Genomic DNA, 144,179 nt, shown 5'->3' with positions numbered 1-144,179 from the left:
ACAATACAAAATTAAATATATATAAACATTCACTAATTTTGGTGACTCTAGGGATTAGCAGCAACCCTAGCATTTGACCATGCCGACCATGACAGGGACCAACTCTCTGGTCTTACTGGAAAATAAGCTTTTTCTTTATTAAATGAAAAACAAAGCTTATTCTTTAGGCAAGAAGCATTTTAGATCTGCCAATCAACACTCAAGGCCCTTTAAAAGAATGTCACGGCCAGTCATGTCAAATCAAGGGAGAGAAAAATGTCAGAGGAATGCACTTTTATAATAGGTAGATTGGATGAACAGCTGCATTTCTCAGAAGGTACAAAAGCTGTCTATTATTATTTTTATTTTTTATATTATTATTATTATTATTTTTTTTATTTTTATTTTTTTATTATTATTATATTTTTAACAATATAAAAGACCTCTTTCATTTTGGTCAGTGTAATGTGTTCATGCTATATAAAGGTGTTTAAAATGCTAATAACTTAACTAATGGGAACTATGCAACTGTTAAATTATGATATAGTACAATGATAAAGATAAGGAAATACGGTAAGGGAGTAATGGTGGAAAAATGTAAAATGTTTTTGTTCATGCTGTTTTTTGATTTCTTTCTGTTTTCTCTTTCTGTTTGTCTGTGTTTAATAGTCTTTGTGGTTACTAATATTTTTTTTTGTTAATTTTGTACACTAGTTTCTCATTTGTTCCTTTTTGTCTTCAACTTGTAGATGTCAGATGTCCGTTCTCATCATTACCAAGGTTAGTTTGCTTTTTTGTTTGTTTGTTTGTTTGTTTGTTTGTTTGTTTGTTTTAATCAACTGCTGCAACTGAAACCAGTTTTGCCTTGCAAACAAACCATGATATTTCTATTTCATTTTGCCAAAATACAATTTATTTCTGATGGTAAAGCTAAATGTTTAAAGTTTGAAGTTTAAATGACACTGTTTGAATTACTATACAATTTTGTTTTGTAACAAGTTAAAATTTTGCACTGTATCCATAATAAATACATGTATTATCACAGATGCACTCTTCACAAATGCACAGGAAACTGGTATTATCAAAAGCTCTTCTAATTTACACACTCTTCAAGGGAAACAGGATTCGATAACAGATCAGGATGACAAGGAGGTTGACAACACAAGACCGGACAAGGAATAATCAAAACTAGGGAGTATAATACACAAGACATGATAAATACTGACAAACAGGGATGTAAACACAGGTGGAACTAATGCTGAATTCAGACTGCATGATTTTCAAAGTAGTCGTGACACATGTTTTTACACTGCATGACTATCTGGCCTAGCGTTCCATCACTGCTCTGTTTACACTGTAAGATGGATCGGCGACAGGGGGTTTCACTCGGCATGACTTTACAAGTAAGTTCTGCAGTCTGAACTCAGCATAATGAACACCGATAAATGGTTGGGAAAACAGAACAAAGGAATCACATAATACAACAAAAGCACATGGAACACATGACAGTAGGAACACAGAAACTTGACATGTATTAATAACGTTATTAGAAAAAAGTTTTAATAGTAGTCAGAGAGATTCATGGCTCGAAAATGCTAAATTATTTTCTGGGATCAACCAAACAGATCTATTCTGGTTTTTGAAATATATTTATTGTTCTGTAAGGGGCAACTTACAGTATCTTCTGGTAAGTTTTTATTACCAATAAACTTTATAATAATAATAATAATAGTAATAGTAATAAAAATAATGTTGTTGTTTTTTTTCTCCTGCATACTGAGGGATTCACATGAAATATGAATCTGTGGCTGGACTCATTCAGCCAGAGCAAATCCTCAGAACTGCTCAGCTTAAGAGTAGCAAAACTCCACAGCAAATTCTACAGTACAGTATGGTTAAACAGACTCACCAACCACCTCAGTGCCCAAACCACTGAGGTTTCTGTGAAATGGCACAGATGGGTGGCTCTGTAGGAGTCCGAAAACTGCTTGGGGGAGTATGGGCAAAAGACACGACAGTATGGATTCAAACACGACCAGACAGTGTCCAAAAAATACCAACATGAATTGTATTAACATGCATTGCCATGTCAGTGATCTGATCACACGTGTTCAGCTAAAACAAAGAATCTTTTCCATCTGGTACTTACAAATGTGTCTATTTTGACCATATGCGACCCTCCCTGTTTTATTACATTTTGACAAACTTAATATTGCTAATGCCAAAGTGCTATTAAATGACATGTCACACAGTTTAGAAGTGAGCATGATAGCAAGCAAATAGAAAGATTAAAGATAAAAATTGACAAATTTAATCATTGCCTGTCTGTTTAGGTTCAACAAAATATGAGTACCTACATTTTCAGAAAAAAATAATACAATCTGTCACTGGGGTGATGCCTTTTAAAAGCCATCCTTTTGTAACTATCAGGTCCACATTTGGACCTTTAAGTCCATGTCAAATCAAATGCATAATGTTTATTTTGCTTGCGCACATTGTTAGTCTTTAAAAGTTAACAATCCACTCAATTTTTTTTCTTATTATTATTTTTGGTAATCTTTAATCAAATTCTGACCATTTGTGTTTGGAGTGGCAATCTTCTCTGTTGATGTTATTTTGATAGCTTCAGTCAAAAAAAAAAAAATTCTTAACCATGCCCCTCTTTACTGTTGGTTTATTGTTAGGAAATTATATTATAGTATTCCGTTTCAGTATAGGAAGTAAATCAACATGCTGAAATAAAATTCTCAGCACAAATAGTACCTAAAAGTACTAATGTGTACCTTAGTGGTACCTTGAAAATGCAAAAGTGTACCCTTAATGTTTTAACGTTCAACTATTAGGCACACAAGTGTATCTTTTGAAAGTTACTGCCCTGGGTTAACGATTTGTACTTTTATTTCTCATTGCAGTTTTGGTGCACTTTCTCAACAACACATCCCATAATGATCCAATAGCAGCTCAGTATGCAAATAGTTTTTTGTCATCATCGTTTTCATTGTATTTTCTATCACTGTTTGAGCACATTTATAGTGTTAAATGTTTTTTCTGACTTGTGTACATTAGCCCATAAGTTTTGAAGAATTTAAAAACCCTAGTCAACTAGTCACATGACTGTGTTGGCCATGCAGTAATGACATCACACACCCTTGATTTCTTGTTTGATTTTATAAAAAACAGGGAAACACCAAAGACGTGTTAATATGTGTGTTTTAATAGACTCTAACCTAAATTGTATTTACTATAATAAAAATATATCTGGAGTGGAGAACTGTGGCAAAATAAAAGCTCTGCTACATATTTTGTTGCATCGCACTCGATTCTCATCAGCAATTACTTCAGTTTGTCATTTCGCTTCATTTTCATCCTTATGTTGCTTCTTGATAATACGTTACAAATACGTCAGCTCATCCACGGACACATTTCTGCATAGTTCCCCTATAGATGTAATGAAGACCACAACTCCCACAATTACACTCTCAGTCACGCCGTCATTAAACTATGTCTTTGCTTGCAGGAAAAATAACATGCTGTGCCTTTAATACCAGATTTAAATGGGCTAAATTGGCATATAAATAATGAAATAAATATAAATAACAATAAATAAATAATAAACTGCAAGAAACAACCTTAACTGTGTCATTTCTAGAGTGAAAGTTGTCAAACTTCTTTAAAAAGTTTTAATGAGTTCAAAAGATTTTGAAAATCTTGAGAATTGGATGGGCAGAAAACGTGAATATTCATACAATCTCCCCTCAAATTCAGGCTGTCAGAGCTAGATATGAGGTGACAAAAGCTTTCGAAAGAAGTCCTTGTTAAATGTATGAGGTCTGTAATCCACTGCATAAAAGAGGCTGATCTTTCTAAGTTTTACTTCAAAGCTACAAAATCATCAATAGGTGATCAAAGCAATTTCTGAAGAAGTAGCAAAGATGACCAGAAGGCTGCCAAGAGCTAAAAAAAAGATACAGATCACTGAAAGAGTAAACTCCGCTACCAATGCAAAACATCACAAACAGAAAACACACAAAGACGGAGAGCTGACCTTTACTAAAGGCATCTTAACCAGAATAGAATCAGCAGTCTATGCTGTGACTGTCATATTTAACCACAGAAACTGACCAAAGTCAAGGTTTTTAACAATGCTGTGTGTTTATGAAAAAGTGAAAGAGCTAAAGTAGAGAAACACCTATCCCCTTACCCCTAAACCCAACCCTCACTGAAACTATTTACACTTTTGTTTAAAATATGACATCACATATTTCTATTATTATAGAGTTACTTATTAATTTTATTTGATGAAACTATTACCCAAAGAAACCTGCATTCAGTTTAAGATGCATTATACTTCATCCCTTTTTGCATTATTTGCCACCCTCCTCAGACCATTCATTTTATTCATTTGTCAGCAAGAAGTTTTTATTAATTTAAAATATTCTAAAATAATTTAAACGATCGCTTGCGCTTTTACATCATGCTGAATGTTAATGGAACATCAAACGCATTGGATGCATTGAACTAGATGCTTAACTAGCATTCAATTAGCTTTCGACTAATACTGTACAATCCTTTAGTACATTTAATTGGTCCCACTTTACATTAAAAGGATAGTTCACCCAAAAATGAAAATGTATTCATTATTTAATCACCCTTGTGTGGTTTCAAACCTTTATGAGTTCTTTTGAACAAAAATAATAATTTTCAGGAAAGCTGAAATCTGTTACTGTAAGTAGGAAAAACAAAAAAGAAAATGGAAGTAAAATAGATTTTGAACAAATTAAGTGTAAATGATGACAGAATTTTCATTTTCAGGTGAACTCTTAAAGTGATATTGATTAGGTACTTAGATAAAAAAAAATATGTACAACATACTTATATTGTATTATTGGTAACATATACACTATCTGACAAAAGTCTTGTTGCTTATCCATGTTTTAAGAACAACAAATAATAACTTGATTTCTAGTTGATCATTTGGTATCAGAAGTGGCTTATATGAAAGGCAAAGCCCTCTAGATTGCTTATTTTACCAAAATAAAATATGATCATGCCTTGATTTTTAATTATTTTATTAGGACAGTAAGGTCAGACTTTGCTTAGACAAAAGTCTTGTCACTAAACAGAAATAATGTGCAGTATAGAATATAAAGTCCTGGAGCGGTGAAAAAGAATTAATATTGTGTCTGACTCACATGAGCTCGGAGGACTGCATCCATACATCTCTACATTGACTTAGAAAACTTATTAATAAAGTCATCTGGAATGGCAAAGAAAGCGTTCTTGCAGGACTCCCAGAGTTCATCAAGATTCTTTGAATTCATCTTCAATGCCTCCTCCTTCATCTTACCCCAGACATGCTCAATAATGTTCATTTCTGGTGACTGGGCTGGCCAATCCTGGAGCATATTGACCTTCTTTGCATTCAGGTACTTTGATGTGGATGATGAGAAGGATTGCTATCTTGCTGAAGAATTTGCCCTCTCCTGTGGTTTGTAATGTAATGGACAGCACAAATGTCTAGATACCTCAGGCTGTTGATGTTGCCATCCACTCTGCAATCTCTTGCACAACCCCATTACTGAATGTAACCCCAAATCATGATTTTTCCTTTACCAAGTTTTACTGATTTCTGGGAGAATCTTGGGCCTATGCAGGTTCCAATAGGTCTTCTGCAGTATTTGTGATGATTGGGATGCAAGTTCAACAGATGATTCATCTGAAAATCCCTTCTGCCTCTTTTCCAAATGATCAACTAGAAGTCAAGTTATTAATTTGTTGCTCTTGCAACTGGGATCGATGACAAGACTTTTGTCAGGTAGTGTATTGTATTGCACAACACATTTGGTACTTTTGAGGTGAGATGGGGTAGTGGTATAGGTTTTTGGGTGGGTTAAGGTGTAAGTCATTGGTCAATTGTGTAATTTAAATTAATTACAAATGTAATTACATGCAGATATATTTTTTAATAAAATACAAAAGCATGTTTAAAAGCATGTATAGCGCATTTACTAAATGATTAATTTAAATATAAGTACATAATAAGGCCACAAAATTTAATTTGACGCACTCTACACTCAAAAACAGGAAGTCTCCTTCAAACATCATAAATACTGTAAAAATGATTTAACGTTTTAAATAGCCAATTAAAGCAAGTGCTTTAATAAATTATAAACTTAACATTTCTGTTTCCAAACACTGACTCTCTCCACTTTTAACTGTCTTCTTAAAATTATTATTATTGCTTTTCTTATTTGAGAACAAAAGTCCAGTCAAAATAATTGTCCATGGAAATCAACTATATTTCACAAATGCTGTTGCTTGAAATTGTAATATGAAAACAATTACTTCTTCCCAGATAATTAACAGCTATTATTACTCCCACACTTCTCATTACAGATATCATTTATTCTATTTATTAAGGCACATTGTTGCCATATTGTGCGGGGAAACACAGTTTTCTTTTCAGCAGCTGTTTAAACTATCAGTTATAATGTGCCAAATTAAATTTGACTGTGGAAAAGCTAATAAACCCCATGTAAGAAATACAAAGACAATTAGAATATATTTAGGGAATTCAGAGTTTTATGATGGTATACAACATTCAATGACAAATGTACCCGCAGGTTTTACATTCAGATAAGTCAGCAGGCTGGATTCTTCAAAGTCATTAAACATCATTGCCTTTGAGCATAATGTCTCATAGAGAGAGAGAGAGAGAGAAAGAGAGAGAGAAGAAGAGAGAGAGACTGTTTGAATTGTGCTTTTTTTTTTGGTGGAATGTAACCTTTCCTTTTTTTTTTTCTTTTTTTTTTTACATAAAACTGTGACATTAAATTAGGGCGCCCTGTGCCTAAGACCAAATGTTACTCTGAACAATTGCCTGGTACGCCAGCCTTGGGTTACACTGCTACTGTCAGAGAATTACAAGATGAAGCATGTTATATATGGTCTTTAAACAATGAAATAAAACAAAGTTCATTTGATTATTGCCAACAGATACATTTAAATTGTAGCAGTACATTATTTCTTTTTTCCAAATATACGTTTTTAGTGGAAAAACATGTCAGAAATAATGTCCATCATTCATGTAATTTGAATCCTGAACCCGCATGAAAAATTATAATAAGAATAGTAATAATAAATTAGTTAACAAATTAAAGTAATACAATTTTAATTAGTAATTAAATAAACTAATAATAATAATATAATAATAATAATAATAATATAAAATAAGGACATAAAATAAAAAGTAATTTCACAAAAAGGCAGATTACATTTCTTTTGTCCAGACTGAGTCTTACAGACAAGCTTTTAGGGCTCTATTTTAATAATCTAGGCACAAAGTCTATAGCGCATGGTGCAAAGTATTAAGGACGTGTCCAAATCTACTTTTGTGATTTTAAGGATGAAAAATGTGGTCTACACCCTGGCGCATGGTCTAACAGGGTTGTGCTAATTCTCTTAATGAGTTATGGCTGAGCTGAGCATAACGTGCATAAAATAATCAGAATCTCATCTCCCATTCCTTTTAAGAGTCAGTTGCATTGCACCATGGCACATTTGTAATTTACATGATGTACTTTGTAAGTGGAAAAACTGAATGCTAACTAGTGAGAAAACAGTTAAAAAGACCTCTTTACTTTCTATTTATGTTACTTTTACTCTTTACTTTAATCCTTTACTTTCATGGATAAGTAAATGGTGTTGTTCGAACTGAAGGCATCCATTAGCCTACTTATTTAATTTTATTTGTTAAGAGCAAAGATTTGTTTTAAAACTATTTCTAAATTCAGGTCCAATTTCCAGTAAACGAATAAATGAACAATAATAACGAACTGTGGTCAAAAAAACGAGTTTTATCCAAATACACATCCTATTCTTATGCCCCATATGGTGATGCATACATCTCCAAAACTCAACAGGTGGACAAATTGAAACTTGTTTTTATTAAAACAAATATAAATATGCATATAATAAATAATACTGCTAATAATAATAACATTATACAAATGCAAATTGTCATGAATAAACTGAAAAAAGCCCCCCGACATGACGGCATTTTATGTAGTTGTTTTTTATATTATTGTAGTAAACAATATTTTTTTAAACATAACCAATTTTTTTTTTCATACGTAAAGATATTTGTGTACTGCTGTACATCCTGTGTGTATTAAGCAATGTGTACACGTTTTGGACCTGCATATAAGCGCATAACTAACACGCTCTGTGCTGGACTTTAGACCAGCTTTTAGATGGTCAACAGTTCCTCAAAATAGCAACAAGCCAACAATGTGCCTTATAACACCTCCTTTTTAGACCGGAACATCCATGAGTCCACAAAGTGGCACAACTGGATTTGCTATTTAAACAAGATGGCACAAAACATGAAAATCAGAGGTTGAGCTGGTCTGAAAATAGCAACAAATCGTGCCATACACGTCTTGCACCTTATTGCGCCGGGTGGATGATAGGCCCTTAGTCTTAGAGATGTAGAGGTTCCTAAAGTGGAATCATGTTGCAGACCGCAAGCAGCCATTGATTTAAACTAGGGAATTCTTCATTAATCCACTTTACAAGGATACATATCTGAGCAAAGAAAACCAAAATATGTAGAAGGTCTCTATTCAGAAAATTATAAGGTATATCATCATTGAGACCCAGTAAGCAAGTCCTTGATCCCAATTAAAGCAAACATTTTAAGATTAAGTTGAGCTGCAGCCTAATCAAGTCCTCTGTATAAGAGGACAACTCCACATACAGTGATGGAAAGATCCAATGTCTGATTTACATTTGACACACAGCTCAGACAGACCTGGATTCATCTATAGCAGTACAATATTTCTGATGCTGCTATTTTTGTAAATAATTCAGTTTTTTTTGATTGATACTTATGCATGCACCCTTTCAGGGGGCTCTTAAATGACTTTTGAAATGCAAAATAAAAAAGAAAAAAAAAAAAAAAAAACAAGTTTACCCATTCACAGAGGCAATAAATAAAGCCTTTACAAACAGCCGGGCAAAATTTAACTGTGTCTGGTTCAGTGCTCACTGAATCCCTGAGGAGAATGCGAAAAAAGCCAGTGAAATACTATAATGACTTGTTTGTCTTATTAGTCAAGGCCATTCTCTGGGGCAAAAAAAAGAATTCATGTCTATGAATTTTTGTGAGGTTTTAGGTCTGATCCCTGAAGCCAAAAAGATTGACAATATGTATTTGCGCATAGAAGAAGCTCAAATACCCTTTGGCGCTCTAGAATTTCATGCAAGAGTGGCATTGACTATATACTGTAATATAAAGACTTTTATTGGTCAGCGGTGAAAGTTTTCAAAGAGTGCCACAACAGAAGTTAAATAATGGATCGGCAAACTTTATCCGCAGGGAATTTGTGTCTGGTCAATTTACAGCTCAATAGTTACAAAGTCAGAACTGATTCTTGAAAGTGACAGGCTTGAAAGATGAACCGTTCACAGGCATGAGAACAAAGGACAAAGAGTATAAACAAGAACAGAGATCTTTCCAAAGGCCGCAGAAGTCAACACTCAGCCAGGACTGCTGGTCTTTCTGACTTCCGCAAGTCCTCGGGCCAGTCTCGAAATTATTTCTGTTTTAGTTTTTAACTTTATTTCAAAAGATTTTTTTAAACTTCAATCATCAGTAAACATCAGTACATCACCAGGGGGCTCACCAATAATTTTGTTTCATTGTGTGTTGTTGTTGGGTTTGTTTGGACTCTGGATACCTGTCAACATTGGGATGTGAAAATAAGGTATAGAAAAAAAATCCCCAAATGACTAAATATGTTCATCTGGAGCCTTTTCATTGTAAATAAACAGTTGAAATGGTCAGTAATAGTTTTTTTATATATAATTATTATTATTTACAAAGGATAGAATAAATAGTATACATTGAAAAAGCTGCAAATAATTTAGCAATCAGTTTAGCCTATTCAAATTAATAGCTATTAAAGAAATAGAATTAAGTTATCAAATCTCATAAACCTTTTCTTCACTGTATGACTTAACATTCTGATTAAAGAGCAGTAAATGAATCTCTCATTTAGATTTTTTAGATTACATTAAATGACATTCAATTGCTTTTCCTAACTGTTTATGCTCATTTAAGACAAAATTTGCTGTGTTCAAAAGAAAACCCACCAATATCGACATGTTTAGATGTTATTATGTGTATATGTCTGTTCAAACAAGCATCCAAAACCCAGAGTGTGCACATTCGCTCCACTTCAAATCGCGTGTACAAAATCCGTTTGGGAAACAGCATCTAGTTATTAGTATGGAGTGCGTCTGACAGTAATGCACCGCTACATGAACCAACTGTTTTGAGATTGCACATTAGGGGCAACGACATCTGTAAAGGAAAGGAAGGCAATCCTGCCGTTTTAGATTAATTACAAAGTGTTTGTAAATAAAATGAAAGCACAGAACAGATTCATGTTTAAAAGAAAAGGGGCACCCCCTGGTGGTTCGGCGGTATGGGTTGCGTATAGGGTAGATCAGCTCTTTAATGTATATTGCCACCCTTCATAGAAAGATTTAAAATATGGGAGAAATACAGGAAAATACCTTTACGGGATGATAGTGATAGTGGGATAGACTTGTAAAATACAGGAGAATCCCTAGAAAATCATGAGGGTTGACAGGTATGCAATAGCCACTGATTTGCATTTTATGTATGACCAAGGATCCTGGTTTCAGCTAAATATACCCTTTTCTACTCATGAAAATATTGGATGGCCTGGAAGTGAGTAAATTAATAATTACTAGTTCCTTACATTTTATATAGCCCTTTTCTGGACGTTCAAAGTGCTTTAAACATCCTCATCCACCACCAGTGTGCAGCATCCACCTGGATGACGTGGCGGCAGTCATATTGCACCAGACTGAACATTACACAGCTGATTGGTGGAAAGGAGACAGAGTGAGTGAAGCCAATTATGGTATGGGGATGGTTAGGAGGCTATGATGCACAGAGGCCATTGGGAAAATTTGGCCAGGATACCATGGGTTAAACCCTGACTCTTTTTTGAAGGACATGCTGGGATTTATAATGACCACAGAGAGTCGGGACCTCGCTTTAACGTCTCATCCGAAAGACGCGCTCACTGAGCAGTATAGAGTCCCCTTCACTATACTGGGGCATTAGGACCCACACAGACCGCAGGTTGGGTGCCCTCTGCTGGTCTCACTAACACCACTTCCACCCTTCCTAACACCAATGAACAGATAATAAAAATATTATGTTGAACTATTCCTTTAAATTCAGCCAACAAGTGGTCAAAACAGAAATCTGATTAGTGATGATGCTTTCAGGGTCATGCCATTAAATCAAGCTTTGACTTTTCATTCATTATTTTCCTTCGGCTTAGTCCCTTTAATTATTAGGGACTGCCACAGCAGAATGAGCCGCCAACTTATCCAGCATATGTTTTACACGGCAGATGCCCTTCCAGCCACAACCCAGTACTTGGAAACACCCATACACTCTCATATTTACTCACACACTCATACACTAAGTGTTTAGTTTATTTAATTCACCTATAGCGCATGTCTTTGGACTTTTGGGAAACCGGAGCACATGCAAACTCCACACAGAAATGCCAACTAGACAAGCCGGAACTCGACCCAGCGACCTTGCTGTGAGGCGACAGTGCTAACCACTGAGCCATTGTGTTGTCCCAAGCTTTGATTTAATTTCTTGAATTTAAACTAAACGTACATAGCAAATGGTACGCAACGTGCACTTCTATTTTGACTTTAAGTATAATTACTTTGTAAAATCCTGTGCATAGTTAGAAATATGAAGTTCAAGTATTATTAATAAAAAATGTAAAATAAATTTTATTTAATGCAACTGTTACGGTTTTAAAGATGGTGAGTAAAGGGGAAGGACAGTAACATTCATTTTGGGTGAAACACATAAGCAAACACACAATATCAACAAGTGAGGAACAAAATACCAAGACTAACTAAATGCAATAAAGTGAGTTTATTTACAAAGATAGTGATAATAATAAATGCAAAAATATGTATATAGAAAGAACGATAAATATTAACAAGGATATATTGAACTTTACAGACAACAACTGGAACACAAGATGTTTGGACAGATAGATGGGAGAGTTGGAGAGATAAGACGCGGGCGGCGTCCAAACGATAGAAATAAATTAAACAAAACAATCTACTGGCCCAACATCTACCCTAACTATCCAAAGGAAAAATACAGCAATTGAAAATAAATCTTCGCGTCTATTACACACTAACCTACTCTAATATATACAATCAGAAAACAAACGTACAGTGGGTGGAGCACGCCCCTTACCTAGTGTGTCTAACAACAGTGATATTCAAAACTACGTGTGCACAATGTATGTCGCGCGACATTCTTACCTGTCGGCAGACAAATGGAGAACAGTCAAATAACAACGGACATATACCAAATTGTAACACACAGAAAACGGATAGCAAATTTCACTGACACACAACATAACACAGAAATTCAGGGCCTCTTGAGTAGCGTCCTGTCACCATTTTTATGCCTCGGTGGCACCGGTGGATTAGAGATTGTGGGTGACGTCAGGGGGGGACACGGCAAACAGCTGGGCAGCGGTTGCCACTATAATATATGTATATTAATATGTATTTTAATTGTACGTTCATAATTTAATGCACTAAAATGTATTAAACTTTGTTCTGATATTTAATGTATGTTGCATGCTATCAAGGGTGTAGATTAGCTCTTGACATTGGTGGGGTCATACATCCCTTGAGCACATGCATTGAACAGCACAAATTTTGTTTTGACTTTTAAAACTATGAATAAAGTATTTAATAATATAAAATAAACACTTAATAATACAAATAACAATCATGTCCTATGCTGCAAAAGTCAATTTACATTATTTTACTGCAGTCAGGCTTTAGGGAGCTATGAATGTGAGGTGTGTGACGAAATGTAAATGTTTTATCCCGATTATTGTTTTTCCTAATCATGGAGGCCAGCTTTGATTATTAGTATTATGGTTAACTCGTAGTGAACTTGATTTTGTGCACGTGTATACTAAGATTTAACTGAGCTTTATTTTATTTTGATGTCGATTAAATTAATGATAGGGACATTTCATTAATTGGTGGATATTGGTGGGGACACATCCCTCTGTCCATGCCAATTCTTCGCCCTTTCATGTTATGGTCTAAATGTCGAATAATTATTCAAAATTGATGTTTTGTGCTTATGTAAGTCTTTGAATTCATCTCACCGTCATTCCAACATGCCCAATTCAGTTTGTATTTTTAGTTATTTTTGAGATGCACTCATAATATTATGAAAATTTTCATTATACGATTAGCTATGCAAACCTTTTTGTCTGCGACAGCTTTTACTACAACAGCTAATAGACATCATAGTGTCACAGAGCTGAGACGGTTCGCAATGCAGAAACAATTTCACTTTGCAACATCTAAAGCTGTCAGCAACATACTGTGGAACTGACTAGGGGCACACAGTACAAACACTAGTTGTTTTTATTGATGCTGTTTATCGTTTTTGCCCAAGACATTTTATGGCAAGAGTGCAGTGAGATTACCCAGCATGATAAATTAATGAGCTTGTTCTGTTGCAGAAAGTTTGACAACCCTGTCTTTTGCCTTTGCGTGACTAGATGAACCTAAAAAAAGAAAGAAAAAAATGTCATCTTTATTTCAGTCCTGTTTTCCAGAACAAACTTCTAATCGTAGATAAACCAAGACATTTTCATTTGACTTGAAATTTGGTGCTTCCCGATTCACATACTGTCTGAATATGCTGCATTACAATTCACGTGCTGTACTATCTATACTAAATAGTATTCGAAAATAGAATTAGCCTGTCCCAAATCATAGTATGATGAATTGGGTTTTAAGCTACATGAATATTGCCTATATTGGCATTAGGCATGAACTTGATTAGAAACTAAAAACACAGGTAAAAAGTGTTAATAAACTATAAAGATGTCGGATGTGCAAGATCAGTAGTTAAGAGGAGATCATGAATTAATAACTTATCTAATAAAAACTGATAAGACATTAAGAAGACATTCATTTCATGTTTTCTGTGTCAATTTCATCTGCGACAACAATGTGAATTTTTATATAGGCACAATTGGTCATTATTTACTGAAAACACCTGAGGAGATTTCTTTACCGGAAAGGCCTGCAATTGGGAGATTAATGTGCTGCTGCATTTAAAATATGGCAGGAACTTAAATATGTATTAAATATGGATGATGTGACAAGATTATTGACAGGTCACAAAACTAAGCAACAGTGTGGTTTGTTAAATCAAGAAGTACTGTATGTCCAGCCCGATCTAATGAGGAGATGTAACTATTTTTTTTGCATGTTGTCATAAAAAAAGGCAATTCAAACTATACAATTTCATTCATGCAAAAATGTACACATTTTAAAAGGAGGTGGGGGTAACACTTTATTTTGATGGTCCATTTGAGTATTAGTAGACTGTCTGCTTTATCTGTTGATACTGCTCCTTCAACAGACATTTACTGACTATAAGAAACTTTACAGGTACATGTCAACTTACACTATCCCAACCTAACAGTCTACTTATAATCTAGAATTAATTTGCATGTAGATGCAAGATGCAAAATGAAGTGTGACCAAGGTGGGTTCCCAAGCATCACCCCTAAACCCAATTTCATTGGGCATAAGCAAATCATACTAAAATATGAATGTGATCATACAAATTAGCAAGTGAATAAAAAATAATACAAATTGCCATGAGATGTGTTGGTATGTGCAAGTGCTTGAATACACTCAAAAGTATGCACGTTTCCTTCACAAAAGAGAACATACTTTTAGAACATAGTAGTATGCGGATTATATTTATCTAATTATCTTCAAGAATGTCACGATTTAAGAAAATAAAATTCTGTTATTTTTCTGTGTTTGCGTTTGAACATTTCAAAATAGTACTTAAAGGGGAAATGAAGCACTCAGTCAAGTTTGTACATTGGATTCCACTTTAATGATATTATATTAAACAAACTTAATTAATGTAACCATTTAGAAGAAAACGGCATGTTTTTAGACCTAGGGTGCCGGCATCTTGGAATATTGCTGTGTCTGACGTCAGAGGGTTATATTTATATATACATGTCCATTAAAGTGAAAATCAATTTACAAAATAATGTAAACTTGACTGAGTGCTTCATTTCCCCTTTAACACTGTCTTTTGACATTTAATATTTGCCACAGGTTTCAGGGACGTGTATATATGGTTTACAAGGACTCTCCATGCCCATAATGTATTTTATACTTAAAAACTGTTAATATGGCCTTGTTCTACCCCTATACCCATAAACCCAACCCTCACAGGAAACCTGTGGCAAATATTGAATGTCAAAGACCCGTTAAGGTAACATCCATTTCCCGCTAACATTTGAACAGTGTGAGCACGTTTTTAAACACCGCTGATTTGCCACTGAGTTTACGCGCTCAACAGAAATGACCGTAATGGTCATCAGTTCACCAATCACCGCTGTTTACTGAGTGTAACCACAGATACAGGAACACTGGAGTGTTTTAAAGCTGAGATTCATCAGCGGATCGCTCGTATGTCAGCTTATAGAAAACTAGCTTTGAATATGACATGACTTTGATACACTCCAGTGTCTGTATCTGTGGTTGCACTCAGTAAACAGCGGTGAGTTTGGTGAACTGATGACCTTCACGGCCATCACAGTCATTTCTGTTGAGCACGTGAACATAATGGCAAATCAGCGGTGTTTAAGAATGTGTTCAACAGCTGCTGTCACACAGGATTACGCCTGACCCCTCTATTCATTGAGGTTACACTTGCCCGAGTGTTAAAATCAATTTTCCAGCCCCTATCCATATTACCCTGTTTGCTGTGCTCTGTCTTGGCCTTGCTCATTCAGACTCTCGAAATCCACTTTTTTCGTTTTAGAATGACTGCTGCCCGGGTCAATCTATTCAGTGGCAGACCAGAAAGGAAGACTGACAGATTTACACGTCTCTTATGTGTATACTCAAAACACTAGCAGACATAGCATTTATGCAGATTTCTTTCTTAGGGGGAATGAATGAAGACATCTATAGCCTAATTGTTATAAATTCCAAACATTGTTTAATTAGGCAGTAATAAAATGAGCACAGATTAACAAATGAATAGTATCACAGATGAGCAAAGATAAATAAACAAGGATCTCATTCAATAATAACTGCATTAATTATTTGTGCACATTCAAAGTAATTTTCACCTATTTCACAACTTGTGCAGTATATATGAATGGCTGTGCTGAAAAAATCCACATTTAAAGACACCTCACAGATTATTATATTATCCAGATTAATAAACTTCATTCATTTATTTTCCTTTGGTTTAGTCACTGATTATCAGTCTCACAGCGGAATGAACCGCCAACTATTCTGGCATATGAGTGCACACACACTCATACACTATGACCAATTTAGTTTAATCAATTTACCTACACAGTCTTTGGGCTGTGGGAAAACTGGGGTACCCAGAAGAAACCCGCACGAACACGGGGAGAACAAACAACACACAAGAGCACCTAACAGAAATGCCTAATGGCCCAGCAGAGACTCGAACCAATGACCTTCTTTCTGTAAGGCGATAGTGCTCATACTTATTATACTTATGTAAATATACAACTTTATATAATATAGATAACATAAACATAACTTTATATAAACCTTGAGCCCCACTTTACAGTACATTTCCTGGCATTCAATACTATCTACTTGCATCAAAAATAATACAATGTACTTATGTGTTCATAATATATTACAGAAGGGTTAAGGACAGGTTTGGTGGTATGGGTAGGTTTAAGGCTGGGTCAAGTGTTAAGGATGGTCAATGGTGTATTTAAATATTAATTACTGATGTAATTGCATGCATGTGTTTAATCAAACCAAAGTACAATGTAAAACATAACTTAAGCTAAATTTCAGTGTAAGTACATATTAGTTAAGGCCACGTAACATAAAGTGGGACCAAAACCGTATACATGGTTAGTATTGGTATGGACTGGAGCGTGAATAGGCCACGTAATATAAAGTGGGACCAAAACCTTGTATACATGGTTAGTATTGATATGGACTATAGTGTGAAGACAATCCAAGAGCAGTTTATTTAGAATTGTCAGGCAGGCATAGATCAAAAAAAGGGAAACAAGGCAAACATTGGTAACAGGTAAATCCATAAGAGGAATCCATGAAACAGGCCAAATGTCAGTCATTAATCCCAAAAAGCTCAAGGCAACAAAAAAAACAAGACAAACCAGGGAAAGACAGAAAACAAAGGACATGCTTAGAAATGTCTGTGTCACTCAGTCAATTGTGTGAGAAGTTGTGGTGCTTAAATAGTCCAGTCAAGGAATATGGAACCGCTGTGTGAAGTGACCAGTGCAATGCATTATGGGAAATGTAGTCCAGCCGAGTGGTAGAGGTGCAGAGTGCCATCTTTTAATGTTTGAAGAATCAGCTTTGATATAAAAGGGATTAATTTGGTTGTTTTACAATGCATCTATAGGAAAAAAGCAACTTTAAACTGTAATGTATATTATATATAAGGTTTCATTATTTAATGTTAGGTTATGTATTTACTATTTAGAATGAATCTATTATATACATTATTGAAATTCAAAGCTATACTTGTTGACTATTTACTAAGATTAAGTAATGCTGTAATAACTGTATTTTTCATCATTTATGTTTACAATTTACTGTAGTATTGATTAAATAAATACAGCCTTAGTCTTTTTATTTCAAATCGTTAGACAATTCTTGCCAACACCTTACTTTTGAGTAGTTGCATCCACTCCTTTTCTCTGATAAAAAAACTCAACCTGCATAAACAATATGCAGATAAACTAACGTAGGTCACAAAAACAAGTTTATCCAATTAAACGCAATGATCAGTGTTAAGATGATTTGTAAGGCTAAATGTAATCATTCCCTCAACTGCATATTTACATGCCGAGGGTTAATTATCTGAGTCAATGATTGAAACTGCACTTTGCAGTAATTTTCTCTTGTAACATTAGGGATTTCTTTCAGCCATGAAGCGGCTCTGATGCTCTCTGTAAAGAGTGATAAGTCTGTCACAGATACCGAGCTGTGCCATAAGGGAAGTGACCTTTTAGTGTAATGGAGGTCATAAAAAAGTATTCTTGTGATGCTTTTACTGCAGTCCATAAAATAACACTTCATGGGGAGTTGCTACAGTGATGTAGAGCCGGTGCAATACTGGAGAGTTAAATCATGAGAGATGAATATGACTCCTGGTATAACAATCTGGGATCACCGTTACTCGTATCTTTTCGATTTAGAGCAGCGTTAGTCAACCGGTCAAATGATTCACGTTTGATTTTTAAGGAAACAACCTTGGGCTTGCTAATTAAAGCTGCATGCTAGTTTTTCCCCTCTCTCTCTGCAAATGATTAACTGTTTGTGTAATTTAATTTCCTCTTCATAGAGGATACGATGAAAAAAATGATCATTTTAAAGGGCTCAGGCTCTTATTGTGTAATTCATCATGATTTATGGAGTGAGAAAAGTAGATGTCATCTTAATGAAAAAGAATGGGTGTTTAATAGCATTAGAAAGTGGTCAGTAAACGAACACCTGCTTTTTGATATTGTGTGGCTTTCAGAAAGAAAGAAAGAAAAAAACTGTATACTGTATGTTGTTGAAAGTCACATCTTAACTAGAAAAAGTTGTTTCTGCTCAATTATGCTATGCTCCTTTCTGCAGACCAACAATGTTTTTGAAGTGTTTCAGTCAGGTTTCAGAGCTCATCACAGTACAGAAACTGCATTAGTGAAAATAACCAACGATTTACTCTTAGCTGCTGACCAAGGGTGCATCTCGCTATTAGTTCTACTCGATCTTAGTGCGGCATTTGACACCATTGACCATGGTATCCTTATAATCGCTTAAAGTCTACAGGTGTCCAGGGACAGGCCCTACAATGGTTTAAGTCATACTTATCTGACCGTTACCAGTTGTAAATATAAATGGACAGCCTTCACAAATCAGCCCAGTAAAATACGGGTGCCTCAAGGATCAGTTTTAGGCCCTTTACTGTTTACAATATACATGCTACCCCTGGGAGACATTATTAGAAGACATGGGATCAGCTTTCACAGCTATGCAGATGATACTCAATTATATATTTCAACTAAACCTGACGAGACGTCTAATCTGTCCAAGCTAACTGAGTGTATTAAAGATGTTAAAGACTGGATGACCAACAATTATCTTCTCTTAAACTCAGACAAAACAGAATTATTACTTATTGGGCCTAAATCCTGTACACAGCAGATCTCACAACTCGATCTACAAATAGAGGGATACAAAGTTAGCGTTAGTTCTACTATAAAAGATCTGGGTGTCATATTAGACAGCAATTTAACTTTTAAAAATCATATTTCCCATGTCACAAAAACTGCTTTCTTTCATCTGAGAAATATCGCTAAATCGAAGTATGCTATCCATCTCAGATGCAGAAAAGCTAGTCCATGCTTTTATGACTTCTAGGCTGGACTACTGTAATGCTCTGTTTGCTGGCTGCCCAGCATCCTCTATTAACAAACTTCAATTAGTACAAAATGCAGCTGCCAGAGTTCTTACCAGGTCTAGAAAATTTGATCACATCACCCCAATTTTTCCTCCTTACACTGGCTGCTGCTGTTAAGTTTCGTATTGAATTTAAAATATTGCTTCTTACATATAAAGCTCTAAATAATCTAGCTCCTGCTTATCTAACCAATCTTCTGTCTCGCTACAATCCAACTCGCTCTTTAAGATCTCAAAACTCAGGACTTCTGGTTGTACCTAGAATAGCAAAGTCGAGTAAAGGAGGTCGAGCCTTCTCATTTGGCTCTAAAACTCTGGAATAGCCTTCCTGATAACGTCCGAGGCTCAGACACACTCTCCAATTCAAAACTAGATTAAGACCTATCTGTTCAGTAAAGCATACACTTAGTGCACCACTTAGGGGGCTTCCACACAGGTTATGCATCTTGCTGATATACACTGTGAACATCAGCTACGCTAATTATTTTCTTTATTCTCCATTTCCACCTGGGGATACTCTTCCCGAGGCCCTCAGACTATGCAGAGTCACTGATTCGATCCAAGACCAACGACGAGATGATCCCTGATTTTTTTCCCTCTCCGCTGTCGCCACTGGCTTGCATGGTTCAGGATCTGTAGAGCTGCGCATCATTGGATTTGCTCTTCAATATTTGGACTCTCAGTAGTGATTATTAAACCACACTGAACTGAGCTAAACTGAACTGAACTTAAACACTACAAAACTGAACTACACTGTTCTATTTACTGTGACCTTTTATGTGAAGCTGCTTTGACACAATCTACATTGTATAAGCGCTATACAAATAAAGGTGAATGAATTGAATTAATGGCGGAAGCTCAATGATGAAAGTCTACACAGTGGTATTAAGCGAACTTTAAAGTTCAATTTGATTATTTGTATTGTGCTTTGAGTTTTAATTTGTGTACGACCTGTAATCTACAAATTAAATTAATTAGTTTTTGATGTTATTGGTAACTACCACTATGCATATACAAACCAAAGCAACATGAGGTTTTGCAGCACATCCTCGTCTAATCCAAAGCCTCTTTCTGCACCGCAATAGATAGCCTGCATATTCATCATATAAACAAAACTCCTGCAAATCTTGTGCAGGAACACAAAATATCTTCCTGACATGATATTTCCTGGCAAGCTGAGGACATTTAAGGAATTTATGTTCAGTGAGTCAACTTAACTAATTTCATTAAAGTGATGTAAACAGTTTTACAGTTTACAGTTATACCTAAATTATTCTTTTTGACTATATTCTAACTTTATTATGGGGTTAATTCATTCTGTGAAATTTTGTTATTTTCGTTATTTTCGTTATTTCGTGAAATTCAGTTAGTTAGTTAGTTAGTTAGTTAGGTACTGTAGGTAGGTAGTTGGTTAGTCTGTTAATTAATTGATTAATTAGCTGCATTATTTGATCTACTAACAGTAAACTGTAATTTTGTGAAATATTGTCACAACCATAAACATTGTTCATACTAGTTAGTTGGGTAATGTAGTTGTTAGGTAGGTACTCTTGTAGTTAGGTAGGTACTGTTGTTAGGCACTGTAGTTAGTTAGTTAGTTAGTTAGTTAGTTTTCATTTTTCATGTTTCACAACAAAGGCACAGTGTACATTAAGCAATATTACACAAAACTGTAAATGTGCCCACATCACAACAAAACCAGGAAATAAAAGTTACTGTGACCACCGTCCATCAAACAATATCAGATTTCTCATAAGATGACGTCATTAAACTGTGATAGCACAAAAGAGCATCACATTTCTGAATTTTTTATGCCATATACCATTATAGGCCAGTCATGGATAATAAAAACATGTAGCTATAAACATAATTGTATGAACAATCACTATTCAGTTCATTTCACTATTATGTGCCAAGTGAAAAAAATAAATATAAATAAATAAATAAAAAAACCTAATATTCATAATGTTGATTTATAAATAAGTAATTTCTTAAAAATGGTTTAAACAATATGCTATAACTGTAAAACTATAAATATTTATGCTGAACTGTTTAAACATGCATTTAAAATATTCTAAATCTATAAAGTACTTTTTTGCATTCCAGTATATTAAATAATGAGAAACAAAGTTAAAATTGAGATAAACATATTCTGACTAGTTGTTTAACTTCCAAGTTTCCATATTACAATTATGTTATTTACTGCAAATCTTAGTTTATACCATTTTAAGGAAAAAAAGTTGCATGAAACTAACTAGTAAATTCAACCTTCTGAACATACATCACAGTTCTGAGATGAACAGTTTTAACTGTGAGATATACAGTAAGCAAGAAATAAAGCCACAATTGTGAGATAAGTTGTATTAAATTCTTGCAGGGCAGGAACAGTTTAGTCTTGTAAAAAGGATGTATTATAAAAATAATAAACTCCAATATATACAGAGATAGATATTGTGAAAGACAGAGTGATATTGGTGAATTCTTACTAATGGCTTGTTTCAGCAAACAGGGTTATGAAGAAGTATTTTAACATTGAACAAATGACAAAGCACCTTTAATGAAGTGCTAAATATTTGCTTTGTGAGCGAATATGTCATTATATTGGCTCTATTTGCATTGGATTGTACAGTTCGACTCCTGGCAGGTTTAGCAGCTAAAGAGCCATTGTCTTAGAAGCAGCCGGCAGGGTCTGGTCAATGATGAGGTCCTGATTCCCGCTTTGTTTCTTTTTGCCCCTCAGGTGGAAGATTGTGCTACACAAACTGTCAATGGAGCGTGAAATCCGGCCAGCCATGCATTATGGATGGGGCAAAGTCCACCTTATTTTTAGATTGCTGTTCTTGTGGCGCTGCAGTACAGTGCATTATGTGCTATACTGTATTAGTTAGGCAAAATAAAGTGCGATTTAACTGACAGCACACCGTTGCCCAAAATGTAAATATTTAAGCAGGCATACCATTAAAGCATTTATGATCAAGGAATGGTTCAGGATGCATATTTCATTAAAGAGAACTGTCCCCTGCTCGGAGAATGTCAATCACAACATCACTTAGATCAGTGGCTATCAAACTGATGGATCTTGACCCCCCTCAAAAAAACTGCCGGGCTGTACTGATAGGTTTGTGGATGGCAGAAAAGACATAATGTTAAGTGATACAAACACAAAATAAAATGGTTTAACTGTTTCAAAAAACATTAGGCTCATTGATCTTTAAAGGGAGGAGAAAACTTCAGTAATCTTGTTTATGTCAAGTCACTGTTGTGATATGAAAATGGTTAAAGGCATAGTTAATCCAAAATGAAACATCTGTCATCATTAACTCACCCTTTACCTTCTTTCTTTTGTTAATCACAAAAGAAGAAAAAGAAGCACAAAAGAAGAAAAGGTTAGAAAAAAATTAAATCCTTACATTTATATAATGCTTTTTCTAGACACTCAAAGTGCTTTACATATTGTAGGAATCTCCTCATCCACCACCATGTCAGCATCACCTGGATGATGCGGCGGCAGCCATATTGCACCAGACCGCACACCACACAGTTGATTGGTGGAGAGGAGACCGAGTGATGAAGCCGATTATGATATGGGAATGGTTAAGAGGCCATGATGGACAAAGGCCATAGGCAAATTTGGCCAGGATGCAGGGGTTAAACCCTACCTTATTTTTATTTTATTTTATTTTTTTTGAAGGACAGGCCCATATCCTGAGCAGCTGCTGTGACACTCCAGGGACAGCCGAGTCTTCGCTGACACCCAGCATTCCCCAGCCTCCCGCCTAGACCGCAGCTCTGCGCAAGACGTTTGGCCATAGGAGAAATAGTCATGCTCAACTGAGCCTGGTTTCTCTCAAGGTTTTTTATCCTTCACTTTCGCCAATTGGTGAAGTTTTTTCTCGCTGCTGTCGCCTCTGGCTTGCATGGTTTGGAACTTGTAGAGCTGTGCATCGATGGATTTGCAGTTCAGTGTTTGGACTCTCAGCAGTGAATATTAACCACACTGACCTGACCTGAACTGAACTGAGCTAAACTAAACTGAACTTAAACTCTGAAAACTAAACTGACACTTCATTTCACTATAATCTTCTATGTGAAGCTGCTTTGACACAATCTACATTGTAAAAGTGCTATACAAATAAAGATGAATTGAATTGAATAGAAAATCCAGGGATATTTAATGACCACAGAGAGTCAGGAACTTAGTTTAACGTTTCATCTGAAAGACAGCGCTCACTGAGCAGTATAGAGTCACTTTCACTATACTATACTGGGGCATTAGGACCCACACAGACCACAGGTTGAGCACCCACAGTAATATCACAGAAACATGTCACTGTTAGGGAAGCAGACGGACAAGTTAGGTGAGTATATTATGAAAGATGTTTATTACAGCAGCGGAGCACATAAGGATAACAAAGGGGATGTGACTGTAGTATGGATGAGCTGATGTTCCTTCTTCGGAGCAGGATGGATGACAGACACTGAGGGAGACCGAATGCACACACCAGAGGGCTTGCGGGGAAGACACTGAAGACACACTCAATACAGCAGGACACTGGGAACACTGGACAGACTGGAACGAGACAGAGATCAAGTAAGTTCAAGCGATTAGATAAATGTGATAGTGACTACCAGGAGGTACTCGCTATGAGTCCGCTTCGTGGGAACGAGACCGGACACTGACTGAAGTGAGGTGTGTGCTTATATAGTGAATGGAAGTGATTGGGTGCAGCTGTGCGTGGTTAATACTCAGGTGACGGTGATCGTTGCGTGATGCTGGTGGAAGAGCCTGGCCAATCCGTGACATTACCCCCTCCCCAGGGCCCGCTCCTGAGGGCCTAGACCGCCGACGCCGTGGTGGTCTACCTCGTCCACGAGGTGCTGGGAACTCGGGGTGATTGGAGTGGAACTCCTCCATAAGTGCGGGATCTAATGTCGGATCTGGGGACCAAGACCTCTCTTCTGGACCATATCCCTCCCAGTCTACGATGTCCAGTGACCACCACGACGTCGGGACCGTAGATGTCCTTGACTTTGTATATAGACCCTTCTTCTGACATCAGTGGAAGAGACTGCAGCTCTGCACAAGACGTTTGGCCAGCGGAGAATTAAAATGGTCGTGCCCAACTGAGCCTGGTTTCTCTCAAGGTTTTTTTTCTTCACTTCCGCCTTTAGTGAAGTTTTTTTTCCCTCTCCGCTGTCGCCACTGGCTTGCATGGTTCAGGATCTGTAGAGCTGCGCATCGTTGGATTTGCTCTTCAATATTTGGACTCTCAGTAGTGATTATTAAACCACACTAAACTGAGCTAAACTGAACTTAACTTAAACACTACAAACTGAACTACACTGTTCCTATTTACTGTGACCTTTTATGTGAAGCTGCTTTGACACAATCTACATTGTATAAGCGCTATACAAAAAAGGTGAATTGAATTGAAAAGAGGGGGTTCCTCTTCATGGCCAGGCTCTGTGGAGGGAATCAGAGGGTCGTGAAAGGGCTTAAGGAGTGATACGTGGAATGTGGGGTGGATTCTATATTGTGGTGGTAGCTGTAACTTATAGGTGACTGGTTGACCTGTTCCAGGAAGGTGAAGGGACCAACAAATCTGGGACTAAGTTTTCGGGAGGGCAGTCGCAAGCGGATGTCTCTGGTGAAGAGCCAAACTTTCTGCCCCGGAGCATAGGCTCCAGGAATCCTCTTCTTGTCTGACACCTCCTTGGCTCGGCGACTGCCCTCTGGAGATGGTGATGAGCATGTCCCAGACCCTCTCGCTCTCCCTCCCGAACAGTAATCCACTGCGGGACGTCAGAAGGTTCGCCATCCCAGGGAAAGAGTGGAGGTTGGAAGCCCAGAATACACTGGAATGGCGTGAGTCCGGGGTAGGTTGCCGCAGGGAATTCTGGGCGTATTCCGCCCAGCCCAGAAACTGGCTCCAGGAGTTCTGATGACCGTGACAGAAGGTCCTGAGGAACCGCCCACTTCTTGAATTTTCCTCTCAGTCTGGCCGTTGGTCTGTGGGTGATAGCCAGACGAGAGGCTGACGTCACACCTAGGAGTCTAAAAAGGCTTTCCATAGTCTGGAGATGAATTGGGGTCCTCGGTCCGAGACTATGTCTTCAGGTAGCCCAAAACATCGAAAGACATGGTTAAATAGGTTCTCAGCGGTTTCTAGGGCTGTGGGTAGACCCTTCAGAGGAATCAGACGACAGAATTTGTAAAATCGATCTACATGACTAATATGCAAGTATTACCTTCAGACGATGGGAGGTCTGTCATGAAGTCAACTCCTAGGTGTGACCAGGGGCGGTTTGGGATGGGCAAGGGATGGAGTTTTCCTGCAGGTAGATGGCACATTCTCTACAGCCTTGGATGTATCTCCTCACATCCCTCGCATGTTCGGCCACCAGAAGCGTTGGGATAGCAGCGAGAGGGTGTTGTTGGCTCCGGATGCCCTGTGCCCAGAGAGGTATGACTGGAGTGAATAAGATCTACCCGTTGATTTTCAGGGATGAATCGTCGATTGGGGGGGCAGCCCGGCGGAGTTCTGGATTCTGGGGTGGCGACAACTGTTGGAGCGGACCAGGTGATGGGACAGACAGTGATGTGATCTGGGGGATGTTGGCCGGGTCTCACTTTTTCCTGTTGGTCATAGATTCTGGAGGTGCATCCGCCCGGATGTTTTTGGATCCTGGTCGATATGATATGGAGAACTGAAATCTGGAGAAGAATAAGGACCATCGGGCTTGACAGGACAGAGTCTTTTTGCCTCTTTAAGGTACTGCAAGTTCTTGTGATCGGTGATCACCTGGAATGGGTGTTTAGCTCCCTCCAACCAGTGTCGCCACTCTCCAGGGCGAGCTTAATGGCTAGAAGTTCACGGTTTCCGATGTCATAGTTCCTTTCCGCCAGGCTGAGCTTTCGGAGAAGTAGGCGCATGGATGGAGTAGTGAGGGATTACCATGGAGCTGTGACAAGATGGCTCCTACTCCGGTGGTCGATGCATCCACCTCGACCACGAAAGGTAAGTCGGGATTGGGGTGAGTCAGGAGTGGAGCCTGCGTGAAGGACTTCTTGAGTCTTTGGAAGGCTGCGGCAGCTTCGGGTGACCAGGATAGCGTTTTGGGTTTTTTTAGGAGGTTGGTGAGAGGAGCGGTGATAAGACTGTAGTTGAGGATAAAACGTCGATAAAAATTGGCAAACCCTAGGAATCGTTGGAGTTCTTTAATGGTTTTAGGTTCAGGCCAGGAGATACGGAACTGACTGACCTTCCCCTCGTCCATGCGAACCCCTTTTCGGGTCGATGATGTATCCGAGGAACTGAACAGATGGTAAGTGAAATGAGCACTTCTCAGCCTTGAGGTACAATTATGGTTCCGTAGGGTTGTAGGACCTCCGCAACGTGGTGGCGATGTTCGGCCTCACTCCGGGAAAATCAGGATATCATCAATATATACAATGACGGAGACATGGAGGAACTCCCGGAGGACTTCATGGATGAAATTCTGGAATACGGAGGGGGCGTTGACCAGACCATAGGGCATGACCAGGTATTCGTAGTGCCCAGTAGGGGTCACAAACGCCGTCTTCCATTCGTCCCCCTCGCGTATTCGTACCAGGTTGTATGCGCTGCGGAGTCCAACTTGGTGAATATCCGGGCAGATCGGAGTTGTTCCAGGGCCGCAGGGACGAGAGGAAGTGGGTACCTGAACTTGATGGTGCCTTGGTTCAGAACTCGGTAATCTATACATGGCCGCAGCCCTCCATCCTTCTTGGCCACGAAGAAGAAGCTTGAGGCAGCGGGTGACGTGGACTGGCGAATATACCCCTGACTCAGAGCCTCCTGAATGTACTCCTCCATGGCCTTAGTTTTCTGGAAGGGACAACGGGTAGATCCTACCTCTGGGCATAGGAGCATCAGGAAGCAGGTCAATGGCGCAGTCCCCTGGCCGATGTGGAGGTAGCTGGGAAGCTCTTTGGGGCAAAATACGTCCTCGTATGAGGAGTAGATCTTCAGGATCTGGATGGATTGTTTCTCAACTGGACTTTCGACAGATGTGACGTAGACATTTATGGGTCTCTGGATCTGCAAGGGTAGGTCAGGAAAAGCTGGAGACGCTTCTTTACCCCATCTTTTGATTTCTCCGGTGCCCCAAGAGAGGATGGGATCATGCTTCACCAGCCACGGGCGCCCTAGGATGATGTCCATTGATGCTCCCTCCAGAACCAAAATTGAATTTCTTCCTTATGAAGTAACCCTACTCTGAGGGTGACGGGTTCACATTTACGATGGATACGTGCCTGGGAATGGATATCGGTGGTTATAGGTTGAATCTGGTAGACGTGCGTCGAGGCTTCGGTGGGAGCTGGAGGCGGCGACAGAGGGCGTGCGAGATGAATTTCCGGCTGACCCAGAGTCGATGAGGGCCGTGACTGAATAGAGACAGAATGGGCAGTTACTGAACATTGGTGGTGAGAGGGTGCATTTTTTCAACGGAGAACTGAACACACTCACCAATGAACGTACTGGACGAATAGGACAGTCCAGCCTTGGAGGACTGCATTCATACATGTTTGCAATGACTCAAATAACTTAATAAAGTCATCAAGAATGGCAAAGAGAGCATTTTTGCAGGACCCCAGAGTTCATTAAGATTTTTTAAATTTATCTTCAATGCCTCCACCATTTTACCCACAGACATACTAAATAATGTTCATGTCAAGTGACTGGCCTGGCCAATCCTGGAACACTTTGACTTCTTTGCTTTCAGGTACTTTGATGTGGAGTGGTTGAAGTATGAGAAGGAGCGCTATCCTGCTGAGAATTTGCCCTCTCCTGTGGTTGTAATGTAATGGGCAGCACAAATGTCTTGATACCTCAGGCTGTTGATGTTGCCATCCACTCTGCAGATCTCTCGCATGGCCCCATACTGAATGTAACCCCAAACCTTGATGTCTTTTTTCAACTTGACTGATTTCTGTGAGAATCTTTGGTCCATCTGGATTCTAATATATAGGTCTTCTGCAGTGTTTGTCATGATTGGGATGCAGTTCAACAGATGATTCATAGAAAAAATCTAACTTCTACCACTTTCCAAATGATCAACTAGAAGTCAAGTTATTATTGTTGCTCTTACAACTAGGGTCAACGACAAGACTTTTGTCAGGTAGTGTACATATAATATTTATATTATACACGTGTGTGACAACAATAAGTGCATCTCACTACTCAGTGCAAACAAGTTAATATATTCTTACAATACAAATCACACTAAAAAACAAGTTACAGTAAAAAATTACTGTAAACGAGAGATTTACTGAAGTGAATTCCTTCACTAATCAGTTCATTGAAACAATGCCAAATTCAGTTAAAACAACAATTAGCTTTAAGATCGATTTACTGAACCATTCACTCATTTACATCATTAAACTGATTCATTCTGGAATAAATTAATAACTGAATTTTTATGAGATTCACCAATCCATTCAAGCTCAATTCTGGCATTATATTGCAGTTTTGTTTGGTTGGCACTGCAAATGAGTCTAAAAAGCTTTGTCTAAAAAGTAACTTAACACATACTATCTTATTATTATATCAATCAAGCATCGGTTATGTGTTAAGTCCCTAGCTAAAACACACACATCACGTCTTACACATTGTACAAACTGGATGCAGTCGACCAAAGTCCAGATATAAATAGAAAAGGCAAAGACATTACCTGTTAAATTGGAAAGGAAGTAAATTGTTGTTATTTCAGCCTTGGCCATTTTGCCGCTCTCAGGCTGGCCATCAGTCCAACTGCACATGCCCTTCTGGAAGATTTGTTGGGGTCTCATAAAACAAACAGGCTTTCACTTCAGTGTATGTCTGTTATATTATCCATCATGTAGATAGGAGGACGGACATTGCCATCAATGTTATAGAACACTGAGGCTGTAAAAGGCACATGTAAAATTGGCATGAAATGATATAAATGTTTATTGAGCCATTGACTGATGTGCCGCTCGATGTTCTTGTTGTACATAATATCGCCGTGAAAATAATTACTCTCAAAACACTCTACATGTCTCATCCAGTGCAAACTGTCAGAGTGAAAATGCCAGATCCAATCAAGAGAGCTGAGTGAGAATGCTTGAAATGAAAAATGGAAATAATGCGTGAAAGGAAATTTGAACAGAAAAAATGAACGGCGCCATAAACCAGAGTTTCCTGTGGCTGTTTTGTCTTCTTAAACCTCAGCAGACAGCTGCTCAGTCATGACGTTGATATAAAACCAATCCAAAAGGCTAATTTGACTTGGGGTTTTGTCTAGAAATACAAATGAGGTTTTAGACTAGCGGCTTTATCATATCATTAGTTGCAACAGTTTCTTCAGGCGGGGGAAAACATGGCATTTGTTTCAGTTGTTAGCTATTTGTTTTCAATCTTCAGCATCGATGATCAGAAATCATTATAAGAGTGAGCCCAGATTATGCCACATCACAGTGCTCACTATACTGACACTGAGGAGAAGAAGCTGTTGAATAAAGTCATTATTTTTCTTTTATGTGCGCACAAAAGTATTTTATAGCTTCATAATATTCTGATGAACCACTGAAGGCATATTGTGTGTTTTTAGTATTTTTTTTCTAGATGTTAAATGAGTCAAGATCATTGCAATCTGGAGGATGAGAGCTCAGGTGATGGGAACAACTTAAAGGTGAGTAATACATACTTTTATTTAGATAATTTTTCTAATAAAGCTGTAAAAAAAGGAAAGCATTTAAAACACTGCTGTACAATGTCATGTGTCACGATCACCAGCAATCTAGCCATTGCAGATTGCTGGAGAACACTTACTATTATTCATGCTACTGCCACTTAACTAGACAACACCTCCCATCGTGCACCTCACACACCATCAGTTCTAGATCACCACTGATTGCAAACACAGCTGAAGCTCATATGCACTGATTACCTAGTATATAAATGCAAGCATGCATGCATACACGCACACTCTCTTGTATCCTGCAAGTGAGCATTTTGAAGTGTATTCTTTGTCTTGCATTGCCATGTTTTTGACCTTTGCTTTGTTTATGTTTCGCTTTGTTTTATGTTGTTTTTGCTGTCCCAACCATTCACTGTTACACTGATCACTCTCTAGATTACCTTCATGCTCCTGTCTGTTCCAGTTTTTACCTTGCCTGTATGACCATCCCAAAATGAGGCTGCATTTGGATCCTCACCTCTGTTGCCAACCCAACTCATTACAGAAGACTCAGACAAGGCGTATGTGTGTGTATATGTGCTGTGTTTATAGTACTCATTAGTCCTCATAAGCTACAACTGTGTGTTTGCAATCAGTGGTGATCTGGAACTGGTTATTTTAATAATAAGTGTTCTCCAGCGTTTAGCAATGGCTAGATTGCTGGTGATCGTGATATCCATACAGTTTAGCTGAAATGGTCACATGACAAAAATTGTGTCATTTTAAAAGCCTCTGTATTGGCCACAGCCATATCACTCTGCAGCCCAAGACCAGTTTCTCACTGAAGCTAAGCAGGGCTGAGCCTGTCTGTACCTGAATAGGAGACCACATGGGAAAACTAGGTTGCTGTTGGAAGTGGTGTTAGTAAGGCCCGTAGGGGGCACTCAGCCTGCGGTCCGAGTGAGTCCTAATGACCCAGTATAGTGAAGGGGACACTGTACTGTCAGTGAGCCCTGCCTTTCAGATGAGACGCTAAACTGAGTTCCTGACTCTCTGTGGTCATTATAAAATCAGATGGCAGTTCTCGTAAAGAGTAGGGGTATAACCCAATGTCCTGGCCAAATTCCCCATCCATTCCTTACCATCATGGCCTCCCAATCATCCCATCCCCTGAATTGGCTGAATCACTGTCTCTCCACTCAACCAATAACTGGTGTGTGGTGAGCAGCAGTGGTGCCGTTGACCTGTGGCTGCCGTCGCATCGTCTAAGTGGATGCTGCACACTGCTGGTAGTACGGAGAGACTCCCCTCATAATTATGAAGCGCTTTGGGTGTATGGCCATATATATATGGCCATACACTATAAATGTGCTATATAAGTACACATTACATATTAACACCTACTACCATCTACTTGGATGATGCAGCGGCACACACAAAACAACAAAAAAAAAACAATCGGCCAAAATAATATGCAATGTTCTAATACATTTATTTACATATTTTGACAATGCACTTCTGTTTTAATTTCAGGAGATTTAGAGGAATGACCTTGATTTTGAGATGAAAACATTTGCCTTTCATTATTTCTTGGTTTTTAGAACTACTACCTGAACTGACCTATTCCTGCTGTTGTCTTTCAGAAACTGAAGTGTATTGTATGACTTCTAAATCAATATCTGTCCTAACGTGAGAGAGATTGGTCTTGAAACCTTGTGAGTCAGTAGCCCTTTTATAAGTCTCTCCCTATGGGATGTGTTCTGGATGGGTCAGCAGTTTAAGACTATAAATAAACCAAACCCTGAAAATGAGCAGACAAATGAGATATTTATGAAGCTCACATTTGACTTTAAAATAGCCTGAAATTTCGTTCTCCAAACCCATAACCTTTTACATGGCTGTAATGTAAAGGAGGAATAATTGAGTGGATGAGACCCATCTCTCCACCCTCCTGGTGAACAGAGGTTCACCTGTCACTGTGGGCTTGCTGAGGGCTCACAGACAGCCCTGTTCCTGCTGCCTCTAATAACACAGAGAATCTCAAAACCTCAACATGGCACTCTCTGTATGATCCGCTGAATGAATGGCAGGTTGGACCTTTATGAACCATAGAAACTGCCATTATTAGTGCCAGTATTAAGTGAATAGATAATCCAAAATGAAAAGTCTCTCATTCAGTTCGTGTACATGCACATTTTTAACCCAATTTTGCATGTGGTCATGTAAATATGTTTATTAATTTTCTCTTTGAATAAGGTCATAAATGGTTTAAGAATAAACCGGTTATAAAAGCTAGATTTTTTAACCCACCCCCAGCATGCAAATGCATTATCCTGCTTTATGTCAGTTTTTTTAAGAGCACAATATTTAGTTACGTATATATACTGTATATAAATAGATTTAAATACAGATCTATTTCTAGGAAGACATTTGTCAGATTGTTGATGCAGTGAAAAAAACTTACATTAGAAAAAGATGTAAGTTTATTAAAAAGTAAATGTTTTAAAATTAAACCACTTTCTACCTGTTTCTCATGCTTTTATATGTGGAATGTTGCAGCAAAGATATGACCTGAATTTGCTTTGCAAATTGCAACACATGATAAGTGATCTGTAACGCTTTACAAAAAGGTTGTATTAGTTAAAGTCTCTTCACATTCCAGATTAAAGTAAATTATCTGATGTATTATATTTTTATTCTGGGCATAAGACTAAAAAATGTTCATTCAATTAAAATTTTTCAGGCCTATAATACCCATAGTTCTGATAAGTAGCTTAAAATGTCAGCAAACGTAGATTTGTATATCTGCTCACCCGTTCACACAGATCCGCCGTTTGCACATGCACGTGGACATGAGAGAGTGACAGCAGTAAAAACAAATACTGAATCAAAACTTTAAAATCCTGAATCAATATTGCAGTTACTGTTGCACACTGGAAGAAGGATGACACCATGGCTGAAGTATTCTGTTAGACAGTTGTCATGTTTTTAAACAATTTAGTCATGCAAAGCTAACATAGATTGTGTTGTGTTATGAATGGGTTACAGTATGCACGGAAGTGTTGTTCAGCCACTGAAATCTTCAGGCGAAAGATTGATGTGACTATTTTCAGTGTCTTAAAGTCCTTTTACAACATCGATAATGTAGATTTTTATTTAGTTTGACAACAAAATAAAAGTAAATAGCGCTATTCCACCTAGCTTGCTTTACTGAGGTCAAGTTGCTTTTATATTCACATTGGTTCATTTTTAAACAATGACAACCTGTGACGTGCTCTCTATACTGTTTACCATGCTACTCTGAATATTGGTCTGAAATAGCATGTAAGAATGGCTTGGAATATTGCACATTATGACAGGTTTTGCTTGCTACACAAATGAATACGTTCTAGATAAAATACAGTTTTTCATTTGAGATTGTAGTATTGTAAAGAACTATAAAGTTTTCTAACTGGTGAATGACATAATCTAGTAGTGGGTTGTCTTCTGTCATCTTTAATGTGCGCATTCGTGATTTCAGGAGACGTAGCTTTGAATGGCAGGGGAGGGACTGTGTTTTCAAAGAAATTATGCTAACAGATCGCATTTTGGCAGACCACCTATTGCACCTTTAATGCATTTGCTAACATGAACAAACAATGAACAATGCATTTATTACTATATTGTTCATGTTAGTAAATGTGAGTTAATAAAAGTAGCTGTAACCTTTCTCGTTAACTCTGGTGCAATAACTAATGTTAACAAGCATGAATTTGGATGTTACTAATGCATTAGTAAATGTTGAACCATGATTAATAAATGCTTTACAAGCATTGTTCATATATGCTCATGTTGATGAATAAATTAACTAGTGAAACCTTATTGTAAAGTTTGAGTAACCTTATCACACATTACGAAATTGCTGTTGCTCAGTAATGTCTATAAAAAATCAAGTGAAAATGTGGATGCAAATATGAAAAATAATAGATGGCTTGTTATATTACATAGTTAAAATGCAGTAAGTACTGTATTACAAATGTCCCACAGGTCCAAATTCAGACAGAGCAAACTGTTTGCAGCTAAAAAAGACTAAATGTAATGCAAAATTAAATGTTTTCTTTCACTACGAAACATAAGTTCTCATCTTGTAAACAGAAATGGAAGTGCCACAGCCGAAATGTTGCATTTGGGAAAATCATAAGAGCAGTAGGTTTACCAGTGGTCTTGCAATAAGCCTCTTCAGTTTATGAATATTAATAACACAACATATGAAATATCCAATTTAACAATGCTGTCAAAATGGAGAGCATCCAACAAAATTTAATGGGTCACATCACTAAAATGCATCATTACTATCGAAGGCCTCTGTATTGGCATTCTGCACTCAGATGATCCACTTTGGAGAGCGTTTTCGAATAAATGTTTTTCTTTGTTTCCTAAAAGCCGTGCTGCTGATGATGTGACAATAAAAAGTGATTTGATTAAAATCAATGATCACTGTCTCAGTGTGGACAGAAGACCAATTGGAGAAAAAAAATCATCAATTTTAAATAAAATGTATTCATGCGGACATGGCCTAGATACATAAATTACTACATGCTGGGTTTTGTTAACTCAATGTTGAGTCAAATATGGAAAAATCTAAACTGTTAGATTAGTAAGTAATGTGTATTTATAAAGCGCATGTGTTGTGTATGGACATACACCCAAAGAGCTTCACAATCATGAGGGGGAGGGGTCACTTTACACCATCACCAGTGCAGCATCTGCTTGAACGATGCGACAGCAGCCACAGGATAAATTTAATTGGGAGCCCATGATGGGTAAGGGCCAATGGTGGGAATTTGGTCAGGACACAGGGGTTACACCCCTCCTCTTTACAAGTCATGGGATTTTTAATGACCACAAACTGTTATGACCCGGTTAAACGTCTCATCGAAAGACGGCACTCACTGACAGTATAGTGTCCCCTTCACTATATTGGGTCATTAGGACTCACTCAGACCGCAGACTGTGCGCCCCCTGCTTGCCTCACTAACATCACTTCCAACAGCAACTTAGTTTTCACATGTGGTCTCTTATTCAGGTATACTGATTAGGCCCAGCCCTGCTTAGCTTCAGTGAGTAACTGGTCTTGGGCTGCATGTGATAAGGCTGTGGCTGTGATATGGCTGTGGATTATACAGAATCTAAACTATCCACTGTTGGGATTGCCCATATTTACCCTGTGTTGGGTTAGCACTTTTTAGTGTGTATAATTTAACATCACTACCAGTAAATTTTCAGATTTTTTAATAAAGTAAATTGCTGGGTTATTGGTAGGCCCACACGGAATATCGCTGAATAATATGATATTAATTCATAATAATATAGAATAATATTCAATAAAATAGATGACTTTGTACACACATTTTGTGACGTGTTTTCTTTTTTTTTAGTAGATATATTATTTCAGACTTACTGTAGTTTTATTTACCCAACAAGTAGTTCTAATAAGGTCAAGAATCTTGGTGTGATTCTGAGTCACAGTCAATAGTCATGTCAAAGCAGTTAGTAAACCAGCATACTATCATCTCAAAAACATTGTAAAAAGTAGATGCTTTGTTGCAGTGAGGACTTAGAGATGCTTTTATCACCAGCAGGGTGGATTATTGTAATGGACTCCTTACTAGCCTTCCCAAAACACAGTCAGACAGTTGCAGCTCATCCAGAACACTGCGGCCAGGATTCAGACCAGAACCAGACAATCAGAACACATCATACCTGTCCTCAGGTCTTTACATTGGCTCCTAGTTACATTCAGAATAATTTAAAGTATTATTACTTGTCTATAAATCACTAAATGACCTAGGACCTCAATACATTTCAGATGTGATCATTGAATACAAACCTAACATATCACTCAGATCATTAGGATTAAATAAACTAGAAATTCCAATTGGTCTTCAGCTACGACCCCTGCTGCTGGAATCACATTTCAGAAATGGTCTGATGTGCTCCAACATTAGGCACATTCAAATCAAGACTTAAAACAAATCTGTTTAGCTATGCCTTTACTGAATGAGCACTGTAATGCGTCAAACACATCTCACTAGCGTGTCTTTTCTTTTTTATTCTTTTAAAACCTGTTTTAACACATTTAATATGTTTGAATCATTTTTAATTATTTTAATCATTTTTATTTTCATGTCTTTTATTCCTGGTAAAGCACTTTATGTATGAAATGTGCAAAAAAAAAAAAAAAACTTGCCTTGCCTAATTGGATTTGTCTTCAGATTTTGTAATTTTTTTATTTTATTTTTTTTAGATATTTTTTTTACAAATTTCTGCACAAAAATAGCAACAAAAAGTGCAGGTTCTGTCTGGCCCTGTAATAGTTATTGGTCTGCATGTACAGTAAACAATGACAATAAGTCATTTTAATAAGCAGATTTTTGTGAGTTAACAGCAAGCTGTACTAGTATGTATGTAAATATGCACAGTGTTTTCTCATAAATAGACTGTCATTCTTATAAATATCTTTTGTTTCCATGCAGCATATTTTTGAAGAATATCCTGTTTCAATATAATGTGAATAAGGATGTACCATCAAGCTTCAGATAACAACAACAACAACAACAAAAAAGTATCACCATGGAGGAAAGGAAGTCATATGGGTTTGGAACAGCATGCAGTGAGTAAATAATGACAGAATTTACATTACTTGGCCATTATTCCTCTACATCTGTTAGTCTGTGTTGCATTATGGGTATATGCAGTTCTTTGGTCAGTCATGAGAAGAATGTGTTTGCAGCATAGATGAGTGTGTCACTGAGGCTGCTGCAAATCAAAGGGGCTTTTCTTTACACAAACATGTTGTGCCATATTCTGACTGTAACAAGTTGAGGCATTTTATTAAAAAAAAGTGTTTAAAAAAGGAGAATTTCTATATATTTCTATATATATAATGTAAATACATTATATATATATATAGTATATATATATATATATATATATATATATATATATAATAAAACATAATACAATAATAAATAATAATAAAATAATAAATAATAATAAAATAATTAAAAATACATTATTATTTATTTATTTATTTTTTATTTATTATTTGACATGGACATCACAATTACACTGGACAACCAAGTGCATTTGTTTAAGTGTTTTAGCAAACTTGCTAATTCTCAACACCTGTCCACAGGAGGCTTGAAAAATTGACGAAATGGAAATATAATAAACACATATACACGACATTATAATTCTTTACATAAAATTTCTGAAGGCAAAAGCAAAGGCGGCATGATCCAACAAACTAAAAGAAGACTATTTGTGCAAACACTGATCTTTTGTTTTTAACCACTTTTTAAGAACAGTACTAAAATAATTATATTACTTTCTGATTGTAGGCTAACAGGTAAATTATTCCACAGTTTGGCTCCCTTTACAGAGAAGACAGATTGACCAAAGGAGGTCCGACACTTTGGCAATAGACAGTCACCATTAGCAGCTCTCACCATTAACTCTGTGAGAGGTTTGATGCCTACTCATTAGATCAGAAAACAGGATTGGAACATGATTATTTAAACATTTAAAAACCAATTTAAGATTAAAATTTAATAAAACTGTCAAAACTAAAAAAGTTATGTTTACATAAAACTTCACAATGATGCCATAGCATATGCTTTAAGTCCATAATTTTAACTGCTTTTTTATATATCAAGTCAATAGGCTTCAGTGTAGTTAAAGAGGCTTGTGACCAAGATGTAATGCAATAGGTCAAGTGAGAGAATATCTTTGTGTGCATGTATAATTTTGCAGTTTGACATGTTAAAAACCTTCTAATAAATCAAAAACAGTTTAGATTCGGCTTAACTTTCTTGCTTAAATATTTAACATGACTATCAAACTTTAAATTAATGTCTAGAGTTATGCCAAGATACTTAAATTCATTCACTTCTTTAATAACTTTATTTTTAATCAGGACCTCAAATGTATTAATTTGTAAAAAACATTAGTTAAAAACAATCAAATGATGAATGAAATTCAAATAATGCATATATTGTGACTTTATTGTGACTTTGACTATGGTGTAAAAACTGTTATATTACTATACCAGGGGTTGTCAAACTATGTCCTGGGGGTCCAGTGTCCTGCAGATTTTAGCTCCAACTTGCCTCAACATACCTGCAAGGATGTTTCTAGAAGCCTATAAGAGCTTGATTAGCATGCCCACCTGTGTCTGACTGGAGTTATAACTAAAATCTGCAGGACACCGGAACTCCAGGACCAAGATTGAGAACGCTTGCTATATACTATTATTTAACAGATTATTTAACATGATTATTCACAATCTGGTTACTTCAGAAGTGTGGCTGCAAAGGGCAAGACATCGGAAGAGTAATCCAATAGTTATGTTTTTGTGAGATGATTGTTTTTTTTTTTTGTATGAAATATTTCAAATTCATAATGATAAAGTGATATGTGTGATACTGTAAGGATGGCTATATCTCTCCTTAATATTAAACCCTGAAAACGGTTAAGGAGCTCCACACAAGACAAGACCACCAAATGGTCAAGCACTAAAACAATAAAACTTTCTAATCTGAGAAGAAGATCAGCTAGAAAACCAGTTGTTCGGGTTGTCTCGATCATGCATCCTGAGCCCCCCTCTTTGCCCTGGACTTTACCTTCTCCACCAGAGCAGCTCACTTACATTCCACACAGAATGTTTAAGTTTTTAATATGGTGTATCTTGTGGCTTTATATTCATGTTTGGTGTCATTTTAAATCTCTCTGTGTGATTGGTAAAGTGGTCTTAATTTCACTGTAATATTTTACAATCTCCCTTATATCAGTTAATTTGGGTTTTGACTTTGATAAGATCTTTGCCAGATGCTCCACTCCAGGGAAATGGTCTTTGTATCAACTCATGACCAGGCAAGAGGCTTGGTGACGCTTTATTGTCTTGAATTTATGACGATTTGAGTATTTAGGCAAAGTGTGCAGAAGTGTCTGTGGGATTCTGTAGGCAGGATACCCCATTGCAGTTTGTGAGTCTCTGAGCTCTGCATCAGGACTTATATGCTGCAATGTATTTCTACACGGTCAGGTATTAATCTCTTAACTTAAATGTATCTTCGAATAATTGATGTTGTACAATCTTGATTGGCTTATTTTGTTTAATTATGTGAATTGGAATAGAAAATCTTTGCCTGACAAATAAATGTAAAATTCTTGTTTAACTCTAATATCTCCTGAAATCATTTAAATCTAGTAGATTGTTTAGGCTGATGTTTCCGCAGCTTACGACCAGGATTTGTCATACATTCAGGATCAATGGATGGAGCATGGGCACAGCATTAGAGACCTGATGATTTCTGACAATCACTGACTTAGTATAATATAAATTAGGGGGCTAAATACAACTTCCTTTAAATATGAGCAAGCATGGGGCGGCCAATTATTGCTTAAAGGAAGTAGCTTTCAGTTATATTCTTTGACTAAGCTAAATTAAACTTTTCTTTAAATATGTGCAAGCATGGGGCGGCCTATTATTATTTAAAGGAAATTAGCTTATCGGCTAAGAATCGGAACTGGCGAGGTTGTGTCCGTGAGCAGATGTAACTGGCCAGCATACTGACTCTAAGCGACTTCGGGTAAATGATGAACCATTACTTGAGAATAAGGATTTATTAGGTTAATCAATCTAAATTAGACCGAATCACAACCTATAAGGTAATCAGCTTGAATTAGATCAATCTAAAATTATTATAAATTGGAGTCAGATTAAAATTCGGAGTTGGAAACAAATTAAAATAAATCTTAATGAATAAAAATATTTCTTTTCACATGTGCTAAAAGGCTTACATGCATTTAACCTTCACCCATGCTGTTAGTTCCGTCATAGGAAAAATAGATGGGCCCTTACAATACAAAATTAAATATATATAAACATTCACTAATTTTGGTGACTCTAGGGATTAGCAGCAACCCTAGCATTTGACCATGCCGACCATGACAGGGACCAACTCTCTGGTCTTACTGGAAAATAAGCTTTTTTCTTTATTAAATGAAAAACAAAGCTTATTCTTTAGGCAAGAAGCATTTTAGATCTGCCAATCAAACACTCAAGGCCCTTTAAAAGAATGTCACGGCCAGTCATGTCAAATCAAGGGAGAGAAAAATGTCAGAGGAATGCAACTTTTTATAATAGGTAGATTGGATGAACAGCTGCATTTCTCAGAAGGTACAAAAGCTGTCTATTATTATTTTTATTTTTTATATTATTATTATTATTATTTTTTTTATTTTTATTTTTTTATTATTATTATATTTTTAACAATATAAAAGACCTCTTTCATTTTGGTCAGTGTAATGTGTTCATGCTATATAAAGGTGTTTAAAATGCTAATAACTTAACTAATGGGAACTATGCAACTGTTAAATTATGATATAGTACAATGATAAAGATAAGGAAATACGGTAAGGGAGTAATGGTGGAAAAATGTAAATGTTTTTGTTCATGCTGTTTTTTTGATTCTTTCTGTTTTCTCTTTCTGTTTGTCTGTGTTTAATAGTCTTTGTGGTTACTAATATTTTTTTTTGTTAATTTTGTACACTAGTTTCTCATTTGTTCCTTTTTGTCTTCAACTTGTAGATGTCAGATGTCCGTTCTCATCATTACCAAGGTTAGTTTGCTTTTTTGTTTGTTTGTTTGTTTGTTTGTTTGTTTGTTTGTTTTAATCAACTGCTGCAACTGAAACCAGTTTTGCCTTGCAAACAAACCATGATATTTCTATTTCATTTTGCCAAAATACAATTTATTTCTGATGGTAAAGCTAAATGTTTAAAGTTTGAAGTTTAAATGACACTGTTTGAATTACTATACAATTTTGTTTTGTAACAAGTTAAAATTTTGCACTGTATCCATAATAAATACATGTATTATCACAGATGCACTCTTCACAAATGCACAGGAAACTGGTATTATCAAAAGCTCTTCTAATTTACACACTCTTCAAGGGAAACAGGATTCGATAACAGATCAGGATGACAAGGAGGTTGACAACACAAGACCGGACAAGGAATAATCAAAACTAGGGAGTATAAATACACAAGACATGATAAATACTGACAAACAGGGATGTAAACACAGGTGGAACTAATGCTGAATTCAGACTGCATGATTTTCAAAGTAGTCGTGACACATGTTTTTACACTGCATGACTATCTGGCCTAGCGTTCCATCACTGCTCTGTTTACACTGTAAGATGGATCGGCGACAGGGGGTTTCACTCGGCATGACTTTACAAGTAAGTTCTGCAGTCTGAACTCAGCATAATGAACACCGATAAATGGTTGGAAAACAGAACAAAGGAATCACATAATACAACAAAAGCACATGGAACACATGACAGTAGGAACACAGAAACTTGACATGTATTAATAACGTTATTTAGAAAAAAGTTTTAATAGTAGTCAGAGAGATTCATGGCTCGAAAATGCTAATTATTTTCTGGGATCAACCAAACAGATCTATTCTGGTTTTTGAAATATATTTATTGTTCTGTAAGGGCAACTTACAGTATCTTCTGGTAAGTTTTTATTACCAATAAACTTTATAATAATAATAATAATAGTAATAGTAATAAAATAATGTTGTTGTTTTTTTTCTCCTGCATACTGAGGATTTCACATGAAATATGAATCTGTGGCTGGACTCATTCAGCCAGAGCAAATCCTCAGAACTGCTCAGCTTAAGAGTAGCAAACTCCACAGCAATTCTACATGTACAGTATGGTTAAACAGACTCACCAACCACTCAGTGCCCAAACCACTGAGGTTTCTGTGAAATGGCACAGATGGGTGGCTCTGTAGGAGTCCGAAAACTGCTTGGGGGAGTATGGGCAAAAGACACGACAGTATGGATTCAAACACGACCAGACAGTGTCCAAAAAATACCAACATGAATTGTATTAACATGCATTGCCATGTCAGTGATCTGATCACACGTGTTCAGCTAAAACAAAGAATCTTTTCCATCTGGTACTTACAAATGTGTCTATTTTGACCATATGCGACCCTTCCCTGTTTTATTACATTTTGACAAACTTAATATTGCTAATGCCAAAGTGCTATTAAATGAACATGTCACACAGTTTAGAAGTGAGCATGATAGCAAGCAAATAGAAAGATTAAAGATAAAATTGACAAATTTAATCATTGCCTGTCTGTTTAGGTTCAACAAAATATGAGTACCTACATTTTCAGAAAAAAATATACAAATCTGTCACTGGGGTGATGCCTTTTAAAAGCCATCCTTTTGTAACTATCAGGTCCACATTTGGACCTTTAAGTCCATGTCAAATCAAAATGCATAATGTTTATTTTGCTTGCGCACATTGTTAGTCTTTAAAAGTTAACAATCCACTCAATTTTTTTTCTTTATTTATTTATTTTTGGTAATCTTTAATCAAATTCTGACCATTTGTGTTTGGAGTGGCAATTCTTCTCTGTTGATGTTATTTTGATAGCTTCAGTCAAAAAAAAAAAAAATTCTTAACCATGCCCCTCTTACTGTTGGTTTATTGTTAGGAAATTATTATTATTATTATTCCGTTTCAGTATAGGAAGTAAATCAACATGCTGAAATAAAATTCTCAGCAACAAATTAGTACCTAAAAAGTACTAATGTGTACCTTAGTGGTACCTTGAAAATGCAAAAGTGTACCCTTAATGTTTTAACGTTCAACTATTAGGCACACAAGTGTATCTTTTGAAAAGTTACTGCCCTGGTAACAGATTTGTACTTTTATTTCTCATTGCAGTTTTGGTGCACTTTCTCACAACACATCCCATAATGATCCAATATCAGCTCAGTATGCAAATAGTTTTTTGTCATCATCGTTTTCATTGTTATTTCTATCACTGTTTGAGCACATTTATAGTGTTAAATGTTTTTCTGACTTGTGTACATTAGCCCATAAGTTTTGAAGAATTTAAAAACCCTAGTCAACTAGTCACATGACTGTGTTGGCCATGCAGTAATGACATCACACACCCTTGATTTCTTGTTTGATTTTATAAAAAACAGGGAAACACCAAAGACGTGTTAATATGTGTGTTTTAATAGACTCTAACCTAAATTGTATTTACTATAATAAAAATTATATCTGGAGTGGAGAACTGTGGCAAAATAAAAGCTCTGCTACATATTTTGTTGCATCGCACTCGATTCTCATCAGCAATTACTTCAGTTCTGTCATTTCGCTTCATTTTCATCCTTATGTTGCTTCTTGATAATACGTTACAAATACGTCAGCTCATCCACGGACATCATTTCTGCATAGTTCCCCTATAGATGTAATGAAGACCACAACTCCCACGATTACACTCTCAGTCACGCCGTCATTAAACTATGTCTTTGCTTGCAGGAAAAATAACATGCTGTGCCTTTAATACCAGATTTAAATGGGGCTAAATTGGCATATAAATAATGAAATAAATTATAAATAACAATAAATAAATAATAAACTGCAAGAAACAACCTTAACTGTGTCATTTCTAGAGTGAAAGTTGTCAAACTTCTTTAAAAAGTTTTAATGAGTTCAAAAGATTTTGAAAATCTTGAGAATTGGATGGGCAGAAAACGTGAATATTCATACAATCTCCCCTCAAATTCAGGCTGTCAGAGCTAGATATGAGGTGACAAAAGCTTTCGAAAGAAGTCCTTGTTAAATGTATGAGGTCTGTAATCCACTGCATAAAAGAGGCTGATCTTTCTAAGTTTTACTTCAAAGCTACAAAATCATCAATAGGTGATCAAAGCAATTTCTGAAGAAGTAGCAAAGATGACCAGAAGGCTGCCAAGAGCTAAAAAAAAAGATACAGATCACTGAAAGAGTAAACTCCGCTACCAATGCAAAACATCACAAACAGAAAACACACAAAGACGGAGAGCTGACCTTTACTAAAGGCATCTTAACCAGAATAGAATCAGCAGTCTATGCTGTGACTGTCATATTTAACCACAGAAACTGACCAAAGTCAAGGTTTTTAACAATGCTGTGTGTTTATGAAAAAGTGAAAGAGCTAAAGTAGAGAAACACCTATCCCCTTACCCCTAAACCCAACCCTCACTGGAAACTATTTACACTTTTGTTTAGAAATATGACATCACATATTTCTATTATTATAGAGTTACTTATTAATTTTATTGATGAAACTATTACCCAAAGAAACCTGCATTCAGTTTAAGATGCATTATACTTCATCCCTTTTTGCATTATTTGCCACCCTCCTTCAGACCATTCAGTTTTATTCATTTGTCAGCAAGAAGTTTTTATTAATTTAAAATATTCTAAAATAATTTAAACGATCGCTTGCGCTTTTACATCATGCTGAATGTTAATGGAACATCAAACGCATTGGATGCATTAAACTAGATGCTTAACTAGCATTCAATTAGCTTTCGACTAATACTGTACAATCCCTTTAGTACATTTAATTGGTCCCACTTTACATTAAAAGGATAGTTCACCCAAAAATGAAAATGTATTCATTATTTAATCACCCTTGTGTGGTTTCAAACCTTTATGAGTTCTTTTGAACAAAAAAATAATAATTTTCAGGAAAGCTGAAATCTGTTACTGTAAGTAGGAAAAACAAAAAAGAAAATGGAAGTAAAATAGATTTTGAACAAATTAAGTGTAAATGATGACAGAATTTTCATTTTCAGGTGAACTCTTAAAGTGATATTGATTAGGTACTTAGATAAAAAAAAATATGTACAACATACTTATATTGTATTATTGGTAACATATACACTATCTGACAAAAGTCTTGTTGCTTATCCATGTTTTAAGAACAACAAATAATAACTTGATTTCTAGTTGATCATTTTGGTATCAGAAGTGGCTTATATGAAAGGCAAAGCCCTCTAGATTACGCTTATTTTACCAAAATAAAATATGATCATGCCTTGATTTTTAATTATTTTATTAGGACAGTAAGGTCAGACTTTGCTTAGACAAAAGTCTTGTCACTAAACAGAAATAATGTGCAGTATAGAATATAAAGTCCTGGAGCGGTGAAAAAGAATTAATATTGTGTCTGACTCACATGAGCTCGGAGGACTGCATCCATACATCTCTACATTGACTTAGAAAACTTATTAATAAAGTCATCTGGAATGGCAAAGAAAGCGTTCTTGCAGGACTCCCAGAGTTCATCAAGATTCTTTGAATTCATCTTCAATGCCTCCTCCTTCATCTTACCCCAGACATGCTCAATAATGTTCATTTCTGGTGACTGGGCTGGCCAATCCTGGAGCATATTGACCTTCTTTGCATTCAGGTACTTTGATGTGGATGATGAGAAGGATTGCTATCTTGCTGAAGAATTTGCCCTCTCCTGTGGTTTGTAATGTAATGGACAGCACAAATGTCTAGATACCTCAGGCTGTTGATGTTGCCATCCACTCTGCAAATCTCTTGCACAACCCCATTACTGAATGTAACCCCAAATCATGATTTTTCCTTTACCAAGTTTTACTGATTTCTGGAAGAATCTTGGGCCTATGCAGGTTCCAATAGGTCTTCTGCAGTATTTGTGATGATTGGGATGCAGTTCAACAGATGATTCATCTGAAAATCCCTTCTGCCTCTTTTCCAAATGATCAACTAGAAGTCAAGTTATTATTTGTTGCTCTTGCAACTGGGATCGATGACAAGACTTTTGTCAGGTAGTGTATTGTATTGCACAACACATTTGGTACTTTTGAGGTGAGATGGGGTATAGTGGTATAGGTTTTTGGGTGGGTTAAGGTGTAAGCCATTGGTCAATTGTGTAATTTAAATTAATTACAAATGTAATTACATGCAGATATATTTTTTAATAAAAGTACAAAAGCATGTATGTAAAAGCATGTATAAGCGCATTGTACTAAATGATTAATTTAAATATAAGTACATAATAAGGCCACAAAATTTAATTTGACGCACTCTACACTCAAAAACAGGAAGTCTCCTTCAAACATCATAAATACTGTAAAAATGATTTAACGTTTTAAATAGCCAATTAAAGCAAGTGCTTTTAATAAATTATAAACTTAACATTTCTGTTTCCAAACACTGACTCTCTCCACTTTTAACTGTCTTCTTAAAATTATTATTATTGCTTTTCTTATTTGAGAACAAAAGTCCAGTCAAAATAATTGTCCATGGAAATCAACTATATTTCACAAATGCTGTTGCTTGAAATTGTAATATGAAAACAATTACTTCTTCCCAGATAATTAACAGCTATTATTACTCCCACACTTCTCATTACAGATATCATTTATTCTATTTATTAAGGCACATTGTTGCCATATTGTGCGGGGAAACACAGTTTTCTTTTTCAGCAGCTGTTTAAACTATCAGTTATTAATGTGCCAAATTAAATTTGACTGTGGAAAAGCTAATAAACCCCATGTAAGAAATACAAAGACAATTAGAATATATTTAGGGAATTCAGAGTTTTATGATGGTATACAAACATTCAATGACAAATGTACCCGCAGGTTTTACATTCAGATAAGTCAGCAGGCTGGATTCTTCAAAGTCATTAAACATCATTGCCTTTGAGCATAATGTCTCATAGAGAGAGAGAGAGAGAGAAAAGAGAGAGAGAGAGAAAAGAGAGAGACTGTTTGAATTGTGCTTTTTTTTTTGGTGGAATGTAACCTTTCCTTTTTTTTTTTCTTTTTTTTTTACATAAAACTGTGACATTAAATTAGGGCGCCCTGTGCCTAAGACCAAATGTTACTCTGAACAATTGCCTGGTACGCCAGCCTTGGGTTACACTGCTACTGTCAGAGAATTACAAGATGAAGCATGTTATATATGGTCTTTAAACAATGAAATAAAACAAAGTTCATTTTGATTATTGCCAACAGATACATTTAAATTGTAGCAGTACATTATTTCTTTTTTCCAAATATACGTTTTTAGTGGAAAAACATGTCAGAAATAATGTCCATCATTCATGTAATTTGAATCCTGAACCCCGCATGAAAAATTATAATAAGAATAGTAATAATAAATTAGTTAACAAATTAAAGTAATACAATTTTAATTAGTAATTAAATAAACTAATAATAATAATAATAATAATAATAATAATAATAATAAATAAGGACATAAAATAAAAAGTAATTTCACAAAAAGGCAGATTACATTTCTTTTGTCCAGACTGAGTCTTACAGACAAGCTTTTAGGGCTCTATTTTAATAATCTAGGCACAAAGTCTATAGCGCATGGTGCAAAGTATTAAGGACGTGTCCAAATCTACTTTTGTGATTTTTAAGGATAGAAAAATGTGGTCTACACCCTGGCGCATGGTCTAACAGGGTTGTGCTAATTCTCTTAATGAGTTATGGCTGAGCTGAGCATAACGTGCATAAAATAATCAGAATCTCATCTCCCATTCCTTTTAAGAGTCAGTTGCATTGCACCATGGCACATTTGTAATTTACATGATGTACTTTGTAAGTGGAAAAACTGAATGCTTAACTAGTGAGAAAACAGTTAAAAAGACCTCTTTACTTTCTATTTATGTTACTTTTACTCTTTACTTTAATCCTTTACTTTCATGGATAAGTAAATGGTGTTGTTCGAACTGAAGGCATCCATTAGCCTACTTATTTAATTTTATTTGTTAAGAGCAAAGATTTGTTTTAAAACTATTTCTAAATTCAGGTCCAATTTCCAGTAAACGAATAAATGAACAATAATAACGAACTGTGGTCAAAAAAACGAGTTTTATCCAAATACACATCCTATTCTTATGCCCCATATGGTGATGCATACATCTCCAAAACTCAACAGGTGGACAAATTAAAACTTGTTTTTATTAAAACAAATATAAATATGCAAATAATAAATAATACTGCTAATAATAATAACATTATACAAATGCAAATTGTCATGAATAAACTGAAAAAAGCCCCCCGACATGAAGGCATTTTATGTAGTTGTTTTTTATATTATTGTAGTAAACAATATTTTTTTAAACATAACCAATTTTTTTTTTCATACGTAAAGATATTTGTGTACTGCTGTACATCCTGTGTGTATTAAGCAATGTGTACACGTTTTGGACCTGCATATAAGCGCATAACTAACACGCTCTGTGCTGGACTTTAGACCAGCTTTTAGATGGTCAACAGTTCCTCAAAATAGCAACAAGCCAACAATATGCCTTATAACACCTCCTTTTTAGACCGGAACATCCATGAGTCCACAAAGTGGCACAACTGGATTTGCTATTTAAACAAGATGGCACAACACATGAAAATCAGAGTTGAGCTGGTCTGAAAATAGCAACAAATCGTGCCATACACGTCTTGCACCTTATTGCGCCGGGTGGATGATAAGGCCCTTAGTCTTAGAGATGTAGAGGTTCCTAAAGTGGAATCATGTTGCAGACCGCAAGCAGCCATTGATTTAAACTAGGGAATTCTTCATTAATCCACTTTACAAGGATACATATCTGAGCAAAGAAAACCAAAATATGTAGAAGGTCTCTATTCAGAAAATTATAAGGTATATCATCATTGAGACCCAGTAAGCAAGTCCTTGATCCCAATTAAAGCAAACATTTTAAGATTAAGTTGAGCTGCAGCCTAATCAAGTCCTCTGTATAAGAGGACAACTCCACATACAGTGATGGAAAGATCCAATGTCTGATTTACATTTGACACACAGCTCAGACAGACCTGGATTCATCTATAGCAGTACAATATTTCTGATGCTGCTATTTTTGTAAATAATTCAGTTTTTTTGATTGATACTATATGCATGCACCCTTTCAGGGGGCTCTTAAATGACTTTTGAAATGCAAAATAAAAAAAGAAAAAAAAAAAAAAAAAAAAACAAGTTTACCCATTCACAGAGGCAATAAATAAAGCCTTTACAAACAGCCGGGCAAAATTTAACTGTGTCTGGTTCAGTGCTCACTGAATCCCTGAGGAGAATGCGAAAAAAAGCCAGTGAAATACTATAATGACTTGTTTGTCTTATTAGTCAAGGCCATTCTCTGGGGCAAAAAAAAGAATTCATGTCTATGAATTTTTGTGAGGTTTTAGGTCTGATCCCTGAAGCCAAAAAGATTGACAATATGTATTTGCGCATAGAAGAAGCTCAAATACCCTTTGGCGCTCTAGAATTTCATGCAAGAGAGTGGCATTGACTATATACTGTAATATAAAGACTTTTATTGGTCAGCGGTGAAAGTTTTCAAAGAGTGCCACAACAGAAGTTAAATAATGGATCGGCAAACTTTATCCGCAGGGAATTTGTGTCTGGTCAATTTACAGCTCAATAGTTACAAAGTCAGAACTGATTCTTGAAAGTGACAGGCTTGAAAGATGAACCGTTCACAGGCATGAGAACAAAGGACAAAGAGTATAAACAAGAACAGAGATCTTTCCAAAGGCCGCAGAAGTCAACACTCAGCCAGGACTGCTGGTCTTTCTGACTTCCGCAAGTCCTCGGGCCAGTCTCGAAATTATTTCTGTTTTAGTTTTTAACTTTATTTCAAAAGATTTTTTTAAACTTCAATCATCAGTAAACATCAGTACATCACCAGGGGGCTCACCAATAATTTTGTTTCATTTGTGTGTTGTTGTTGGGTTTGTTTTGGACTCTGGATACCTGTCAACATTGGGATGTGAAAATAAGGTATAGAAAAAAAAATCCCCAAATGACTAAATATGTTCATCTGGAGCCTTTTCATTGTAAATAAACAGTTGAAATGGTCAGTAATATGTTTTTTATATATATAATTATTATTATTTACAAAGGATAGAATAAATAGTATACATTAGAAAAAGCTGCAAATAAATTAGCAATCAGTTTAGCCTATTCAAATTAATAGCTATTATAAAGAAATAGAATTAAGTTATCAAATCTCATAAACCTTTTCTTCACTGTATGACTTTAACATTCTGATTAAAGAGCAGTAAATGAATCTCTCATTTAGATTTTTTATTGGATTACATTAAATGACATTCAATTGCTTTTCCTAACTGTTTATGCTCATTTAAGACAAAATTTGCTGTGTTCAAAAGAAAACCCACCAATATCGACATGTTTAGATGTTATTATGTGTATATGTCTGTTCAAACAAGCATCCAAAACCCAGAGTGTGCACATTCGCTCCACTTCAAATCGCGTGTACAAAATCCGTTTGGGAAACAGCATCTAGTTATTAGTATGGAGTGCGTCTGACAGTAATGCACCGCTACATGAACCAACTGTTTTGAGGATTGCACATTAGGGGCAACGACATCTGTAAAGGAAAGGAAGGCAATCCTGCCGTTTTAGATTAATTACAAAGTGTTTGTAAATAAAATGAAAGCACAGAACAGATTCATGTTTAAAAGAAAAGGGGCACCCCCTGGTGGTTCGGCGGTATGGGTTGCGTATAGGGTAGATCAGCTCTTTAATGTATATTGCCACCCTTCATAGAAAGATTTAAAATATGGGAGAAATACAGGAAAATACCTTTACGGGATGATAGTGATAGTGGGATAGACTTGTAAAATACAGGAGAATCCCTAGAAAATCATGAGGGTTGACAGGTATGCAATAGCCACTGATTTGCATTTTATGTATGACCAAGGATCCTGGTTTCAGCTAAATATACCCTTTTCTACTCATGAAAATATTGGATGGCCTGGAAGTGAGTAAATTAATAATTACTAGTTCCTTACATTTTATATAGCCCTTTTCTGGACGTTCAAAGTGCTTTAAACATCCTCATCCACCACCAGTGTGCAGCATCCACCTGGATGACGTGGCGGCAGTCATATTGCACCAGACTGAACATTACACAGCTGATTGGTGGAAAGGAGACAGAGTGAGTGAAGCCAATTATGGTATGGGGATGGTTAGGAGGCTATGATGCACAGAGGCCATTGGGAAAATTTGGCCAGGATACCATGGGTTAAACCCTGACTCTTTTTTGAAGGACATGCTGGGATTTATAATGACCACAGAGAGTCGGGACCTCGCTTTAACGTCTCATCCGAAAGACGGCGCTCACTGAGCAGTATAGAGTCCCCTTCACTATACTGGGGCATTAGGACCCACACAGACCGCAGGTTGGGTGCCCTCTGCTGGTCTCACTAACACCACTTCCACCACTTCCTAACACCAATGAACAGATAATAAAAATATTATGTTGAACTATTCCTTTAAATTCAGCCAACAAGTGGTCAAAACAGAAATCTGATTAGTGATGATGCTTTCAGGGTCATGCCATTAAATCAAGCTTTGACTTTTCATTCATTAATTTTCCTTCGGCTTAGTCCCTTTAATTATTAGGGACTGCCACAGCAGAATGAGCCGCCAACTTATCCAGCATATGTTTTACACGGCAGATGCCCTTCCAGCCACAACCCAGTACTTGGAAACACCCATACACTCTCATATTTACTCACACACTCATACACTAAGTGTTTAGTTTATTTAATTCACCTATAGCGCATGTCTTTGGACTTTTGGGAAACCGGAGCACATGCAAACTCCACACAGAAATGCCAACTAGACAAGCCGGAACTCGACCCAGCGACCTTGCTGTGAGGTGACAGTGCTAACCACTGAGCCATTGTGTTGTCCCAAGCTTTGATTTAATTTCTTGAATTTAAACTAAACGTACATAGCAAATGGTACGCAACGTGCACTTCTATTTTGACTTTAAGTATAATTACTTTGTAAAATCCATGTGCATAGTTAGAAATATGAAGTTCAAGTATTATTAATAAAAAATGTAAAATAAATTTTATTTAATGCAACTGTTACGGTTTTAAAGATGGTGAGTAAAGGGGAAGGACAGTAACATTCATTTTGGGTGAAACACATAAGCAAACACACAATATCAACAAGTGAGGAACAAAATACCAAGACTAACTAAATGCAATAAAGTGAGTTTATTTACAAAGATAGTGATAATAATAAATGCAAAAATATGTATATAGAAAGAACGATAAATATTAACAAGGATATATTGAACTTTACAGACAACAACTGGAACACAAGATGTTTGAACAGATAGATGGGAGAGTTGGAGAGATAAGACGCGGGCGGCGTCCAAACGATAGAAATAAATTAAACAAAACAATCTACTGGCCCAACATCTACCCTAACTATCCAAAGGAAAAATACAGCAATTGAAAATAAATCTTCGCGTCTATTACACACTAACCTACTCTAATATATACAATCAGAAAACAAACGTACAGTGGGTGGAGCACGCCCCTTACCTAGTGTGTCTAACAACAGTGATATTCAAAACTACGTGTGCACAATGTATGTCGCGCGACATTCTTACCTGTCGGCAGACAAATGGAGAACAGTCAAATAACAACGGACATATACCAAATTGTAACACACAGAAAACGGATAGCAAATTTCACTGACACACAACATAACACAGAAATTCAGGGCCTCTTGAGTAGCGTCCTGTCACCATTTTTATGCCTCGGTGGCACCGGCTGGATTAGAGATTGTGGGTGACGTCAGGGGGGGACACGGCAAACAGCTGGGCAGCGGTTGCCACTATAATATAATAGTATAACAGCGGTAACACTATAATATATGTATTTTAATTGTACGTTTCATAATTTAATGCACTAAAATGTATTAAACTTTGTTCTGATATTTAATGTATGTTGCATGCTATCAAGGGTGTAGATTAGCTCTTGACATTGGTGGGGTCATACATCCCTTGAGCACATGCATTGAACAGCACAAATTTTGTTTTGACCTTTTAAAACTATGAATAAAGTATTTAATAATATAAAATAAACACTTAATAATACAAATAACAATCATGTCCTATGCTGCAAAAGTCAATTTACATTATTTTACTGCAGTCAGGCTTTAGGGAGCTATGAATGTGAGGTGTGTGACGAAATGTAAATGTTTTATCCCGATTATTGTTTTTCCTAATCATGGAGGCCAGCTTTGATTATTAGTATTATGGTTAACTCGTAGTGAACTTGATTTTGTGCACGTGTATACTAAGATTTAACTGAGCTTTATTTTATTTTGATGTCGATTAAATTAATGATAGGGACATTTCATTAATTGGTGGATATTGGTGGGGACACATCCCCTCTGTCCATGCCAATTCTTCGCCCTTTCATGTTATGATCTAAATGTCGAATAATTAATCAAAATTGATGTTTTGTGCTTATGTAAGTCTTTGAATTCATCTCACCGTCATTCCAACATGCCCAATTCAGTTTGTATTTAGTTATTTTTGAGATGCACTCATAATATTATGAAAATTTTCATTATACGATTAGCTATGCAAACCTTTTTGTCTGCGACAGCTTTTACTATAACAGCTAATAGACATCATAGTGTCACAGAGCTGAGACGATTCGCAATGCAGAAACAATTTCACTTTGCAACATCTAAAGCTGTCAGCAACATACTGTGGAACTGACTAGGGGCACACAGTACAAACACTAGTTGTTTTTATTGATGCTGTTTATCGTTTTTGCCCAAGACATTTTATGGCAAGAGTGCAGTGAGATTACCCAGCATGATAAATTAATGAGCTTGTTCTGTTGCAGAAATTGTTTGACAACCCTGTCTTTTGCCTTTGCGTGACTAGATGAACCTAAAAAAAGAAAGAAAAAAATGTCATCTTTATTTCAGTCCTGTTTTCCAGAACAAACTTCTAATCGTAGATAAACCAAGATATTTTCATTTGACTTGAAATTTGGTGCTTCCCGATTCACATACTGTCTGAATATGCTGCATTACAATTCACGTGCTGTACTATCTATACTAAATAGTATTCGAAAATAGAATTAGCCTGTCCCAAATCATAGTATGATGAATTGGGTTTTAAGCTACATGAATATTACCCACAATATATTGGCTATTAGGCATGAACTTGATTAGAAACTAAAAACACAGGTAAAAAGTGTTAATAAACTATAAAGATGTCGGATGTGCAAGATCAGTAGTTAAGAGGAGATCATGAATTAATAACTTATCTAATAAAAACTGATAAGACATTAAGAAGACATTTATTTCATGTTTTCTGTGTCAAATTTCATCTGCGACAACAATGTGAATTTTTATATAGGCACAATTGGTCATTATTTACTGAAAACACCTGAGGAGATTTCTTTACCGGAAAGGCCTGCAATTGGGAGATTAATGTGCTGCTGCATTTAAAATATGGCAGGAACTTAAATATGTATTAAATATGGATGATGTGACAAGATTATTGACAGGTCACAAAACTAAGCAACAGTGTGGTTTGTTAAATCAAGAAGTACTGTATGTCCAGCCCGATCTAATGAGGAGATGTAACTATTTTTTTTGCATGTTGTCATAAAAAAAGGCAAATTCAAACTATACAATTTCATTCATGCAAAAATGTACACATTTTAAAAGGAGGTGGGGGTAACACTTTATTTTGATGGTCCATTTGAGTATTAGTAGACTGTCTGCTTTATATCTGTTGATACTGCTCCTTCAACAGACATTTACCTGACTATAAGAAACTTTACAGGTACATGTCAACTTACACTAACCCCAACCTAACAGTCTACTTATAATCTAGAATTAATTTGCATGTAGATGCAAGATGCAAAATAAAGTGTGACCAAGGTGGGTTCCCAAGCATCACCCCTAAACCCAATTTCATTGGGCATAAGCAAATCATACTAAAATATATGAATGTGATCATACAAATTAGCAAGTGAATAAAAAAATAATACAAATTGCCATGAGATGTGTTGGTATGTGCAAGTGCTTGAATTCACTCAAAAGTATGCACGTTTCCTTCACAAAAAGAGAACATACTTTTAGAACATAGTAGTATGCGGATTATATTTTATCTAATTTATCTTCAAGAATGTCACGATTTAAGAAAATAAAATTCTGTTATTTTTCTGTGTTTGCGTTTGAACATTTCAAAATAGTACTTAAAGGGGAAATGAAGCACTCAGTCAAGTTTGTACATTGGATTCCACTTTAATGATATTATATTAAACAAACTTAATTAATGTAACCATTTAGAAGAAAACGGCATGTTTTTAGACCTAGGGTGCCGGCATCTTGGAATATTGCTGTGTCTGACGTCAGAGGGTTATATTTATATATACATGTCCATTAAAGTGAAAATCAATTTACAAAATAATGTAAACTTGACTGAGTGCTTCATTTCCCCTTTAACACTGTCTTTTGACATTTAATATTTGCCACAGGTTTCAGGGACGAGTATATATGGTTTACAAGGACTCTCCATGCCCATAATGTATTTTATACTTTAAAAACTGCTTAATATATGGCCTTGTTCTACCCCTATACCCATAAACCCAACCCTCACAGGAAACCTGTGGCAAATATTGAATGTCAAAAGACCCGTTAAGGTAACATCCATTTCCCGCTAACATTTGAACAGTGTTGAGCATGTTTTTAAACACCGCTGATTTGCCACTGAGTTTACGCGCTCAACAGAAATGACCGTAATGGTCATCAGTTCACCAAACTCACCGCTGTTTACTGAGTGTAACCACAGATACAGGAACACTGGAGTGTTTTAAAGCTGAGATTCATCAGCGGATCGCTCGTATGTCAGCTTATAGAAGAACTAGCTAATTGATATGACTATGACTTTGATACACTCCAGTGTCTGTATCTGTGGTTGCACTCAGTAAACAGCGGTGAGTTTGGTGAACTGATGACCTTCATGGCCAATCACAGTCATTTCTGTTGAGCACGTGAACATAATGGCAAATCAGCGGTGTTTAAGAATGTGTTCAACAGCGTTCAAATGTTCGCGTGAAATGTATGTTTTTAAAATTTCACTATCAAGGTGATGTCATTACTAGGTGATGTCATTATACAATTTCATGTCCTCGTAAACCATAAATAAGTTCACACACATGTGTATGTCCGTGTGTGCGCATATATGTAGTCTTCGTTTGTTTTATGGACTACAGAACTGAACAAATCATTTAATGACTTTTTTGTTACTACTGTGTTACTTCTCTAAAACCCATTTCTCAAAATCTCTTTGCACATCAGAGGCCAGTGTGAGATATTTGAGATTCTAAGAGCGTAATTTGTCTCCGTGGCAGATCCCTGCCTCTCATGTCAAATCCAATAGACAAACCCATTCACACTCTCCACCGAAATCTCAAAAAAACATTACAGACATGATACAGACATGTGTACCAAAGACCAGCCAAACCGCAGGATCAAACAGCTAGAAGCCTTGCGGTTATTGGTCAAAGAACCCCACAGAGTTCATCGCTTTCAGTAAATCATCATGACAGCTAATCTATTACAGATCTAATTCATGCAATTTATATCGATTAATGAAAAGAGATTAGAAGTCTCAATTCAGGTTTTAAGCTGAGCATTGCAATAAAAATACATCCAATTAACATTATTGCCATTCTAGATACATATATAATGCTCTGTTGATACCAATTCCTTTCAAATAACCATGTAATCTCAATACTATATATATTTATACACTGTAAAACCCAACAGTCAACTTTATCAAATGAAATGAGTGTCATTAACTCAAAATGTACAAAGAGTTAATTCTACTAATTTGAATAGAGTTTTAAACTCACTGTTGAAGATAATGACTTAAATACCTTATTACTTCAACTTAAATGGAGTAAGTTTACAGAACTCATATAGATGAGTTTTTTTTCAACTCAAATGGTTTGTTGCAATCAGTTTCCTCAAATGGTTTGAGTTGCCTCAACTTATTGGGTTTTACAGTACTCAGTTGGTTTGAGTTCTCTTGATTTATTGGGTTTTACTGTGCTCAAATTGCTTCCTTTACTCAAATGGATTAAGTTCACAATACTCATTATCTTAACTTTTTGGGTTTAACAATGTGTGTGTATGTATATGTGTATATATATATATATATATATATATATATATATATATATATATATATATATATATATATATATATATATATATATATATATATATATATATATATATATATATATATATATATATATATATATATATATATATATATATATATACAAATTATTCATAATTCATGCAAGGGCAAAATTTCAAATACTATTTACTTTGCAGTGTGTCTTGCCATGGGAGTTTAGCCATATTAATTGTTCACTGTTTGTCTTGTAACTGGTGATAGGGTGTAATGAGTATGGGATGTTAATTAATAAACAATCCCTATCGGTTTGTGAGTTAACAAGCAAAGTGATGGATGAGTTAGAACATGACAGCCAGTTTGTGTCCAGAGCCAGTGGAGGTCAGCGTTTCTGGCTATGTTTATATTATATTATATTATATTATATTATATTATATTATATTATATTATATTATATTATATTATATTATATTATATTATATTACATTATATTATATTATATTATATTATATAATTATATATTATATTATATACAAGCCATGTGTAAATATATATATATATATATATATATATATATATATATATATATATATATATATATATATATATATATATATATATATATATATATATATATATATATATATTGTCTTTCTTTTCTTCTTTCAGCCACTGAGCATTGGATACAGATTTTGTGCGTGTGCATGGAATGGACGACCAGTTAAATGTTAATGTGACCAGTTAACAGGTTTTTAATGATGGCATTTTACAGAATTTTTCTGTAAAAAAAAAAAAATCACAATAACTGCATTATGCTCATATTTTACCAGTAGTGTAAAGTAACAAATTACAAATACTCAAACGGCTGTAATTGAGTAGTTTTGCTCAGAAATTATAATTTACTAAGTAGTTTTAAAAATGTGTTCTTTTACTTTCTTTTAAGTACATTTTCAGTGCAGTATCAATACTTTCACTCCACTACGTTCCTGTAACCTGCAGTCACTACTTTATTTTTTCTCGTCTATGGGGATTGGAAAAATCCTGTCCAATCACGTAGAATATAAATCACATCATAATGAACTTCCTCAAGACATGGGTGATTTATAATTGCAGCAAACTGGTTGGAAGCATTAAAAGTATCCAAAAGAAGATGTTTAAAATCTTTACATGCATTGACCGAGAGACTGTTTAGATACATGTCACTGATGGGAAGATGATAGTTGTGTACTTTATGTTGACCGAAATAGCCTTAAACAGCCAGCAGGTATAAGAAGTCAACATGACGTCAGATTGACATTGTACCCCAACGTTGTGGGGACGTTGCATTTTGTTTGGAAATAAAAATCGGGTTTACATCAGAGCCCAATGTCAAGCCGAAGTCAATGTCCAACATCCAATCTAAAATCAATGTCTAATGATGTTACAGCTTGACGTTACCACTATGACGTCTTTCAGACATTGGATTTTGGTTCTCATATCTAGTGAATAAATGTCAGTATTTGACATCAATATGATATTGCTTTAAGATGTTGGCTCAACGTTAAATTTTGGTCACTTTCCAATACAACCTAAATCAACCAAATATCAACATCATGTCACGTTGTTATTGAACATCAAAGTAATCTTGTCCTTAGACATTGGCTAGACATTGAATTTTGGTCACCTGACGTCACAACCTGAATCTAACCTAATATTAACATCTTATGATGTTGTGTGCCTGCTGGACAGTCACTAAATGCCCTACAGAATGTTATGTTTACACACATCCACAAATTACATGTAAATGCATCAGCTTTTTACAGTGTAATACTCACTACTCACTACTCTTGAGTACTTTTGAAAGGGCTACTTTTTACTCTTACTTTGAGTAATATTTACGACAGATACTTTTACTGTACTTGCGCTACATTTTTAAGGCAAGTAATGGTACTTTTACGCATGATCATTCGGTCGTGTGTTCTATTGTTCCAGCTCAACAAACGTCGGCTCTGCATCGGTTAACGACCAGAGGCCGACGAAGCACTTCATAAGCATAAGCTATTTGCAATTAGCCTAAAAAGACACTCCGAAATTGTCTTTTTTTCTCCCCACTCGCAGGGGCCCCTAGTGCGCACGGGCCCCTGGGCCTGTGCCCATAAGGCCCATTGGTTAATCCGGCCCTGTTCCAACCACACAGGTTTGCGATGGTGTTCGCGATTTTCTTTTTTATTTTAATTAATTAATTAATTTATTTATTTATTTATTTAAATATGGTTTCGGAACAAAGCAAATTGACGAACCATGTAACAGCGGAACTGCGACCATGGTTGGTCAAAGAGCTTGGGAAATGCACCCCAGAATGTTGTTCCATGCGCCACCTGGTGGTCATTGTATGCAGCGCAGCAATGTTTTAAAAAATCTGGAAAAAGCCACTGCAGGAGCTTGCATGGCCATGCATGACGATTTGCATGGCAGTGCAGGAAAAAACGTGCATTAGTTCAAGCCAGATCTGTACTTGAGTATGATTTTTCAGTACTCTTTCCACCACTGGATTTTACAAATGCACAAAAATACCTACTAGCATTACTAAAATATGCTTTTAAAGTTAGTGTGAAATGTTTCATCTATCAGGGGCCAATATCTTTTAAAATAATTTTTCATTATTGTTCAAACACAAAAGTGATGATATCAATAAAAGCATTGCATTTATGTGATGATGTAGTTTTAGCTCACTTGCAGCTGTCCTTGAGTACATTGACTGTTTTTTTTCTTTTCTTTTAAGTAATTTAGAATGAAAGAAAATGTTGCAGAAAACATCACCCCAGCTCTTTTTGGACCTGCTGATTGAACAATGGCTGAGTGAGTCTCATTGGAGTTGGCGAATCGTATTGATTACTCTCGTCCTTGCCTGTTCTCATACTCCACACAGTGACATGACACAGATCCCTGGGGTTCTCTAGTGCTTCCACCACCAGCCCAATGACAGACACACGACACCTTAATCCTTAAATGAGTCACTGGCAATCTGAGAGAGTAATTTGACATAAAGGGAAGTCGAGTAATAGAGTCAGATACGGAAAGGCAAATATAGCGAGATATGCTTCCACACACCGTTAGACAGATCTCATTAGTATTTATAGCTCTATGAATGCGAGATATGATTCCAGCACACTACTGAATATTTAGATATTAATTTATACTGTATATATTTGTATACATATATTTATTTTGACACTGATAAACAATGTCATATCAAGGTTTACAGAACATTTAGTTGATGTGTTTGAATAAAAATTATTCTTTTTTTGTTGAATACCATCACATTTATTAATGACAGTTAAAACGTTTATTAATTGGAAACTACAGTACTTCCATTGTGGAATAATTATGCCACCCACATCAGTGAGTAAATGCAACACATGCTTACAGTATATTTATGTATATTTACATATACAGTAACTACATTTACTAAACTCACTGTACACTCTCAGAAAAAAGGTAGACGGTGGTACAAATTATGTTCCTTAAGGAACAGTTTTGTACCTTTGTAAAAGTTGTACCTTATATGGTACAGAAAAGACCTCTTATGCTACTGATCTGTACCTTTTATGGTACAATTGAAATGAAGGTACACAATTGTTCTCTTACAAAAGACACATAAGTGTTGGACAACTCCTTTTTTATTACAAAATCTATGAAAATAAATATGACTGGAAAGGCAAAGTGATTTTATGAATAATTTCCATATTAAAACATGAATAATCATTTAAAGCATATGTTTAAAGAAACATTATAAACATTATTTATTAACTTCTATAAAACAAAACTATGGGTATTGTAAACTAAACATTTAAGGCATTTTTAATAAACATTTGGTAAGCATTTTCTGATAAATACATTTTCATTATTGATATCCGCACCTTTTGGCGTTTGCTTTCCATCACGCATGTGTGCTGGCAAAAGTCCTGCATATACAAAGTGTTCATGCAGACATTTTAGTATTGTGAAGCTAATCAAACATTGTGCATATTTCGTTTTAATACTTTTGCATAATTCTATTTCTATTTTAAAATGAAGTAAATTAAATGAACTTTTAAGTGATTACAAAGGTATTTTGTAAAAAAAAATTGAAGAAAAAAAATGTTTTATATTGTTCATGGGAGAATGTATTTCTGTAACATTTTTGTGAAAAGTGTTGTCAAAAAATGTTTAGTAAAAACTAGATCTTTTGATTTATGTTAAAGTATTTTTTATTCTTTATTGTAAATGGAAAAGTGCATTTTGGTGCAAGTTGGGACTTGCTCAACTTTTCAAGCGCCAACGGAAGTGTCAGCCAATCAGATCGCTGTATGCAAATACACCAGCTCAGGCAATGGCCTATTGCTGACTAATTTCATTGGCTGACGCTGCTATGACGATCGCGTCAGTCCCAACTTCAGACACACCCTCTGTCAAGCATTGACACTGAATCCCTGTGTGAATGGGGCATTAAGGTACATAAATATCACTAGCGGTTGGCACCTTTTTAAAAGGTACACATTTGTACGTACCTCAGCGGTACATATTAGTACATCAAAAAAATCAGAAGGGTAAACTTTTTAACTTTTTTGGTACTAATATAAGCCATTAAAGTCCACAATAATTGAAAATTCATTCATTCATTTCCCTTTGGCTTAGACCCTTTAATCATCAAAGGAATGAATCGCCAACTATTCCAGCATGTGTTTTACACAGCAAATGCCCTTCCAGCTGCAACATGCAAACTCCACACAGAAATGCCAGCCGGGACTCGAACCAGCGACCTTCTTATTGTGAGGCGACAGTGCTAACCACTGAGCCACCGTGTTGCCCTAATTCAAAATGTACAATGTTTACATTGTGAAATATGCTTAGCCACACCTCTCCAACCGATAGCTTGCTGTTAATGAAAGATAAGAGGAAGAGCACAAAAATAAAACCTCGCCCCCACTCAATATTTGTCAACATATTGAATATAAGTCGGCATCATGTACAATTTTAAGGCACAAAAATAGACCCCTTTAGGTACAATTGTGTTCCTTTTGAGCAATGTCACCAGGCAATTTTGTGAAACGATATGGCTTGGCTACTTTCCAATTATGAATGGGCAAAAATCTGTAACCCATTGCCCAAATTAGTTGCCCTGTGTCTCAGCTGACGAATTATGGCATCATTTCCAAAAGTTGCTCTGTGTGTAAATCAATTAAATTCAGTTCAATTTAATTCAATTCATTGCGCTTTTGCAATGTAGATTGTGTGAAAGCAGCTTAACATAGAAGTTCTAGTAAATTGAAACTGTGTCAGTCCAGTTTTTAGAGTTGAAGCTCAGTTTAGTTCAGTTCAGTGTGGTTTAATTTTCACTGCTGAAAGTGCTGAAGAGAAAATCCATCGATGCGCAGCTCCACAAGCCCCAAACCAAGCAGGCAAGTGGCGGGGAACAAAACTTCACCAATTGACAAAAGTGGAGGAAAAAACCTAGAGAGAAACCAGGCTCATTTGGGCACGACCATTTCTGCTCTGGCCAAACTTCTTGTGCAGAGCTGCAGTCTAAGTGTCGGAAACTGGAGAATGGTGGGGGTCCATCATGGAGAAGCTGCAGATGTGAGAAGGTTACCGGTGGGTGTTCAGGCTGACTCGTGTCCACTTCACAAGCTCTCCACTCTTCCATGACTGCCACAGCATCTGCACAGAATACGATCTGGTCCAGGATTATGGAGACCTCTGGAAGTCCTTGTTGGTTGGCATCATGTCTTCACAAGTCTTGAATCACATCAGTGGTGCTGCACAATCTCTAGAGGCCTCGGGACAAGTATCTCCAGTTGGAAATAGAGAACAAAGAAAATATTTTGCTTATTTAAACAAGAGATATTTCATATCAATGCAAACATGAAGTGCTATAAATGAAAATAGCAGTTATATAAGCAATCAGCATTAGTGTTAAGAAGTCAGCTATAAAGCTGTCACTGGCTTCATACATACACATTAATTAGCATTAGTTTAATAATCTTATCAAGTAAAAAAAATCAAAAGACTAAAAGACTTTATTAAATACAACATGACTAGCTAATATATACATTTACAACTTAATAAAACCTTAAGTATTGGGTTTAAATTGAATTGTAACATTTACCTCAGAGGATGAGTTTATCCTCACATTTGACCCAAATTTGAGTTGAAATAGCCCATCACGGTGTGTAGGCACTCTGCAGGCTCATTGCTTTATTCACAACTCCTCCATAACAGTCCAGACTGAGTTATCCATCCCACTCATTTTGTCAAACCAATAACTTTTTCCTCTGACTCTCATATCATCTGTCTGTAATGTGGTTTGGCTTAAAATAGGAGAGCCTGCACATTTTCACCTCTGCTCCAAAATAACACTCCAAACCGCAGGCTCTGTGAAAGGATATGGCATGGGTGAACAAAAGTTAAACATCTCATGCATCTGTCTCATCTTTTTTTTTTTTTTTTTTTTCATTTCTTTTGGATTCTTCTTACACTCTCTCTTTCAAATCTTGAAAATGCCTGCCTTCCATCTCACTCTTGGCTGAGAGTCCCCACTGTGGATTGTGTGAGGAAAGGGATCTTTTTCACAAGTGCTGTCCAGGCTGGCAGTGTAGGACAGATCTGGACGGAGCCCAGATCAGCCTCCTGCTGCTGACAAACACACACACACACACACAGACACACACTCTGAACATGAGAACACACGCACACACACACATTGAGAAATTGTCATTCCCAATGGTCAGTTCCAATAGAGCAATGCAAAATGCAACTGTACACTCTAAAAAACGTTGAGTTATTTATTTAGCCCAATGGTTGAGTTAAAATATTTGGTGCTTAGTTGGGTTATTTTTAACCTTTATTGGGTTAATCATTAATAACTCAACCAGTTCGGTTAAATATTTAGTGCTTTGTTGGGTTATTTTTGAACTTTATTGGATTATTTATTTAATAACTCAACCAGTTGGGTTAAACATTTTGAATTTCAACAGTCAACTGATTTAACTGACACAGAACAGCTGTATTAATGTGTACGTAATGTTGTTTTTGCATTGTAAAGCTTATTTAAACTCCAACGCAATAATATTGCTATTTTTTATTCACCTCTCCGTGTTATTTTATATCCGTTTCACCAGCATTCTTAATTACTGATGACACAAACGCGCACTTTAGTCAATCTATATAAAATGCTTTCTCGACCTCCTGAGAAAATTTATATTTGAGATATTTGAGATAAGGTAGGTTGCCTTTTTATTAAAAACACTGTCCTAGGAAACTATATTGTAATAGTAGTACTAGTAATTGTAGCAATAGTAATACCAGAATGGATTTTTTAAAATAAAATAACCCAATGCATTGGGTTAAAATAACACATAGTTGGAAATGTGCTATAATAACCTATAGTTGGGTTATATGTTGGGATATTTTTAACCCAACTATTTTAACTGAGGAGTGCCAGTACAACGGCATAGTTTATTATGTCATTAAACTCAATTCAACTTAATAAAAAAACTGTAATGCTTATTTTGTGACTTGGAATATATGACTAAATCTGACTTGGAATATAGACTCTTTAGTACTCTTAAACTATTTTGTCCCTACTTGCAGCACTCGAATTGAGGGATGGCATCCCCCTTATGGAAACAAAAATGACAAAAAGCATCTCCTTTAGATTAACAACAGTGTGTGTAATGTAAAACTAATCATGCAAATTAAATTTTAAAATTCATTTATGGTAATTTATGACTTACAAACAGTGACGACTGACCAATCAGAACTTAGTATTGTAATAAGGTGGCATGCACAAGCGCAATACAGTTTATTGCATCATTTCGCACGATTTTCAAAATGTCTAAGAGCAGTACAGATGGAACTTTTTGCATCCTTAAAAAAGAAGAGAACAGAAGGTTTGATATTTAGTTGTTTAATATTATATATGTTTGCTGTAGCTACCGCATAACTGCATTTCAGAACAGGTAAGGCGGCTTGGTGCAAGTGTAACTTAAGCTATTATATATTCACTGTAAAACACAGTTAACAAAGCTTGCTAACACTTACTATAGCGATCCAAGTTTCGCTGTTAATATCTAAGTTACAACAGATTCTAGGTAGCCTGTTTCTAAAATGAACCGTTATTATTATCCCTAAAATCAGATCGTAAATGATGTGATGCATTTTTAGAATCACTGTTTTCCAAATGTTGCTCCGTTTCCTTGAAAATGCTTTCAAACAGCTCAGCCGATGTACATCTCCATACCATTTTGTTTCTTTTGTATATGAATGAATATTTTGCTTTGATATGAGACAAGGATTCAGTCGTCCATTCAGAAAGACATTTGTGAATGAATCAGCTGTTGGAACAACTCAATAAAATAAATCCTTCAGTGACAAAGACAGAGACTTGACTCCACCTACTGGCGGTTTTAGTTTCAAATTCAAATTTCATTTTTTATCATTTTTTATTATTACTAATTTCATTGCATTCATGCCATCTCCTACACCTTGTTAAACAGTACATTTATAAATAAACGGTAAATTCATCTAAATTCTAACTTTGTTTTTTTCTTTGCCATCTTTGTTGTGTCAAGCGGAATTTTGTTGATTTAATCTGATTGTAAGATATTCTTCCAGATATTATTTCAGTTCATATGAAAAAGCTCTTGTAGTTACAGTAGGCCACATAAGGTAAACAAAGTGTAAATAAAAAGATTAATTTATCTTTAGTCAATCAAACAGTTGCTAGTCCAAGACATTCATAGTCAATTAATTAATTGTCCCTTTAATTTCCAAATTTTCTTAAAAATGACATGCTTAGAATTGTTAATGATTAGTGGTTATTTAAAAAAAGAATGCGTAGCTACAGAAGACCATCCGACCACCATATTCGGCTGCTTTGATTACTATGGTTGGTACATTTTAAGTTGGTAAAACTTAAAATGTAAATGGTAAAAGTAAAAAATGTAAGGTAAAAGTAAAATTTTATCTTATAAACAGTTACTATAACATACAAGTATGCCTGTAATATGAGAAAGACTGTTGCTGTAAATTAATGAATTATGAACAGTTAGAATATATAATATAATATAATATAATATAATATAATATAATATAATATAATATAATATAATATAATATAGTATAATATAATATAATATAATATAATATAATATAATATAATATAATATAACCAGAAACGCTGACCTCCATTGGCTCTCTGTGGACACTGAGGCACTTTGCTTGTTAAGCACTATTAATTGGCGTTTCATGAACCGGCAGGCATTGTTTATTAATTAGCATACTCATTACACCCTATCAGTTGCAATGCAAACAGTGAGCAATTAATAAGGCTAAAGTCCCATTGTGAGACACACTTCAAAGTATATGGTACTTAAGTTTTTACCAATGCGAATCTGAACAATATGTTTTAATGCGTAGATATTTAACATGTTGTGGTCAGTCACGTGTCGCATAAAAGATAATGGCGCGTGGGTTCAGTGGAGACGGAATTGCACTGGAATGCTGTTTGTGATTAATCAGTGGTGTTTTGGAGAACTTTTCAAGCAAATGCGCCAGAGGATCACTATACCTGGAATTAACTCTACATTTCTGCTGTTATGAAGGCCACCTGTTGGTTCGGACTCTGGAGAGGGTAAGTGCTTTAAAATATGCCAATATAAAACCAACTTTACTCGTCTGTTTGAGAGGTAGTTGAGTCAATACCTTAAACGTGCTCCGTGTTTCACTTCGTATTGCTTTAATTACATATTCAAGTAAGCTATTTGTTGATTTTTGCTTTGGTTATGGTCTCGTATTGTGTTTGTCTTCATGAAACCGTAGTAAAAAGCACTTATTAGGTTATTGTTTATGTATGCTTGTATGCATGCATGTATGTATGTCTGTTAGCAGTAGCTATGGGGTATGATTATTATTATCATTATAATCAGTAGCTATGATTATTCTTTCTGAATAATATCAAATTATTCTCTTATCTAGGTAAACATTATTTTATATCAAAAGTCTAACATTTGTTTTTTTATACAAAATAACTAACTAATCTGTTTATTTTCTGTATGTCAGATTATAGCCTTATCAACAGTCAAAATGAGATCCAACATTCATTTATGGAAATGTTCTATTAAACTAATTATTTTTAGTCAAAAAGAGACAGACAAAAGTGTATTTATTCTACAAATTCTAAGCTATTATTTCCGTGTGTGGCATAGTAATAATTAATAAATGACATGGATAAGTTTATGGATATGAATTTAAGTGGGTGGTGACAAGTCTTAATCTCTGAGCTCATTATCTTTCTAAGACAAAACCATCCCTGATGCTTTGTTTTGGTGCTATTTTGTTTATGCGCTTACCATGCACATAAACCGAAAGAATATAAATGATAGACCCACACAGAATTAGCGCATGCAGACATCCACAGATTTTTAGCCCATCATTTAGTCTATTTATTTACTTGTGAAACTTTATATTTATTCAGTTTTTATATTAATCTCAGTAATATTATTAACTAATATGAAATGTGTTCATATGATTTATTTACAATACAGTTTGTAAAGTAATATTTCTGTCTTTCAGTAGATGCATTACATGAGAGACTTGCTTTGTTTACCAAATAAGTGGATCTATTTGGGTTTTCATTGTAAACATTAAATCAAAAGGTTAAAAGGTATTATTTTTAATTTCATTTATTAAGCATTTAGTTATGATGGTCCCAAAATCATTCTGCATAAATCCGCAATTTTTTTTACAAAATACTAAGCAGAAATGGCAAAAAAATGTCCGTAGATTCTGTCTGGTCCTACTGATGACTAATCAACCCTGGTAATTTAAAGATGCTGGTAATTTATTCAGCTCTTTGTCATGTATGTTTTCCTCAGGTGAGATTTTTACATTTACATTTACATTTAGTCATTTAGCGGACGCTTTTATCCAAAGCGACTTACAAATGAATTTTTGTATTATTGTTTTGTACAAATAATAACAATGTTGTGTTTGTATTAGCCTATTTTTATTTGTTATTTAAAAGGAACATGACTAACTTGATTTGACTTGTCAGACACAGTATTTTACACATTGTATAAATTTGCATGTTTTATACACCACATTTTTTGATCATGGTACATACAGCGCTCAGCATATATGAATTCACCCCCCACAAATCTCTCATTTAAATTATTATTTTCTAGAAAATGCTTTTACAGTATTATATCTGTGTATACACATTAGTTTAGTCAGCACTGGAGCTAATCCAACAAAATTTGCAATAATGGTCAAAAATAGTAGCCCAAATTCATATGTTGGGAAAAATCTTAAAACTTTCAAAAATGGCTAATTTATTTTTATTTTATTTATTTATTTATTTTTTAAGTTTATTATATTTGTGGATTATACAAGTATCTTTTGTTCTGGGGATAATTTATATTAGATTAGATTCAACTTTATTGTCATTACACATGTACAAGTACAAGGCAACGAAATGCAGTTTCAGTCTAACCAGCAGTGCAAGAAAGTGCAGGATACAGGTATAAGTTATAAAGTGCAGTTGTAGAAAAACTATGGTAATATTTACAGATGGATGTACTATGAACATTATATACAGGTTGTATTAGCTATGAACAGATTTACAATAAATGAATATATGTACAGGTTGCTATTAGTAATCAGAAGTGTGCAGATAGATAAACATAATTACATGGGGGGGGGGGGGGGGGGGGGGCATAAGAGTCAGTGAGGGGCAGAGTTCAAAAGGGAGACTGCTCTGGGGAAAAAGCTGTTCCTCAGTCTGCTGGTTTTTGTCCAGAGGAGCCTGAAGCACCTGCCGGAAGGCAGGAGAGAAAACAGTCTGTGAGCAGGGTGAGAGGTGTCCCTAAGAATACTGCATGCTCAGCGCAGACAGTGTTTCTATTGTGCAGCGGTAGAAGTTCACCAAGACAGCTGATGAAAACTGGCTCTTCTTAAGTTGCCTCAAGAAAAATAGGTGTTGGAGAGACTTCTTGACCAGGCTGGAGGTGTTGGTGGTCCAGGAAAGGTCCTTTGAGATGTGGGTCCCCAGGAACTTGAAGGATGAGACCGGCTCAACGGCCATCCCATTAATGTGGATAGGATCATGTGAGCCTGTTCGTCCCTTCCTGAAATCCACAATGAGCTCCTTCGTCTTGTTGGTGTTGAGGAGCAGATTATTGTCGGTGCACCAAGTGGCCAGATGTTGTATCTCCTCCCTGTAGGCAGTCTCATCATTGTTGCTGATTAGACCAATCACTGTGGTGTCATCTGCAAATTTGATGATGGTGTTGGATCTGTTCACAGGCCTACAGTCGATGGTAAAAAGGGAGTAGAGGTATTAAGAGGCATAAGTGTTTTTATTGTCCAGGTGTGTGAGGACAGAGTGCAGTGCTATGGAGACGGCATCTTCTGTGCTCCTGTTGCCACGGTAGGCAAACTGATGTGGGTCCAGTGTGGATGGCAGAGAGTCTTTCAGATGTGCCAGGACCAACCGCTCGAAGCACTTCATGATGATGGGTGTGAGTGCTACAGGGCAGTAGTCATTCAGGCATGTTGGGCTGGAGTGTTTGGGCACTGGCACAATAGAGGTGGTTTTAAAGCATGTTGGCACAGTTGCTAGGTTAAGCGACAGGTTGAAAATGTCTGTGAATACCCCAGCGATCTGTTCTGCACATGCTTTGAGGACGCGCCCATGAATACCGCCTGGTCCAACAGCCTTACGCACATTGATCTGACTCAAAACCCCTCCCTGCCTCCTCCCCCGTATGAATATGCTAATGACTCTACTTTGTCAAAGCCCAATGAAAAAGCAAAAGCAAGCAAAAAGACAAACTTTGAACAGAATGTGATTTGGAGGTGCTGCTTTCGGAGGTAGACCGGAAAAAAACGGTGTTATTTGCAAGTTTGTCCTCCGGAATTAATAACAAAAGAAAAAAATCGTGTGAGTTTAGCTGATGCGATTAACACAGTTGGGTCCAAACATCGCATTGAGTGGTTTAAAAAAAAAAAAAAAAAAGTCTGTGTAGATGTAAAATTTTGTAGTGTCTTTAACAGTGTGAGTGGCGTAGCTCGTAAAGTGCATAGCAACATGTTTTGACACGTTCGAGCATTCTTCTCATTCTTCTTTTTTCCCCCTGCTACGTATCAGATTTTGCCTACTCTTCATTACGAGGAAGACAAGTAGGAATCATTAATAAGTGTGTGCATCATATTTTATTTGGAAATGTTTCTGATACACATATGCAACTTCATCTTCAGATGGCGCCTTTATAGAAATGTGTGTGCAGTAGATCGCTCCGATTACATTGGAAAAACCGGCGATCGCTCCAAGTTGCGCTTTCAATGTTTGGCTGGTCAACTGTATGGTATGGAAACCTTATGTACATGCTAGACATGCGGATGATCTCGTCCCATACAGCTGCCATTACACGGCTTAAGGATACTTTGTAGTGTGCAATTTAACACACTACACTACTGCCTCTAGGAGTCGCCAATGGAAATAAAACAATCACACACAAGAAATGCACGTATGCCAGGCATGAAGTTGGCGTGGACCAGCGCACATTTCCACGTTCATTTCATCGTTAGTAAATCCAAACTTGAGCGTGAAACCTGGCGTACGCAAAGTTTTTGTGCATGCGCAGGGTTGATGCATGAGGCCCCTGGAGTGTGGAGTCCACCCCTGCTGGCCACACTTTGATGGTCCTTACTGATAGCTTCACGCGGTTGATGAGGGGTGAGTACTTGGGGGTGAGGAACAAAGAAAGGTGATCTGATTAACCCAAGTGGAGGAGGGGGGTCACAGCATATGCTTCACCCATGTTTGTGTAAACTTGGTCTAAAGTTTTGTTTCCCCTTGTGTGGCAGAAAATGTATTGATGGAATTTGGGGAGCACTATCTTTAAGTTTGAGTGGTTTAAAATCCCCCGCAACAATAAAAGCAGCCTTCGGGTGAGCGGTCTGTTGTTTGCTGATGGCTGCATGAAGTTCATTCATAGCGAGCTTGGCATCAGCGTCGGGAGGAATATAAGCAGCCGTTATAATGGTGGAGGTGAACTCCCGTGGCAGATAAAACGGTCTACATTTCACCATTAGAAATTCCAGGTTAACAGAGCAATGTCTCCCAACGACGACAGAGTTTGTGCACCAAGCTTTGTTAATATAAATGCATAATCCTCCGCCTCTGGCCTTACCGGAGTCATCCACCGTTCTGTCTGCTCGGAATGTTTGATGCTCAGTTAGCGATACAGCGTTGTCTGGTATCCTGCTGTTTAGCCATGTTTCTTTGAAAATCATGACATTACAGTTCCATAATCTTTTGCTGTGGTTGATGCGCAGTCGAATCTCATCCATTTTGTTCACCAGTGACCGTACATTGACGAGAAAGATGCTGGGTAAAGAGAGCCGGTGTGGTGTTAGCTTTAGCTTAGCTCTTAGCCCTTAGCCTAATAATATTTGGTATATTATATACCTAATAATATTTGGTATTATTTACCAACACTTATGGAGTTGATTAAAACAGAAATTAATTAAATTTAAATTTCTGGGCACTCAAAGCGCTTTACACATAGGGGGAATCTCCTCATCCGCCACCAGTGTGCAGCATCCACTTGGATGACGCGACGACAGCCATTTTGCGCCAGACCGCACACTACATACCAGCTGATTGGTGGATAGGAGACAGAGTGATGATGCCAATTATGATGTGGGGAGGGTTATAGAAAGAGTATATGCAATTACGTTTCTTGGTGTTGAATTGGATCAAAAAATTAGTTGGAAACCGCAAATTAGTAATGTAATATCAAAATTGGTAAAAACTGTAGTAATGGTGTTAAAAGCAAGATTTATCTTGGACAATAAATCAATGTATTTATTATATAACACACTTACTGTATGTTGCCATGTATGAGTTATTGTTAAAAATGTGTGAGAATACATATAAATCTAATTTACGATCCTTATGTACAATGCAAATTTTTTTAAATTGAAGATACTTAAGTTCAATGATTTGGTTACATTTAAAGCAGCACAATTTATGTTTTAAAGCTAGGAACAAATTACTTCTGAAATGCATAGAAAAGTTTTTGAAAGACCAGGGGGATATAATCTGAGAGAAAAACAAAATCTTAGGAGGTTGAAAACAAGGACAACTTTAAAAAAATGTAAATATGGAACAGTCTGGAACAGATTCTCAAACAATGTCATGATGTTAATCAATTTAAAAAGTTGTATAAAGATATATTATTAAAGGAATACAACGATTAAGAGAGGTGATTGAGAGCCAATATGATGACATTTTAATTAATGGCTGTTTGCAATATTTTTTTTGTCTATGTTATAAAACGTAAATGTACAAATGGAATCAAACATATGTCAAAGATGCCAAAGGTGTGTGGTAATGGGGTGGGGGAAATAAGCTTGTGCTTCATCCCGCTCCATTTCGACCATGTTAAAATGTATTTTGATTAAAGAATTGCTTTTTGTATGATTTTTTTTTTCTGCTCGAAATAATAAATCAAAAATCACGAGAAAGGAAAAAATAATAAAATTTTGTTAATGTTGTAGTTTGAATTTTTTTTTGCAATATTTTGCATGAATTTAAATGTAGTATCTTTCCATTTCTAAAGATGTTCTGACTAAAATATTATTTGAATAAATATTTAGTAAATTTGTTTCGTTCAAATGCACCAATATACAAGGTGGGCCATTTATATGGATACACCTTAATAAAATGGTCCTGTTTGTGGCACATTAGTAAATGTGAGGGGTCTTGTAAATAATTCATGAAAGAATAAAGTTACTTTAAAACCAAGCACACCATTGTTTTTCTTGTGAAATTCCCAATAAGTTTATTAAGGTGTATTTATATGAATGGCCCACCCTGTATACCCATATTCACTGATAAATGGATAAAACAATTCATTTTCAAAATGGGGTGTACTCTTATATGCTGAGCACTGTACATACAAAACTTCTCCATCGTGTTCTTCAAACGTTGATGCAAATTGGTTGAGAACTGACAATGTGAACCATATTAATACAGCCTAGACACCTATACCTGTATACGTCATGCTAAAATGTAATTTATGAAGCCAAAGGCCAAAATGGAAGGTGTTTGCATCTTGAGCGTCACTCTGAGTATTGAATTTCTCACCCTGTTCCCCTCACTTCTGAAATTATGATTATAGCTATACGTCATTACAGAATTATTGTTGCCAAGTAACTGAGTGTAGCATTACCTGGATTGGAATAACAGCTGCATTAAATTTGGTGGATAAAGCATTAATTTATAAAGAGCCATCACTCACAAAAGCCATCACTGGCTTATAGCTGGACATTTTCCTATTGTTGCTCCATGTAATTTTTGTATATATGGTTTTACTTGCAATTCAGTCAAGAAGTCATTCGTTGTGGTTTTATTCAAGTGTTTTCTGGTGGGTGTTTTGTATTGAATACTGCATTAAAATTGTGGATTCTTTTGTGGATTATTGCAATTTTCAGCACATTGTAAAAATAAATCCACCTTTTATTCCAGTGCTTCATTTACTTGTTTCCTTTTCAGCAAAAGTGTGATATAAAGGCTGGTCATTTGAGTTTGATTCATAAGCAACAAGCGTGTTTCTGTCAAATCAAAAAGCTTAATTTACCACAAAGTTTCTAAAGCCACTCCACATGCTTTATTTTCTCTTAACGAAATCCAAAACGAGATTTCTATGCAGGTTGTTATGAGCTAGGAATTTAAAATCACAATCACTTTTATTGTATAGGAAAGCTGCAGAAAGTGATTGTGTAAAAAGAGATCTCTTGGGTTTTGTGGATAAAAATAATACTGGGTTGGAACAGCATGCGGTTGAGTAAATTATTTTTGAAATAGCATTTTTGGGTGAACAATTTCTTTAACGCTTAAAATATGCTGCCTGCATGGGGTGCATGCTTCCCCCTGTTGGATACATTTCCACCAGGTGTCTCTAGTGATGGAGTTAGTAAAGCACTTTTTTTAGTTTTAGAATTTTTCCTTTCCAGCTGGCTGTTCTTAGGAGCACATGCAGTTTTACTTTGCTGAACAGATTATGGGTTTGTTTTGGGGTGTTAATATAATAATTATGTCTAAAACAATTTATTTTGTTAATGTTTGTGCTGTTTGACAATAGGCATCAAATTTGTTTTTTCTAAATGTTTTGTGATTTTTGTATTTATTTTTTAAACACTGGATAATAAAACTATGGACCGTTTTATTCTATAAATGTAATATTAATTTTTGGTGTGAACCGTAATGTATACTAAAATAAATACTTTTAAATGTTTTTTGGGGGGGTCAAAATCAGTCGTCATGAAAACATGTCAGTTGTCCTGTTTATCACTGTAAATCAGGGTGCCCAAACTCAGTCCTGGAGGGTCAGTGTCCTGCAAAGTTTAGTTCCAACTAGGGTTGGGCCGATAGACACCAGGATGCTGAGCCGGCATCGTGATCCCTTCACCCAGCCCCCGTCGCAAATCCGCTCGCGAAAAATACACACTGAGGCCCCGTTTACACTAATACGTCTTGGTTTTTAAATGGCATATTAGGATGAAAACGATACACAACAACACTCACGTTTCACCTAGCATTTCTGAACAACCCTCCTGTCCACACTACTGCTGAAAACGCACACCACGTTGACCACACATGCACACTATCATGCGCTCGAGCCAGCGGGTCCAGTCAGTTAGCGTGCCAGTACACTGCTTCAATCTTTCGCTTTCCTGCTTGTACTTAGTAATTTTAGCGAAAACCTCAGATACTGTTGGTTGGTTTCTGTTTGTTGTGCACCTTTTTTTCCAACCAAGTTTGTCGACGCCATTATAATGGCACAGATCACTCTGCCTATTCATGCCAGAGTACCACAGAAAAAGTCATTGACAGATGGTAATTTGTGTGTAATTTATCTTTATTTATGATTTGGTTATGGGTAAAACAAAGACCATGCGGTTCAGGTAGTTGAAACGGTAGGCTACAAATAATTAATTCGTTATGAAAACATTTATTTTCATGCACAACACTGTGTTAGCTATGAAAGAAAAACATCAAATGCTTGTCGTAATCATAACTGTAAAATGCGATATGATCATTTAAATGTGCGGCCAGTTTCATTTTCACTTTCTAGTGCGGCTCATGGCTGCCGTCTCTGTGATAACACACACGCACACACATGCAAATCATTCTTTCAGCGCGGCTCTCAAACAATCACTCTGTGCAACAATCTGAACGTTATTTACAACTTTTACTTGTTATTCACAGCCTATGCTCTGTTCACTAAAGTAGCCGTCATTGGCGTGCTGCGTGCACGCATTCTCGGTAGCTCATGGTCAGTTTACATGTGATTTTGCGGCCGCAAATACATTATTACATGAAGACTAAAATGATATTTCTGGGTGAATTATACTGTATACTGTATGTGACGCTTTTAACGCCATTTGAAGGAGTTCGTGTTCCTGTGAAGACTTGTGCGACTGCCTTTTTTAAGCTTCTCTCCTGACCTTGAAAATATAATTGGCAATGGCTGAATCGTAAAAAAGCTGAATTAGGATCGTGTGTAGGGTCGAATCGAGATCGTGATCTTTTTGCGATTAATCGTGCAGCCCTAGTTACATCATCAAAATAAAGTAAATATGAAAGGGAAAACTGTTTAAAACTGTATTAAACTTTTATTGCTGTGATGCTTGAAAAGCCTTTTCCTTTTTGACCCAGATAAAACAGATGACTTGCTGACTTTCGAGTGTTTAAAAAATGTAGTTTTTGGTGGGGCCTTGTGCAACAGCTTTTAGTCATGATTGGTTTTGGCATCACTATAGTAACAAGAGCAGGAAGGAACTTGCAACCTTACCCAGCAACAGACCAACTACTGTACCTTCCACTTCTCTTCTGTATTACAGACATACATTAGTTCAATTCATTAACTTGAGAAGACGTCGCAAAACCAAGCCAAGCTGCCCTTAACTCAGAGTGAACAGTCCTCTAGAAAAATCGCTGTTTCATGCCAGTTCTCGGTGGCTGAACACAGGTTCAATTCTGGAGTAAATTGTTTGTACAGTCTACCTTGTTCTAGCCAATATGTGTAGAAATAAGCTCTGTTCTCAGCCATTAGACCGACAGACCTCCTCTCCCGGAGTTCCTAATAGTGTACTACTTGAGACAGGTGCTCTGCAAATTGCTTGTTCAAAATGATTAATGATTTAAAGTTTATTTCCACTTCGTGTGTGGGTGTTGTGTTTGGTAGGGTGTAATATGCTGGCTTGGTGAACTGTGATACTGCCATGCCGTGGTCATGGACTGGTTTGACCTCCACCTGCTGATATTTGCAGTGAAACAGATTGATTAAACATTTAAGCAGATTGCAGAAAATATTGGATGACATGCTAGATGGCATCGTTCCAAAATATGCTTGAAAATTTGTGAACTGGCTCAAATGGTTTATTGAATAAAATCAATCATTTGCACATTGGATATGAATATTCATTATGTTGAATATATTTGGCTTTTCTCTGCCCAATCATATAGGCGCAGTTTGGTGTAACTGTGTATATATTGCACTTCACCTAGTAGTGTTTTCAAAGCCATAAATAGACTTTAATGGACAGTAAGATGACAATAATTAAAAAATTGGTAGTTACTCGGAGACCTTAGAATTTTGAGAACCATCATGAAACAAAGAGCAAAAACACTGACCACCTATCTGTTGTTTGTCTTGTGTGCTGACAAGACCCCTGTTCTATGGTATGTAGTAGCAAGACATTGGCAATAGATCCTCCAGGTACTGTATGTATCAAGGTGGAGCCACCATGGATCAAACTTGTTGGTCCATCACATCCCACAGATGCTTAATTAGACCCCTCTGACCCAGGAGATGCCATCATCTCTGCAATTTCCTGTTTGGGCAATACCTCTGGCTGTTTTAAGGGGGTCGCACACCAGATGTGCCGCTCAGCGATGCACCGCCATGCATTTTAGAATTCTAAACATAGGTTTCGAATAGGGTACACACGCCCTTGAGACAATACTGCTTGAGAAGGAAGGTGCAATTACTCCTATTGGTTAGTAAGCCTGTCACACAGAGTACAAGCATGCATTTGCTTTTGGATTGAGTATAAATACAGTGCTCATCAAAAATCTATCTTTTAATTTAATATTTTTAATAGGAATATACATTAGATTAGTCCGTACTGAAGCCAAATCTGGAGCTTATCTAACAAAATAACTTTCAATAACTGTCCAAAAAGTAGTATACCCAAATTTGTTATAGAAAAATATTAAATACACATTTTAAAAAAGAGGAAAAATCAAGAGAAGAGAATTTATTTATTTATTTATTTATTTATTTATTTATTTATTTATTTATTATAATTTTTTTTGCAGCAGCATTTTGCTTGAATTTAATTGTATTATCTTCAATTTCTAAATATGTTTGGTGATTAAAATATTGTTTTAATATCTGTTTAATCAGTTTTTTTTAAATGCACCAAAATATTCATCTTAAAAATGGGGTGTACTCAATTAGCTGAGCACTCTGTTTATATGTTTGTATCACAGTCAAATGACCGTTTCAAAATGTGATTTTGAGAAATGTTGGAAATGTATTGAGAAAGTTGAAAAATATGGCCCCAATCACACTGGACACGTTTTATGCTATGAGAGGCATCAGTTTATAAGGGTTTTCTATTAGCAGAGAGCATTTTGTTTGTTGTTAATGCGCAACAGCCATCATTTAACCACTAATTTTTACCTCTGTCTGTCCTTGTGGTTTTGAGTTGGGGGAACAAAGTTTTAAAAAAAGTGCCTGATCTCATACTCTCTAGTAAAGACCATTGATACAATTGTTGCTAAGCAACATAAAAAGTGCAGCACACTGCTGTTTTTAAAGTCAACAAAAAGGCAGTGCAGTGCAGCTTATGTTTTCAGAACTTTGAGAATAAATCTTAAGAATAGTCTATAAGAGTATGTAATTTTTTTTTACATTTTTCCAAGAAGATAAAAAAAGAAACCTCTGTTCTATCTTCCACAATCCATTCTGAAATTGTGCCTTTATCAGGTCACCTTTCTAGTACAGGATTTCTTTAAATCAATGTTTCTCAACTATGTTGCTGGAGGACCACCAGCTCTGCACATTTTCCATGTCTCCTTAACCTGATTCGGATCCTCACCTCATTAGCAGAAACTGAATGACCTGTAAGGGGTTGATCGCACCGAACGTGCTTTTGCATTGAGAGGCTCCTTTTTTGAATGGTTTCCTAACGGTTGTGAGCGTTTTGCGCACGGCTTATGCGCTATAAGCACCTCGCGTTTCAACCACCTGCAGCGCCTCGTGTTTTTGCCATTGCGCGCCGCAAAAAGTCAACTCTGAGTAGAAAAAGCATGTTACGTCAGTCGCATCCTTCATTCTCCAATCAAATGAAAGCAGAGACTGGGTTTCCTTTGAGGCGACAGCAGTGTTTGTGTTGTCAAGATGACTACAGAGACTTTTAAAGATGGAGGAGAGATTAGTGGTTACTGTTTTGAGTTGTCGGATGTTGTATGACTTTACAAATCTTGAATATCACAACATTATTAAATATTACAATTTTAACTATCAACAGCAACACTCGTGTATAATACACAGCTGATTCAGTTGTTGCCTAGTGACATAAAGTGCACCGTGCCTTTTTTTTTTTTTGGTCAAGAAAAAGGCAGTGAGGCACGCCTTGTGTTTTTGGAACATAAAAGCATGTTTGGTGTGATCGGCGCCTAATGGGTGTAACAGACAAAAGAAACACCCAAAACATGCAGTAGTGGTGGCCCTCCAGGGTCGTGCTAGAGAAACACCGCTTTATTTTATTTGTGTAATAGATTCAACAATCTACAAACATTCCTCAGAGATTTGGGTGCATATTGACATGACTGCATCACACAGTTGCTGCAGATTTGTGAGCAGCACAAACATGATGCCAATCTTCCATTCAACCACATCCCAAATTGAAACAAAACATAGGTACAGTAGCCTGTGGTGTTTGTTCGATGTCTGGTTGGTGCATCAGAGTAGGCTACCTTTTTTCCAATATTCTCCTGTCCTTTTTTAGTAGCCCATGTGAATGTCCTCGGTTTTTTTTCTTAGCTAACAGAAGTGGCACACAGTGTGGTTTTCTGTTGTCCATTGAACTGCTTCAAGGTTCCACATGATGTGTGTTCACAGATGTAGTCAGTTTCGTAGACCATGGTTGTAACGAGTTGTTACAGCAGCTCAATCCTCAAAGCAGATTCTCTCAGATAAGTTTCTTTGTTAAGCCTAGTGTTTTTCTCCATTCTAATGGTCTGATTGAAATTTGTGGTGTTTTTAAGCAATTGCAAATCGTGTCTGAAAATTTGAAGTTTGACACCAGTAATAAAAGAGTTCAATATTTCTCCAAACACTCCCCCTTCTGTCATTGGCCAGAACAATATTCCATTTACATTTAGTCATTTAGCAGACGCTTTTATCCAAAGCAACTTACAAATGAGGACAAGGAAGGAATTTACACAACTATAAGAGCAGCAGTGAACAAGTGCTATAGACAAGTTTCAGGTGTGTAAAGTCTAAGAAGCAAAGCATTAGAATTTTTTATTTTTTGAAAGCACGTACAGTTCAGAGAGGCAGTTACAGATTACGAAGGAAAGTGGAGACTTCCCATGCCAAAACTCACACAAATGATTGAACCAATCTGATGGGTCAGTCTGGATGCTAAAATCAGTGTTAAGTTTTGATATCTGCACAATGTTGCTTTTTATACACTTCCAGAAATAAAGGTACGTGCTCTGTCACTGGGGTGGTACCTTTTCAAAAGGTACACATTTGTACCTTAAAGGTCCATATTAATACCTCAAGGGTACATATTAGCACCTTAAAAGTACAATAGTGCTCTTCTCAATTTTTGGGTACTAATATACACTTTTGAGGTACCAATATGTACCCTTTAAGTACAAACATGTACCTTCTGAAATGGTACCACCCCAGTGACAGCTTGCGTACCTTTATTTCTGAGAGCGCAGTGTTTAGTGATTATTCATATTACCCCTCATTTATGTAATAAACAAACAAGTTGAGAATCAAAAGAAGTGAAAGAGAAACCATATCAGAGCCGCACTATTCTTAAAGTGACAGCGCGCTATATTCCTTCTGCCGCCTGTTTTTATAATTAATCAAACAACAAAAGGACAAAATCCCTCACTGCTCTTCACTGAAGTTTTTTTTCTTACAGTGAAAATGCTTAAAGCAGTTTAAACAACAGATTTAATAACTCATTTCTAATAACTGATTTCTTTTATCTTTGCTATGATGACAGCACATAATATTTTACTACATATTTTTCAAGATACTAGTATTCAGCTTAAAGTGACATTCAAAGGCTTCATTAGTGTAATTAGGCAAGTCATTGTATAACAGTAGTTTCTTCTGCAGACAATCAAAAATACATATATTGCTTAAAGGGGCTAATAATATTGAGCTATTAAAATAGGTTTCAAAATATTTAAACCTGCTTTTTATTCTAGCTGAAATAAAACAAATAAGCCTTTCTCCAGAAGAAAAAATATTATAGGAAATACTGTAAAAAATTGCTCTGTTAAACATAATTTGGGAAATATTTGTATATAAAAAAAATTCACAGAAGGGTGAATAATTTTGACTTCAACTGATAATCGTTTTGAATAATCGTGATAATTATGACCAAAATAATCATGATTATGATTTTTCCCATAATCGAGCAGCCCTACTAGCCGGGGCTCGAAACAGGCAATAGTGCTAACCACTGAGCCACCATGTCACCCTAAAAAGAATATAAACTTTATAAACAATACAGAAACCAAAAACAGTTTACAAACACACATTAGTGCAGCGTCAATAATGTGTCAAAACACTTCAACTTTAACACTTTTTAGAATTGTATTATGATTTTTTTCTTATCTGATCTTTACATTGAGGAAATTCTGTATGTGAACCATCAATTTCAAAGACTTGCTCTTTGACATGACACTGTATACCCTATAGAAATCCCATCTTATGAGACACTTCTTGTTTTAATTTGTAGTGGATACCTTGGAATCTAATTAGGAGTCGTTTTAGCTCTCACCTATTTCTCCTTGCCCAGATGACATTTTGAAGTAAAAAATGGCACAGTTTACTTCAATCGCCTCATATAGAATTTATGACTTGCCATTAAATATTAATTCTTCTTTACATTTTGACCACATCTTTTTAGAGAACATTTTTGTGACCTCTGCTCCTTTGGAAATCTTTCAGCGCTTGTCCTTTCATGTATAGGGTACGTGTTGTCTCATTTTGAAGGGCATGGTAAATTGCATTGGTTGTAGAGGACTAAGTCAGGGATTTCACCCTTTTTTTGTTGTAACATATTGGCCGAGACCTTGCTTTTCTCTGTAATACCATGAACCAATGTCATCCAGCACACCACAATGTTATCATCAACTTTTTATTTTTTGTTTTTTCTTTTCTTTATTGGAACAATCACTCAACTAATTTTTGCTGCTTGTTCAAACTACATATTTAAAATGACCTGAAACACAATTCCTGAGATTTGTTTGGGATAACTTAATTGTTTTATGTTCAATCCACTTGAATGAATTAAATTACTTAACAAATTTATCTTGGAAAAAATTAATAAATTAAGGAATCCTACTTTTTAATTTTTTAATTTTAAGGATATGTGTCTGTGAGAACCTCTACACTGTAAACCCCGGTGTTGTCATTACTAAAGATATTAAGTTAATAATAATATTTAATTGACAATACTTAATATACAAGTTTTAGCATCAACTTAAACCGGTGTGTTTAACTTACTCCATAGGGGAGCAAAAAACGTTTCATTAATATTTTTAGTTCTCTGAACTTTTAAAATTCTTAAGCGATTCACCATGTCTCTGTTTAAAATGATTGGTTGCACTTGAAATTCTGCCTTGACAACCGCGCATTTTGCTTGTGATGCTGAATTTAGCTGAAGCGCAGCAGGACAGAGGCACTACTGTAGCTGAACCCATCTGATGAAATGTAAAAGTTAAATTAGTAAGTAGAGATGCTTTTATACATTTTTCTTACTTGATATACATGTAGGGGTAACATGGTGGCTTAGCGGGCAGCGCTGTCACCTTACAGCAAGAAGGTCGCTTTTTCGAGTTCTGCCTGGGTCAGTTAGCGTTTCTGTGTGGAGTTTGCATGTTCTCCCCGTGCTGGCGTGGGTTTCCTCTGGGTGCTCTGGTTTCCCCCACAGTCCAAAAACATGTTAAAACAAAAGTTAAATTGTCCGTAGTGTGTGTATGTCCTGGTCCTCCAGGTTGGGGGTTAAGCGTTGGGCTAACTCGCCTCATAAAAAGTAGATGTCATGAAACCCCAATTTGGTGCGGCTGAATATTAACTTCAATATAAAACCAGCCCTGGGAGTAAGTACTAAAGAATCTAAAAGCTGAAAAATTTGGAAGTTTAGTCTATTAGCCATTCTAAGTAATTAAACATTTAAGTTAATTCAATGAAGAGGACCACATTTGGCTCAACTTAATTAATTGATTTCCCATTACTCAAATGAACCACTTTCCTCATATCATTTGAGTAGTAGGCTTATTAGGGTTTACAGTGTAGTTGATAGTCTTTAAAAATGATTGTAATAATATAGTTATTTATATATATATATATATATATATATATATATATATATATATATATATATATATATATATATATATATATATATATATATTAATTATTCTAATTAATAATAGTATTTAATATCTGCTGGAATCATCTCTGCTTTTGATTGCAAACTGTTTACAGTTGAAGCTAGAATTATTAAATCCCCTGAATTATTAGCCCCCTGTTTATTATTTTTTTCCCCCATCATTTATCCTTTTCTCCAATTCCCCAATACAGTTTAATGTGACATTTATAGGCTTAACTAAGTTAATTAGGATAACTAGGCAGGTTAGGGTAATTAGGCAAGTTATTGTATAACTATGGTTTGTTCTGTAGACAATCGAAACAAATTTGCTTAAAGGGGCTAATAATTTTGACCTTTTTAAAATGGTTTTAAAAAAATGTTAAAACTGCTTTTATTCCAGCCAAAATAAAACATAAGACTTTCTCCTGAAGAAAAAAATATAGTCAGACACACTGTGAAAATTGACTTGCTCTGTTAAACACCATTTGAGAAATATAAAAAAAAAAGAAAAAATACTTCAAAGGGGGGCTAATAATTCTAATTTCAACTGTATTTGGGCTGAATTTAAGCAAACAAATAAAGTTGAACATTGCTAAATTTAGTTTGTTTGATAAAATTCAGCCCAAATAAATTGTTTGAACCACTTGCCTTTAAAGCGTTGTTAGTAAATCCAATGAATGATTAATTTTTTTCAGTGCATGCAAATCTTGGCCACTGTAGTTTTTAACTATTTATTTGGGTAGTTGAAAAATAGGTACAAAAAAGTTGTTTTGTAAATGTTTTAAGTTTTGTAAAAAAAAGTTTTTGAAGATTAAGTTATGTAGTTTGAGAGAGAAATATAAGGCAACAAATTTTATCATTTTAAATTTTATATTTTATTTTATTTTTATTGCAGTGTACGTTAAATGTGCTATGGTGTGACATACAGACATATATACATATATTTATTTATTTTTTTCTCCATAACGTGTTGGACAAGTGTCACACCAAAGGAGGACAAAACAAAATTGTATAATGTTTCTAAAAAAAAAAAAAAAGTAAATATTTTGAGACAGGCGCACGTCATAGGCTTCACAGGTGGAATCAGTCACATGACCTTGAATAAGGTCCTTCAACTAATTTGAAATTTTCAATGGAAATAAAGATTTAAATGTAGCATATAGTGTCACATCAGAGAACATTGGTTTTCAGTGACATTAGAGGTGTGAACCTATACTGGTCTCACGTTTCGTTTATGATTATGCCATCGATTCTGTTCAATTCGATATTTCGGTGCATCACGGTGCATTAAAGATGCTTTCCATACACTGTGATGTATTTTGGGGGGTGGCTAACAAGCTGTTTGTATAAACACACACGCATGGACACACAGCACCACACTGTCTCTCATTCATACACAAACATAGACAGCACCAAACAAACGCACACACTCGCACACACTCGCACACTCACACACACACGCCACGTGCGCTTGCTTGCTCGCTCGGGAGCGATATTGTGAGAGCGCCCACTCCTGTTAAATTACACCAGAGTTACCGACCGCTGCCGCGCTTTATTCGGAAATTTATTCCCGCGCTGCATGAAATCTGGTCAATGCACGGGTACAGTCGCGGGAATGCATACAGCCGAGAGGAAAAGAGAGGAGAGGAAAAGTCACGCCAGCAGCCAAGAGGACAAGTCACGCCAGCAGGTGAAATGGGCCACAGTGAGAGAGAGAGAGAGAGAGTGAAATTGAGTACTTTCATTCCCTCGATCGCAGAGATCTGCTGTAAGTGTCAGTGAAAGACTTTCCAGAAAACACACACACAGTGAAATTTATAAGTAGTGGGCGCCTGTAGTGTTGTAAATGCCCGTGCTCGCCTCCCTCCCGACAGAGCGCATATGAGATAAATGACGTCAGTACATAATAACCGGTTATGATTATTACTGAACCGATACCGAATTGTCCGCGTCTGCATCGCGGTGCACCGAAGAAACAATTAATTTTGACACCCCTAAGTGACATTGTATCCAGTTATGTTTTTAGAAGTGTATGAATGGAAATTATGATTGTCATTTACTAAAATAACCACTTGTAAAATTAGACGTGAGGTATTTATTATTCATTCATTTATTCATTCATTTTGTTTTCGGCTTACTCCCTTTATTAATCAGGGGTCGCCACAGCGGAATGAACCGCCAACTTATCCAGCATATGTTTTACACAGCGGATGCCCTTCCATCTGCATCCCAGTACTGGAAAAGTATATATTATCAATTTTCAATTATAAGAGCTGTAATTTATCAAACTGTGCTTGCTATTCAGTAACATCACAGGGCAGTTTTTGAGATTTGGCTCAAAAATGTGTAACACAGCAGTTTTTAACAAAAGGTCAATGGAAGACAAAGAAAAGTTTAGCCATTTACTGCATTTTAAAAGATGGCTATACTAATTTATTTATTTATTTATTTATTTTTTTATTTTATTTATTATTTTTTGACCCATACCATTGTACAGAAACTATTTCAAAATCGCTACAGTATGTAATCATCATACTTTATAATTGTCTGACAATATTAAAGGCCCAAAATCTAAATGGTGTGGCGTTCATCTTTCATCTACAGTACTTTGTCGTAACTCTCTATATTTTTCTTTTTAGTTTGGGTTTTTTAAGGCAAGCTGGAAATGCTGCTCTTAATTTTGTCTGTTCTACCATTCAAAGCACTTTGCAGTCTGGTTCATGCCCTTGCTGTACATCTGAAAGCTAGAGTCTGTATCCTGTATAACATTTGCTTTTAAGTGGTTGGCTGCCCACTGGAAAAGCCTTTTCAGAATACCTAAAACCGAAACGCGTCCTCAGACTAACTTACTTGACTGCTCTTGACCCAGCACATACTGCACGAGTCTTGTGCACTTACTAGTTAAAGTTCAACTGTCCTCAAATTATTCTTCCAAATGCAGACCATAGGAACTGAAGCTGTGAAAGTGTCCTGCTGTTAAGGAGACTTTTAAGAGCCAAACCGCAAGAATTGCAAAGGTAGAACTAGCACTATAAAAACATTTATTTTAATTCCAGTAAATCTTATGCTTGTTAACCATGCCGACATCCTTCATGCAATATAGGCGGGGCCCTACAAACACTGCTCTTATATTATACTTGCTGTGAGTGTATGCAGGACGAGCACAAACCGTTTAAACTGTATGCATTGCGCAATGCCCAAACCCTATTAAATGCAATACAATGCGAACGACGGTGAGAAGAAAAAAAAAAAAAAAAACCTTTCACGTTTCATTAAAAGAATAGCTCTGTAATCATTCAAAACAAATAGCTGACAACGATGATAAATACATTTTCTGCTTTTATTCATACTGTTGTGTAAGAAACATACCCAGTAGCACCACACTCTAATTGCATAACATTGCCTGCGATTGGCTATTGGGTGGACTAGAATGACGTAACGTATTCCTAAACAGATTCCACATATCTTTCCAAATTGCTCATATTTGGTATAAAGTCGAAAACGTGTGTTAAAGTGCTATTTTTAATCGATCTTAATCGAATTTTAATTCGAAATGAAATGGCGTCCAAACGTGGAGCCGAAAAAAAGAAAAAAAGAAAAGCAGAGGAAGAAAGGCAAGCTCAAAGTAAAGCTGTGTTCTGCTGTGCATAATACATTTAGTAGTGTGGTATTAGGACTTGTTTTAATAAATGCAACGATGCCCGTAATCACAGAAATACTTGTGTAATATGTGAGACAAAAAGAGGCCACATTCAGCATCATTAAACAATCAAGTAATTATCTATCCCACTAATTCACCCTGCTGAAAGAACAGGTTTCCCCCTCATTTTGTCAAATTTTACCCACTGTCCAACATCTAATCCAAAGTTTTGTTTGTAAATCTGTTTAAAAACAAGCTAAAATGTCTCCTGCATTTCTAGTTATCCATCCTTCTATTTGTATGTTATGCGTTTGATTTATGTTTTATTTGTATGTCATACTTTTATACTTATTTTTTTAAATGTTTTCTGGCTTGCAAACTTGTATTTAACCTATAATACACATCTAAAAATATTTACTCAGATTTAAACATATTACAGTTAATACAAATTTAATTAATTTTTTTTTTTAAATTTTTAATATTTATTTATCTATTTTTGGACAACTTGTTTTATGTTCAGTCCAGTTAAATTTGTAAAGTAACGTAATCGATTTGTTATGAATGAATGAATGAATTGTGTGGAACCCTGCATTTTATTTATTTATTTGTTTATTTATTTTTTATTTTTTTAAACCGTAAGCAAGGAATAGGTGTCCAGGGAGAACTTAGGGAGAGGGAGATTTAGTCTTTTTTTTAGAAATATTATTAATATTATAAATTTATATCCACTGGAATCATGTCTGCTTTTGATACACACTGGAAAAAAAACTATTAGTTGGATTTACTTTTACAAGTGGTTGCAAACAATTTATATGAGCTGAATTTAAACAAACAAATGAGGATGAACATTGCTAAATTTAATTTGTTTGATCAAGTTCAGCCCAAGTACCTGACAGGTGCGTGATGCATGAGGCCAGAAAACACAACGTAGCTTTCATTTATGACGAACACAGTTTCCATAATTATATTTTATTTATAGATAAAGGTGTATGGTTCTGCATACAATGACTTTATCTTGCTGGAGTTGAACCATTTCACTTTACTTAAGCACGCATTAATGCTGCTCTGTAGGTCTATTGGAGACATTCGCAAATATTCCTAGCAAGTCTAATAAATGTTGGAGACATTCATTACATAAATGCACTAAATCGCACTTCAGCAGTGTTTATTTGAGATCGCACAAAAAGTTGTGTATGATCGGAGGAAATCGGCGCTCGCACAGAGATTCACATGCTCGTATTACATGAATGCGATCTCGACTTGTAATACTGGGCTCATGACATTTGTCAATGAAATAACGCCACAGGTAGTTCGTAGATCTGGGTAAAAAGCCCACTAGAGTCTGCTGCCACAGCTGGAAAAAATCCTAGAGGAAACACTGAGATGTGTAGTGAATTTGTAGTAATCTCTCAGACGTAATAAACTCCGTTCCAAAACTGTCACTAAAATATCTGTGATTGTGAACAAGAGAAGATTAAACGGTCAAATTAAATAGTTAAATTTAAAACCAAGAAGAAGCAGATTGGTTTGGCTGTACAAGGGATAGTACCTCACATTCGCGGTGCTAAATCATTTGCTGTCGGTACGCAGAAAAATTATGCATTATTTCTTTACTTCAGATGTGTGCTGCTGGCTTTTTAGGGAGTTTTTTTTAGGATTTTTAGCCATGATGGCTGCCTTCCACAAGCTGTGACACACACACCCACACTAGGAAAGTTTATAGAGACAGTAATTAAGACAAAATGTCAGCAATGTTTTTTTTTTTTTCACTGTACGTTAGGGCTGCTCGATTATGGGAAAAATCATAATCGTGATTATTTTGGTCATAATTGTAATCACGAATATTCAAAACGATTATCAGTTGAAGTCAAAGTCATTCGCCCTTCTGTGAATTTTTATATATATATATATATATATATATATATATATATATATATATATATATATATATATATATATATATATATATATATATATATATATATATATATATATATATACATATATATATATATATATATATATATATATATATACATATATATACATATATACACATAAATACATATATACATATAGATATACATATATATATATATACATATATATATATATACATATATATATATATATATATATATATATATATATATATATATATATATGTATATATATATATACATATATATATACATATATATATACATATATATATACATATATATATACATATATATATACATATATACATATATATATATATACATATACATATATATATATATACATATATACATATATATATATATATATATATATATATATACATACATATATATATATATATATATATATATATTTATTTCCCTAATGATGTTTAACAGAGCAATTTTTCTTCTGGAGAAAGGCTTATTTGTTTTATTTCGGCTAGAATAAAAGCAGGTTTGAATATTTTGAAACCTATTTTAATAGCTCAGTATTATTAGCCCCTTTAATAAATATATATATTTTTGATTGTCTGCAGAAGAAACTACTATTATACAATGGCTTGCCTAATTACACTAATTAAGCCTTTGAATGTCACTTTAAGCTGAATACTAGTATCTTGAAAAATATCTAGTAAAATATTATGTACTGTCATCATAGCAAAGATAAAAGAAATCAGTTATTAGAAATGAGTTATTAAATCTGTTTTTTAAACTGATTTAAGCATCTTCACTGTAAGAGAAAAACTTCAGCTATAAAAGTCCTTCAGTCGAGAAGTGAGGAATTTTCTCCTTTTGTTTAAAAAAAATCTTATTGTTTTCTGCTGCTTTTAAAAATTAGGCTCTAGCTTTTTAACATTAAATCTCTTGTCCTTTTTTATTTGTTTGCAATTTATTTTTATTTTTTTTTCTGTGATCAGGTTTTGAATTATTAATATCGAGATTTGTATGCAGCACCCAATATACAGTAACAGTTATTGGTTTCCGAATATAAAGAGTTATTGATATCGGACAATTTATCTTTACTTTTTCTCATATTATTGCTCTTTAGCCTTTACAAATATAGTAAATTACTATATTTACGTGCCACAAAGTTGTTGTATATTGGCAAGTTGTGGAAAAGCACAACCGTTTTGCACTGCCTTTCTTGTGCTTCTAATACATCACATATACATCAGACATGATTACATTTATACACGATTACACAAATACGTTTGAAGAGTTCAGATGCAAACACCTCTAAATGCCAAGTGAAATGTTCTCCTAAAATGACCATTTTTGTCAGTCTCCTATGTTTATATTCAGCTATTTCACTTTAAAGGCAATGTAAATGACTTATTCGTCACTAGGAGTAAAATTACTGAGCCTACACAGAGGAGTCGGAGAAAAAAGCTAATAGAATTTGTACATGGCATCATTTTACTTCCTTGGACTAGTTCAACTAAAAGTCAGTGTTAAAATTCTGCGTGAGCCGGAAATTGCGGAGACTTTTATTTCAGTTTATGGATGTACTTCCTGCTTAGAGTATTATGTGGTGGGTGGAGCTTTCCTTTTGAGCTTCATTACATCATAGAAAACCAATGTAAGAGGGGTGTGGTTACGAATAATGTTACTAAAGCTGTCAAACTGATGTCAACAGAAAAGCACCAAACACGGAAGCAAATGATTAGATTTGGATTAAAGATTAATCAAACTTTTTTTTTAATTATTTTTTTTCAGTGGATGAACTTGAATAACAGTGGATTAAGTAGAATAACAGTGTGTGCTGGCAAAATAAACATTATCAACTTTATTTCACACATACTTTAAGCTACAAAAAAATCTAAAGATTGGTTTGGACCTCATCAATGTTCATTGTTATGGACAAAAAATGTTCAGACTTTCTACAGAGCATCTTTTTGTTAACCATGAAAGAAAGAAAAGTATGAAAGATGTATGGAACAGCATAAATATAAGCTTCTCCTGCGTTTCTCACTGAAGGGCCGACAATTTGTCCCTTTCTGACGTCATCCAAACATTTTCAAACACAAAGCCACTTATTGAAAGCTGCAGTTTTGATCCATTGTGAACAAGTAACGCAACAATTTTCTGTGGTTCTCCTACACTTAAATGACTAACAAAACAGGAAAGCAGAGGCAGAACAGTCTGTGATGAATGTCAATCTTTTTCTCTTCGCATGTTTTTTTTTTTTAAATCAAATGCCTTCTTTGGCATTTTATTACTATATATAATTAGTGGATTTTGCTCATTTTTAGCAAGCATCCATCAATCCCATATGTCTAAACATCCTCCAGATGAACAACGAAAGCGTGTTTCACCCTAACTTGCAATGCCCTCGATGTCTCAGTTGAAGGATTTACAGAATACACTTGGTATGAATAACAATTGAGTTTTGGAGTGGCATTTCAATAGGCTTTAGCTGCACTGGAGCCTTCGAAAAGTTCGGCATGTTAAATGCTTAATTACAGCTCATTATAAAAAAAGAGAAAAATCTGAATTTCTTTTAATTAGTCGCTGTAGCATTAATGAGAGCATGTAATTCAGTGTACTGTGAACGACGCTGCCTGTATAAACAATGAATTAGGTAACAGACAAAAAATAGTTTTATGGCGCTAAGTATTTTTAAACCCTGGCAAATACCGAAGGATAGTCCAAACGATTAATGAAATGAGGGATGGATGTACATAGTCATCAAAGTCGTAATGTAAACAAGCCATCTGCTGATAAACAAATGAACGAGCAGCTGAGACTGGCTGAGGAAATGGAGAGACTACTGGACTGCATAACAAGAGAGAGCAACCATGAGCAGGGGCAGCTCTGAAATCCAATTACCTTGGCTAATAAGATGACATTCTGACATAAACCCTTCTAAGAGGCCGTGGACAGAATGTTTTAGTGCTGCCAGCCAAAACATTTCCTTAAACACTCATATGTGGACATAAAAGTCGAAGTAAAATAAGTCCGACTTGTTGGTATACTGTAGTAAGAAAATGCCTGCAGGGGGCTTTCCCCTATAAATGGTTTGTTGCATGAAGTTTGTATTTTTTGGTGGGTTCAGTATGAAATTAATAATAGTGTTACTATTAAACAAATGTATTGAATTTGGTGTAAAAAAATAATAAAAAATGTATGAAATCCAGGTGTTAAAGAAAGCTCGCTAGGTTACATCTGACATATCCCAACCTCTTTTTGATTAATTTCAAACTCTTCCCTCAGGGTCTCCGTTTAGAGTCCCTTTGGCAACAGATTTAAATTTTCATTTGTTCCTTGTGCTATTGATATGCACATTTTAATGGAAAGAGGTAGCTGCTGTTTTTAGTACTATTATTGTTGTGTAATGTTTGTCTTAAGTGTGTGGTGTGGTATATACATGTATGTTGTAAACCTATTAAGCTGCAGATCAAATCGGCCCAAAAGGGGACAATTAAGTTTACAGTAAGAGTAAAATGAGTGTACTTCTATTGAAATGTGATACTGATAGCATGTTTGAGCTCTCTTTGCCACTGTAATTAACAATCAGTAGATATATATTCACTATTAGTTATTTATTTGCTCTGTGATCGTGTATTTCAAGAGTTCCCACTTAGATATGCTTAGTGTTTATAGCAGGTTTGGCATGCTGTCCCGGGAGGGAACCCTGAGCTCAGAGATACTTGAGCCCAAGGCACCCGCCTGGTCAATAAGCATATAAGGGGATCCGAGATCAGGTAGGTCTCGAGAGCTCCCCCTTAGAAAAGGGGAGGAAAAGGAGGAGATGGGGTGGAAGAGGGGATTCTTCCAAAACGAAGATAGTGCAGTAGCGAGAAAGCAATCCATTTCTAGTAAGCTTGGATCACTCTGATTGGATTATTACTGATTACAGATGGGAAGCCAGTCGTGCTCAATCATATCACATGCTCCTCTCAAAATTAGTTTGTGAAACTTCACTTGATATTTGGGAGGGATAATAAAATAATATTCAGCTGGACATGATTTCTGTGATTCGCGCCTTTATAAAATCTGTTTATTCAGGTTGCTAGAGATGGATCATAATCGTCTAATTGAGTAGTCATTCAACAACCAACCAATGGATTACTGAGGTTGACCAGCATGTCTAAACATTTCTTAATAGATTTTTTGGCCTTTAGTTATTATGCTGATGTTGCATTTTACTGATTTGTGAGAAGTTTTTTTTTTATTTATTGTATTATTATTATTATTATTATTATTATTATTATTATTATTATTTTCTAAATACCAAGTTTAATGCTAAAGTCACATAACAGACTATATCAAAGTCCATACTCTGGTCTGGATCCAGTTTGAAAACATTCAATCCGGATCCACCTTCATATCATATTTAGGGGCTCTAATTCTGTGCAAGGGCTTAAAATTGTGGATTTGCTGCTTGATGAATGCATGTTTAACAGGTAATCTTGTTTTAATTTTTTTTTTTTTTTTTTGCAATTTGGTCAGAAATGAAAGCAAAGGGGCAATTTAAAGTTTTCCCATGTGATGCTGTTTTCATGACATCCAATCAGTATTTGATTGTTGATTATTGGGCGACACGCATTGACGCATTAGGAGTTTGAATGGTGTGAGAACTGAAAACTGAAAAGATTATGAGAATTTCATTGGTTTAAATGCTTTATTTATTTGCATCAATTTCCTTCACAGTCCTTGTTTTCAGATCACGCATGCATCATGTTATTGCTGCCATTCCTTAGTGTTTCTTTACCTGGTCGCACACCAGCCGAGAAACTTTGCCGCCATGCAACATACATAAAATTCTTAAGTTGGTCCAAATAAAGTGATATACAGTGCTCAACATACAAGTATACCCTACACAAAGCTCTCATTTAAATTCATATTTTCTACAGGAAGCTCTACAATTATATTTGTGCATATACATTAGATTATTCAGTACTGGAGCTTATCTTACAAAATTTACAAAACTTACAACTTATAAACGGTCTAAAATGAGTACACCCAAATGTATATATTAGGGAAAAGTAATAAATAAAAACTTTTTAAAAAGAGCAAAGAAGAAAGAAATAAAATGTTGTTGGATGTATTTAAATGTATTCTCTTTCTGAAATGCTGTGACAAAAAATATTATTTTAATAAACATCTGTTTAATAAGTTGGTTTTGTTCAAATGCACTAACATATATCACCTATATTAACAGATGGATAAAAATAATCATTTTCTAAATAGGGTGTACTCATTTAATGTTGAGCATGTGACTGTCAATGCTCATTTTCTTCCTGTTTCTAGCTTGCGCTCACGTAAACCTGCATCAGAGCAATCTAATTTGAATCCAGAATTTATTCTGAACTTTTGAGAATCAATTCACAATCATTAGAGAAATTGCGATTCATTGATACTTTTTTTTTCTTCTTTTTTTCCCTCTCTCTCTCTGACCCCATGTTGTTTGTGCATGTTAATTAAAAAACAAGCTTTGTTATATCTAAATTTTCCAGACCATTGACACTGGAAAAAAAGACTTTGAGAATCCATTTATCATGCAAAGTAAATGCATTAATTCATGCTCTCATATCTCAAATATACTTTACAATCAAACTCTTCACGTACATCATAGTGTGCCATTTAATTACCCCTTTGGTTGCCATGAATTGCAGAGCTTGTGCAAACATATTCATCTCGCTATAATCAGATGCTGTCTTCCTGTGTCTTTTCTATGTTTTCATTATTGAGAGGAAAGAGCACAACACATATTTACATATCCATCTAAACATTGCGCTCAGCATGGCATGAATCACATATGCATGTTCCATCCTTTTTAAGCACTTTGGCATGAGTATATCAGAAGGCCGTTTAGTTTGAAGAAAGCATCCTAAAAGAGAAAGTCATATTCTGGATATGAATATCAGTTGTGATGGATCGATTTAACCATTGTCTGTGCTTTCCAATTATAGAAACTATGATACTAGGTCTTCTGAGAGTCGTGCATTTGAGTTAGAAAGAGACAGAGAAACAAACATGAGCAGATTGAGAATTAATTGAAGAACGAGATCGCGAATGAAAAACACCACATTAAACGTTAACAAATGGAGCAAGGGCGCAGTGGCTGCCCCCACTGAATTTATATGGAATAAACAACAGAATGACTTCTCGTTTGAATTGAACAGACAGATTTCACAAGATCAAACACTAAATAGCACTATTGTGAAGGAACGCATTGGCTTTGTGTTGGCTAATTCATCAGATTCTATGTGTGCTTATGTCAAGGCTAATACCTGGAATATATTTCAAAGCACTTGCTATTTGAATAGCCTTTAATGTTCAGTCCTTTTAAATAAAGATTCGTCTCTTCAGCCAGATGCAGCTAGCATTCTGAACTTTCTGCACTAGATTTGTATGCTTCTGTTTTTTCTTTCATACATTCTTTTCGTATTAGAGGCACTGGCTTTGACTAGCTTTTTTTTTTTTCTGCACCAATCTTGACATTTAATAGCTCCAGTCATGGCTAGTTCCACTCCTGATGTATCCAATCTTCTATTTGCTCTGTATTGCTTCAGATACTGCGGTATATACAATTTAAAAGTTATTAGAGTTTATATAGATTGATCATTTTTAATATTGCAAATGTTTACTTTTTTTCATAACCCTTTATTTATTTGTTTGCTATATAAAAAAATATATATTGTATACATGTACTTAAAACATCAACATTACTATTATTATTTTTAAATTCTTATTAGGGCTTTTTCAGCTTTTATTGTAATAGGTTAGTGGAGAACAGACAGGAAAGCATTGGTAGCAGAGAGAGGGTAAGGATCGGCATAGGACTTTGAGCAGGTAATCGAACTACTAGGCTATTGTTGCCGACAACATTACTATTCATACTAATATGATTTTTGCCATAATGACAGTACATAATAGCTTACTAGTTATTTCGCACAATAAATTAAAGCCTTTAAGCTAAATAGTAGTATAAAGTCTTGGTAGATTAGCTAGCCAAGCCATTGATAAATTAACATTACAATGGTTACACACAAAAAATGCTGGGTTCCACACAGACAATTTTTGTTGGGACAACATGAAGAAATTTCATTAACTTATTAGTTAAAATAAGTAAACATAACCCCCCTCCCAAACGAATTGTTTTGATTCTTCTCATTTTAAATAAGTACTTTGAACAGACAGCAAACATTTTTTGAGTGTCATAAGCCAGTATTAGTACTGCTACCAATACTGATAAAAATAAATCTTTAGAGGGGTAATAATATTGACCCAATATAATGAAAATAAAAGTGCATTTATTCCAGCTAAACTAAAACTTTCTCCAGAAGTGGAAAAACCATAATTAAAAGTTATTAGTTTCATCCAAAGTATAGATGAGGGGGAAGAAAAAATAAACAAATATATATATATATATATATATATATATATATATATATATATATATATATATATATATATATATATATATATATATATATATATATATATATAATTGCACTTTTAAATTTAATGTTATGTGAGAAATTCTGGCATCTTAATATTAGCATTTTAAGAACAGTACTATCAGTATTACGAAGTATGCCATGCTGAATTACAGTACATGTTAAACGTATTAATTAAGACAGGCTAAAAAACAATCTATATTTTGGTTAGCAGTAAAACTGAAATCAAGTTTGCCATGACTATATAAAAAATATAAATTTAATTTAATATATATATTCATTCATTCATTCACTTTTTTTTGGCTTAGTCCCTTTATTAATCAGGGGTCACCACAGTGGAATCAACCACCAACTTATCTAGCATATGTTATTACGCAGTGGATGCCCTTAAAAATTGTAATAAAGTTTGCACTACTATTCAGCCAATAACTCTTTACCTGAAATCTGATGAAATTCAGCAGCACACCTCCAATATCATCAAAAGAAGTTCTTTAGAAAGGAAAGGGCCATTCTTTGAAGTCATTTGCAATATATGCTGAAGTAAATGAGTTAAAGCCTACATCTCCTGGTAATTACACAAGCTGTGTGCAAAATGAGCCCAGTAGCGGAATTCTGGTGTATTTAGTCAAATTTAAGTCCCATACGGTGTGCTTTAAACCACTTGCACGGAAGCGAAACCCATGAATATGTCATCAAAGTGGCCGTCAAGAGAATTAGAACTCTCTTCCCACTCTCTGCAGTCTGAACTGCTGCCCAGCTGCATTAAGTTGCTTTTCTCCATTCACTGCCTTGAAGCCTCTCACCACTGCTATTTTCCATGCCCTTTTATCTCCCCAGAGTGCATCTCCAAGTCCTATTATGGATCTACAGTTAATAAAAGCTTGGCCACAGAATGGATATATATGCTCCTATATATGTTGGAAAGAGCCTACTTTTTAAGAGTCCCTCAGTCCCGCTTCTGACCCATGTGTAAAATGCAAACAACCTGACTTGAAGAAAATGACAATTCAAATGTTTCTGTTTCCAGACGAGGCCTTATTACTTTTATTTATTTATTTATTTATTTATTTGTTTATTTATTTATTATAAGAAGTGTTTTGTTAGAACTTTTATGGTTGGCATAAATAGCTTTGTTTTGGTTGGCGTAAAACAATATGTTTGTTTTTGTTATGTTGGAAATATAGATTACTGGTTTCAATGTTTACTGTAGTTTAGAAAAGTCATGGTTTTAAAATCACCAGAAATTTCTGTTGCACCATTCCTACGGTATATGTTCACTCTTTTTGTGTGTGTGTGTGTGTGTGTGTGTGTTTGTGTGTTTTTGTGTTTGTTTCTTTGTTTGTTTTTTTGTTTGCTTTTTTGCGACTACTTTTTTTTTTTTAGGGCAATAGTATCTCCAGCAGAAAACCCTCCACATTTGAAAAGCTACTGGTCCAAAATATTTTAAATGTTTCTTAAAATAAAATATATTGTGTTAAAAAAGGGAAAAGTAGTTGTTTTTATCCTGACATTTAAAAAGAACATATAGCAAAAGCAGTAATCACAATACTGTGCAACTATGAAAGCGTAAAATGTTATCCAAGGAAATCATACCATCACAATCTTATAGCAACGTATGCCTAGTTGGATACATGAGTTCCCAGATACTTTATTTATTTGTGTATAATTTTTTTAAAATGTATTTATTTTATTTATATATTTTATCTATACATTTATTTTGAAATATTTTGTTTTGGTGTAAAGTTATTAATTTTAGCAGGCGTTTGACAGTTTAACTGTGTTGCGGCGGAAGGGCATCCACTGCGTAAAACATGCTGGTCTATTCTGCTTTGAGGACCCCTGATAAATGAGGGACTAAGCCGAAGGAAAATGAATAAATGAATTGTTGAAATAAAACTATATGAAATCTGGAATCTGAGGGTTCAGAAAAATCTAAATACTGTCGAAGTTGCCCAAATTAAGCCCCTACTTCACAGTTTTGCATTATTTATATATTTTTGTTTTTTTATTTAATATCTTTTTGGAACATGAACTTTACTTAATATTTTAATGTCTTCTTTTTTGCATAAATGAAAAATCTATAATCTTTGTTTATGTGTTTTTGGTTATTTGCTAAATATACCCATGCTATTTAAGGACTATTTAAATCTAGTTTTGTGGTCCAGGGTCTGATATTACATCATTATAATTTCTTCTTCTTCTTCTTCTTCTTCTTCTTCTTCTTCTTCTTCTTCTTCTTCTTCTTCTTCTTCTTCTTCTTCTTCTTCTTCTTCTTCTTCTTCTTCTTCTTCTCTTCTTCTTCTTCTTCTTCTTCTTCTTCTTCTTCTTCTTCTCTTCTTCTTCTTCTTCTTTCTTCTTCTTCTTCTCTTCTTCTTCTTCTTCTTCTTCTTCTTCTTCTTCTTCTTCTTCTTCTTCTTCTTCTTCTTCTTCTTCTTCTTCTTCTTCTTCTTCTTCTTCTTCTTCTTCTTCTTCTTCTTCTTCTTCTTCTTCTTCTTCTTTCTTCTTCTTCTCTTCTTCTTCTTCTTCTTCTTCTTCTTCTTCTTCTTCTTCTTCTTCTTCTTCTTCTTCTTCTTCTTCTTCTTCTTCTTCTTCTTCTTCTTCTTCTCTTCTTCTTCTTCTTCTTCTTCTTCTTCTTCTTCTTCTCTTCTTCTTCTTCTTCTTCTTCTTCTTCTTCTTCTTCTTCTTCTTCTTCTTCTTCTTCTTCTTTCTCTCTTCTTCTTTCTCTCTTCTTCTTCTTCTTCTTCTTCTTTCTCTCTTCTTCTTCTTCTTCTTCTTCTTCTTTCTCTTCTTCTTCTTCTTCTTCTTCTTCTTTCTCTCTTCTTCTTCTTCTTCTTCTTCTTCTTTCTCTCTTCTTCTTCTTCTTCTTCTTCTTCTTTCTCTCTTCTTCTTCTTTCTCTCTTCTTCTTCTTTCTCTCTTCTTCTTCTTCTCTCTTCTTCTTCTTCTTCTTCTTTCTCCCTTCTTCTTCTTCTTCTTTCTCCCTTCTTCTTCTTCTTCTTCTTCTTCTTTCTCTCTTCTTCTTTCTCTCTTCTTCTTCTTTCTCTCTTCTTCTTCTTCTTTCTCCCTTCTTCTTCTTCTTCTTTCTCCCTTCTTCTTCTTCTTCTTTCTCCCTTCTTCTTCTTCTTCTTCTTTCTCCCTTCTTCTTCTTCTTCTTCTTTCTCCCTTCTCCCTTCTTTCTCCCTTCTTTCTCCCTTCTCCCTTCTTTCTCCCTTCTTTCTCCCTTCTTTCTCCCTTCTCTCTCCCTTCTTTCTCCCTTCTTTCTCCCTTCTCCCTTCTTTCTCCCTTCTCCCTTCTTTCTCCCTTCTCCCTTCTCCCTTCTTTCTCCCTTCTCCCTTCTTTCTCCCTTCTCCCTTCTTTCTCCCTTCTCCCTTCTTTCTCCCTTCTCCCTTCTTTCTCCCTTCTCCCTTCCTCCTTCCTCCTCCTCCTCCTCCTCAGTGGGTAGCACTGTCGCCTCACAGCAAGGAGGTCACTGGTTTAAATCTCAGCTGGGTCAGTTGGTGTTTTTGTGTGGAGTTTGCTTGTTTTCCCCATGTGTGGGTTTCCCCCACAGTCCAAAGACATGCGGTATGGGTAAATTGAATAAGATAAATTGGCCGTAGTGTATGTGTGTGAACGAGTGTGTACAGATGTTTCCAAGTGATGGGTTGCAGCTGGAAGGGCATCCGCTGCATAAAACATATGCTGGATAAGTTGCCAGTTCATTCCGCTGTGGCGACCCCTGATTAGTAGAGGGACTAAGCCGAAAAGAAAACGAATGAATGAATGAATTATTTATTATTATAATTGTTGTTGTTGTTGTTGTTACACTAAAAACAGTTGTGCTTCATTTTTATTTTTATTTTTTTTTTTTTGTGGAAACTGAGACTCAGGATTATTTCAGGACATTTCCCCCCTGAAGCCTAAACTAAATTGCATGTATGATCTGTCTTAACTAAAAATAACTTGCAGTGACATAAACCAAAAAATAAATGCACATTACTGCTGCGTATCTTGAAACTAAATATTGTTTTTCTTAATTACCTTACTTGAATGCCTAGACCTGGCTTAAAGGCATAGTTAACCCCAAATGAAATTTCATTTACTCACCCTTCCCCTGTTCAAACCCTATTTGAGTTTCTTTCTTCTGTTGAACACGAAAGAAAATATTTTGAAGATTGCTAATTGCTGGGACCCATTGATTTCCATTGTAATTTGTTTAACTATGGAAGTTGATGGATTCCAGCAACCAGCATTCTTCAAAACATCTTTTGTGTTTAACAAAAGAAAGAAACGCATAAAGGTTTAAAGCCACATGAGGGAGAGTAAATGAAGTAATTTTTGTGCGAACTGTGCCCTTTAAGCTAAGCCCTGCTTGAAGTTTAATAACGATGGAATTAGTAACAATAATTTTACTGTCACTTTTGATCAATTTAAATCACCTGCCATGACAAAAAAAACTGTACATTTCTTAAAAAGAAAGGGAAAAGGGCGCTTGACATGAACTCGCACTATTGTGAGATGAACTGAACAACCTTTTGGTACTACAGAATCTTTTTAAAGAGTGCAGTTATAAGCAGAAGAAAGCACTTATTGATTCTGAAAAGCCTCTTGTAGTATTGGAGAGCTGCTGTTGTACACACACAAGCTGAGAGTTGTGATTATGCTCAACGAGTTATGCTCTGTGTTTCCTTGCCAACTCAACCTTGCAGTTTAACCTTGCATGCCAAATGGCCAAGAGGTAATGAATATGACTCAATATGTTTTAGAATGTTTTGTTAATGATTTAGGAAGGAAACTGCAGTATTAAAACAACTAGAAAAACAGACTATTAAGACTATTATGACTGAGCTTCTCGGTTTTAAATGTAAAAAAGGGTATGAGTGATTTGTAATGTCTGTTTTCATTCTGAGCGTACTTGACATGACACAATGGTCTTAAATGAGGACTTTTTTTGTGTTTTGCTTGTTCGTTTAAACATCAACAAGATTTTGTTCAGGCTGAAAATGCAAATTAAAAAGTAATTTTAAAGTGACAACACTGAAGCATTTAGGTTTTTGTTTTCTAAAGAAGCTTCTGCTCATCAAGGCTGCACTTGCATGCAAAAATTACAATAATGCTAGTTTAAATTTTGCTAGTTGAATATATTAATTTAACAAAAAGGATAGGCTTTTAGTAAATGTAAAAAATGTAAGATGGGAGAAAAAGTAGACATTCTTACACTGTTGCTCACGTCATTTGTTCAACTGAATTATTTTGTATTGAATCTCTTCTGCTCATCAAGGTTGTACAGTATTTGTTTGAGACGGTCAAATTCTACATTTCTCTAAACTAAAACGTGTGTCTTTCGGAAATGATTCTTTTATACTGATTTTATTTATTTATTTTTTATTTCTATAATTTAGTTACGGTTATGTTTTTGTTACTTATGGTTTTTGTTGTTGTGGTTGCTGCTGCCGTTGTTACTGCTGCTTTTGTTGTTGTTGTTGTTGTTACTGCTCTTGTTGTTATGGTTGCTGCTTTTGATGTTATGGTTGTTACTGCTGTTGTTACTGCTGCTTTTGATGTTATGGTTGTTGTTGTTGTTGTTGCTTGTTGCTGTTGTTATTACTGTTGCTGTTGTTTTTGTTATTACTACTACAGTTGTTAATGGTTTTTGTTTCTACTATACTGTTGTGGTTTTTTTGTTGTTATGGTTGTTGCTGCTGTTATGGTTGTTACTACTGCTGGATGTTGTTACTGCTGCTTGGTGGTGGTGGTGTTTTTTTTTTTTTTCATGCTTGCTGTTTTTGTTATTACTACTGCAGTTGTTGTTAAATGGTTTTTGTTTTTACTATACTGTTGTGGTTTTTTGTTGTTATGGTTGTTGCTGATGTTATGGTTGTTACTACTGCTGCTGCTGCTGCTGCTGTTGTCATTGTAACTGTTATGATTTTCATTTTAAATACTGTTGTTGCTGTTCTGTCCTGTTTCAGTAAGGAGCTTCAACCAACTCAGAGTTTAAACTTGAACTCTGAGTTGACTTACCGAGAGATTTAAAAACTCCAGAGTTTTCGGTTTCAGAACCACTGATCTGAATTAGGTCAATCAATTTTGAGTAGACTAACTCTGAGTTAAGCGTGCACACTGCAACTGTAAAAAGGCATTATCAATGGAGCTCAGATATTATGCATAACCATAGCAACATCTGAAAAAAAACAGATCATTTTTTTTCTCCAGCTGAACTTGATGTGCTCATGCAGCAAATATGACCATATATATTAAAAACAAAGCAACACCACAAAGTTAGCGTGGGCAAACATAGCTGCTCAAGTTAATGCGTAAGGTTACATTTAAAGAATTTAAATATTTAAATAATTAAATAATAATAAAATTAGTAATGTAATGTGACGTTAATAGACTTTACTTGGAAAAAGTAGGGCCATAATTTTGAAGTTATTTCAGATGTAATTGCATTAAATTACATATAATAGGCTACTGCATTTTCTACAACAAATTTGACAAAACAAGAATGGAGATAACCTTAACTCGATGTTCTGTGAGATGTTTAATTTCCACTTTTACACACGTTGATCAGTTTAAGAATTTCTAAAGTTGAGTTTTTAATAGATGTAAAAGTGCACTTGTGTGTCTGCCTTATTGATCAAATAGTAGAGGTTGATATGACATTTAGAATGTAAGCAGTACTAAAAATAGTTTTTAGAACGAGTAATAATCCCAATTATCTAGTTACAGTAGATATACCTGTTGAAGGTCAGTGAATTTAAGCTAATTATTCATTAAAGGGCAAGCAGTTCTTGTAACTTTTTGTTCTTTGTGTGACTGAAATGTAGGCAATAGCTGTATGTTTACATCCAAAAATGCTAAGTAAATTTGTGCAAAACTGGATTATCACATAAAAGAGATAAAAGAGAGCAGCGTTTCCATCCAACAAGTCAAAGAGAACAAAATCGTCACTTCCTGATAAACTGGTGCCAAATATCAACAGTAAAAACAGAATCTACTGTGGTAGAAGAAGCTGCGTGAATCTTTTTTTCATTTAATAAATGACTTTCACCTCAGAAGACAATGCTGTCATGCTATGAACGCGTGGTGGTGTTTGAAGGTGTCAGACACAGAGCACAGATGCTCTTGACAGCTCTGGAAGTCATTAATAATTAAATAACACTAATACTGAAATGGTTAAGGCGTTTTAGAATGACCAAAACAACATTTCAGATGTTTTACAGTGTGCTCAGTCTGCTGGTTTGTCCATTTACATGTTTTAATCATCATATGATCTCTTACAACAAAATCGCATGACCTTTTTTTTTTTTTAACGTTTTCAAAAGTTATGTGCATCTTGGTGTTTCTATCAATTGTTTTTTATGCGCATCTCAAAAATGCACACAAAAATAGGTGGGTGGAAACGTAAGGCTAAGGTGAGAAATACTGCTTCGTTTTTAAAAAAGAGAGGAGACCGACAGAAACTGAGTTTAGAGAATAAAACCTGCCCCTGACCAGTTTAGGTTCACAGAGTAAGTTACAACAGTAACTGACTCCGAGTAAAAGTTTCCTCTCTTTCAGAAACAGGCTTGACTTACCCTGCTTTCTCCAGTTTGATGGCACCTGTTTGAAATGGAAAACCTAGAGTTTCTCTTATTTCAGGGTTAACATACTCTGAGTTTTCACTTAACCTCCTTTCTGAAAATGAGCCCTGCTGTTGTTGTTACCATTGTTACTGTTTTTGTTGTTTTTTTATGAAATCTGAAAACGTGGTTAAAATCAGGCAAGGGCTTTTCCTGGTTTACTTTTTAAAACTGTCAGTTGGGTTTAGTGAAGGCAGTGATCGGGTCAGTTGCTGCTTTGGAAAACACTATTGGTTGGGTTTAGGGAAGGAGAAGGTCAGTCAGTTGACCGCGAACTCTGGTAGATTTAAGCGAGAACAGCAGGCACAAATGGCACTCACGAGGGAAATTTAAGATCTGCAAAAGTGCACGCAGCGGCCTCAGGTGGATTCGCAAAACAAAAACTGCAAAAAAAAACGAACCTCCTGGGACGTAATTGCCGTTCTCCAGAAATGTTTTTAGCAGTATGTTTTCAGAATGAGTCTTTAACTATAGGATTCATGGATGATGGACTATAGGACTTATAGATTTTTCTTACTATGCAACCAATATATAGCTATTGTTTGTAAAGTCTTCTCCAACACTAGCATTATTCCTGAGTGTGCCAAAATGTATTCGCTTTCTGTAGCTTTTAAAAATGTCTTGTAAAATTAACATTTTAGAATTTTTTTTTTGTTTCTCATTGTGGTTTTCTTTTTTTTTGTACATCACTTTGATTCCACACGGGGTGTTGAAAGTGCCAAATAAATTGGGTTGAGTTGAGTATTGACCTGGCATGCAGTATACAATGTTTTTAGCAATTTCTGTGTTTCCATGAGAAAAGGACTTGTTTTGACTACATTGCAATTTTCGAAAATTTGGATGTAGAAAAAAAAAACTAAGGAAGGTTTTTCAGTTTGTAGCACATTGTCAAGTAAATATTCACTCAATATACTATACTTTAGGCCTCTGTGTAGAATGAAAACAATATTCTCCAGTCTGTTGAAAACGTTATTGAAGCGAACTGCAGAAAATGATTCCAAATGCAGTTTTAGTGTTCACCACCATCCAACATCTTAAACGTTCAGATATCTGAGCAGGGGTTGTAAAGGTCAGAAGCACATCATTCACACATGAATTTCATCATCTCGAGAGGGAGAGATTTGAGCAGCATTCGGGAAAATGAAAATATGGAATTTAATCAACTGCAGTCTGTTTCACTGTTATTTAGATTTAATATGAGTGTTGAGGCTCAGTGATGCATAATGCATGTTGGGGCTTTTTTTTTCACACCAAAAAACAAAACAAACAAACTGCTGCCTCCTATCTTTAGGATAGATTTATTGCTTTATTCTTCAGCCTTCAACAGCAAGACATTCTATTTTTATCGCAAGAGGCCATTTTGTATGAAAGTATTCAGTTAATTACACAAGCCAGTGGCTCCGGTATGGGCTGCACATTTTCTCATTAGGAAACACAGGGAGCCTGGGCTGAATACTCATGAGGTTATTAGTTTAGCCAACTTAATTTCATCTCAAGAAAATTGTTTGTACCTGGTATTCTGATCCTGTCACTGCCTTTTTGCATTAGCTACATTAGATGCCAATCACCGTGATTACTTTAAGCTAATTTTGTGGTTGAAATGGCAATGTTTTGACCCACATCAGAAGGAGCTTTTGGGAATTATAAAAAAAAAACTTTCATAAAACAAAGTTGTACTTGTCTTGTGATATTTATTTATTTTAATTTATTTCTATAACTGGTTATCATTATCTGAAATATTAAGCAAGCAAATATTTTTTTATTTTATTATTTAGTTTTTTTTGTATCAGACTTTTACCTTTTTAGTTGACCTTTTTAGCATAAATATAATAAAGATGACTGGGACTGTTCTTGTAAAATGTATTCAAGTTTATTAAAAAAAATATTTAAGGTTTGTTTCAGCGTATGTCTTGCTGCTTTTGTAACTGATTTTAATTATTTTATTTATTTTTAAACTGGTTATCATTTTCTGAAAATATTAAGCAAGCAAACATGAATCACAATTCAAATGTGAATGCAAATATGGATAATTATAATTTATTGAAATTCTAAAACTTTAATGACTTCTTAATCTTTGATGAAAAAATACAGTGAAATATTAAAGTATTTATTTTAAAGAAAACATTATTATTTTTATTTTGTTCGATGTGTTGTGCTGTTTTTATAACATGTACTTTCAGTTTAGTAAATTTAGCAATCAAGAAAATGTTTTATTGTTTATTTTGTTTAAATAGCAGACTTTTGACCTTTTTATCATAAATAAAATGACAACTGAGACCGTTTTCTTGTAAGTTGTATTCCAGCTTATTAAAAAAAAGAAATCAAGGTTTATTTCAGTGTATGTCTTGCTGCTTTTGTAACTGATTTTATTTATTTTTAAATATATATATATATATATATATATATATATATTTTTAACTGGTTATCATTTTTTGAAAATATTAAGCAAGCAAACATGAATCACAATTCAAATTTGAATGCAAATAAGGATGATTATATTTTATTAAAATTCCAAAACTTTAGTATTTCACTGTATTTTGTCAGATTAAAATGAAAATCATTATATTTAGAGTATTTATTTGAAAGAAAATCCTTTTTTTTTTTTTTCTAAATCTCATGTTTTATTCGATGCTTTTATAAAAATTACTTTCAGTTCGGTAAATTTAGCAATCAAGAAAATGTTTTATCGTTTATTTTTTGTTTAAATATCAGACTTTTTACCTTTTCAGTTGACCTTTTTATCATAATTAAAATGAAGACTGAGACTGTTTTCTTGTAAAACGTATTCCAGTTTATTAATAAAGGTTTATTTCGGTGTATGTCTTGCTGCTTTTGTAACTGATTTTATTTATTTATTTATTTTTTTTTTAACTGGTTATCATTTTCTGAAAATATCAAGTAAACTTGAATCATAATTCAAATTTGGATGCAAATAGGGATAATTATAATTAATTGAAATGCCAAAACTTTAATGATTTAATTTTAATCTTTGACAAAATACAGTGAAATATCAGAGTATTTATGTGACAGAACCCCTTTTTTTTCTAAATCATGTTTTATAAGATGTGCTGTGCAGTTTTTATAAAAATTACTTTCAATTCAAAAAAATATAGCAATCAAGCACCTTTTTTTAAAAATATTCATTTTATTTATTATATATTTTTAATTGTTCAATGCAATTTGTAGACTTTCTTATTTTTTATTTTTATTTAGTGTACATTTAATCATATTCAATTACAAAAATTTGGAAGTGCAATTAATTTTTCAGTTGATTTACACTGATATTTTGAACTCCATTTGATACAATAATTTCCAAATTCCAATTTAGCTTCCTGTATACAGCCAGTTTAATTTCACAGTTATATACACTGAATGAGAGCCTTTTTTTATTCTGAATTTATTCATGGTAGTTCATAGTGCACTAAAAACATAGACTATTAAGTGCACCTGAGTATTAATGTTATCTCCAAGAATGTTTGAGTAGTTACCGCTTGTGTCTGATATGGAGAGCAGAGTAGGTCAAAATGCAGCTAATAGGCTGGCACATACAGTAAGATGGCACTGAAAGCAATTGAGCGGGGCCATTTTGAGGAAAAGCTGTCAACACTCATTCTCACCCTTAGTTCAAAGTGAGAATGTTTCCTCTGAGGATAGGTGGTTGGTCCTTCACTCAGACTTAGCCGTTCAGCTAGAAAGCATGTTTCTTAATGAGAACAGAGCGAGTCATTTATTGTCATTCACTAATAGAGGTCAAGGTCGCAGCAATCAGATGAAAGAAGTGCACTCTTGCCGGACTGGGAAATGAGATCAAATAAAATGGAAACAGCAGCACTGAAAATATTGAATTTAAATGCACAATCACTTCAACATTTAGCTTCGGTGGTCTCCTCCATGCAGCTGAGTGAATGGAAATTGTGACAGCATTTCAATAAAATGTCAAGGAAGTTTTAGATGACAGTACAAAACATTCATTGATCCAGCTGACCTTTATGATAAAGGTAATGGAAATAAATGAGTACAATAACAGATTATGGTACAATAATAATAATAATAATAATAATAATAATAATAATTAGAGCTGAGCAATATATCATTTGAGCATAGATATTTTAATGTGTGTATCTACAATAGTCACATCAAAGGATTAAATTGTTTATTAAAAATTAAACCATACAAATATTATTAAATGTTATTTAAGAAATATTTATACAATGATGATGACCATGTTATTTTACATTTGTGTACATGTGCTTGTAAGTTATATGCTTTTCACGTGGCCGCCATGACGCCATTTTAAAGAACGAAAGCGAGGCTGTAAATCTGTAATTTTATGGTAAAAAAAACGGCAGCTGTGGTTGCCAGTACTTTCCCGTTGAAAATATGGTACAAACCGTAAAAGTAATTTTAAAATTTATAGAGGTAATATGTCTGTATTTTTGAATTACCAACATCTACACATTTTTTGTTACACAGTTAGACACGTTAGCACACCCATATGCAAATGGTGATGAGGAAGTTACATACTGAACCATTGCTCATCACAATCAACTTTTCCCACAATCAGAAAAGTGTATCAGTGTATGGAAGGTGCTCAGTGTCGTTCACACAGCTACTAAACACCAGTATGGTAACATGCATAAAATTAAAGTCATGAAATAAAGCTTGTTTGTCAACATTAGATGCAACATAAATCTCTAATGTACATAACTGATGGGGAAACAACTAAAAAGATCCATAGTAATGTCAACAAAAAGCATAAGTGATGTGCCTTACAGGGAATTTTGGGAAAGTAAATTTATGGATATTCACCGTATATATTAAAGAAACATGCTGTTAACCAGGTTACAGATTTGTAGTGTAGCATTTAAAAAAAAATTTACCGTTAAAATCACGGCTATTTTTTTGTATAGGATCAGCACTTTAAACATTGCAGCAACATGCTGTGGACTACAAACCACCTGTTGCCACGATTTCAAAATGCAGAAATGGTGTAAACATCACTTTTAATATCATTCAGTTTAATTTAAACAGTTAAAAGCATATTAGGCATCAAACAACATCACAATCTCTTTAAGAGTAATACGCTTAAGTGTCCTCCTAGGCTTCAGTTCATGGCACCAGGTAAACGCTGTGAGGACGCTTGCTGAGTTATGTAGGCTGAACCAGGGGAGCGATTAAAACGATGCAGTCCTCTGTAGCACTCCTTCGTGTTGTCTGTAATAGTGGTGTCCCTGTACTGAAGTTTTAAAGAGCCCCTATTATATGTTTTTGAGAATGACCTTCCATGTAGTGTGTAACACAGCTCTGAGTGAAGTGAAATATCCAGCTAAGGCTTAAATCTGAAAATACACAGGGTTTAAAACCATTGATTCATTTATAAAAGAGTCAACTCATAGTGCTTCAAATGAATACGCCCAATTGTTGCGCGCGTAAACCTGCGGCCCTGCCCACAAACAGTCGCACAGAAAAAAGCAAGACAGACACTGTTTGCAGACACCGTTTGAATTAAGCCATGAAGACGCTGTGGGATAATCTGCTGGATATTATTGGAAGTGTGAGGGAATGTTAGTGTTATTTTTCTCTACCCAAAGATGTAACTGTGAAGAGTCAGTGGTTTAGGTTTATTTTTGCAAAAATACCTCAGCATTATAGCATTATAGCCCAGCCTTGTGCATTTCGAGTGCTTCTGGGATCTACACACTTACAACGGGGCATTCGTCAGTCGTTTGTTAAAGGAAGGATCAGAAAAGACTATTTATGTAAGGGACTTTGTCAGAGCATGACAGGAACTTTATCAGTACATGGATCAGTGGATCATGGATCAGTTTCTTCCTCCATTTCACAAAAGTGTGTTTTTATTTTATTTTTTAGCTTCGCGCTAAAAAAACAGATGATTTGCCATAGTATTCACCAGTGCTCAACACAAATGACTGTGATTGGCCTTGAAGGTCATCAGTTCACTGCTCTTCACCAATTGCAAACACAGATACACGGACACTGGAGCGTTTTAAAGCCACAGATCCGTCGATTCAAGCGGATCGCTCATCTGTGTTTGCACTCTGTAAACATCGTGAAGTGCGGTGGGTGAACTGATTACCTTAACAACCAATCAGTCATTTCTGTTGCGCAAGTGAACACAATGGCAAATCAGCGCTGTTTAAGAATGTCATCAACAGTGCTTAAATGTTAATGGGAAATGGACGTGTTTTTTTTCAGTACTGATATTCAGTATCGTTACAAGTCTAATATAGTGAAAGAATCAGTTCATTAACTTGAGTTTGATAAATGGCATCTAAAACATGTTTGGGAAAGAAAACATTAGCTGGCCAGTGCTGAACTTAGCTGAAAATGAAGTCTGATATCCCTTTTTATTTTCACTATTCATTCAGAACAGACCTTCAGGTCACTCGGAAGGTGGTAAAATTATGAATTTGTGTCACTTTGTCTTCGCTGATAAGATAAACAGCCAGGTGCACAACGATCCTATGTGACTCCAAATGATACTTCCGGATTTCTTCTCAGTGCAGCCTCAATTTCGCTTTTGAAAATGGTGGCTGTGTAAAATCAGTCTATTATATTTTATGCAGAAGATCATCATCTGCAGGGATCACTTGATCATCCCAGTCTATTTTTTTACATTTTTAAAAAAAATGTGAAAAAATAAATAAAAATCTTTCCAAACAGAATCATTTGGTGAAATTATATTCATATCGCAATAAATATTGCAGCAAAAAAAAAGACATGAGATTGGGTTCAAGAGAACGGGACGAGATGAACTTTTTAAAAAACGTATAACAAAGCTTTAATAATTCAGTACATGAATGGAAAATCTATTTTATTCAACTGAAAAAAAATCACAATTAGCAAAACTATTTAGGTTTTTTTTTTTTACTTCTATTTTAATGAATTCTATGCAGTAAAGGGCATGCAAACACTACAAAGTATTTTGCTATTAGCCTATGTAAATGGAAAACAGTCTTTATTTATATAGTATTAGCAAAATATTTGCTTTATATGAATGGAAAATAGATTTTTATTCAGCTGAAAAAAATCACAAAATGCAAAACAATTTAGCTGCTTTTTTAAATCAACTTGTAGTGACTTATTTTTTTTTAATCTTTGAATTAATTCTATGCTGTAAAGGACATGCAAACACTGCTAAATATTTAGCTTTAAACTTCACTCACTTGATTCTCCCCTGTACATTTTCATGTGAGAAATCAAACTCCTTTCCACAAACTGAACTTTAAAAAAATTATGTAATTTTTGGTATTACTTTTTTTTTTTTTGAGTAGTTTCTCTTTCATTTAGCAACATTTCATTCATGATCGCTTGACTCACTCTGAGCTACTGTATGTGTATTAAGGACTGATAGGAGAGAGTTGTTTTAAAGGAGTTTGATACCGCACGTTAATGGAAAAAAAAAAAAAAACTTCAGCTTTTCTCGGACAGCACAAACTTGTGTTCGGTGATCTGTGTGTGTGTGTGTGTGTGTGTGTGTGTGTATGTGCATGCTTAGAGACGTGTCTGTCTGTGGTCCTTTACTCACTCAGTAGTTCTGAGAATAGTGTCAAAGCCGTGTGTGTATGTCTTATCCTGTTGCAAAAGGCGACTAAAAGCTCTTTACAGTGTTAATAGTTTGTTTACAGTCTTTACCAACGCAATCACGCAGCAATTCATAACTTTTTGATTTAGTGGCTAATTCGTACAATTTAGTTCGGTTTGCTCATCACCCAATGTTGGTTGGGTTTAAGGGCTGGGTTGGGTGCTACGCCACCGTTTTAAATATGGCTAAACTCGAATTAGGGTCTAAACTGACAAAGCCAGAAGTACTTGTGTTTTCTCATGAGATCAGGATTTCTTTACATGTCTGTACTGCACTTTAATAATGAGACTGAAATAGGAATATCCATGTCTTAATTCCATTTGCATTTACGATGATTATGACTTTAAGCATATCTGAAGTGCTGGTCCATTGCATGTTGCATGGATACAAACCAATATGGCTTGGTCATATAGTTGTCGCCTGTGGCAGCCACTGAACTCTGGTGAGGGGAAAAAAAAAGTGCTTGTGCGCACTCACCCGCTCAACCAAGTGAGGCGCGCTACACAGAGGCCAACCTGGGTTGCCAAGTATGTGCAAAGCACTTGATTTGCAGTTCAAATCCTGCCTCCAATCTTCTATGTTAATTTCACCCTCATGCTCCATCATGCTAACTGTTGTGATCACCAGCGATCTAGCAGCTGCAGATCGCTGAATAACACTCATATCGCAAAAAATTACAAATCCACCATTTCATGGACTTGAAAGTTCCAGTCATGCACCACACTGTCACACCTGTTCCAAGCCACCTGTTCCAAGCTGCTCATAGACTGATTACGCTCACATATATACAGCTCTTGTTATACTGATTGTGAAAATTGCGACGCGTCTTCCTTGCCTTGCCTTCTGTGATTGAACCTTGCTTGTTTTACGTTGTCTGCTGCCTGCCTTTTGACCACTCGCCTGATATTTGACTATGACTCTGAATTTCCTGTGTACATCTGTACATTGCTTGCCTGACCATTCTGCTAAATAAACCTGCGTTTGGATCCGCACTCCTTTTTGTCAGCATCCACTATATATTACACTGTCACATCTCCCAAGACAACTTTTCACCATAATGAGAAATCTAATCCGTTTACACGTTCTTAATTGTGACCTATATCTGATTCATGTGTTTACACTTGCCATACAATTTACAATGTCTCGTATGCATAAACGTGGGTTCTAGCATCTGAGCCACACTAGCCACAATGGAAGAAATTGTCTTGCTTTTAGCTCTGCTAAATATGCTAAGTTTGCCCAACTTTAAAATGATTTTGAGGAGGAGGGAAAAAGGTTGCCATCGCAGTTTGCGCCTATTATTTATATATGGTATCCTCCACTGACTCATCTCCCAACAGGACAAGAAGGCAGGTAACTTCCATCAACCACTTTCCTCCATGTTTCCTTTGTTTTTGTTGTTTACTGCGTCGGCTTCTCCAATGCGCTCTTCTTTCTACGTCATTAAATCGCGGAGAAGTACCACATTGTCACAAGTTAAATGACACACAAAATGGAATGTGTCAAAAGTATTCTGCCTGTTTACATGATGGTTGCTTTGTCACTTATCTAATTTATATCTGATTTATTTTCACATATGAAGGAGTCCTGAAACCGATCTCTGAATATCCGAATGCATGCGGGTTTTTTTATTTTTATTTGTGTGTTTACACTGTCATAGAACGGATCCAATCTGTGTCACAAATGAGCAAAAAATCTGAATTGGGTCACATTTAACTGGCAGTGTATAAAGGGATATAGATCTCCATATTCTTCAAAATATTTTATTTTGCATTTTAAAGTAGTCTCCTGATTATAGAAAAATGCAGTTTCTTACCAAGCAAATAATCAGCCTAAAATTGATTGGAGAAAAAAGTTTTAATAGTTGCAGTTAATTAAATTATTTAATAAAATATTTAGCATATGAGAGTAAAGAAAACATTAGAAAATATTCAGAATAGATATTTACATGAAGTCTGTGTGAATCGCTTTAACCCACAAACTAGCTTTTCTGTGAAAGTGGATAACCTTGAGCCCATCCATGCTTAATCCCTTTGGGTCATTACATATACAACCTCCACCCCGGAATCTCTATGCATATGGTCCAGGCCCCCTGTCCATCTCTTTCTGCTATTTAACATCTTTACAAGTTCACTTCCACAGCATGCACCAATCACTCTTTCAATTCCCTTTATGCCCAGCTTTAGACTTTATCTACCCAAACAGCTGCCAGTGCGAGGTTGAGGTCTGTTCCCCTCTTCCATGCACCTCTGCTTTCTCTGACAAACAGATGGATCTGTCCGTTTCTCTGTATGCAAACCGTCATGGGGTGAGTCTAGAGAACAGACAACGGGCTGATACCTGGGGTGCATCTCAAGCAGTTTCTTCGACAAAGGTTGCTGGAAACATTTTTACAGACTGTGGGAGGTGGAAAAAAATACTTACAGGCGACTTTCCAAAAAAGTCATATCAACACACTTTCATAAGAGAACTCATTGTGTTGGTTATTTATCCAGGGCTGCCAAAATGTCACTGTTGTGCCATATTGAAACGTCACTTTAATGCCAACCTCATTTTGGAGTATTACAACCGCAAAGGCCAAACTCTGAGGGTTAAAATAAAAATACTGTCATTTACTTGCAATAGGAATATTTTTGTCAGATAGAAGCGGGCTCTGATTTTATTTTTAGGCTCAAAAATGGCAAGAACTATGCACATTGTCTTTGCAATATTCTAGGTTATCTGAAGATACAACAGCTTATGATGAACATTAATTTCCGAAAGCAGTGGTCTCCAACCCCGGGGTTGCGGACCGGTTCCATTACGTGGATCACTTGGTACTGGGCCTGTGCAGATCACTTGTAAAAACACAGTATTGCATAGAACTACAAATCCACCATTTATATGGACTACAAGTCCAGTCATGCACTGCACACACACACACACACACACACACACACACCGGTTCCTAATCCTGGCTGATTGCTAACTCAAACAGGTGAAGCTGCTCAAAGACTGATTAGTTGGACTATTTATACAGCACACTAACACACAGACTTTTGCTTGTGAACACTTTTGTGAACATTACGATGCGTTTTCCTTGCCTCATCTTGCCTTGTTTTTGACCCTGTGCCTTGATTTGTGTTTACATTGCCTGCTGCCTGCCTGTACTGACAATCGCCTGTGGATTTGACTACAACTCTGGATTTGCCTACATGCATCTGTTTGCCACTGTGTTGACCGTTGCTTGCCTGACCATCTCTGTATAATAAACCCTGCGTTTGGATGCTCACTCCCTTGTCCAGCATCACTTCACATTACAGTCGCACAAGAAATCATTAATTATTTCTGTTTTATTTGTTATCTATGTCTGACTTTATTTTGAAAAATTACTGTATTCTCTCAACTACAAATTGTTCACTTGAACATGAAAATTTAATCCACAAGCTAGCAAAAACAGACGTCTTTTAAAAGTTTCCTTGCGAAGAGGAAAAGGCACATTGAAGGACTCATGACCTGCCAAGGAATGGATCCACAACCCATTTGTTAACAAATCGGGTGAATCCAGCATAATGATTAGAAGATCAACTGCTGGATATTGCAAATGACAGCGGCTTCAGGGACTGTTCACATAACGTGTCTTCTTTCAACAGGCGCAAACAGCTTTTTAGAATGCCGGGAGCGCACTGCGAGTCACGTGACAAGAACTGACCTAGCAGCTTCATTCTTTCTATAGAATATACATATTTCTCCATTTCGGTACACTAATTACTTCAGACAAACACAGAGAACCCAAATACTGCAGCAATTTTTCATTTTCTTCATAAATAAAACTTGTATTAGAGTTACAGCAATGTTTTGTCAGCTTGTCATCCTCTGAGAAAACAGTTGATGGTCGCCGCTTGTCATCCTCTGAGAAAACAGTTGATGGTTGCCTAGTAATCTGTGTAGAACCAACTACAGGGTTGTGGTAAAATTTTCTAATGTTGACCAGTCTGTGGTGATAGAGAGGTTGGGGACCACTGTCCTGAAGGATACAAAATGTTGCTATACCTTAAAAAGCACTAAGAATTCATTTAAACCCGTTTCAAATATAATTAGCTAATTACTGTCGTTTTAGTTATCATGCAGAGAATCACGTCAATTCATTCAGAAGATATGTGCATGCTTTTGTAAATTAAATGTGGTGATTGGGGATTATGATTTACTAGAGGTTGTTAAAGGCTTAAATTTTATTTAAGTACATTAAACTAAAAAACACTGTAAAACCAACTTTTACAGTAAAACATATTTAGTTGCTAGAATTTTACAGTTAAAATGCATTACAAACCATAAGAGATATTGTACACGTAATTTTAAATGTTTTTATTCACCGTATATATTAAGGAAACAATAAAACATTTTTGTACATGCCCAACATGAGCTCTGCATCATATGTTATCATGCAAAAAGCTTACAGAAACATTGATCATAACATTTTTATTTTTATGGTTCTTATTTTTACCTTATTCTTACTGTAGGTAATATTGCAAGAACATGTCAACTTATTCTACCTCTAGAATAAGAATACCTCTTATTCTAACTCTAGCAGTCTACTACGGGGTGTTCAAACTCGGTCCTGGTGGGCCAGTGTCCTGGAGAGTTTAGCTCTACCCCTAATCAAACTAATCTAGCCCTAACACACCTGAACCAGCTAAGCAAACTCTTTCTAGATACCAGGCTGCATCCGAAATCACATACTTCCATACTATACCGTGCGCTAAAATCAGTATGCGAGCTGAGTAGTATGTCCGAATTCATCGAATTTGAAAATCTGCATGCGAGAAGTACCCGGATGACTTGCCACTTCCGGCGAGATTCTGAAGTCCGCATCCCATGCATGCTGCACCATCCCATGATGCCCCGCGAGTGAATTCATGAATGGGAGTGAAGCGACACAACTGACGCAGGTATGTCACGTGACCATGACAAAATGGCGGATGTAGTACGTCCGAATTCCATTCATACTGTATAGAACGTACTTTTCTAACGGCCGAGTAGTAGGTTTAAATTCAAATGCAGTACCTACTGAGTAGTAGGCGGTTTCGGGAGCAGCCCCAGAAACTTCCTGGCAGGTGTGTTGAAGCGAGTTGAAGTTCAACTCTGCAGGACACCGGCCCTCCAGGAATGAGTTTGCACACCCCTGGTCTACTAAAACCCTAATGAAAGTTAGCTAACGTAGTCGTCACACTGTCTAAGGTGGCCATCAAAATAAAACTCAACCATATTGACAGAATCCTCTGAATTACGATTGAAGACCAACTTTTGTGTGGTTCAGAATTTATCTTTCCTGCTCCGTTTACAGCTGTGCGACTAATCCCACACTAATGAATATTTTTTATATGTTTGAAGTTTATTTAGAGACTTTATTTGGCTATTTCTGAATCAATTTGACATTGCTACTGTCTTGTTTTGAGAAGTGCAAAGCTGAAAATGCAAAAATATGCATCTTGATATTTGTCTAAAGCTAATTGGAAAATGAACAATTTTTAATAGCAGCATGTCTGTCTACATAATGTTTGTTGCACAGTAAGTCTTTGTTCCTGTGTTCCTTTTTCTTCCAACTTTTGTCTGTGTACAGTCCTTATTTTCATACCCATGTGCTGCTAAATTCTGACTCAGTGCCTGCTTGCAGTTTGCTAATAGCCTGTCACCAGTGATGGACAGTTTTTTACTTTGAAAAATAATGTAATTATGTACAGTAACAAATATATGTATCTGCAGCATGCCTGAGATTTGTCCTGTTTGATTTCTACTTAACTGTTCAGACAATTCAGACAAATTTATTTAAATAAAATATATATTTCAGTTAAGCAAATAAAGTACAATATAAGTTATGTATTAAACAACCGTTTTTTACCTAAATTCCACTAAACAATCTTGAGAACGACCCATATTAAGTCAATTCAAAAAGAAATATTATTTATAACAATATTTGACACATTGCTGACCTTCCTTTTTAAAGAGAAACTAATGACACCTATTTTATTTGTTTTTAATTTTATTTATTTTTCACAAAATGAATGAATTCTCCTGTTGACCTCAACCATATACATATTTAGCCTTCGTCTTTTAATTTAGGGCTAAAATTTGCCCAACACTGTCAGTAAAAAATAGCCAACATTTAAATGTTTGTCTATTTCAGCAATTGCATGGCAAAGTTATTTTTACCCCACCTCAGTTTAATGCTGACCAAACGTGTACTGCGAGACATATTTTAAAGCTCGCTGAGGTGTGCTTGTTTTAGTTTATTTTTACCTGTGTGTATAGATTTCAACCTTGTGGTTCAATCTGTTTCTATTTTCGGTTCCTCTTGTGCACGTAAAAATTTAAGACCAGCAATTGTCTAAGGTCTGTTAGTACTGCAGTTTGTGAATTGTTGTAGTTTGAATGCCTTCTCTCAGCATTAGAGTGCATGTGGATGTGCTTCATTTGTTTTGTCTTCATATTAAAAGAATTATTAATGTCTGGCTGAAAATGCAGCGCAGAATGTCTCACACTTTTACAATTGATTTGAGAACTGCTAATTGTGTACGCTTAATTAGGGATATGGGGAGAAAAATAAAACATTCAAAAGGTGTTTAAAAGTATGTGCTTGTCCAGTATCTGCAAAAATTATGTTTGACAGGGAGGCTGTAACATTTAGGTGAGACATTTGTAATGTGTGCGACAGATCAAGGATGAGGCAAGAATAAATTCTAAATTTTAAGCTTTTTACTCAATGGTTTAAACAAAAGATGTAACCATAATAATGAAAAAAAGAAATAAACATTTACAATATTCTCTTTTAACGAAAACACTGTGTAAGCCAAATCAAAGAAAATTAACAAAACAAAACAATCCTTAAGTCTAACATCTAAACTAGGCGACCAAAAATAAATCCTAATAAAAATGAAACCGACATCTTCAGTGCACACGACTCCTGATCTAAAGTAATTTTACTACAAAACTCAAAATTACACAGGGCAAAACACTCCAACTAATCTAACAAAATCAATCTAAACTAAAACAAACCTAACAAGAAGGTCATAAGGCTCAGTTTAGAATCACACAACCATAAAAGCATTTACTTAAAGCCAATGAAGTTTAACAAGTAAACTCGAATTACCACAGTAAAACTGAGATGATAAATCATCAAATAGCGCAAGCATGCAAAAAAAAAAACAAAACACATTGCGTGGAGCACAAAGGTACACCGAGGCAGAGCACACACACACACTGATCTGTTGGAGCTTTTAAATCCTTTTGGCTTGTCTGGGGATTGGTGGAACTGGCACCCTCATAATGATGATGGACCCTTTACTGAACCAATAAGAAACCTAGGTATGTTTTGTATGATATGTGTTTGTTTATAATTTATATGGAAGATTGGTGTACTAGTGTAAATTCAGAACTTGGTTCAGCTACACTATGTAACTGAGGCTAAAGTTATTTTTTTCGCTTGTGATTTTTGATTAATTCTGGTTTATACACCAGACAATATTAGCCTAATTTTGGCAGTTTTCTCATTGTGATGTATTTATAGTATATGACGATAACCATCTGCTTATCAGAACTGGCATTAAATGCTCTCTAGTATCTCACATGGCTAGTTTAAAGTTCCAAGCTTGTACACAGAGTCTAACACATACGCACACTGGTTTAACTATGGCTGATGCTTATTAACTAAGGGCAGTTCACATATTGCATCTTTTGCAAGCGCAAGTTCCAGTGGAGGCGCACGTCTCCCTTTCAGACAGAGATCAGGCAGCCTTTGGCTATATTTGTTCTCTTTAAAAGGGAAATACTTACATTTGATTTACATGATACATACTTATAATTTTTACATTAGACACATACTAATTTATTCATTTTCTGTCATTTATTTTCAGTTTAAAATTATTAGTGAAGTTTATTTATAAACTAACTTCGAGAGGATCATGTGCTTATGATGGCTTGCAGCTGGTCCCGCATTATTCAATTTATGATTCACCAGTCAGTCGACTCCTAACCCACTATAAATACCCTAAGTTCCATATCACAGCCATCTTCGTTTTGAAGAATCCCACCCCTACTCCTCCTCCTTTCCTAGATGGGTGGCATGGTGGCCCAGTGGTTAGCACTGTTGCCTCACAGAAAGAACGTCACTGGTTCTAGTCCTTACCAAGCCAGCCGACGTTTCTGTGCGGAATTTACATGTCTTTCCTGTGTTCATGTGGGTTTCCCAAGGGTTCTCTGGTTTACTCCCACAGTCCAAAAACATGCTACTTAAGTTAATTGATTAATCCAAATCATCACCATAGACATGACTTTACTAGATTGTTGCGTGGAAACCTGTTGCAAAAAATAAGTTTAGTTTTTACATATAATCAACTAAATAGGTTAAGCTGTATTAAAAGAAAATCTTTAGTGGGTGTAGAAGACAAATCAAATTTGGATTAGTAGTCTTTACTAAAAATCTTTAGTTCACGTTACAAGTTTTATAGCGGATATGTTTTGTAAAATGACTTAAATTGAACATCATATTAATATAAAAAAATGCTTTTATGCAATAATTGTTATATTTAAGTAATCTATTATAATTAAAAATAATAACACTGAAATTATACAACTTTAAGCACAAAGAATCAAACAATTTTTCTATTTTTTTTATTTTTGTTCTACAGGGAACATAACTTTCTGGCATTAGCAATCATTGCTAATAGCACAATTGTACTAATTTTGCAGTGAATCAAACAGCAATTAAATTCTTTAATGTCTGTAGCTTGGGCTTTAAGTCACTGTAGCCCAACATGAGGAGAAATTGTTGAATGAAGAGTAAAGTGTTCTTCGTTGACTTGGAGTAGTAGTCCAAAGAGAATGCACAGCTTTTGGCAAGTCTTTGATGCCGTCCATCACAAGTTGTCCCTCAATGATCATCTTAACTGAGGCTTCTTCTGATATTTATGTAGGATTTCAAGGTGGTGGAATCTCGGGCGGTTGAGGAGGGAATCTGTAAAATGAGGTGCTGGATCAGATTTCAGGGGTGCTGGATCCGGTGTGTTCCGGCACAAATTAAGCCCTGTATTTAAGCAATGTAAACTTGCCTCTCACTAAAAATCAGTTTCATGTAAAAATTTTAAGGTTAATAAAGATTTATAATAATTAGCGTTAGCCGCTAGCATGTGCTCATGCATGTACTCGTGCTACAATTATGAACTGATACGACGTGTATTAATTATCACGTTTTACAGGGAACATGCTTTAAACAGTGAACATACAGAGAAACGGTAGATAACGCTAACATTATAAACTGTGACTAGACAGATAAGGCAAATGTATAGGATAATATTATAACCTAATTGTGAACTGACAAGGAAAAATAGCGCTAACTGACATTCATACTTTGAGTTCAGCATCAGTGTGGATTTTCAGTTATCAGTTTTGTCAGAAAAAAGTATAAACTGATAAAAGCTTCTTTTGCGCACTTACCGTTTCATGTTGATTTCAAAAATCTGCGGTAACCAAGCATCCTAAAAGCTGCAGTCACTCACTGAGCATTTTGCTCACGTCACCTCAGCCAATCAAGGCCCCTCCCCTCTCTAACAAAAACATAAAGAAGGGAGTTGTCTCTGCTTAACATAAGTACACATTTTTTCTTTTGCTTAGTGCAAATAACTAATTTGATTTAGTAATGACACAAATTCTTAAAGAACAATAAATAATTAGTTATCACTTAATGTTTTATTAGCACAAAATCCAGGTTTACAGTCTAGTAAGTAGTTATCTCTTAAGAGCAATCACTATCTGTTCGTTAGCTACTACAGCAGAGGAGTTCAAACTCCCCTTTCACCTTGCAAACAGGAGCGAGCCCCAGGCTCGAGGATCTTATGAGCTCAGGGCTCTCTCCCGGGACAACATGCCAAACAGGCTTTTATAATTAATCATCAGCTAAGTGTGAACTCTTGAACTTCTGTTTAAATGACTTCTGTTTTAAGCTAATTTTTAAGTCCAAAGAGAAATGGACTATTGTGTGTTTTTATTTTTTATTATTTTGTGTTGCATTATTTATTTACTGAGCAGCGACAAATAGCACTTTAAAATATAAGGAATTTTCGGAACTAGTAGTGTTTTGAAATCAATGAATGCATAATAATCGTGATAACCTGAAATCTTGATTATTCCTTAGACAATAATCATACAACCAAAATCTGATATCGTTACATCCCTAGTTACAAGTTACTTCTCTTTAATCAAATTTTAGAATCAAATATCGCAAAAGTTTGCCTGACTGTGTAATTTAAAGAGCCCCTATTATGGGTTTTTGAAAATGACTTTCCAAGTAAAGTGAAGTAAAATATCCAGCTAAGGCTTAAATCTGAAAGTGCACCGCGTTTAAAACTAGTGATTCATCTATAAAAGAGTCGACTCCTAGGTTTTAGCCGGCATGATGTCGATACGGAACTCAAGCCCTGCCCATTTGCTGCACGCGCAGACCCAGAAAAAAAATTTAAACCCCTGGCCCCGCCCACAAACACTGTAGCAGATCCCAGTTGAATCATGTCGCGAAGACGCTGTGCTCTAAAGTGTGAGGGAAAGTTAATGTGGTTTTCCCTACACTGAAAAAAAATTATTCAAAGATGATTCCTTGGATTTACTCAATTTTTTTACGTTAAGTGGTTGTAAACAATTTATTTGGGCTGAATTTAAAAAAAACGAATTAAGTTGAACATTGCTCAATTTAATTTGTTTGTTTAAATTCAACATTGCATGCAACACTTTTTTCAGTGTACCTAAACATGGGGCTGTGAAGAGTCAGTGGTATACCTCAGCAGTATAGTCCCAGCCTTGTGCTGTGTTCCTGTCATTTTTCTGACAAGTGCTTCAGCAATCTACACACTTACAGTGGGGTATTCGTTGACCGTTTGTTAGAGAAAGGATCAGAAAAGACTATTGATGTATGGGACTCCATTTCACAAGTGTAAAGCTTAGTTCACACTACAGGATTTTAAACATCGGCAGATCACTGTGCTGTTCACACTGCATGACTTAATTTTGTGTCTTAATCGCTGTGGTGTTCACACTACGCAACACTACGTAAATGATCCACAAGAGCGGGATCTGACAACTATTTCCCCAACAGCTCAGTCCAGCTACCAAACCACAGCCAATGAAATGTTGAGGGAGGAGTCGTCAGAAAAAGCTGAACACTGCTTGTGTGCTCATTACATCACTGACAGCGTTTCAAGCTTTCAAGGAAGCATTTAAAAACATCGTCAATCAGCTGATGCATCAGAGGATCAATTGCTCATCTGCAAGGTTCAAGGGGATTGATACACAGTTTTAAATTTTTGTAATTAAATAACTCTTTGAAATAAAACTAACATATCTATGACACCCTGACGTTTGCTGAATATCTGTGTATTTCTAACATTATTTTTCAAATTACAAAACGGTAAAGAACTGAGCATTTCTACCTTTTTAATTACCATATTGGTCAAAATGACTGCATGCATGTCTGCTACTTCTGGCTGTGACTTTAAATGTGCGTGCATTTATTTGCCTAGCAACTTCCTGCTAACATAAACATAACTCTCTGATAGCAAAAACATAATTTTTCTTCAGATATATCTTTCAAAACAACATATCATGTGCTGTGAAATAGTTCCTGTTTGAAAGTGAAAAGGAAAGCGTGCCCCAGACCTTTGCGTGTTCTAGTATCTTAACTACATATTTATAGGCTGTATTACCAAAAAAGATAGCATTTTAAGGGTAATGGTGTCATCAAATATGATGACAGACATTCAGAGCTTAATTTTAATATCTCAATAGAAGCTTTGAATGTAAATATGACGTGACAATAGGACGTTTTATGTGAGAACGGTCAGAATGAGCAGTATGGTAATTCTAATAGTTACAGAACTCTAGTTCGCCTGTTAATATAGCCTACTCTAGTGTCTGTGTTAACACAGAATGAAGCAAGTGCATCGATACCCATTCTGGCCAATCACAGACGTTTCTGTTGAGCTCCTGAGCACACAGGCATTCATTTATGCTGATATGCTTTCTCATTGGCTGCAGCTCGTCACTACATCTGATGCACGTGGGGTCGAGTTGGCCGAATGCTTTGGAATATTCAGCATGATAGATATTGTATTTGCGTCTGTGAGGTGTCGGCGATGCTTCAGCGAGCCTCTTTGATGCGTTGTTCAGTAGTTTACACAAAGACTGGCGAGCGGCGTGCACCCGCAGATTTCTTCCTGATCACAGCCCGATCTGTCGGCGAGCTCTTTAACTTCCAAATCGGGCTCCAATCAGGCTTAAAATCCTGTAGTGTGAACTAGGCTTTAGTAAGTGCGATTTAAAATGGTTGCTTCCTTGTTTTCTCCAGCTTGCAAATTATGTATTTAATTGGGTTTTGTTACTTGTAACTGCTTATACCCTATCTGGTTAACTCTTTATATTCTCATATCACGTCTAAAACCATGTTTGTTTACGGATTTAAATGCGTTTGTGAGCTCGCGATCTACTGCCGTTTGTCGTTGCTATGGCCACCGTCAGCTTTTCATACAGGCGTGCAGCGGTCAAGTTTTCAGAATAGCTCAGCTTTTGCCACTGTGGATCAATACTGAATGTGTCACTGTTTTTACTTGTGGTTAAGAAAAGAGCAGTATGCTGGTGTTTAACTGCATTGCTTTAATGCCCTCCTGCATTGGGTTCACACATACAATTTGCACTCTGACTACTTGTTGATAAGCCGTGCTGGGCATTTCTCTCTGTCTAATGCTGAACGCAGTCGACCAATCGCAATAGACTGGGTCATCGGACGAATCCGCGCAGATTAGCATCGCGATGAGGCGTTTGGGAACAAATTAATCACTGAACAAATCATATGCGAGTCGTTGGGATAATTATATAAAAATAAATGCATGTTCAAGATATGCTTAGCATTAATAGCAGGTTTGGCGTGCTGTCCGGAGAGAGAACCATGAGCTCTGAGATACTTGAGCTCAAGGATCCCGCCCAGTAAATAAGCATATAAGGGGATCCGAGATCAGGTAGGTTCGAGAGCTCCCCCTTAGAAAAGGGAGGAAAAGGAGGAGATGGGGTGGAAGAGGGGATTCTTTTCAAAACGAAGATAGAGCAGTAGGGAGCAAATGATCCATTTATAGTAAGCTTGGGTCACTCTAATTGGATTATTACAGATGAGAAGCCAGGCGTGCTCAATCATATCACGTGCTCCTATCGAAACTAGTTTGTGAAACTTCACTTATAAGACAATGAATGTGTTTTTTGACCTTCATGCCTATTCGAATGTTCTTGGAGACCCTCAAAACCAAAAATATGCCCTTTTATAGTGCATTAAAGGAGCTCTTTAAATCAAACTAAACATATTGTGCTGAACCTGCCTTAACTTGTTTACCACTTGGACCAAAAGTTTTTTTTTTTTGATGCATTTGACAGTGCAGTATTTATGCCTTCATCTAAACAAGAGGAAAAAGAAACGGGCAGGAACAGAACCACTATTCATCTGAACACATACTTCATCTCACACTTTAGAACAGGCTGCTTTTACAGACCCATCTGAGGCTTAAGAGGAGAGCAGAGCTTTACGTACTAATAAATGTGCTGAAGATGATTCATTTCCATCAAGTCTGTCTTAACCTCAGGCTAGCCGTGCTTTTACATGCACTTTATTAAGTCGGCGTGAATAACCATGACCAAATGTAATGGAGGGTGTCAGCAAACAGTCTCTTAATACAAACCCAATGGCTCAATTGTCATGGGCCTTTTCAGTCTGTGTTGAGACTTTACTTGAAGTAGGAAAAGGAAACAAGTCATTCATCTGTTAGTACTCTTCCCTATGGACTGTGATTTATATCGGCAAGAGGCTTACTGTATGTCTAATTAGACGAATTTGGGACCTCTACTTTGAGAACTGTAAACTGAACAGTATATTGTCAAAGGGTATTTTTCCTAGTGGAAAACCTTATGGAGTACAGAGAATAGGATGTTGGTGGCTCAACCAGACAATTAAAAACAGTAAAAATGGGCCTGTTTTTTATACCAGTGGTGATAATGTTAGAGTATCTTTTTTCATACAGTTGAAGTCAGAATTATTAGCCCCCCTTTGAATTTTTAATTCTTTTTTAAATATTTCCCAAATGATGTTTAACAAAGCAAGGAAATTTTCACAGTATGTCTGATAATATTGTTTCTTTTGAAGAAAGTCTTATTTGTTTTACAGTATTTCAGCTAGAATAAAAGCAGTTTTAAATTTATGAACCACTTTAAGGTCAAAATTATTAGCCCCTTTAAGCTAATTTAGTTATTTGACTGTCTACAGAACAAACCATCGTTATACAAAACTTGCCTAATTACTCTAACCTTCCTAGTTAACCTAATTAACCTAGATAAGCCTTTAAATGTCACTTTAAGCCAGGGGTCACCAAACTTGTTCCTGGAGGGCCGGTGTCCTGCAGATTTTAGCTCCAACCCTAATCAAAAACACCTGAACAAGCTAATCAAGGTCTTACTAGTTTTACTTGAAACATCCAGGCAGGTGTGTTGAGGCAAGAGCTAAACCCTGCAGGGACACCGGCCCTCCAGGACCGAGATTGGTGACCCCTGCTTTAAGTTGTATAGAAGTGTCTTGAAAAATATCTAGTCAAATATTATTTACTGTCATCATGGCAAAGATAAAATAAACCAGTTATTAGAAATGAGTTATATAAACCATTATGTTAAGAAATGTTGAAGAAAAATCTTCTCTCAATTAAATGGAAATTAGGGAAAAAATAAACGGGGGGTCAATAATTCTGATTTCAACTGTATGTATCAAATGGAAGTTACTTTAAAAATCATTAGTAGTTTTTGGTTAGAAATTTCAGTTCTAAGCTAAGGTTTATGATTGTGTTTTACTTTCTGAGTCAATGATAGCAATTTTTGGTTGGCTAGATTTCCTGGAGACTCTGAACAGGTAACCATACATTTGGGTCAGACATGATCATTGCTAAGAAAGTGATCCTTTTGTTTCTGGAAGAAAAAGGCTAGGCCTTTCTGACTGGCTTCTTGGACTTCCCTCTAGATTTGAAAAGAATTAGATATACCACCTCTGGGAACTCAGCAAAATTTGATAATGTGGAATCCAGTCTTTAACACAACATAAAGACTAACAGTGTTTAATTTCTGAAGATGTGTACGTTTTTTTCTCTCTCTCTCTTTACATCCATTGCTGTGTCTTTTTGTAGGTTATATAAAATGTCTTGTATGTCGCCATTTTCCCTCGTTTCATGCTTTATTTTACATTTTGAACAGATTCTCGTTTTCTGTCTGTTCTTTGTTTTTCTATGTCTTCAAAAACTATAATAAATATAAAAAACATTGTTAACTAACTGCTAATTACATCATTAAAATTGTATTCAAACTACTTGTCTAAATACTTTGTCTGAAAACGTAATTACTCAAAAGTAATCTAATTACCTTACTCGGTACTAAACATCCACATAAATTTCAACACATAGACATTAGAAATTAACTTGGATTACACTTAACGCTTCTATTAATATAGTATCAAAATGGCTGCACTATAACAAGTGAAAAATGTAAGGGGGTCTGAATACTTTCCTTACCCACTGGCTGGTGTGAACTTAAAAAGCCAATTTCATATAACCAGTAAAACTTATTCCTGGTCTACATGATTACAAATAATTGCAAGTTGGTACTGAGAAAAAAAAAAAAAAAAAGACTTTTCATTTGCATGGAGGTTTGTTTCATATTTTGTATTTTGTGCAGTGGCTTTCACATATTTTAAGTGTGTCGTCTTAAGCAGCCAAAAGTGTAAATGCTTTTAGGGGCCACTTTGCTTTTGAAAGTTCCATCATCAATGGAAACCCAAATTTCACTGTTGTTTTTCCAGTGATCTATTTTTCCTGCACATAAAACAAGAATATAAGTTATTTGTTTGTTTATTTTTAGTCAAGTTCATTCGTTTTCCTCTTTTTATACAAGAAAAAAATCATACAGTTTCTCTGAAAACATCTGTGCAGCTCACTACTGTATGCTAATGAAAGGAAGGCTCTCTTATTTTGACCTGAAAAGGATTAGAATTTTTATATTGCCTTTATAATCATCATGCAGGAGGAGTAAAGTGCTGGAAGCCATTTCCTGTGCTCTCATTTCTAATTACATGCAGTATTAATTTTCAGATTTTATTTTTTTATATTGATCAGCACTTCATCCTTTTTACTACATTTCTATGCCATGTACTCTCCTTACTGTCTGGACTCCCGTCCTCCTCTGAAGAGCCTTAGGGCTGAATAAATCCTTGAGCTAGTTTAGTTCTGGAAGATGAGAATGTGGGTGATGGTGAAACCCTTAGTGCATTACACAAATAAAACCCACAGAAAAGCCGCTCAATAAGTTTATACTGATTTATGCCATCAGCCTGTGTACATTTAAAAGCTGAAGCTTATTCTGGATCGCTTCCATTTAATAAAAAATAACTCCCTTTCATAGTTGAAAGCATCAGCGTCTGTTTGGAAGTTGTCAGTCATCATTATGTAGATTGCGATCCAATATTGTAATGCAGCTCTCAGTTGGTGGCTTTTGAATCGAATTGTGCGGAGAGCTACAGGAGGTGTTTCCCTCAGCAGTTGTTTATATTAAATTGATATTTGATATTGTTGTGGTGAAGTCTCTGAGTTTAATGAAAATACAGTCAGACCAAAGAGATTTTATGAGCTACTGTAATGACCATTCATTATTGGAGTAGATATATTGTATAATCAATATGTGTACTGTATGTTAAATGGATGGTTCACTCAAGAATGAAAATCCTGGCATCATTTACTCACCCTTCACTTAAGTTTTACTGTTGAACACAAAAGATGATATTTAGAAAAATGCTGGAAGCAGCAACTCATTAAATTGTATAGTATTTATTATTATTATTATTATTATTATTATTATTATTATTATTATTATTATTATTATTATTATTTATTTATTTATTTATTTATTTATTTATTTATTTATTTATTTATTTTTTGCTAATTTGGAAGTCGATGAGTTCCAGCAACCAGAATTCTTCAGAATATATGAAATTATTCCCTTTAATGTTGACCAATATTTGTGACACTGTTATTGTTTTGTAGTTTGCAAGTTACATTTTACCATAATTTTATTATTAATGTGGCTTGAGAAAGCAAACATACTGTTATACTACTAAAACTTATTATTGTTCCTTCTTCTTCTTCTTCTTCTTCTTAGACTTTTTTTAAGAACGCATCTGCTAGACTGTTCATACTACAATCACCAAACTTCCAAACTATACTGAATTAAGTTGCTATATCTTTTCCAACTGATCCGACTTTCGCTTTTCCGAAAACTGACCCAGAAAACTTGGAAAAGTCCCATTGACTTAACATTAGACAAAACTGTATGACTTTATAACTTTCCGCCAAACTGTCATACAGACTTAAGGTTGGGCTCATTTAACTCTGACTACCAATCTGCCAATCACTGATGACCTTTCAACTTACTAGCCAGACCCTAGCAGCCACTTACTGCACCTTAACAACTGTCCCATATATATAATATATATATAATATATATATATATATATATATATATATATATATATATATATATATATATATATATATATATATATATATATATATATATATATATATATATATATATTTATTTATTTATTTATTTATTTATTTATTTATTTTTTATATATATGTATGTAATCAATGTAACTTATCTCTAATACAAAAACAAACTGTATCGCATCGGATGTCATTCCCTCACTGTAAATGCTAGCACTCCCGTTTTTTTTATTTATATATATATTTTTTTATATATTTTTTTCCCCCTGCAACCTCACTGCACGCGCGTACTGAATGTTTACAAACCGGTAATTCATCTATACATGACCTATTATTAGTGTATAAATAAAGCTTAGTTGGACGTTATGGTTGATTGGTGACAGCTATTTGTGGCGTAGCAAGTGGCAACATTGTTAAAAGAGAGGGAGAGCAAATGTTACTGTCTTAGTGCAGATGTTTAAACGTTGGGTTTCAGTCTGAGAGCCATGTTAATGTAATCAGAGCATGAAATGTAACAACAATATCCGTAGATGAGTGACTGAAGTGCCTGCGCGAGAACAAGGCAGTTGGCTTTTGCATTAGCATTACATTAAGGGTCTATTCGGCTCCCTTTTCCCTACCGTCTGCCATTGCTCTGATTTATTTCGCTAATATCTTATCATTGCTTGTACTTGGCTTTAATCATGTGTCATCTTGCCGATTAATGAGTCGATATGGCCGGCTAAAGTCTTCAAACATTTGATCGTTCACTTCTTTTTGAATCGCGGGGGATGCTTGTCAAGCGAGTCCATAAACAATCAAGGTTTTTCATTATCCGCCGAAAAATAATCCATTCTAATAATCCATCTATTCAGCGTGGTAATGAATGGACTGGGTGTTGTGAGAGACTGATGACTTTTTAAGGATCATAAAGCAATCTGGAGGGACGAAGCAAGGCCGGATTATTCAAAAAGTGTTTTAATTTATTAGGAAATTCTGAGAGAAGGACTTCCCTTATCAGCGCCGACGCTTCAGTCTAAATGAGATTCTTTTGACATTTCATTTGCCCCCACAGAACAGCAGGTAGAATTGCGGCAGATGAACCCCCTCCTAAACCACAGCCCACCCCTCTGCTGTATGTCATTTAGAAATATCATTTCCCATTTTGGAGGGAGAGAGGGAATAAATCTGAGGTTATCATCGGCATGTGAGTTATTATCTGCAATGTGGAGTATTGAAGATAGTGTGTATAGTACAATGAACAGCACTCGAAAATAGGGAAATCTATAAATGAATTGGGAAGTCTAGATCTAATGTATACACTTACCGGCCATTTTATTAGGTATACCTGTTCAACTGTACATCACAGAGCAGCAATTTTGCACTATAGTCCCTTTCACACAGCGATACCGGTAAATACCTGGAAAATTACCGAAATGAATTTACTGGTAAAAATGGCTGTTCACACTGGTAAGAATGTTCCAGAATAATTCCAGAAAAGACTATTCACACATCCATTCCAAAGTATTAGCAAATTCTGACATCATTTACCAGACATGACCAGACAACGGCTGCACGTGTATTTATAAACAGGGCTTGACATTAACACCCGCCAAATGCAGGAGCATTTTAGCTGTGGCGGGTTAGACAGACACTCCCACTAGCCACTCTGGCCGGTTGAAAATAATTTTTAAATTGTAGTTTTCTTAAAAACAGTGTTCGAATGTAAGGATGAACACTCGCGCACACACAGGGGATGTGATATGCATGACTGTTAAAAAGCGTGTGCGCTCCCTTTTTTGCGCGAAGCTACTGTATTTAGAGCAAACGCATCTGGTGCTTTTAAGAGCTCAAGATATATATATATATATATATATATATATATATATATATATATATATATATATATATATATATATCCTTTTGTAAGCAGCAGCGGTCACTGTTTTAGTTTTAATTATTCTTTGAACAGATTATTAACAGGCCTAACATTAACCATGCCCACATGATCATCCTTTCATTGTCACTCACGATATGTTTTTTTTTTTTTAAACCTGCTTTTGCTTACAGTAATTTTTGTTAATATAGTTTAATTATTATTATTATTATTATTATTATTATTATTTTTACAATAACATTGCTTTAATATGAGATTAACTTCCTATTTATGTGTAGTTAACTGGTGATCTGGGACCTTTAGCCAGGACAGATTACTGTGCCTATAACAAAAGTTTTGTTGAATTAAAAAGTGCATTTATACAGCTATATTTTGCTTGTTTAGACACTTTTAAAATTATAAGAAATAATTATTTATTTTTGGTTTGGTCAGACATAAATTTGGTAAATTAATGTTTTAATGTTATTAATTAACATGTTGAGCCCTGAAAAGTAATGTAAAATAAAAACTAATTACAATGCAACACAACCCATTTGCTTATGCACGACACAAAACAGTGAAATGACTGAGGAGGCATGTGGACATAACACAAAATCTAAATAAAGTAATTTTAGCATGTCAAAGTCAAATTTATGCATATAAAATATATTTTCCCCAACAACAAATTGTGGCTAGTGAAAATGGCGAGTGGCTAGTAATTTTGAAACTCTACTAGCCACAGTGGCTGGTGATCTGTAAAGTTAATGTCAAGCCCTGTTTGTAAACACAAAAGGGGTCAGGCTTTTGTTGATTGTTTCACTTTTATTTAAAGCTTTGGCATTCATGCCGCTGCTTTGTCCCAGAGACATCCAAAAGCAGAAGCGTGAACCGCAGCTAAATGTTTACACTTTTGACTACAAATTATATGGAAAGATAAGTATTGTGAACAGCTTCGATGTAAACGTATGGAGGAACACTTTCACATGTCAAGATGTACATAATATGCGTGTATGCTGGCACTCACCGGAGCATGGAAAAACCACAAACAGCGGTTTATCATAAGCATTTTATCGATACATTTTTACTCAGTTGGCATTAATAATAAACATAGAAATGTTATCTGACTAACATCTCGCAGCTAAATGTGTCTGGAAAAATATTCAAAGGCTTTTATTTTCATTAACAGCATGGATGGGAATGCGTCTAAATGTTCTGATTGGTTAGAGTAGACGTCTCATGTCAGCGCATTTTAATCTTAAACGCAATTTTCCTTCTGCATTCACACAGCATAACATTCGGGTAAATTACCAGTAATGTTACAACTTCTCTTTCCGGAAAATTGGCTGAACGAATTTTCCGGTAGTTTAAGAGGCTGTTCACAAATTTCAGGAAAGCTGCCGATAATTTTCTGGAAAGGTCTGTATGTGTGAAAAAGGCTATAGTTAAATGTGTAAACTGAATTAAAAGAAATGTAATTTAAGGTAATTAAAAAAAAAAGCATTCTAAAGAGTAGATCTTGGTATTAATATTTCAATTAAAATGTTAGTAATGTAGATATTGACACCTTATATTTTGTAAATCCAATATATTTAGCCTCTTTTCCACTATCTTGCCCAATGGTTCTAAGAACTAAAAACAAGTACGTTTTCAGATACAGTTGAAGTCAGAATTATTAAACCCCCTTAATTATTAGCCCCCCTGTTATTTTTTAAAAGTAAAAAACATTTACTTTTCTAAACATAATAGTTATAATAACTCATTTCTAATGACTGATTTATTTTATCTTTGCCATAATGACAGTAAATAATATTTTACTAGATATTTTTAAGACACTTCTATACAGCTTAAAGTGACATTTAAAGGCTTAACTAGGTTAATTAGGTTAACTAGTCAGGTTAGGGTAATTAGGCAAGTTATTGTATAACGATGGTTTGTTCTGTAGAATATCGAAAAAATATAGCTTAAAGGGGCTAATAATTTTGACCTTAAAATGGTTTAAAAAAAATTTTAAACTGCTTTTATTAAAGTCGAGATAAACCAAATAGGACTTTATTTAGAAAAAAAGTGCACTTTTTTTTTTAAATTTAGTTTATTATTTTCTGTTAATGTGATCAATATCAGATAGGGTGTCACAGTGGCCCAGTGGTTAGCACTCTTGCCTCACAGCAAGAAGGTCACTGGTTCGAGTTCCGGCTGGGTCAGTTGGCATTTCTGTGTGGAATTTGCATGCGATGTAAAAGATATGCTGGATAAGTTGGCGGTACATTCCGCTGTGGCAACCCCTGATGAATAAAGGGGCTAAGCTAAAGGAAAATTAATGACTGAATGAATGAATATCAAATAAAATGGAGTCCCAAAAACAGAAAAATCTAAGAATCCATCATATAAATTACACTTGCATTAACAAGGCAACCGCTGACTCATTTGTATTTTATTCCAAAGAGCTTCTTTTTCAGGAACACCATGGGAAGTGAACCTGTGCTGGAGTGTCCTGGATCAGCACACCGTAAACAATTATAAGTCAAAAAGTCATGACAACAAATGTTTTGTTTCTTTTACTGCTAGTGTATTGTAAGTTGAGATGACTAGAAATGTTCATTATTTGCAATGATTAAACAGAGAACCATTTAGCCTGATTGTGGAAAGTGGCTTTTGTGTCCTTTTACATGTGGCTCAAATCTAACCCTAGAGACAAAGAATTAAGGCAGTTTTGACGGCAAACTGTGGTCCATCCTCTATATTGGCTAACCCCGTTTTTAAAGATTTCTTGTACTGTATGTCTCTGATTATGATGTTCATATGACTTCCTGGATTGCAAGGAAATAAACTTTCCATCCTAGAAACATGACAAATTATATTGACCATGATGGAACCTGATCTAAAACAAATAGCAGTCAATGAATGCACTGTAGAAAAGCAATGTGCTTATTGAGATGTCTTATGAAACCATTTTCAGCGCGGATAACTGCATGACCTCTTCCGCATTGGATATGTCACCTCATGTATTTTAAATAAAGGGTGTCTGAGCTCAGTTGTTCAGAACTCGTAATAAAATGACAGCAGTCATAATGTGTTCTTTTCAATGACAAGACAAGCTTTTAGAATTCATGTTTTTGCTTCACGCTGAGTAGAAAGTTCTGTTTGTTCTGATGGCATGAATATTTAATTACTCTAAAGGTTGAATTTAAGACAGGACTATACAGTATCCTTAAGAACAGTGAAGTCAGTAAAGAATGCACACAAACACATACACATTTTGTGTATTCATTGTGTTTAGTTTGTATTTTAAAAGTACGTACATTTTGTAGGGATGGAATACAGTTTAACCCAAAGAATGACCAGTCTGTCAGAGGAAGCCGGAGTCAGAGGTTCAAATAAATAAAGTTTACTGAAGATAGTTTGCAGTTTCATCAGCAGAACCCAGCTTCAACACTCGCAATAAGTTCCTAGGCCGCTCTGACTTACAGTACAACAATGCAGCAATTATACTCTTTACACACGTCCAGAAAAGGTGGGATCCAGGTAAACAGTTCTCATTCATTACAGCAAAAATAGACAATTCCTAATGTGTGCGTCAATGAAGTATTGTATCTAGCTCCAGATATGGATAGCCTAAATGTGTGCGTCAAGGAAGAATTGTATCTAACTCCCACATATGGATGGCGGCATGGTTATTGGGGATCAGGCCATAAACTGTTAAGAGCTGATCTCAGACCTGTAAAAGGCTAAACCATGGATGCAGAATATGCAGGAGATAATCTGTTGTGGAAACTCAAGGTTGTTTCTTGTACGTTCAGCTGTCTTATCAAACTGGTTCAAAACTGGTTTAATCAACATTCGGCTACAATATCCTCACTACACACAAAGTCTATCTAGCATAAAAAGGAATTACTTTAACCGTAAACATGGCAAAATCACTTTAGACATTTTAGATAGTATTAAATGACAATAGAGACCGTTGCTTCCAGTCCTCGGCTTCAGTCAAGGTCTCCGTGACCTCTGACCTAGTTTGGTGGCTTCTGAAAAAGTTACACAGAGACAAGCAAATGCACAAAACATTCTTACATAGAGCAGTGTGTTAACTTATTCATTAGTTAAAATCATTTCAAAGTTAAATACTTATTTGAATAATCATTCATTCATTTTCTTGTCATCTTAGTCCCTTTATTAATCCGGGGTCGCCACAGTGGAATGAACCGCCAATTTATCCAGCATGGTTTTTACAAAGCGGATGCCCTTCCAGCCACAACCCATCTCTGGGAAACATCCACACACACTCATTCACACACATACACTACGGACAATTTAGTCTACCCAATTCACCTGTACCGCATGTCTGGATTGTGGGGGAAACCGGAGCACCCGGAGGAAACCCACGCGAACGCAGGGAGAACATGCAAACTCTACACAGAAACACCAACTGACCCAGCCAAGGCTCGAACCAGCGACCTTCTTGCTGTGAGGCGACAGTGCTAACCACTGCGCCACCTCAAATAATCATATTTAATAAAGTTATGAGGAACAGGATGATGGAAAAGGATAAATGTTGATCCATGATGAGACGGATTGGAAGGCAGAAATCCGAATCCTTCAGTTTCTAGTATGGCTGGAATTTTGCTGAAATCAACAGATTTATTACACTCAAAATAACATCCATAAAAAAACTACAACAATTAGATATTCCAGATGGAAATCAAAAATACCAATTCTACTTCAGGTTTTAGGTCAGCTCTTTCAAATGTTTAATTTCTCCCTTTAATTTTTCTCACTGGTGATTTTGATTAGATTACCATTACTTTTAATCCCACTACCTGTAGTTTGTTGTAATGGTGGTAAGCTAACAAACATAACCACAATACAATGCTTCTTTTCAAACACAAATTAAGTGAAGGGACTATGACGTCAATTTGTATGCAAAAAACCGGAAGTAAGCATTTTAGCAGTTCCTGTTCCCTCATCCCAAAGTCAATGGGTTTTTTCAATGGGATTTCAGTTAAATTGCTTAAATAAGGTTTGTGGCAAACACAAACTCGAGATACTTTCAATTCATATTTTTGATGGCTGGTTGTCACCACCTTTTGGTTAAATAAAGTTCTGTACTTTCGTTTTTGAGCTCATGACGGTGATTTTAATCTTTACCATAAACATCAGTGGTTTTATCTAAACCGTTAACTTCTGTGTTATTTGACCGAATCTCTTTCTTAGTTTTTGCGCATTTCAAACACAGATTTGAATGCAGCGATTTTAAAGGATTAATGAACGTGTCTTTTAATGATTAATCATGCAGCTTTACACTGAATACATTAATGCAAGCTAAACAAGTAGTGACAGAAAACACCTTTTAACCTAATAAACCCACCACATCCTGAATACCACAGCTTCTTCCATCATTATATTTTACTGGAAAGCCTAAATGCTTTCAAGCATGTGATTTTAAATGACGCAAGAGGTGATCTCTGTGGGATCGTTACAAATTTAGGATTAATCTACAATAATTAATATATTGCATTTTTAATTTACAAGTAAAAAAATGAATTAATCTGTGGCTCACGTGTGTTCTGAACTGTGGGTTGTGATTAGTATTAATCACGGATCAACTGTGATCCGTTACACCCCTAGTATTTATGTTTCTAGTATGGCTGGATAGTTTAAGTTGAATTAAAAATATAACTTAATACAGATTTATTGCACTCATAAAAATAACTACGCTTAAAAAACAATGAGATATTCCAGATAAATCAAATCAAAAATGCTAATTCTACTTCAGGTTTTAGGTCAGCCCTTTTAGACATTTTCTTTCTAGATTATCACTTTTAGTCCTCACTACCTGTAGTTTGTTGTAATGGTGGAAAACTAACAAACGTCTCCAAAATACATTGCTTATTTTCAAATACAAATCGTCGCCTTGGAATTATTGTATTTGGTTGTATTTGCATTCTAAATGATTTTGAGATATTGAGCTTCAAAGTTTTGGCATTCCATATAGCAAACAGTATGTGTGTAACATTTCTCTTTCATACATTAACATGAGACCCTAAATGTACTCTAAATGTACATTATCAAAATTCTCTTACATTTGCAAATTGGGGTAAAACAAATGGCAAATGCTTATAGAACCTTTTAATTTTAAAAAGGTCATTTTCCACTTGCAATTATAAGGTTTTGTGTGTCAGGTCATTCATTGAAGCATTACTTTTCAAGGAATACAATCAGTCTGCTGATAAATTTATTTAAAAAAATGGTCTTGTAACAATATGTTGATGTTTGAGGATTATTTTTTTTGCTTTCTGTAACATTTATTTAATGTTTAAGGATGAATATTTTTTTCTTGTTCAAATTAAGCATACAAGTCTGTGCTAAATATTTTGTCCAGTGCAAGATGTTAATTCTGTGAAATTGATATGATAATATTTATTAAATTATATGCTTTATATGATTTATTGAATTCTATTCATTGAATTGTATGCCCCATGCATGGAATTAAGTATTTGCTCTTCAAGGCTTAATATCAAATTTAAAGACTTTAAAAGTAAACAGACAATGAACAAATAAGATGTTTAACAAACACTGAAAAACTGACACTGACATTTCACTGACTACAGTTGAAGTCAGAATTATTAGCCCCCTTTTGAATTTTGTTTTCTTGTTTACATAGTTCCCAAATTATGTTTAACAGAGCAAGGACATTTTCACAGTGTGTCTGATAATATTTTTTCTTTTGGAGAAAGTCTTATTTGTTTTGTTTCAGCTAGAATAAAAGCAGTTTTACAATTTTTTAAAAACCATTTTAAGGTCAAAATTATTAGCCCTTATAGTCTACAGCAGTGTTTCCCAACCCTGTTCCTGGAGGTACACCAACAGTTCATGTTTTGGATGTCTCCCTCATCTAACCCATTAACTTCAGGTTTTGGAGTCTCTTCTAAGTTTCTGAAGGCACACATTTTACACATTTTCATTCTCTCCCTTATCAAACACACCTGAAACAACTAATTAGAACATTAGAAGAGACTCCAAAACCTGAAGTTAATGGGTCAGATGGAGACATCCAAAACATGAACTGTTGGTGTGCCTCCAGAAACAGGTTTGTGAAACACTGGTCTACAGAACAGACCATCGTTATACAATATCTTAACCTAGTCAAGCCTTTAAATGTCACTTTAAGCTGTATAGAAGTGTCATGAAAAATATCTAGTAAAATATTATTTACTGTCATCATGGCAAAAATAAAATAAATCAGTTATTAGAAATAAGTTATTAAAACTATTATGTTTAGAAATGTGTTGAAATCTTCTCTCCATTAAACAAAAAATTGGGGAAAAAATAAACGGGGGCTAATAATTCAGGGGGTTTAATAATTCAACTATGTACACAAATATTTCACATTTAATATATTAGATTTTGCTGTTTCTTTTTTAACAAGGTAAAATTTAACATTTCATCTCAATGTCAAAAAATGCTTCTAAATTATCTTGTTTAAACACATCTTTTCAGTGGTGTGACATTACACTCTGATTTTCGTTCTTTCTGGTCTTTCCTGCTTTCCTGCTGTCCTTGTGCGTGCATTTAAAATGCTGATTGGCTGACAGAAAGAACCTTATAGAGCCAAGCTAGAGTTCGACTTTGTAGAAAAAACTTTTTTTAAATAAAAAGTTTAAGGAAATGTACTTATATAAATAAAAAAAAACCCCATCCCATAATTTAAATAAGCTGTCATTTAATAAGATAATGTGAATAACTCAATTTTGACAAAAATTTCAGATAAAACCTTATAATTCTAAGGTGACAAAATAGCTGCAGTAAAACAAGTGCTGCCTTAATGTATACAGTACCTGTAAAACTGTTTAAATATGCATCACCTTAAGTCGCAATAATCATAAGTGAACTCACACATAATATTCATAATATGTCAAATAATGTCACAGTGCATAAAAAAATAATAACATTATGGTCTTAACTGTATAGTTCATCAAAAAAAGAAAATGTACTTCCAAACCTTTTTTTTTTACACTGAAGACAAAATAAGATATTTTGAAGAATGTTGGAAAGTGTTAGCTATTGAAATCAGTAGCCAGGAAAAAAAATATTACGGAAGACAACTGGTTTATAACATTCTTGTGTTCAACAGAAGAAAAAAAACCCATCAGGATTATAACTCTTGGTCTGTGAGTGATTTAGATGAGAAACGTATCATTTCTGGATATTTATCTACTTAAATAGATTGATTTCCCCCCCCCCCCCCCCCCCCCCCCCCATTTGATTCCGGGGTGTAATATGACAGACAAGTTATTGCGTGTCATTAAGAACATCAGTTTGAATCTCTTGGCACAAATTCAGCTTTGCAGTTTTAAGAGCAATTGAAGTTTGCCCTCTGAAGGGTGTCTATCTACTCTCTTCTCCTGTGGGAAAAGCAAAGAGGCTGTGCTCTGAATGGTGTGCTTGATCCATTGGAGGGTGGAAACTGAGTAGCTCAAACTCTGATCTGGAAATAAAAAGAGTGGGACGTAATTAGTAGGAACAAAGCTTACTGCAGGAACCCCAGTTCTCCTGTGACTCCTTTACTCAGCTTGATCACTGCTGACAAACTGAAGCCAAGTTTAGTGTGCAGTTTGAAAGGGCTTTTCGCAGTACTCTTGCTTGTGTGATAGTGCTTAATTACCAGGCGGTGCTGTTCAAAATGCAACCGTGCAGAAGCTGTTTAATTAATGGTTTATATTACTGTTATTTAATTTAAATTTAATTCAAATTTTTTTATTTAGTTTTAAGTAATTTTATTTATAAAATTTTATTTTTTAATTTATTTATTTTTTCCAGTGCTGGTGGTATTAAAAGTCATTCACTTTTTACTGAGGCATCCTGAGATCTTTTGTTAGCAAGACAACATCAAAAATGCATGACTGCAGAATCGACACTGTAAAAGCACAGCTCACACATCACACGACTACTTTACATCTTAAAGGCTTGAAGGGGTGGTTAATCCACAAACAATAATATTCATCATTTATTCATCCTCATATTTTTAATGGTTTGTTTTCTTGCATAGAAGAGACAAATGAGTTATATAACAATGTCAAAACTTTCTTTCTCTCTTTCTTTCTTTCTTTCTCTCTTTCTTTCTTTCTTTCTTTCTTTCTTTCTTTCTTTCTTCTCTTTCTTTTTCTCTTTCTTTTTCTTTTTCTCTTTCTTTCTTTCTTTCTTTCTTATTTGATTTATTGATTCTTTTTTTTATCGATTCCTTCCCTCCCTTCTTTCCTTTTCTTTCCTTCCTTTCTTTTTCTCTCTTTCTTTTTAATTTGATTAAATGATTCCGTCCTTGCTTTATTCATTCATTCCTTTTCCCTTTCCTTCTTTTCCTTATTTCCTTTTTTTTTGTAGGGTTGCCAAGGAGCAGTAATTTTCCATAGAAACTTAGTCTCTGGAATTTTGGAAATATTCCAAGTTGGAAACCTTGCTTGAATTTATGGGAATTTATTTAATTACTCAATAATTTGTTGGATAAATTTATATAAACTGTATATACAAGCCTAACTTTTTAAACATTTTGTTCTTAAGCTGACATGTACACAAACTGAAACATATTAAAATGACATTTTTGACTGGAACTTTAATTATTTAATTGGGCAAAACAAAAGCATGTTAAATCTAAGAAAACATATACCCTTATGTTTGCTGTATGATGAACACATTCTTCACTCTTCCCCAAATAATATCACACTTACTTGAGTTGATATAATATGTGGGTTCATATGAGGACATGTGGCTTCAATATTCTTGAGCATCTGAAAAATGGTGGGATAGTGTCATGATCACCAGAGATCTAACCCTCATACATCGCTTGAGTACATTTATTTTTACTCGGACTACAATTCTGCCACCATATGAACTACAACTCCCTTCAGGCAAAACACATACACATCTGTGCTGGTTCTCCATTGATTACACATATACAGCTGGGAGCTACTCAAGACTGATTACATGGACCATATAAACAGCACACACCAGAGCGAACTAAGCGGCTGCTTAGGGCCCCGTGGCCACCAGGGGACCCCTAAGAGTGTATGAAATGACTGAGTGACTTTCCGTTTTAGTTTGTTGGGTTGTGGATTAGAGGTGGGACAAAATATATGGCAATTTATCATGTTATTTACGGCCGCGATACATTCTCTAGCACCAAGTATTGATATTTATCTAAATTTACAAAAGATCTGAATTAATTAATCAGTCATTCACACTGACTACAGCAGTTTACCACTTTAGCTACAGTCCACCCAGCCGCCACCAGGTGGCGCTTGCCGTAATAGCAGATCATAATGGCAGACCGCTGAGAGATGAGCCATTACAATAGTGGAAATCTCAGGCATACGGACACATTCTTCTGTCCAAGCTGGACCAAGGTATTTGTGTGTTTCAGACATCAGCTTCCCCGAAATTTCCGCTAGTTTCTTCCTCACAGACACGCTTTCACTTTGCTATATCGCTCGCGTGTGCCTACGGTCAGTGCTATGACTTCACACAGGAATATGTGCTCAAACTTTTTAATTCTGCCAAAATATATGTTAGCTAAAGAAATCAATAGGGTACGAACAAATGATTTGAAGGGCCTTGCATGTATTCAACCCTTACTGACCTTGGCAAATACTTGTAGATGATATTTTGGCAAATTATTTGGGGGTTTTAAAATTGTAAAAAATTATGCTCTTTTTAAATAGATGAGTAAAAAACTAATGTTCTCTGCTGAAAACATCATACGTGTTCAGAGGAGTCTGTGCTCACTTCTCAGAGTGCTCTGATCAGTTGAAGAAAAAAATTAATCTAGTGGGAATGCAGGATTTTTTTAAATTTTAAATAAACCAGGGGAAAGCATAAAATGTTTTTATAATATAAAGTTGGTCAAGTTGTAATAAGTGTATTAAGTTTACAGAAAACTAGAAAGCAATAAATTACTATTTATTACTGTTTTCTTGGTAACACTTTATAATAAGGTTCATTAGTTAATGCATTTACTAACATGAACTAATCATGAACAACACTTGTACAGCATTTCCTAATCATAATTGAACATTAACTGATGCATTATTAACATCCAAGTCCATGCTTGTTAAAACATTAGTTAATGCACCGTGAGTTAACATGAACTAACAATGAACAACTGTTTTTTCATTAATTAACGTTAACTAACATGAACAAATACTGTAGTAAATGTTGTTCATGTTTGTTCATGTTAGTAAATGCATTAATTAACATTAACTAATGAACCTTTTTGTAAAGTGTGACCGTTTTCTTCAATGCATATTCCACAAAATTGAGATTCTGCTGCTATGATAGAGATTTGCTCTTTTCATTCATAAACTGCTCTCCGCACATCAGCATTGTTAAGCTTGTTTGACAGCTGTGCGCTTGTTTTACATTGCTGCAATTCTATAAACGTATTAAAAGAAATGCGTTAGAACTTTTTGATGCGTTTTTTTTTTCCCTTCATTTACAAAAATGGTGATATATCGTGGCTGGTTTTCTTGTGTTCTGTCGATAAATAACAGATCACTGATATCATGATTGAAGCAACAGTGCACGGCACAGCAGCAAAACGCTTCATAAACTTGGTGATAAAAAATAAGCTTCTGATTTATACATTTAGTTCAACGGTAATTCACAATTTTTCAAATGTAATGTTGGTTTTCAAATACAGTAACATTTTAAAAACGAACACTACACAAAAACACTTCAAAACTTTGAAGACTTGTATCTTATTCAATGATTATATTTTTCTAGAATGCGAGCAGTATTTGACAGGAAATTTTGACATTTTAATATAACTTTAAAAAATATAGCATTTTCATTACTTGTCAATGGTAGCTGTCACTGTTGTTAGGTGTAAGCTAAACTGTCCTATTTAACAACACTTTCGACCTTTGTGCTGTTGGCAGGTGTGGCCTTTGAAGATGACGTCCATCAACACAGCCTCTGAAATGGAACGAAGCTACTGAAATAAGCTGTCTGCGCTGATTCTCTGTGGATATATAAAACAACCAGAACACAGGCTCAAAAGGTAAGAAAAAGGGTTGCAAGTAGAAAATTTAGACAGCTAAAAAGTTGTTAATTTGGTAATCTATTTGATTAATAATCTGAAAGTCAGATAATAATATTAAGTATAAATAAAAGCACATTAAAATACCATAATGACATAACTTGGAGATATTTACCGTTGAGTGATTTTTATTTAATTTGCATGGTTAAAGTTAAATACAATCACATCTCAAGAAAAAAAAAAGCAATGTTCAATGTTGATTCGGGTTTTATTATAACATTTGTTTTTTTGGTTGTAGACTCTGCTCTGTTTGAAATTTCTTTGTTTTTCCAACATTATTTTTTGAGTTGATGGTTTTGTGTCCAGTCAGAATTAGTCATTTGTTGACCGCTTTTAGTTTAATGCTATTCCCATAGTTTGAATGTGCTTAAATAGGTAGAACTTTTTCTTTTTGGATAGGAGACACACATGGGTTAATGCATTTTGTTATGCGAGCTATTTCCTACAAAATATTTCCAACAGGTCTAAAATATAAATATATTCGCTAGCTTTATTTTATTATTACAGGTAAGACAGAAACACTCTTTGTAAGATGAATGTATGATGTACTTGTTCATTGTGATTTCAAACCAAAGATGTTGCATAATATACCTTTTTAATGACATTGGATAAAAGAAAATAGACTATTTAGACTGCTAAAAAGGGTAACACTTTTGGATGGTCCAGTTGAGTATTAGTAAACTGTCTGCTTAATATCTGTTGATACTGCTCCTTCAACAAACATTTAACTGACTATAAGATACTTTGCAAGTACATGTCAACTTACACACCCAAACCCCAACCTAACAGTCTACTTGTAATCTAATGAGAATTATTTGGCATGTAGATGTAATGAAACGGACCGTCAAAATAAAGTGTGACCATAAAAAGTTGTTAATTTGGTAACCTTTTTGATTTTTAATCTAAACAATATTAAGCACAAATAAAAACACTTTACAATACCATAATGATATGACCTAGAAATATTACCTGTTAAATTTATTTATTTTTTATTCTCATTGTTAAGGTTTAATCCAATCAAATCTCAAAAAAACAAACAAACAGTTCAATGTTGATTCAGGTTTTATGACATTTACGTTTTTGGTTGTAGACTCAATTCAGTTTGAATTTCCTTTTGAAACTTGTTTTTTGATTTTATGGTTTTGGGTCCGAAGTCAGAATTTCTCATTCTTTGACTGCTTTTTGTTTCATGCTATTCCCACAGTTTGTATGTGCTTAAATACTGTATGTGGAACTCTTTCTGTATGGATATGAGACATAAGTGGGTAAGTGTAATTTATTATGCGAGCAATTTCCCACACAGTCCTTCCCAACAGGTCTAAAATATAAATATTTGCTAGTTTTATTGTATTAATGCAGGTAGGACAAAAACACTCTTTGTAAGATGAATTTATGATGTACTTGTTCATTATGTAATTTCAAACCAAAGATGATTCATATTATAACTTTTAATGAC

This window comes from Danio aesculapii, chromosome 9, assembly GCF_903798145.1.
Source record: "Danio aesculapii chromosome 9, fDanAes4.1, whole genome shotgun sequence".
NCBI classification, from domain to species: Eukaryota; Metazoa; Chordata; class Actinopteri; order Cypriniformes; family Danionidae; genus Danio; species Danio aesculapii.
Note: the sequence above shows the minus strand (reverse complement) of the source record.